Source organism: Emydura macquarii, unplaced genomic scaffold, assembly GCF_026122565.2.
Source record: "Emydura macquarii macquarii isolate MOO-44397 ecotype Brisbane River unplaced genomic scaffold, CSIRO-AGI_Emac_v2 contig_2205, whole genome shotgun sequence".
Classification (NCBI taxonomy): domain Eukaryota; kingdom Metazoa; phylum Chordata; order Testudines; family Chelidae; genus Emydura; species Emydura macquarii.
The window spans coordinates 6,722,895-6,856,438 of NW_027132342.1; the positions used below are offsets into that span (position 1 = coordinate 6,722,895).

The 133,544-nt window shown below is 40.6% G+C and overlaps 2 protein-coding genes across 4 annotated transcripts in view; both read left to right on the forward strand.

Annotated features, from left to right (window-relative positions):
* LDHB (lactate dehydrogenase B) overlaps nt 1-12,435 on the forward strand; it is a 17,040-nt gene extending 4,605 nt beyond the window's left edge. The window contains exons 3-8 of the mRNA XM_067559244.1: nt 4,577-4,694; nt 5,337-5,510; nt 7,717-7,890; nt 10,084-10,201; nt 11,216-11,339; nt 12,074-12,435. Coding sequence (XP_067415345.1) covers nt 4,577-4,694; nt 5,337-5,510; nt 7,717-7,890; nt 10,084-10,201; nt 11,216-11,339; nt 12,074-12,241 — 876 coding nt within the window. The 3' untranslated portion in view covers nt 12,242-12,435. The remainder of the gene's footprint in view (nt 1-4,576; nt 4,695-5,336; nt 5,511-7,716; nt 7,891-10,083; nt 10,202-11,215; nt 11,340-12,073) is intronic.
* A 36,960-nt stretch (nt 12,436-49,395) lies between these two features.
* GYS2 (glycogen synthase 2) lies at nt 49,396-119,826 on the forward strand. 3 transcript variants are annotated; one of them, XM_067559247.1, is made up of 17 exons: nt 49,821-49,896; nt 59,158-59,233; nt 59,312-59,493; nt 62,343-62,534; nt 63,302-63,487; nt 80,893-81,037; nt 89,387-89,504; nt 89,905-90,025; nt 94,244-94,350; nt 102,297-102,356; nt 103,446-103,524; nt 104,842-104,955; nt 105,988-106,114; nt 107,998-108,093; nt 109,514-109,677; nt 111,062-111,142; nt 114,141-119,826. In XM_067559247.1, the coding sequence occupies exons 4-17, from the start codon at nt 62,385-62,387 to the stop codon at nt 114,360-114,362; spliced, it is 1,770 nt and encodes a 589-aa protein (XP_067415348.1). In that variant the 5' UTR covers nt 49,821-49,896; nt 59,158-59,233; nt 59,312-59,493; nt 62,343-62,384; the 3' UTR covers nt 114,363-119,826. The 3 variants fall into 3 exon arrangements, with proteins under 3 accessions (XP_067415347.1, XP_067415346.1, XP_067415348.1); XM_067559245.1 differs by lacking the exon at nt 59,158-59,233 and having other exon boundaries at nt 49,397-49,896; nt 114,141-119,825; XM_067559246.1 differs by lacking the exons at nt 59,158-59,233; nt 63,302-63,487 and having other exon boundaries at nt 49,396-49,896.
* Nucleotides 119,827-133,544: the final 13,718 nt, after the last annotated feature.

Genomic DNA, 133,544 nt, shown 5'->3' on the forward strand with positions numbered 1-133,544 from the left:
AAAGCACCTAGATCTTTAAATTAATTTGGCTCTAAAGTCCCTTGTAGAAAAGAACTTAAATGTGCTTGTGTGCCACTGGAAGTCAATGGGGACGGATTTAAACATACGATTAAGTCATTTCCTGAATCAGGGTCTTAGTTATTTAGGGTCAGATTTTGAAAAGTATATAGTTTTCCCAAAGATGCAGACAGGTGCTTAGGCACTTTTGAAAATCCCCCTAAATATCTTTAAAAATCTGTCCTGAAGAACCTGATCCTGCAAATTGCTCTCTATAGGCAGTTTCTGCATAGAAAGTTTACAGGATCAGGGCCCAAATCCATGCACATACTATTAAACCTTTAGAATGTATTTAAGGGACACAAACTTAACTGGTAAAGTTAATAATTAACAGTGACTTAGCCATAGGCCAATACACCAAAAATACAGTATTACAGTAAAACTTAAAGCAAAATCCAGAATTTTACATATCGCAAATACACATAAATGCAAATTAAAAAGCATATGAACCAATTAAAGCATATAATTGTCTTGCCAATTTCCTTTTCTTTATTTTAGCAAATAGGGCAACTGCTTGGATCACAGATACATTGCAGGTCCTAATAATATTCTGTTTTCTAAGAGATTGTAGAAAAAGGCATCTGAGACAAAAACATGGAAAGACGTTTTGACCTCCAGGGCAATACAAATTACAATATAATAAATAAAGGGGTAAGTCTTCCCCCTGTCCAGAGCCACATGGATAAAGATGGTTACATTTTTCAGTGCCAGTGTATCCACCTTCTAAGTAAACTGTCTGCGTAGATTGAAAATGTAGAGCTGTAAAGCCCTCCTAACTTGCTAAATATATGGCATACCAATGAGACTTTTTAACAAGGGGAAACCAAGGTGACATCTTTGTAATGGAAACAACTGCAGTGTTTATTAATATCCAGTAATCTCAATTTGATTAGGGATTTCACATTTTTAAAAATCATTTCCAATTCTGAGAGGCCTAGAGAATGCAAATAATTTCAAATATACTCTGAGGAAGTTTACGTGTAAAAGCCTGACTGAGCTGTTCCTGTAAGCATAACCTTGGCAAATGCTGTGGGTGCGTATTATAAAAGAGTAATATTAATTTTTGGCTTTGCTATCGGCTCAAAGAAGAGTTAGTTAGTCAGTCTCCCATTACGTCTCTGGCATTTAGGGCAGTGACGAAGGTACTCTAAGAAGAGTAGCTGTAATATTATTTATGAAACCAAGAATCTTCCTAAGAAATTGTTTTGGATCATTTCCAGTCCAGTGGCATCATCCCAACCCCATATGTCTGCACTGTACAAAATTTGGATGTACAGCTGGCCTCAAACACTAAAGGCTGACACAATTAAGTTTCTCCCATAATTCTTGGTGTAATGTAACACAGCTTGCATTGAATTTGTGTTCTTCTCTTTTGTTATCTGAATGTGTTTATCTCACAACCCGTTTTGTGAGAACCAGAAACCCAGGTAGGGGAAAGAACTAATTTGTTGACTATATTGCCCAACAATCTTCCATTTATGCAACCTCCATCTTCGACTAAAATCGATTATTTTAGTTTTGGAGTAATTCAGTGAAAGGCCCCTCCTGTTGCCAGTATAAACCAAATGAATTTAATATATGCTTTAGTCCCACTGATGTTTGTTATAATAGACCCATATCATCTGCATATAAGAAAACAGACAGGGTACTAAGCCATGATTTTAGGGAGGAAATACTGATCCATTTTCTGTTGACTTGACTTTAAAAAAAAAAAAAAATCTAAGAAATTGTATTGTTTCTGATACAGTACTATTTTAAGAGCACTGTATCAGAATGTCATGGGGGTAACTTTAAAAAATTAATTTAACACTGTTCAAGTGTTTTTTCTCCTGCCCTGTAAATGTTTAGTAGATGCCTTCTCAGCAAGGGAGAAACTGAGGGACCATGCAAGGGAAACAGTGAAACTAACTAGACACAGATGTCATAAATGCAATTAAAACGTTTAGTTATTTTGCATGTTACAAATAGATATAAAAAGTAAAAGTTAGATAATGTGGAAGTGTGAAATGTCATACTGAATCATTAGTGCACCATGGATATCCTCAGGATGTTTTAAAAAAAAAAAAAAAACCATTGTGATTGTCGTTCTTGGTCTGAACTCAGCAGCTTTCTTGCTTAAAAGCAATGAAATCTAAAACTGGCAGAGTGGGAACCCAGTGGCAGTGACTGTTAACCTCTTTATTAAAGAAGGATGGATACTGGTGTATAGTCATAAGAACTCTTTGCAGGGTCAAATTCTGCCCTCATAATTACAGTCAATGTAAGCCACTGAAGTCAATGTGAGTTGTATGTTATAACTAATGGTAGAAATTGGCCCATAATTGTAAGCCAGTTTATAGCAGGGTGGATTTAGTCCCTTTCACTGGGCTTCCACTCTGTCAGTGGTACAAATGGCATCATTTTCCTTCAAGATGGCTGCCTCCAGCATCTCTGCTCAGAATTGGCATCTCTTCCTCACAAATTCCAGTTGGAATTAAAAACATGTTTGTAACAAACTGTTTGTGGGCGTTTAGTCATCTTAATTTTGCCTTGCTTTAATGAACTCATAGACTGTTGGACTCAGCAAAATGGATGCTGCCTTCAGTTAAGCCGTAGTCTAAATCTTGCACTTACCCAGTACTTCCAATATTCTCTTAAAATCAGATGTACGGGCAATAAGTTTTAGATTCTTTTTAGTTGTATCAAATTCACCAGTTTGTGTGAAATTATTAAAGTTATAGCTTAGAGTTAAATTTTTCTGGGGTAGCATCTCATTTAAAATACATGTGAGTGGTGTGAGTTTGATCCAGTTAGAAATAAGAAGTCCTTGAGAGCTCTGGGCAAAAGTATTTCAAGTTACGCTGTATCTGGGTCTTATCTTGTAGACTTTATTCATCTGAGTGAGCCATATTCCTCGCTAGAATACACCAGTATAAATCCAGCAAAGCCATTGGAGCTATTCCTGATACATATCCTAGATCTTTAAAAGAACATACATGTAGATTTTATAGGCCTAATTCTTATTTCACTCACTTTTAAGCAAATCTAATACCGCTGACTTCAGTGGAGTTAATTCTTGTTCATTCTTATAAATGAGGTCAGAATCTGGCCCTGTAAGTGATTTTTAAAATAAAACAAAACTTGAATACAAGCCCTGGGAATTTTCCTGCAACAGTTGGTGATGTTGGCTAAGGTAAGAAGTTGCTCTGACTGCAATAAAAGATTGCTTTGTCACTAACATGATTTTAAAATATGTACTTGTAAATTTATCTAAGCACATGCTGTGTTACTGATTTGAGATACCTTTTAAAGATATAGATATCATGTGTTGTGTGCTTAAACTCCTTTTATTTTCAAAGCACTTTGCAAACATTAACCAGTCAAGCCTCATAATGACACAGGGACCTATTATCAATTTTGTAGAGGAGCAAACAAAGCAGAGATGCTTGCTCAAGGGTAGAATTTTCAGAAGCACCTAAGTGACTTAGATGCCCCTTTTTAATTGGGCTTAGGCACATAGGCCATAGTAGAAGTCTTGAACTGAGTTTCGATGTCCTTTATTGGCATGACAAGCTATACAAGTTATGCCAAAGTTTCAAAAACAAAAAAACCCCAAACCACCATTTCCACAATCCAGTGTATTTGTCAGAGGATAGATTAAATACTAAAAGCATCTGATATTTTAGTCACTGGAGTAGAAAGTGTCTTATCTCACCTCTCCATAATCTCAAAGTTTGGGGAGTGGGAGAACTTTGAGACAATCTTTCAATCTTCTTCTGCTGGACAACTACCAAAAGTGGCTGAGTTTCAGTTTAACAAATTGACACTGTTTTAGCAGTCCTGGGGGGGAGTATTAGGAAGGGTTCTGATTTGTATAGCTGGTTAAAATATCATGAATGTTTTTTGTGAAAACTCTGACCATGTACATCTTTAATTCAATCTTTGATTAAATTGGTTGAAGCAGTTTTCTGTCACTGAATGTTAATTTGAGGTAACTGTTGCAATGTGCATTTTCTATCTAAAATCTGGGGAAAATATTTGAAATACTGTCTTGCTTGGATATAGAGCAGAGTGTGACTTTTACAACTAGTACAGAGAGTTCAGCATATTTTTCTAAGTAAATAGCTAAATCATGAAGTGCCTTAATGACAACGGGAAAGCTCCGAATAAGGATTTGTGTCTTTTCAGTCTGAACAGAGAGTGGGAAATATAACTTGACTAGTAAACTCTCACTGTGCTTTAATAAGGGTTTATAAAACTTTTGCTACTGGAGTGTGTTTTGCTGTATTTTAATTCTAATATGTGTCCCTACAGTCGCCATCTGAACTGTATCATGCTCCCATTTTAGCTCTAGTGAATCAGAAGAGATGCTTTACCAGCGTGTGACATTAATATACTCTGTAAAGAGCTCCATATGAAATGTAACGATGTAGTTTAACTCAACAAGGGAAGCTTTGAAAAATAGTAAAATAATATTGCATAGTGGACCCTTTGTATGATGTCAATATTGTATTCCTCTCCCCCCACCACCACTACATAGGGTCTTTGTGATGAGCTTGCTCTGGTTGATGTTTTGGAAGACAAACTAAAAGGAGAAATGATGGATCTGCAACATGGGAGCTTGTTCCTCCAAACTCATAAGATTGTGGCAGACAAAGGTAAACTTCGATCTTTCTTTTAAAATACAAATATACTATAAATTTATACAACTATGGGAACCCACGCAAGGCCTTGCATTATGGCAACAAACGGAGAGCTTGATGCCACCTGTGAAAGTTGAGGCTTAGGTTAAGACTTAGGGGAAAAGAGCAGATAACAGTTTTAAACAACCTTGGGGAGTTCAGCTAAAACTGGAACTAGTTTGATTTTTCACAATCTAAATTTCTCCCCCTTTTACCCATCACTAATTAATATTATGAACTTTGTCTCCAGTGTATTTCAACCAAAATTAATAAAACAAATATTAGTGAAACTTCGAACCTCTGGAAGGTAGAGAAAATACCCTATTTTGTAGGTGAGGAAGCTGAGATACAGAAAGGCTAAATGACTTATCCAAGGCTACAGAGCAAATCAGTTGCAAAGTTAAGAAGAGAACCCTAAATCCCTATGTCCTGATCTGAAGATAACAGCATTCTCCTTGAAGAAATGGTGTGGATCTATTGAGATTGAACATTTTTTCATTTCTGGCCTGAGTATTTTACACACATGGAGTTAGTTAGGGTGGTCTGTATTTACACATTACTCTTGATATTGACTTCATTGAACTCTGTTCTGTATTTTCCCCCCCCTCTCCTCTGTAGATTACGCTGTCACTGCTAATTCGAAAATTGTGGTAGTAACTGCAGGAGTTCGTCAGCAAGAAGGAGAGAGTCGCCTCAACCTGGTCCAGAGGAATGTCAATGTCTTCAAATTTATTATTCCTCAGATTATGAAGTATAGTCCAAATTGCACCATACTTGTAGTTTCCAACCCAGGTAAAACAGTGTTTTAATTTATGACATAGAATTCATGAGTTTTGTATAATTGACCTTTTATTTGATTAACCGTAAAAATAAGTTCTGCCTAGTTACTTACTTACAGTAAAAAGTATGTAGAAATGTGTGCGTTTTCTGTATAGAGAGGTCTGTGGCAATAGCTACTAGTGGTGAAATGCAAACATGATTTACATTTACTGTGGCTGCCTTGTGCACGCAGGACTTTGAACTGTGTTTGAAAACCATGCTTGACATTAAACATGTTTCAAAGCTTTATGTATATTGGCTTAAAAGCTGCTGGTAGTTTAAGCAGCCTGGTTCAGAACCCCAGGAATGTGAAAGAAGGTGCAATTTCAATAATTCATTTTAGTAAACTTGTTTAATTGTAGCTTTTATGAGCACCTAAGCATCCAGATGCAAAAATATGGCTTATCAATCTGAGTGACAAATCCAGCTTGAATGTACATCATTGACTGATCACAAAAACAATATTGAAATGTAAAATTAAAAATTTCTTTGAATATAATTTCAGGAAAATTTGTGCATTGAGGACAAACTTCAGACATCCTGGATTTCTGTTCTGCACATGCCTGAGTTTAGCTTTTACTGAGGTCAACCAGGGAAGAAAAGTTAGAATAGCAACATTTGAATAAATACATACCAGAGAGTGCGTTAGGATACAAAATATTCAGTTAAACTGATTGTACATGCTCATACTATAGCTTTTGCACTGGAGGATCCAAGCTGGTCATTAATACCACTTTATAGACACCAGAAATACCTGAGAGAGAGAAATGGCACACTGTGCTGGCTATTCTGCTCAGGTTCTTTCAGAATGTGCCATCAGTTAAGAAGTGTGGGCATTCTTAAAATAACGTTAGATATTCTCTAGAACCAGAGGTGCACCTTTTCACAAGCACTTTTTTTTTTTTTTTTAAGCTTCTGGTAAAACACAACTACAACAGCTTAATATAGATGGCAGTTTCAAATTCCTGTTTATCAAATGGATTAAATTGGCTCTCGCTTAGGACAAAAACAAGTGCTGGGAAAGGAGAACTGTATGTTGGTTTTTTGTTTTGTTTTGTTTTGTTTTGTTTTTGTTTTTACTGTGCCCTGTGCTTTCTCCAAACTTGTAGAGCTCCTACTTCCCTAGTCTTCTGTGGCTGGGACTTTGGAGGAACATTAGGGTGGGTCTGGGTGCCTGCTCCCCAGGGCTTAGGATGTCTGTCTGTGGCATTCTGCCCCACGTTTTGCATAGATGATCCTTGGTAGGATTGGGAGTGATCTGCACGGTAGCTGTTTGTGTAACCCTGGTGGTTCAGGGTATGGGCCATCGTTTGTGGAGCAATAACTTGCACCCTGTATGCACTACAGGCATTTGGGACCTGAGTTTTGCAAGTTATGTAACTCTTGAAACAAACTATTGGCCTTTTGAAGTCCTGTCACCTGGTTCTAAGGCAGGATTTGTCATTGCTATTGCATTTCTGTGTTGCTGTTATAGTTTCTGTACCTTTTGTCAAACTCCTTTAGATTGTTTGTTTTGTATTTGGATTTTTTGGACCATTCCCAAATAGCTCATTAATTTATGAGCTACCTGAAAATATAGTAGCCCCAAGCAGTCCAGTGCTTATAAGTCCCTGAGTGCCATGATGTGATGATAAATTAGGCAGTCCTAGTCCAAAGACAGTTTTATGCAGAAGTATCTCGTTTTTCATGCACAGAATGCCATGCAAATAATACAAAACAAGAAATGTGCCTTTTGAAAATTCAAGTATGTTTTACTATAAATCCATTTACTTGAGGCACATTTAAGCTTGATTCTCAAGTGGAAGGCAAGATCTCCAAACACAACAAACTCCCTGGAATATTAAACCAGCCTAACTCAGTTCCTGTGCTCAAGGGACCCAATCTCTTTCCAGCCATACCAAGGAGAAACCACCCCTGGTTTTAGCCTCTAGGACATGCGCTCCAGTGAGCTCCTAAAAAGAGGCTTTTATAACTGCAGACAGAGCCTCAAGATTCCGTAAGTGAGATAAGCCCTCCTATCCTTCACTCCGGTTAGGTCCGAAATACTTTATACAAGTGAACCCAGCTGCACTCTCTGTCCCTCTGGCTTGTAAGTGGCTACCCTGTCACAATAATATAGGTAAATCTGTATGTGGCTAAGTTAATCAGTTTTACTCACTGTCTTTATTCTCTTTCCCAGTGGATATATTGACCTATGTCACATGGAAGCTAAGTGGGCTGCCTAAACACCGTGTGATTGGAAGTGGTTGCAATCTAGATTCAGCTAGATTTCGCCATCTGATGGCTGAAAAACTTGGCATTCACCCCACCAGCTGCCATGGCTGGATTTTAGGAGAACATGGTGATTCTAGTGGTAAGGAGCACTTCTACTGTCTTTTGGAATGAGAGAACACAGATAAATAGCCTGGAAAGTCCTGAAAGAGCTGGTACATGCTGATCCTGTTTTCTGTGTATGTGGGAGTACCAGATCTAATTTCTCAAATGATTGAAAAAAATAAAACAACTGTTCAGTGTCTCACACTTCCCCCTCTTACATTCTTTTCTGGTGGCTTATGTTAAAGTATGGATCACTAACAGCTAATGCCAGCTTTAATAAATATATAAATACAAAAACCTCTGTGTCCCACAACAATGACTGCAATTAAGATTTTCAAAGCATCATAGGGGGTTTAGCTACATATCTTCCATTTAAAATAATGGAAGATATGTAGTTTAAATCCTGTTTGAAAATACCAGCACTTCCTTCTGCCTGAAGCTTAAGAGTTATTGTTCAGTTTGACTTTGGTCACTCAGTAGTTGCCTGTGTATCATAGCCTGTGATTTGCAATAACACGCTTTTTTGACTGCAATATTTACTATCTGCAGGTTAATAGCAGAGTTTCTGTTGTTGTAAATCCCCCAAAATGCTGAGAAATTCTGATTTAAGTCAAATACAAACAATATTTTGATGTATATTTCTCAATACTATGTAAAGAGAATAATCATAAAGGATAATAATAAACAGAAGACCAACTTCTGGGTTTATAGACACCAGCGTGCAGTTCCATAACAGAGCAAAATTTGGTTGATTGTATGGAAACACTGTGATAATACTTACTGCTTCTGTGCATGGCTGCTTTTCCTTTGCAGTATTTATCAGAGTTCCCCTGACCTTAATTGATCAGAGGAGTTCTTTCTCCCTTGCCACTGAAATTTGTGTTATATAAGGGAATCACCATTCTGGGGATCACATGAACCCTCTTCCTTGTAGATAGATGTGTTGCATTCTCTACATTCAGGAGGGTGAGTGAGGAGCTTTCTTGGAGGCAGAACCCAGTGCCTCTGTGTCAATCATCAAGCACTTATTTCTCTCTGCTGCCACCTTGTCAATTCATCCCAAAGCAGTATCTATTTTTTGAGGTTGGACAGTTAAGGTGAGGCAAATATCCATTTCCTAGTGTAGCCAGTTAGTTCATTTTATCATTCATTTATTGTGTGGTGATATGATTAACTCATATGATGTGTTATTCAATATACAATGATTATATATAAGTTTAAATTGTAGGAGTATAGAAGTATAAGATTGATCAAGAGTTAGAAGGGATAAATATACATTAGGCATCTAAGTAAGTAGGACTGAAATGCAGGGCCTACGAACTGAGGCCTGTAAGATGTTAGCTTAGCCATACTAGGCCATTAGCTTAAGAAATGCTTGACATAAGTAAGTAAGATGTGCCAATGGGTGGTATTGTGAAAAATTAGCAGTAAGAATAATTTTTTGCTTACAAGATACTCAGTAATCACATTTCTCTAACACATGCCCTAACCGCAGGATGCGTTGTGCATGTAAATGCTAATCAGGTATAGTCAGAATCACATTATAAAAAGAGGGTGCCTAAACTGGGAAAAATAAGCTCCCTCTGGGAAACTCCAGCCAGAACCATCCTTCTATTTATGGTCAATCCATGAGAAAGAGACTCATCAGACCCTGACACCATCTAGGAGGATGTGACTGTAACTCTATTTGTAACTTGTGCGTAGGTCTTTTCTGAGTTTCTACATGTATGGGTAATCAGAACTTTAATTGTAACTTTAATAAAACATGTAAAACAGACTAGACCTTGTACTTGTGAATGTATGTGTGGTCACTACCCTTGGGCTTCATGTGTTCCTAGAAACTAGCCACTGTAGAGCCAAAACCACGGTGGTGTAATACCACATTACTAAATTCACTTTAAATAGAATGAAAGGCTGCATTAGGGTGAGAAACTGTCTTCCTGATTTCAACCCAAAGTAAATGTTAAGAGCAAGTTGTTAATCCTTCAAAAGGCAGAGAACTTTGTAATTAAAATACTGACTGATATGATGCTAATCATTTTATAGCATTCTCCTGTCTCACCTACCAGAGCTCTTTGGACCCAGTACAGTGAAATAATAACAACAGATACAATACCATGTTAGCCGATACTTTGCCTATCAATTAAAAGGCCAAAACCTGAACAAAGTGGAGGTGGGGGAATTGGAATCATAATTGAAACTTACATGCTTTCTCTGACGTGCATTACAGTGGCTGTTTGGAGTGGAGTGAATGTGGCAGGTGTTTCCCTCCAGGAACTTAACCCGGCCCTGGGTACTGACAGAGACCATGAGAATTGGAAGGAAGTCCACAAGCAGGTGGTTGAAAGGTACAGTGAATGGGGAATAAGGTGGAGTGTGGCATTGCAAGTGGTTATAGCACTTTTTTTCCACCTTAATCACTGTCAGTAGATCTTGACTGTACATGCCTTTGGGTGTTTCCATTTGCAAATGTAAGACCTGATCTAAACACTGAGTTAAACTGGTTTAAGTAAATCGGTTTAACATTATACCTTCAGTTAAACCAGGACAACATCTGTCTGTAGATGATCCCCAACTCTTACAGGGCCACATCCAGCAAGTGCTTTCTCATAAGAGTAGTCCTTCACTGGATTAGTCCCATTGGCATTGATGGGACAGCTAATTATATGAGTAAAGACTAATGCAGGATTTGCAGATTCAGAGTGTGTGTGTTTATAGAGAGGCAGCACGGTCATGTGGGAAGAGTAGAAGAAATGGAGTCAGAAAATTTGGATTCTGTGTCTGGCTCTCTTCTTGACTTCCTGTATAAAGTTGGGCAAGTCACTTTACCCCCTCTCTGCTTCATTTGCCCCATTTGTACAATGAGGATAATGCTTTTGTAAAGTGTCCAGAAATGCCAACGTTAAAAGTATTGGTGTGTTCAATATGTACATAGTGTGTAGTGCTGACTTTTTAAAAGTTTATATAAAAATGTGTTACATTTATTAGCTAGAAAGTATCATTCCAATTCTTAGCTGCAATGATTCCATTGATTTAAGTGAAGAATCTGGCCAGTCACATCTTTGTGTTTTATATTTTCTGCTTACCATCACAAAGCAGCATCCTGTTTTTATACACTATATATTCTAATAATGATAATATCCAGCACTAGTATAATTGGATTTATATATTGAAAATATGGATTATGCAAATTCCACTCATCTCCCAATGCTAAAATATTAAGGATATTAAGTTATGTAACTAAATGTATTGCTATACTTCAAACATTTTTAAATGTTACAACAGGATTGATGTAGTATTCAGAGAATGTCTTGAACACCACCTTAATATATATAATTGTGTATTCTGCAACTTTCTTTTAGTGCCTATGAAGTGATAAAACTTAAAGGTTACACAAACTGGGCCATTGGCTTAAGCGTTGCTGATCTCATTGAGTCCATGCTGAAAAATCTGTGCCGGGTTCACCCAGTGTCAACCATGGTAAAGGTAAGAGAGACTATTCAGTCGGCTGCTGAGCTTATTCTCGTATGATGACCACATTATATATGCATGGAGTCTATTGAATTTGCTAAATTCTTAGTGAAGGAAGCCTTGTAAAATGATACTACTCTGAACTTGAAAAGAACTAGCAGTAGTGTTATAATGCAGATTGTTATTGTAGATTTAAAGTCTACCAGCTGAGCTGACTTTTCCCTTCTCTCCCTTCCCCCACATGGGGAATTGTGAAGAGAACGTATTGCCTTTACCCAATGCAAAATGTGATTTGTGGGCCAAATTTGTCTCGGATGGAATGCAGCTGAACCTGAAGGAGGATTTGTCCCAAAGAGAAAATAACCCTAAAATTCCAGCTGGGATGCCATAGGATCTTCATGGCAAAGGTTGGCAAGGCAAGAAGCTAAATCAACATCTCCCAGGACAGCTGTGCATGTTTTTGGGGCTGCACCAGCCAGCTCTAGTTCCTCTGACAGAGCAGAGGTTGTGGGCATTTTGAACTATTGCTTCTTCCATCTCAAAGCCAACCTCAGGAATGCCAGTCATTTAATGTAAGGGTTTCTATCTAGCTATATTTGCAGCTGAAGGGCAAATGGTATTTTCAATCACGTTGGTGCAACTCTAAAATAACTTTTGAGGTCAATGGGTTTAATCTGATTTAATTGTAACTGAAAGCAGATTTTTGGTTGTTAAGATTCTGTTTGATCTACTTCTTGTTTTTGTGGCAGGGCATGTATGGCATTGAGAACGAAGTCTTCTTGAGCCTTCCTTGTGTGTTAAATGCCTCTGGATTGACAAGTGTCATCAACCAAAAGCTGAAGGATGAAGAGGTGGCTCAACTCAAGAAGAGTGCAGATACATTGTGGAGCATCCAGAAAGATCTCAAGGATCTGTAATCTACGAATGTTAACTTCCAGCAGTAGAAAAACTGCATACTGTGTGCATATGTGGGCTTTCTAGTTACTGTCCGTTTCTGGAGCTAATTCATTGATCTTCCAAAAGTGAAATGAGTTTTTCTCCACAGCAATTAAACATATGCTTCTTGTAACATGCAGACCTTATGAACAAATAAAATCAACTTCTAAAAGTGCTTAATTCTCCTAATGATTCTTCATTTCCAGTAGTTAAGATTTTCCAGCCATGCATGGAAACAGACATTTTCCAATGTTGCTTTTCGTTGGGGGCGGTGTGTGTGTGTGTGTGTGTGAGAGAGAGATTTTAAAAGGGTACTAATCATCAAGGGGGTAATCCCTGCCCAAGGCACTCTATTCACATAGGCAGAGTAGTTAACATATGGTATTATCCATTCTCCTAAATCCAAGTACTGAGCAAGGGAAATTCATTTGCACATTTTCTTTTAATTAGGGTACCCTCACTATCCTTCACCAAGAAATGAAGCATTAAAATTGGGTCTGGATTTGTCTGTATTCAATTCAAGAAGTTTCCCCCAAAGCACTAGTAGTATGTGACCGCCCCGGGTACTTCTGACATAAATTTTGATCTGATATTCCACAGACCATCAGCCTGGGAACGGAGGCTTTATGTACTCAACCAGTTGTGCATTCTTTGTTGTGAAATGTTGAACCTTAAAAATCACATCATTCTGATACTATTGATTTGCTTTTTATTCCTGTCTTTAATTATTCCATGCTTTTTAGTGGCCTCTATCTTTGAGAATTACTAAAACTAAAAATCAGTGTTTTACACTGTTTGAAAACCAAAATTCCAACCTTCACAGTGTATAAAGGATTGGGCTCCAATTCTCTCTGAAGATCTAAAACACGCAGAATTGGGCTCTTAATCTTTTTAATTAGATTTGGATGCTAGTATCATGTGGGCAGGGCTGTTTCAGATGTGCTTTATTTGGCAAAGCAGTGTGAATGTTCAGAAAGTAGAAGCGATGAGTGTGATAGATCAAGCAGTTTCCTGCAATGGCCTTGAGAGACTTTGTTGAATTATGTTGAAGTACCCTTGGAGTCTTATTAATGTAAAGGTTAGGTAATATTGTGAACCAGTGGGAGGCGATGCGATGTGATCCCTGGGAAGTGTTTTGAACTTCAGAAGACTATATTGAACAATGTGCAGGACAAGAATGGACTTTTGGGAGAAACAGTGGTAAGTGGGTTTCCTGGGGCCATCCAGGGGCAGGTGGATGCAAATTCCTCACCCCCGGTTATGCAAAAACCCAGCCTTTTGAAGCTACACCCTGAGGAATGAGTCATTGTCTGCTGATTACCTGTTCCCAGAGTCTCAAGATCAAAGGCCCAAGCTGTATAAAGAAAAGACTGAACTATTCAGGCGGGGGGGAGGGTCTGGTTCTGAGCTAAGGCTCTTATGAAGTTGTAACCATGGGAAAAACCCCTTTGTCAGGTTTGAAGGACTGACTCCTACCAGAGCTCTGCTGGAGTTAGGGGTAGGGTAATCTCTGGAGGGAAAGAAGTGCTGACAGGCCTGTTTAGGCAGGGTGGTTTGCTGGGGATATCACAGTGTAGGCCTGGAACTGCAGCCTGGAATAGCTCTAGTAGGAAGTGGAGAGATGCAAGTCTTCGCCCAAGAGAGAAGATAGCTGAGGAGCTAAGAGCCTAGAGTGGGTGCCCTCGAGGAACCACGGAGGGGAAATAAAGGCGCAGTTGCTCTGAACTGTGAAAATTAGGGGGAAATTTAGATCCTGACCATCTCTCTGGCACTTCTTTTTGGTTGGTTTCTAACAATAAAATAACCAGGAGCTGAGGCCGTGTCACAGATTGATTTATGTAGTGTCTGGACCAGAATAGCTTGGCCAGAGGTGCTCAGCTCAAGGGTTGGTGGGGGCAAAGGTGTCTTAAAGCCACTTTCGTGGATTCTATTGACTCTCCAGTTCTGGGGCCTTCCAGTTTGGCTGGCATAAAGTAGAGCATCTGTAGGGCTCTAGCAGTTTTGTAAAATAGTGGTAGTACTAGTGTAAACAATGTGCTGGCAGATGCTGTTTTAACCAATACATGCTCACCTGCTCGGAGCAAGGCTAAGTAACATGGTGTCGAAAGACATCAACAAGTGGTGAGAGCCCAGCCTGCCTTAGTAACCCGATTGTTGCGCTACCGTGGACCTGGGCGGATGGCAGCAATGGTGGGAATTTTGTAGGAGGAAGGAAATGGTCTTTCAGCTTTGTCCATACTTCCCATTCTCACTATGTAGTGTTGTCTTGACCAGGCCTGAGCGCTGAGCTGGCAGTTTCCCTTTTGCGTAATCACTTCAAACTGTGTGTGTGCATGCGTGTGTGCGCCTCAAACACTTTCATGCTTTATTGACTTCATTGAATAGGGCTTGCCTTGCTTTTGTTGTGGATTATTTATTTATTTATTTATTTTTGAGCCAGAACTTTTAATTCCCTTTGCTTTGTTCCTTAATCCTAGTCTCCTTCCTGCAGCAATCAGTATTCAAAAAGAATATTCTCTCTAAATTCTGCCTGTTAAAAGCAAACAATCATCTCAACTTTCTCCTAGTTAGTATCTACATTAAAAAAGTATTTATCTTCTGCTTTTCAAGGCATATACACTGCTCCTATTGACTTCAGTAGAAGCCATATTTTGCTTGAGGCCAACATTTGGCCCTGTGCCGAGTTTATTCACCCCAGGGTGCACTCGTGGTATGTACTGGAGAGAGGACAAGTCTGTGGGAGTGGTGGATGGGTTAAGGTATGTGGGTGACTGCCTGTGTAGAGCTGAAGAGATGATGCGGGCATTGCCCTGCACCTGACAGACACACAACCAGATAAATTGAAACTGATGGGACTACTGGATAATTTTTTAATATCTTTTGAAGGTTATGTTTAACAGTGTGGGTTCTCTTCTCTGCTATTTCGGTAAACCTTTCTGTGGACACTTTTCTCGAGATGCTTCCCTTACAGTACCAGGTGGTTGTTTGTGTGTTGTATGTGGATAACACTGATTCATCTCTGGTTTGTCTGAAATAGAACTTCAGCTTCCCTGTCACATCTGAAGTCCTTGGTCTTAATCCCAAATATAAGGAGATTTAATCTCAGATGAGCATCTCTCCTTTATATAAGTAGATGTTACAATCTTCATGTTACCACTGGGAAAATCTGAGGCAGAGAGGTTTAAAAGACACATTTTTACAAGCAGCCTGTAAACTTGGGTGCCCTAAATTTAGGCAGTCCAAAAAAATCAACATTTCATGCCCAATTTTCATAAGAGACAAATAACCCATCAACTGCTGGTTTTGGGTGCTAAGCACTTGAAAATCTTGCACTTACAACTCTATGTGAAGTCTTCTCGGAGCTACATATTTTCACCCAAAATTAGAAAGCCTCTTGAAAATGTGGGCCTTCAGAGGACATCTGATTCTTACTCAGAAATGTCTAGTGCCTAGGCTTTACTTAGACTATTCTCTCGCTTTACTATAAATTAAGATACTGTTGTGGGAGTGAGGAATGTACAGGATGGAATGAGTCAAGAGGATTTTTTGAGATCCGTCAGAATTCTGTGGATGTATTTTTTGGACATTTCCTGACCATCTTGATTCCTTTCAACTCCATGTTTCAGAAACCAGGCAGTCTGATCTTCATTCTGTATTAGAGAGACTGCTCAGACTTTTTTTCTTAGGAAGACATTCTAATACATTTTCTTTTGTATCTAAGCAAACAACCTCCCTCCTGTAGCTCCACTCTCTATTTAAAAAAAAAAAAAAAGGAGCATCACCCTAAGACAAAATAAAGGTTATTGATCATGAAACTTGCCTTCCTACCACCACCAAGATTTAAAAAGAAAAAATGAGTATAGGATTTGTCAAACTGCAACAGACCATTGGCTTATCTAGATCAGGGTTCTGTCTCTAGCAGTGGTCTCTTTGATAGCTTTACAGGAATAAACTTATCTGAGCTCCTAAGAACAGATGACCGAACACAAAATAATATGGGGAAAGAGGAGGTGGTGTTACAAATTATTCCACAGGTGAGCATCCTGCCCCTGAAGCGTGACATTTGATTACTCTTTCTATGCAGCTTCAACAGTAGACAGAGGCACAAAGTTAGGATCTAGTTCTAAAGTTTGAGTTTGGGCATCATCTTTACTTCAGCACAGCTACAACAACTAATGATCATCTTACATTTTCAGTCCTCCTTAAACTCCTGTTGTTTTGGGAGAATTGACACAGTCCTCCACTGTGCTTTGAAGGCCTGAGTTCTGAATTTCTTTGTAGTGGGGTTGACCTGCTGCACTAAGACAATGGGGTATGCTACACACCCAGGGGAGGCTTCCAATGGAGGTTGTAGAAACCCTATCATTGGAGGGGTTTGTTTTTTAATGCGTTTATTTAGGCCGTTTTAACGAGTTTACAGATCCTTGACATGTAAATATCAAACAAACAATGATTGCAATGGTTAACTTTTGTTCAAAGAGACATTATCCAGGAATATAGACATCAGCTCTTTCTATTTAAAAGGGTGTTTAAGTATTACAGAGTGACCATCATTGCAACATCTATGTCGCGCCTAGTGATTTTATTAAATGGAGTGAAATCTCTATGTACACATTTAATGGACCCAAGTAGGTCTATCAAATGTTGATATTCAAAAAAAAAAAATTGGACAGATGTGCTAGCTTTTTCGCTGGTGAATGTACATTGTCTGATTAGTGAATAAAAGGTAACGAAATAGCTAAGTATCTATCACTCCTCTGTTTGTTTTGCTGGGTACATAATCAGTGTGTGAATTTTTCCATAACCACAACCTCCCACATTTTTAAAATCATTTTAATCAATTTCTCAATGGTTAGGTTATTTTTGTTTTTCCAGTGAAAGGCTACCAAAAGTCCAGCAGCTACTAGCAGAGGAGAGATCAGTTCTTCATTTCTTTTTGAGTGACCACTTCCACTAGGAATCCCTAGAAGGATTACCAAAGGATCATTTGGTAATAAATATCCAATATTGTGATATTTGGTTATGGATTGCATCCCAATACTCTGTAATGACTGGACATGTTCACTATATATGCACATTTTCTCCAACATCACAATTTCTCCAACACAATTCTCCATCACAATTTCTCCAACATTTATCCCCATTCAATCCATGTATATATATATATGTGTAAAAAAAAAAAAAAAAAAAAGCTGGCTGTGTTAGCGACCATTGAAACAGTATCTTAAAGAAATTTTCTTTTATTGTGCTACACACTGAGGTTGCAGATCCTCTTTTCCAGCTCAAAGTCATTCCTCTGGGGTAACTTGTATATTCACATCCTTTTCCCAGGATGTCATTTTTTGTCAGGAGAGTTATCTGCAGAGATTGATATAAATTATATTTGTTTCCTAATTGACCAGGATTACTTCTCTTCAAGTTAGCTTTCTATATAAAACCTATTTTTGAGAAAGTTGAGAAACATAATGCACAAGTTGAAAGCACTGGTACCAGGGGAGAGTGGGCCTGTTAGCTTTGATCTCTAAATAAATAGCTGAATAGCTGGCCAACCGTGTGTATTCCATGGCTCTCCCAACCTTGGAAGCTCTCTGGTTCACGATTTGGGTTAAAATTATTTGTAGTGGTGTCACTGGTGAGGTAAAAGAACTGATCTTATTCTCTAGTTCTTTCCCAAACCCATGAAGCAGCCTTTACTAAAGAATGTGTGTAAATTTCTGGAGGACATGATTTTTTTTATTAATCCATGGTAGCCTAGCAATGTTTACACTGCCACAATTTTCTTGTTCAATAAAGACCCAGTCGTTGGCTGGGTTAGAGCCCTCAATCCAATATTGCTTTGAGCTGGCTAGTTTGATAGTACCATAGAATATTTGGAACAGCTACTCCACCTTGTTCGATGGGTCTGTACAAAATATCTGCTCTCATTCTTGGTCTTCTCTTTTTCCATATAAATTCTAACAGCATCCTTTGTAATCCTGCTAGGGTTTTATCTGGGATGATCACCAGAAAGCTTTTGAAACCAGAAAGATATCCTTGGCAGAATATTCATTTTGATTGTGACTATTCTTCCCTCTTGGGAGATTTTTAAGAACAGGTTGGACAAACATCTGTCAGGGATGGTCTAGGTTTACTTGGTCCTGTCTCAGAGCTGGGAGGGAGCTAGACATGATGTCCTCTCGAGGTTACTTCCAGCATTACATTTCTATGCTTCTATGTCTCTGTCAGTTTCAGGGAGTGAGCATGGCAGAAAAATAGTATAGGTGAGCGCTAGCTACATAATTCAGATCTCAAACTGTATTTCAGATACACTTCAGAGTGCTCAAACCAGGGTTTTGGCTTGGGCCCTTTTGAAAGCTTTGGATTTAGATGCTGGTGGGTTTTTTAAAAAAGAGGTTTCCCAAGCACAAATTTGCATGTATTTAGAACTGCTATTTTTTTAACAGCAAAGTCTCATCACTTGGATAAAAGCCATCTTCATTTACAAATGGGAAAAACATGAAGGAATAAAAATGCAAAAAGAAAAGAATGGTGGAGGCTGCTTTCATAAAACACAATAGGAGAGAGGTAAATGGAGGATTTCACACACCTTCATAGATTAATTTTGCTTCCCATTGTCTCATTCTGTCATCCCCCCACTTCACAGTCAATTCAGACAGAAGAATTTATCTTACATGATGTCTTATCAAATAATGAAGACTTTGGAGTTTCTTTCATCCCAACTTGGGATGTTTTTTCTCTTTGTCTTTTGCTGCCTTCTACTAAAAAAATAAATAAAATAAACAGCTGTCACCTGGTGGGTTGTAAAATTGCATTAACTATCTGTTATTGTTTGCAGAAGACATGCATTAGCAATTTTCTTCTGAGCAAATTTAACTAGATAATTCTGCACAACACTTTCCTAGCTTTGTTTCCATTTATATTGTTCTCGGTCATGCCTGATGATATTATGTTGGTGAACTTTTGTTTCTCATTTTGTGGGCTGTGTAGAACTAGTGGGCATAAGGGAAGATCAGATGTCTTATAGGACTGGTAACAGACTGGAGACTGTTTTTCCTGTCAGAAATTCAAGGGTGCTCATAAGCTGTTAGTATGTATATGGCTTTCATCACAGCAATGCTTGAAGGCATCACAATTGGAATTTTTTCTTCAAAGCACTCCTGTGAGAGAGGGAAATGTTGTCCCCATTTTACAGCTGGGGAAACTGAGGCACAGAGTAGCTTAAGTAAAGCACCCAAAAGAGAACAGGAAGTCTGTGGCTGAGCTGGGCACTGAATGCAGATTGCCTGAGTCCCAATCCATCTACTAGACCATCCTTCCTCACGTGCGTAAATCTTTGCCGAATCAAGGTCTAGCTTAAATCCAGGGCAAGTCAGTATTGAACTGACTCACAACTGTTAATGAGGAATGGATGAATTAACCTAATAGATGGAGATTTTTGCAAAGCCCTTCAAATTTTTTCGGCATTTTCTGGAGTTTGAGAACCGTATATGCATACATTACTTATATTTATCACAAAATCCTATATATTAACTACTGTTACAGTAGCAAGTTATATTCTGTTACAGTGTCTGAAGACTAACTTCACTCTGGTTATATATACATACAGTGTATAAAACATGTACTTATCACACAATTCTGTTACTTGGATGTTACCAGTGTTAGATATTTACTTATGTCAGTTATATGCATTCTTCAGCAGCTACACAGCATTCATAATCAGAATAATAGAAATGTAGGGCTGGAAGGAATCTTGAGAAGTTGAGTTCAGCCCTTGCACTGAGGCAGGATCAAGTAAACCTAGACCTTCCCCAACAGGTGTTTATCCAACCTGTTCTAATGATGTGGAATCCACATCCTCCCTTGGAAGCCTCCCATGGGTGTGTAGTACACCCCATTTTCTTAGCACAGTAGGTTAACTCCCCATCACAGAAATTCAGAACTCAGGCCTTTAAATCACAGTGAAGAACAGTGTCATTTCCCAAAAAGTACTAAAGCAGGAGTTTAAGGTGCACTGAAAAATGTAAGATGATCATTGATCTTTGTAGCTGTGTGTAAGTAGAGATGATGCCCAAACTCAAACTTTAGAACTAGATCCTAACTTTGTGCCTCTGCCTACTGCTGAAGCTGCATAGAAAGAGTAATCAAATGTCATGCTTCAGGGGGAAGATGATCACCTGTGGAATTCTTTATAACCAACACCACTTCCTTCTTTCCCAGATTTAGTATTTTGCAGTGGGTCACTTGCTCTATGAGAAGCTGAGATTAGGTTTTTTCCTGTGACCAATCAGAAAGAGACCACTGCTAAAGTATTTTTGTCTTTTTTTCTGTGTATATTAGTCATTTTTATCATGTGATGTTACACTGATACATGGACTTTGCCCACATTATTCAAGTAGAAGGAAATACCCATTTTAACTACATTCCTGTGGTCCAATCTGTGCCCTTGTTCCTCACTGATGTGCTAGAGAGTGGTGAGGTGCTGCAGAGCCTGAGAGGATGAGCGCTGATATCCTGGACCAACGCGGTTACAACAGTGCAAGGTAAATACAGGCAAAACTCCTGAGGAAATATTGCAGACAACTTGATGCATTTTATTATTTGTATTGACATAGCACCTCGGAGCAGGAACACATTGTCCTAAGAGCTGTACAAACAGAGAACAAAAGAACAATGCCTGCCCCAAAGAGCTTACAATTTAAGTATAAGACAAGACAATGGATGGATACAGAAAAACACATGGAGTACGAGAGACAGAACAGTCCATAAGACATATGGTCCAAAGGGACTATAGTTTGGACCAGAAGCTGGCCCCCTACATTACACTCCACCCCAGATGTAGGCAATGGAAGATTCTGGTTTTAATGAGGCTTTTTAATGACAATGTAAACTGGAAAAATATAGCTTGATTTCTCTGCTCCTGTGCCCAGCACCTTGAGATAAACAAACAAAATCCTTATTTTGCAAAAGCACAATAAGTCTGGACAAAGAGAAACCATCTGCAGGCTTTGTAAAATACCATCCTTCTGTACCTTAGTTGCTCAGCAGCCGGTGTTTGTTCTGAGCCCACATTTAGTATTAAATCAACTGTCCTTTTAATAGTCAAGGGATATGAGTGGGACAGAGATGTAATGAAGTAGTGCCAGTAATATATGTTAAAACAGCAGAGCAAGATAGATTACGCTGTAGAGTTACAGGAAATATTTATACCCATGAAACATGCTAGAGCCTTACATATATGGCATTTGTTTATGTTTCATAAATCATGTGCTGACCTATTTAGAACTGCATTTTATGATAAGTAGATGACTCATAGCATTTCTCTTTTAGGTCATCAGTGTGAATCCAGCCCAACATAGGCCAAAAGTTGCTAATATCAGACAACTGTTCTGTCCATACAAAATAAGTTGATGGTCTCTGTCCATTTCCTGTGTCCACATGACCAAAAACCATCATCATAACTGGCACCAAATGATATCACTGTTCATAGAATCATAGAAGATTAGGGTTGGAAGGGACCTCCCGAGGTCATCTAGTCCAACCCAGTGCTCAAAGCAGGACCAGCCCCAACTAAATCATCCCAGCCAGGGCTTTGTCAAGCTGCACCTTAAAAACCTCTAAGGATGGAGATTTCATCACCTTCCTAGTGAAAAAGTTTTTCCTACTATCCAATCTAGACCTCCCCCCCTGCAACTTGAGACCATTGCCCCTAGTTCTGTCATCTACTACCACTGAGAACAGCCTAGTTCCATCCTCTCTTTCAGGTAGTTAAAGGCTGCTAGCAAATCCCTCCTCATTCTTCTCTTCTGCAGACTAACCCAGGCTAGTTCCCTCAGCCTCTCCTCATAAGTCATGTGCTCCAGCCCCCTACTAATTTTTGTTGCCCTCCGCTGGACTCTTTCCAATTTGTCTGCATCCTTTTTGTAGTGGCGGGCCCAAAACTGGACACAGTACTCCAAATGAGGCCTCACCAGTGCCGAATAGCGGGGAAAAATCACTTCTTTGAATGCTTGCTCATGTCCGTTCTGATTTAGGGGTGTGTGCGTGCTATATGCACCAGTGCTAGAAATTTTTCCCCTAGTGGCATCTGTAGGGCCGGCTCTAGCACCTTCTGCAGCTGCGCGTGTATGCACTTGTATATAGGGCACTGCCAGTCCCCCTCCCTCTCAGTTCCTTCTTACCGCCCATGACGGTCCTGGAACAACTCTCTTGCTCTTGCAAGTCTCAGTTTTCCTAGTGGTTTTTCCTGTTTTTCTAGTGTATATAGTTGTTAAATTAGTACTTAGAAGTTAGATTGTTAGTTTACCTAGGGTCGGGACATGCCCTGGTCCCTGGGATTTAAACCCTGCACTTTGTGCAAGCTTATGCCACTGAGTGACCCACACCAAGGCTGTTTGAAGTGCTTGGGGGAAAATCACATCTCCAAAAAGTTTAAGATCTGTAAGGGCTTTCGCCCTCGAACTAAGAAGGACTGGGATGTTAGGCTTAAGGCCCTTCTGATGGAGTCAGCTCTCTGACCAGCGTCAGAGCAGAGATTGGATACAGGACCAAGCACCGCGGCATCAACTAGGATCACCCCTCTGGTGTCGGAGTCGGCCTGGCACCATTCGACAATCCCAGGGCTGAAGAAGCACTCCAAGAAAGCACACTTTGCGAGAGAATAATCACCAGCCCCAAAGCCAGCTAAGAAAAGTTTGGGGAAACTGGAATCAACCCCGAGTCTGGCACCCATGCCACCGCCAAATCTGGGGAGTGGCAGAGGCTCGTGCTATCTGTTGGTCCCTTCCACGCCTGAGGTGTTCCAGGCGAGGAAGGGCCTATTAGTGCTGCTTAGTGCTGCCTAAGCCACAAAGCAGTAGGCTGTCGTACCAAGGAGTGGACACCCCGGCCGGAGATCCGTCAAAGGGGAAGTCGGTGTTAGAACAGCTGCAGCGCCTCCCCATTAATTGGTCGCCACTCGCCAGTCCCACAGCGGTCGCCGGAATCTTGGCACCAATCCCTGGAACGGCACCGAGAGAGGTCGGGTTTACGCCTCCGGTCACTGAATGTTAGGCACCAATCCCTGGAGCGATGGCACCGATCCGCCAAGAGTCGACGTCAATCCTTGGAGGGACGCAGTTCCCCGAGCCCATGGCACTGCGTGCCAGCAGCAAGCAGCGGGTCACCCAGGCCCCGGCTCCACTCGAGTCCTTATGGAAAAACCAAAGGACAAGACGCGATCAAGGCATAGTCAGTGCTCAGGCTCTTGGCATCACTCCCTGACACTGGAACTCCAGCAAAGTGAAGCGGGGAAACAGGCACCCCTGTGGTCACCGGGGTATACCTCTTCAGACTCGGGAGAGGAGCTCATTGTTCCCCTGAAGGGACAGTCTGCGAAGCACCCAACGGGGCTCCCTATGCCACCGTAGATAGTGGGGTGGCCACAAGGACAATGGGCTGGACCTTGGGGGTACCCTCAGCCCATGGTGCCTTACCCGCTCTCGTCCACGGGGACTTCGGTGCCACGCTCGTCCAAGGATCCGACCACAGCACTGAACTTAGATGTCGACTCGGACCACGTGGAGTCGCTCTCGGGCAGCCCATCGGTGACCACCCCAGCTAGGGAAGAGATCTCAGCTGCCCCCCAACTACCGGCATCCTCATTGTCCTCACCAGATGAGGCAGTAGCAGGCCCCTTTCATGCTGTCCTGCTGGATGACTACAGGTCACACCAGGAGCTGTTGAAGCGGGTGGCAGCCAATCTGGGCCTCAAGACTGAGGAACTCACTGAGCCTGTAGATGAACCTTTTGGCATCCTGGCATCTGTGTAGGCCCCAGCATTGTAAGCACTGTGATGTAGGCCTGAAAAAAAGCAGGCCCAGACCATGGGAGCATATTTGAAACTTAAGGATTAAATCCTCACACTGGAAAAGAGAACAAGACCAGGCATAAGCATTACAAATAAGGATGTTCCAGACACATGATTGTTTGTTCATGACACCCCAGGCTCCACTATGATAATTGACTGCCTATGAACATATGAGGGGGTGCATCCTGCCTAAACATTTTGTGATTTAACATTTATGACACATTGAAGCCCTGCTTGTAAACATCTATGAAAAAATGTTTGGGAACATCCTGAAACCTAATTGGAATAATTTACAAATAAAGAGAAGTGCCCAATGCATATAAAAAAATGTGGTTTGATGTGTAAATCATGGGGCAGTAAGAGGGCAAAGAAGATTTCTTATATATTCCTTTAGTAAAATGGTATTAATAAAATTAATGTAAGTATAAGGTATAAGGATTTTATTATGTTAGCAAGTACGTACAAAATAATGTACTAATGTAATAAAATTAAAATGTAATAATTTTTAGTAAGTATAAATAAGAAATGAATGCAGTTTAAGTGTTAAAATAAAACAGTAAAAAAATAATTACTGCTTCAAGAACAGGAGGGAAAGAAGAAGCTTTTGTTTAAAGAACTTTACAACCCAGAAGGCCAAAGATCAAAATAACCTTGGAAAACAGGGGAGTTTAACACCCCAGAACAAGAACAAAATAAAGTGTGAAACAGAAATAGAAGAATGAGGGGAAAGTTGTCACACTTGTGGCATCAAACGTAATTAATGAGTACATCAAACAAGAAGACTATCTGACAGCAAAATCCATAAACTCGAACAGGGATGGATAAAGTATAAAAGCGGGGAGAAGAAACCTGGACTTTGGGCTCGTTCTGCATACCCCAAGGAGCATCATGTCACGACCGACAAAGCCCGGCTCCACCCTTGTGTCTGAATCACTTGGCCAGTGATTTCAGCTCGAGCAACAAGGGACTGGTAATTATATCCCTCCTGCAAAACTGTGTGTGTGTAAATGAGAGTGTGTTTTAGGCAATTGCTTTTTTTTTAAATGTTTTTCTTTCTGTATTCATAATAAACGCGGCATACTGCCTTATCCCCTAAATAAGATCCTGCTGTTTATTTCATAAGTATAACATCTGGAGCCCCTTCTAGGGTGGCCCTCCTGGTGCATAAAGGAGTAGTGAAGCTGGCCAAAACTTTGCGGCAGACCCTGACCTCTCTGCCCCCCACATCCAAGTGTGCAGAGAAGAAATACTGTCTGCCCACTAAGGGGTTTGAGTCCTTGTACATGCACCCACCCCCGGGCTCACTGGTGGTCGTGGAAGCCAATGAGTGCGACAGACAGGGACAAATGAGCTCAACACCAAAGAACAAAGATGCCAAAAAATTAGATTATTATGGTCATAAAATTTATTCGACTGCGAGCCTGTAACTGAGGGTGTTCAACCAACAGATGTTGTTGGGTCGGTACCATTTTGACATATGGCAGTCGCTGGGGAAGTTTGCTGACTTCCTCCCACAGTCCTCCAAACAGGAATTTGAGATGGAAGACAGTAACCTGAGCCTCCTTACAGGCAGCATCAGATGTGGCCGATTCTGTGGCACGATCAATGGCCTCTGCAGTGTCAATGAGGAGGGTGTCATGGCTTCAGTCATCTGGTCTCTTGGCAGAAGTCCAGCAGTCTATCCAGGACTTTCCATTTGATGGCTTGGCCCTGTTCCTGGACCAGACCAACACCAAGCTGCATGGGTTAAAGGACTCAAGGGCTATGCTACACTCTCTGGGCCTTTACACCCCATCTTCATCAAGGAGACACTTTGGGCCCTCTCAGCAGCATCGTTTCGGAGGCCAGTTCAGGGGAGAGTCCTACAAAAAGAAAAATAAAAGCTACAAGTGTCGCCGAGGCAATTCACCAGCCCCCGCTTCAAAACCAGGCCCGAGCCGTCGTTCCTCATATGGAAAATAATAATAATTGCCAGTGTCTTATCTCTTCAGTGGTGAAGGAGAGGACTGTCACTAGCATTAAATCCAGGTATACTTTTTAAAAAGATGAAAGAAGAACAGTGTTCAACAATTTTTGATGCCTTCATTACTTTCCTTTGTTAACCCTTGAAACCTAGTATGAACAAGCAAGCAGTGGTTCAATAGATCAATGAAACAATGTATAACCAATCAAATTTACACTTCATTGGTCCATCAAGTTGCCTGCTAGAAATCTTTTTGTCTCTTTAATGCAGAAGTCTGGTAAGGTATCATTACACAGCATTAACGCATCAAGCCCTTTGCTGAGACAGGCTGACAGATGGATGTTCTGCCATAGCTTCCTCAACGTGAAATCTGTGAGGCTCATGAATTGAGGTGCTACACCAGCTCAGTAAGTTTGGCAGAATCTGGCCCTAAAGGTTCCACTAATCAATCTGAACAGTTAACACTGCTTACAAATGGTAGGAATATCACGTGGCTAGTGTAAAATTTTACTGATGCCTTGCATGATATAGCAAAAATATAGTTGCCACCATTTTTACTGGCTTTACCAAATATTTCTAAACAGGTGTGATCTTTTTTTTTTTTAATTTTTTTTGTGAACTGTGCTCTCATTTTCTTTCTGGGACCCTATTTTGGCTTTCTATTTAAGATGCAGATATACAGGACTATGAAACCTTTGGAGAATCTTTTACTTGTTTGTTTCTGAAGAGTTTTAATCTGTTGAAAACAATCTGGCTAGGCCACAGTAAATAGTCTTAAAATAGCAGCTCTTCATGTTTTGAGAAAAGATGGTCTGTGCATGGTCTCAATGCCTTTGTCACCATCCAAATTGTACATTTCTGGAAATATTTTGGCATAGAATCATTGTGCCTGTTCCCAAGTGCAGCTGAGAAACAATCAGCATCCAGCAGGGAGGCATATAGTAGCTTGCAGGGAAAACACAAATGGAAAAAAATCCTACTTGACCATCTAGGCCATCACCCAGTGCCAGTACCAGATTGTTCCCTCAAATATGTTACTTTGTCTAATCCATCTTTAAATTACAGATGTAATTAGGCTTCCATCATTTCCTTTGTTAAAGTGTATTTCTTTGTTAAAGTGTATTCAGCTAGCAAAAACTGTCTCCCTTGTGATGGAGGAAAAGGTTACTACACTGGGGCTGAAATCCTGGCCCTATTGAAGTCAATGCGAAATTTCAGTTGACTTCAGTGGGCATAGAATTTCATCCAGGGTCTTTCTAAATCCACACTAAGCAATCATTGAATGGGTTGCCGACCATACCTCACAAGTTCCTCATTTAGATGTCATAACTGTGTGAGCTGTCATTCTGTTCAAGTGGATGAGAATGCAGCTGATAATTCATTTAAATGGTATTCCCATATGTGGCCCATTGTAGAAGTCAATACTCAACAAGCCTTGATGTACCCAATGTCTGATGTGAACAATTTGCATGGAGAGATGTCTTGGGAAAAAAGCACACACAATATCTGTCTTGAGTAAAAAGCACACACAATAAACCTATTGAGTAAATATTTTCTTCCTTATGCTTTCCTCCTAAAATCTCTTCTGATATTTTGCAGGGCTATTTACATTCAGCTTCTTAGGCCATGATGTCAGCTGAATTATTCTGAGAATGAGAGTGGATCATCACCAGCAGTGATTTTAGAAAGGTAATATTCTTTTCTTCAACTTGTTCTGTAACTCAAGATCTGTTTGGGGCTTATGCAATAATGATAAGTACTATATGAAACACTAAGGAAGATAAAGCAGATGGATGGATTTTACGGCTACAGTTTTCAGAGTTGAGTGTCTAAAGTTAAGCTTCGAAATCCATATTTAGGCATTTAAATAAAAGTGGCCTGATTTTCAAAGCTGTTGGTCACTCTGTGACAGATATAACAATATCCTGGACAAACATTATGGAATTAAATTAAGCCCTTATTGAATTAAGTTTAAATAGTCTGGGAGCGCATTGTATTGAAAAATGCAAATGTTTACGTACTGTTGTGGGATTCTATGGAATTTATTTAGGAGGAAGAACATGTTTAATGCACTCTTTGGAAGATACTAACAATTTCAAAGGACTTTTGGGGATAATACATGTGAAGTGGATTTTCTAGGAAATAATTGAGGTGGGGGTGGGGGCTGATGGAAATGCAAATGACTCATCTGTTCTTTAGAAGCTGTACTTTGAGCAGAGACCCTGCTGGTTGAACAGATCTATTCATGGTCTATTCAAAGAACCAAACTGGATAAATGAGTGACTCCCAGAGTCATGGGGCCCACAGCAAAGTGTGTGATGAACTTGAAACCAAAGGGAAACCCCTGGGGTGGGGTTTTGAAGGACTGCTCCTGTCAGAGTCCATGTTGGAAGGAGAGATCTCTGGTAAGCTTATTAGCAAGTGTGTAGGTTCTTTTGCTTTTTCTAATATGTTTTTTCTGGAGCGCTTCAACCTTTAAAATTAAATATGCTTGCTTAGAAGAATTGTGTGGTAGCTTAACTGTAGGCAGTTACACTGTTATTAATCGCTGAAGAGAAAGCTAGCAGATCTGCTTAGGCAGTCTGTCTTTTGCTGGGGCTAACACAGGGAACTGTTCAGCCTGGTGTTACCGCAGTCAGAAGGGAGACAGATGCGTGTCCACCCAAGAAAGGCAACGGCTAGGAGTCAGCAGCCTGAGAATGGGTGCCTTCCCAAATCCCGAAAGGGAAATATGGGTGCAGTTGCACTGAATTGTGACACACTCAGTGTGATGCTGGCTGACCAAGTCATGCAGAGTGTATTCAGGTCAATTCACTTGTATATTAGTATAGATCAAAGCAATTGTTAAATGTATGAGTGTTTTGGGTGTTTAAACTTCATACAACTAATGGGATGTTACATGTATTGTTTTTACTTATCTGTGTCCTGTCATAATGTAATAGCAAATAACTCATCAGACATCAAAGAAGCCTTGTGGGATGCAAATGGAAGACTTTATCAGAAAAAAAACTGCTAATTCCAAAGCAAACGGCCATTCTGTGTGATGACCTGAGGTCAGAGACTCAAAGTGTATTCCTCACTCATTGTTATCCAAGGAAAAGCTGAAAGGGGTAGAGAGACTGTCAGCTTGTCTTCTGTGAGAAGGAGCTATAAGAATGGATTCAAAGAAAGATTCTGCATCTCTGGACTGTTTGGTCTCTTAACAAGGAAGATTTTCAGATGCAAAGTGGAGATCCCCAGAGACAATCTGAGTACCCTGAAAAGACTCTTGGGAAACTGGCAGTTTATTACATCACGGCCACCATTTGGAATTACAAACTGGGATTCACCTGTATGTATATTTTTACCGGCTTCAACCTCTCAGTAACTCTCATTTCCTTTTCTTAGTTAATAAATCTTTAGTTAGTTTACTATAATTGGCTGCCAGCATTGTCTTTGGTGTAAGATCTGGAGTACCAATTGATCTGGGGTAAATGACGGGTCTCTTGGAACTGGGAGAAGCCTGTCGTGGTCTGACTTTTGTTTTGTTACCTTTTATCACAAAGTCCAGTTTGTCTGGGTGGCAAGACAGGTGGAGAGTCTAAGGTAACTGGCTGTGACTCCATGGTAAGACTGGTATAGTGATCCAGGAGTTCACATTTATTACTGGCTTGCTGAAATCTAATTATAGCACACACCACCAGCTTCAGATATCTGCTCTGTTTCTGACAGGCTGCCCTGAGGTAGGCACTCACAGTTGTGAGCCACTCCAGACAGCGTGACACTCAGCATCTCTCATTGGCTTAATTAAGATGTGTGTTTACTCAGCATTTCTGATAATCAGGTTCTCTCTATTTCAAAGCCTCACTATGCATCAAGAGTGCTAAGATTGCCCTGCAAGATTGAAAAGGTAGTGTAGAAGTTATGGTGAATATCTTTTAATGTTATGTTTGTTCCATTGTAAAATTTTCTCCTTAATTAATTTATTTCAAAATAAAAATATATTGAAAATGACTTTCTATTGTAGAAGATGACAGTTATCCTTTAACAATGGCCAAATTCTTGGGGGGGGAGGGGGGGGGAAGAAGATTAAATACTCAAAGGTGTAGAATATGATAAAATTCATAAAGAAAATAAACAAAGACTTCTATTAGAACCTGATCCAAAGGCCTTTGAATGACTTTGTTGACTTCTGTTCTTTAGAGGTAGGGTGACCAGATGTCCCAATTTTATAAGGAGAGTCCTGATATTCAGGGCTTTTTCTTATATGAGCGCCTATTACCCCCCAACCCCCGTCCTGATTTTTCACACTTGCTATCTGGTCACCCTACTTAGAGGCTACATTTCAGCCGTCCTATTTAACAAAGCACTGAAGTGCGCTTAACGTCAAGCACAATCTTATGACCCACTGAATGTGATTTAAAGGCATATTTCAACATGTGCTTAAGTGCTTTGCTGGACTTGGACCTTAATACCAATCTCATAATATTTATTTTACTCTAAAATTAGTACCAAGAAGCAGGCTTAGTGAGTGAAAATCCTTTTCATCACTAGAGATGTGGGTTTGCAGAATATTCCCTCAGGGCATGTAGGCTTGGGCAAACCTCTTCTTGCAGACAGAAAAGTGAAATGATGCACTCCCACACAGAGAGATGAAGATAAGCTTGTGAAGCTCAAAGGGCTGTCAGCCTTAGCAACTGTTCCTGTCTGGGCCTCACCAGATAAAAGAGACACACAAAGCACTTGTAGCAGTCAGAAAGGACAAAAGCCCTCTTTATTCAAGCAGAAGTGAAGAAGGGCCAGTACCTCTGTGAGAGGGGATAATTGAAAAAAGGCAAGCTCACACACTATTAGGGCAATGGCATTTTAGTCCCTTTATTGTGATCACCATTCGTAGATAAGAAATGATGTAACATTTGAAATCACAACACTGAAAAATCTTCAGTGGTATATAAACATAACACAAACATTTTGCTGACCCAAAAAAAAAAGGTATGTTATGTCTTGTTGGGGAGGAGGGAGGTGCATGTGGCATAGTACAATAGAGAAGACAATTTGCATTGGAATTGTGGCTGCCTTTTTCTGACTAAGTTACAACCATATCAGACATCAACTGGAAAATCATGTTTTAAAAGAAAAAAATTATATACATCGATATAGGCCTATGTTTTCCAAAGTGATGAGTGATTTTTCTATGTCTCAATTTCTGGATGTTTAACTTTAGACACATTATAGGGGCCTGAATTTCAGAAAGTACAGGGCACCTGTCCTCTGAATATTGGATCCCTTTTGATATTTCAGGTTTGGCAATGCACAAATCAAGGTACCCAAAATCACTAGTCACTTTTGAAAATGCTGGGCACTGTTCTTAGCACAGCTTTTGTGCATTTAACAATCCTGCCCCCCAGAGTCTCCACACTGGGTTGTCATTTGGTTTAGTTTGAACTTTAATAGGGATGGTAACATTCTGACGCTGCTCAATGTGACTGGATCCCTTTTGCCAGCCAGGCTGCTCTGTTGCCTTTTTCCAAACCGAAGTCCGAAAGGGTTAAAATTAAACTTGCTCCTGGTGAATCTCAGTCTGCAGGAGATCTGACTCTCAATCTCACTCTCCTGGATGAAGTAGCAGAGGCTGGAGTGCTCTGCAGAGTTGGGACCATCTGTGTCTTGATTCACCTGATAGGAGTTCCTCTTGGCTTGTGTGTCACTGACTGGATATTCAGCAACTAGGGCAAAAAACACACTACCATTACCACTGAGGAAATCCAAAACACCTGGAAGGAGTGTGCAAAACTCAAGGTATTAAACATAGATTCACCCTGCAAGCACCTCCCTTAGCAATCTCATGCAGTAGGTTTGTTCTGCTGGAAATTCCAATAGACTATCAGAATTCCTCAGCTGATTCCTTCTGATCTCTTTTGATTTCTTCTGGTCTTAGGGGTTTCTACTGCAGGACTATTAACCACAGTAATCCTATAGAACTGTTCCAAAACCCAGTTGCCACTGGAACCACTAGGAATAATTCATCTGGAATTTCCAGAACTGGGCCCTTGATTAATATATTGGGGGACTCTTGGTTTTATTGAAGTCAGTGGCAAAATTCCCATTGACTTCAGTAGGGCTAGAATTTCACCCATTGTATCTAATTATTAATTCATGTAAAATTTTCCAGGAAGGGTTAAGACCTGGCAACAAGAAAATAGGGATCAGATCCTGACGAAAAGTTAACATTCTGCTAGGAATACAACAGAGAGCAATAATTAATGATCTTATATAAAATAGTTCCAAGGGAATTTTATTATAACAAAACAAAAAATAGCAAATTGTTGAGAATATATGAATGTATAATCACAAAGAATATGAAAGGTACAATTGTTTACTTTTATTGGCTATTATAAAAAAGAGGAGCCAAAGCACTGTGTTTTATCTTTCTGCCTAAATACATTATTAACACAGTGATATCAGCACAGTCATTCATAAACTGAGATTTTAAATTTTCATACACACACCAAAAATATCACACCTACGCACAAAAATACAGGGCCTTAGTCTCCACGTTAATGCTTCTGTATAGTCACCTGTGCAAAGGGTGTGTGTACAACACTAGCATTCATATTTATTGAGTATTTTATAGCAGCTTTACATAGGCATACATGACTGCACAAGGTTCATTGTGGTGGAGAATGAAGACAACCAAGTCTCTCAAAATTCTGCCACAAACACAGTTAAATCCAAAGGTTACAAACAAAACACAAATATCTGTAGCAAATACCAGGAAAAGTAGGTATAGTAGAATCATGCAAATTAATTCTTTGCTTCTTCACTTTCCAGTTATAAATATTATGGTGTTATATCAAGCAAGGTCACGTTCATAAGCTCTCTTTTACACATCAGTTTATTAAAAGGTATCGGGTACTTGGAAATGATCTCGTAAATGTATGGGCCACTGTATGGGACAAGTCTCCATTTCTGTGAACCTTATGGCATAATTGATACTTGTGAAAAGTGGATGTTAAATGCTACACTATCAGAATGGTAAAGTTTTACACCCATTTTACACTTACTGGGCCTAATCCTTGGATTTGGCTGAGTTGTGATTGGTGCAGAACCCAAAAGGGAAGCAAATGTGTTTGTACACCACCTATACACATCTCCCCTGATCTCGGGACCAATGGAAACAAAGTCTGTCCCCCAGGGCATCTTAAACAACCCACTGGGCTTCCCTGTACCGAAATGCAATGGCACCAAAAGGACAATCTAGCAGCCAGGAGTGGCTGAAATGTCCTCTTCTCCATGTTCCCTAACATGGCCCCTACACCGGTTCTTGCCACTGGATGTTCCCCCTGTGTAAGGGGATTCCTCAATTGGTAACTCAGCTACCCTATCTTTTAATCTGCTTTGCACAGCTGGAGTAGCACAAAAAGCATATTTAAGAGGCCATCATATGCTACCCGGCATAGGTAAATGATGACATAAGGTGAAAGTTAGTGGTGAATCGCACTCCATGGCTTGACTAGGACATTAATGAGAAAATCAAGGAATGGGACCCACTGCTAACCAAACTTCATCAACATTCCTCTGAGTTGATCTGATTTCTTTTGATGTGTGGATTCCCTTTAATTTTTATAGACATTGTCCTGTGGTGGGAATTTTTTTCCACACTTTTTTCAGAAATAATCATTATTTTGAAGAGAGCTTCTCTTTGTTATTTATTCATTCCTTTGGCTTCAGCCTAAAATGTAATGATGATTTGAATTTTTAAAAATTAGTATTTGTATTGTATAGTGTGGTATAAGTTAAAGCAGCCTCAGGGCTGCTCTACTTTACATCTACCTGTCAGTATCCTTAGGGGCCTGTTCCAGCAGCCAGAAATGACCAGAATATATAGCCCCTTAGCCAAATTCCCTTCTTCCTGGACACATCTGGGGGTCTCCCTAAAGTCTAATGCCCTCTTGCTGGAGGAATCCTCTACTAACCAGTTTAAGCCAGTAATGTGCCTGCTTTGCACCATAGTTTCTGTGTAAGTAGCTAAAGTGGGGTCAAGGGTCTAACCCACAGTATCTCCAAAATGTATGAGGTTGGTCTTTGTAATATGTGAGGCTTTACCTGCAGAAGTAGTAGGGATGATAGATAAATGAAACAGATACCTGAAAAAGACACACCTGAAAAATCAACCAGCTGAGTGGATGCTAGGTCCCCATAAACAGGTTTTCCAAAAGTCCCATTTTGGTAAATGATCACCATGACTACTGAAAAGAGCAAAAGCCTAGTCATGTCACAGCTGGGGAGAGAGAGAGAGAGAGAAATGGTTACTTTAGTACCAAACTCAGTGTTCCCGATTTCCTCAGAACCAATGCCTAGCTCTCCCTAAACATAAGGGCTCTGTGTGTGTTTCCATAAGTCTTATTAGGGAAAACGCATCTATCACAATCCAAGTGTCTTGCAATCATGTCTCAAAAACACATGACGCTTTGACAAAAAGTCTGTTGGACTTCGGTTCTTAATAAGCAAATAAGTCAGTTTTAGGAAATAAGTTTTAGGCTCCTAAATCACATATGCATGTTTGAAAATGTTATTTATAATGCCAGCCATTGTTGGATTAAACAACAAAACAAAAATATTGGCTCAAAAGTTTGAAAATAGATTTTAAGGTGGAGAAAAAATATGATTTTATCTCCTCTTTGTCTCTAATACAAGCAACTTTGCATCAGCTTCCCACTGACAAGATTAAAGATACCACAACTGACATCTCCTATCATTTACATAACTGAAAAATAAAATGCATGAAACAGACAACTCCACAAGAGGGCTGTTAATTTTAAATCTGGAAAGTTGCTTTTCATTTTTTAGAAAAGTTAATCTTGCCTTTGTTCATTTTCTCTCCACAGTTATTGAATATGTTTCTAGAGCTTTATAGGTAGATGTGCACATAAACATGTACCCGGATAATAGTAAAGCAGCAAAAACTCATTGGGGGAAAAAAACCCGCATGCAGATCAAAGGAACAATTTAAAAAGTTAAAAGTCTCCAAAGAGGGAAACAGAATGAAGTTAGGCAAGGGAAAAAGGAGTGGAAAAAAACAGAAGTTAATACAAAAAAATTAAAATGGATGTCTGCGGTCTGCATAACTTCATGCAATTATATCATTATAATCCAGCCTTTTAATAGTTTAGAAACCATAATAAGCACCAATAATCTTTCGGCAAACTAACTCACATCTGCAAACTCAGTAACCAGTCCTTTTACATTAACGGGGAAAATGTACTACATACATACAAATAAAATTCAAGAATTATTCTCATATCTGAGGTTCCTTCAGTCGCTTCTTAAGGATGGTTCTAGTTGTGGCATTTCACACACTGCAAGTACTAAGAGCTCACCTTAGTTAAAGATCCTGCTTTGCTGCTTCTTTTCTCTCTTCCTCTCTGTGTGTCTCTGCCTGAAGCAGATGCTACTCCCCTATATGAAGAGCCCCTAATTAACTAATTCTGTTGTGATTCTGTTTTCGTGAGCTTCATGAAGTTTTCATGAATCATGATTTAATAAGAAGAATAAAGCATCCTTTTGCTGCAACAAAACAATACAACATCTGGACAATTTATGTTAATGTCAATAGTGCCGCCTACTGCTCTCATTTTCACAGTGCAATGCTTTCTGTGTGTGTGTCTGTGTGTATATCTGTAATTGCTACAAAACATCAGAATTCCCTGATACAAAGTTTGACTCAGAATATGTCTGGGCATTTTAAACAGCCTTGTTTATTTTGTTTTCCAAGGGCTTACATGTGATCGTGAAATTATGTTTATCTTTAAAACAAACTAACAAAACCCATGCATTATTTCTAGTTACACACCCCACACTTCTAAAAAGTTTTACTTCCCTAACGCACATTTACTCACCTTCAATGGTGAGATGAATTTCTTTGGGGTCAATTTTGCCAACGCAAATGGGGTCCAAAACAGCACTATAGTTTCCCCATCTGTGAAATGAGGATAATGACTATGACCCAGGCTTGGAATGGTGAAAGCCTGAATTCATTAACATCTATAAGGAACTTCTGAGGTATTCAGCTGGAGGACAGAGTTTAAGGAAGGTCTAGTGGATAAGACACAGGCACAGGAGGCAAAATTCCCACTGCCTTCAATGAGAGTTTTGCCTGAGCAGAGAGTGCACAATATTGTCCATATTTTCAAAACTCCCCAGACAAACCAAGGGAGTAACCAAAGGGTAGGTCTACACAGCAACTAGACACCCACAGCTAGTCCGTGCCAGTTGGCTCGGGCTTACGGGGTTCAGACTGCGGGGCTGTTTCACAGCTGTGTAAATGGCGGAGCTTGGGCAGGAGTCTGAGGTCTAGGACCCTGCGAGGTGGGAGGGTCCCAGAGCCTGGGCTCCAGCCCAAGCCTGGAAGTCTACACAGCAATGAAACAGCCTCACAGCCTGAGCCTCACAAGACCGAGTCGGTTGGCATGGGCCAGCTGCAGATTTCTCTTTGCTGTGTATAACTACCCTAAGAGAGGTACATTGCATTTAGAGCACACAGACATTTTCAGTGCACCTTGAGCACGATTCCTCTTCAAAGATCTTGTAAACATGAACTAATTATTACCAGGGAGCCTAGTTTTCCATTATAAAAAAAAGAATCTTTGATAAACACACAAAAATCCACATTTTTCTGCTATTAAAATGAAATGCTGAACTTCAGTTTCCCGAGCCACAATATGTATCAATATCAATGTTCTACTGATATATTTACAATTTTTAAAGCTGAGCCCCACCTCCCAAAGCTCAAAGCCTAAACCCCACCCATTCTCCTGATTATCCAAAATTTTGATTATCTGATCTTGCCCGGTCCCAGTTAGATTGGATAATTGGGGTTCCAATGGATATGATTTTATTTTTTCACAAAATGTAAAAACTAAAGACTCCCTGAAAAAACACAAATTGGGCTTTTTTCCATTGCAAACAGATTTCCAGGAGCCCGGATTATTACTCACCATCCACATAAGTAGTAACAACAACAAGAGTTCTGTGGCACTTTAAAGACTAACAAATTTAATTTTTGTAGGCATAAGCTTTCGTGAGACTCAGCTCACTTTGTCAGATGCAGAGGTAGAATGATACAGTAAATAGGAAACATAGATATACAAGTGCATAGAGAACAATGGGGGAGGTGGATGAAAGCCGGGTACTTGAGGGCTAATGACAGTCATTGAGCAGGAGGTGAGAATGGGTGAGCAAAGCAATTTACCTCTTGTAATGAGAGAGCCATTCCAAATCTCTGTTTAAACCCAGTTTGAATGTGTCAAGTTTGCAGATCATTTCTAGCTCAGCAGCTTCTCTTTGAAGTCTGTTTCTGGAGTTTTTTTGGAGAAGTACGACGACTTTCAGGTCAGTGACAGTGTGCCCTGGGAGATTAAAGTGTTCTCCCCACTGGTTTATGGATGTTATTATTTTTATGTCAGATTTGTGTCCATTTATCCTTTTGCGTAGTGATAGTCCAGTTTGGCCAATGTACATGGCAGAGGGGCATTGCTGGCACATGATGGCATATATAACATTAGTGGATGTACAGGTGAATGAGCCCCTTATGGTGTGATTGATGTGGTTAAGGCCAGTGATGTTGTCACTACAGTCAATGTGTGGGCAGAACTGACAATGGGGTTTGTTGCAGGGATAGGTTCCTGGGTTGGACTTTGTGTAGGGTGTATGGTTGCTGGTGAGTATTTGCTTCAGGTTGGGGGGCTGTCTGTAAGCTAGGATGGGTCTGTCGCCAAACTCTCATACCTGGCCAGTGCCCCGAGCAGCCCTGAACCCTGGCCAGCCTGCTGGTGCCTGGAGCAGTCCTGAGGAGCCCCAAGCCCTGGCCACCAGAGGAGATCTGAGCCCCACCATGACCCAGCCCTCCAGCCTTCATTACCCATTGCCCATGGGGGACAGGAAGAGGCAGGGCCACCACGGCCCAGGTGGGTCAGCGGCAGCTCTGGCCTATTTTACCCACTGTGCATGGATAACACCCTTAGTCCTCTGTATCCCAACAATTTGCAGTCCACTCTATTGAAAATGAAAGCCTCCTTTCCTCCCAGACAAAGAGCAGCAGGTCAAGTCAGCATTTGAGCATCAATCTGCCAGCATGCTATCAGAGAAGCCTCCTGGGTTTGTAATAGAGAGTGCACTGATCAAGCCTTTTGCAAAGCAAGCTGCTTCCTGGTAATGTGCAGGGCAGACACATTTCACACACTGCACCCCAGTGCTATGGCGAGAGCAGTCGAATTGTGGGAAATGTTTCTGGAATAGGACTTCTGGAATATGGTTACTTTGACTCAGGGCTACACACTTGTCACAGGCTCCAGTTAGGGGTCTGTGGTAGGCCCTTCGCAGGGCTCACCAAGTCTCTCAGTTTAGCCCCTAGTCAGGGCAGCCTCTGTGGTTAGTGTTTCTCTTCTTGAATCTGAGGTGTGGGGCTGCCTTGCAAAGAAAATCTGGGAGGCTGTCCTGATATCTCAAGTCTTTCTGCCTCATCCACCTTTGTTGTACTCCCTTTTTATATTTGGCTTTGCTTCCTTCATGAGGTTCAGCTGTGGTTGTCTGTGTCCACAATTGGTAGCTCCTGCAGCTGTGTGTAGGGGTGGTGAGTCTACTTGTTTGCAGGTAGGGCCTCCCCACATGGAGGGGAGGGGAAGAAAGAAAAAAGAAAAGGTACAGTACAGTACAGTACAGTACAGTACAGTATGGTACGGTACACTTTACTTTACCTGGGGCCCTGGAGGGTCTGGCCCACAAACCCCATTACCATGAAGAAAACATTTTTCATGGCTTATGAGATTGTATGTATGGGATGAGGGATTGTGGTATGTGTGTGGGAGGGGGCCTGTGTTACAAGTTTGTCTTGGGCCCCCAAAAAATGCTTGGGCCCTGAGGGAAGGTTCCCCTCCCCCCTCCTGCCTAGGTCTTGATGGGGCTTATAGACCTCATTACAGTACAGTGTAGATTCCAGAGCCCTAGTTTTGAGCACAGGTCAGAAAATTATTAACCTAGGGTTGAAGTACAATGTAGATGCTCAAGCCCAGGGTTTCCTAACATTGGTCAACTGACTCAAGTCCCACTAACCCTGGGCTTACGTTGCAGTGTAGACATGTGCTCTGTGGCTTCCAGTTCTGTGCTTATATACCTAGTAAATGTTTCCTTCTAAAGTAGAATTTATATGCTTTGATTCTTCTTGTTGTTATTTTGGGTTGGTTTATTAATTATTATTATTGTTATTTTTATTATTTGTTATTTTTCAAATATGGGGGGTTTTTTTGCTCCCAATTTTTTGTAGCTGTCTTGGGCCCAGTTTAGTGCAGGGCTAGATCTTTGTATCTTGGGCACCACTCCAATAGCACTATGGAGATCAGACACTGTGCTGAACGCTTAATCCTAGCTTTCCACAAATGTACTGAATGGAGCTCACTACCCCTGGTAATGATGATCTTTCCAAGAAGAGAAAGTTTATTTAATAATTGGTTGCTAGACCTGCACTTTCCCAAAAAGTCTTATAATTTGTAATAATAACAATATGCCTAATACTGTTCACAGAGAAAAAATAGTCAGGGATGAAAAATGGGGGGTGGAGAATCAATTTTCAGTGCATTGTGTACTGCAATCTGGAACATGGATACAAATAATGATGTCAGTTTGATTCTAATCAATCAGCTTGATTCTTCTCTGATTTACACCCATTTTACACTTGTCTACCTCTGCTGGGCCAGCTAAAAATCAATGGAGCTATGTCAACTTATACCAATTGAGACTCCATGCCCATTGACCACAGTTGTCACTCCTTATGTATGGATGAATTCTGTGTGAAATTATGAACTCTCTGTAAGTATCTTACCGAGCTGTAAACTCCATATTGAAGGTGCAGCCTTGTATCTTCTTTGTTATCTTTTACCTCTATGTTGGACTGAAATTCCAAGTGGCAGTGATACAGGGCTGATAATGCCTGGTCATTAACCCAGGACCGTCTTCTGTTCAAGTAAGTCCTCCTAGACAATAGACTGGCTCCTACCCAATAGAACTAGTTTGTCAGTGGAAGGGTCATCTGGCAACAAAGTCACTTGGTGGGGGGGTCTTGGTCACCTGAGGAAGCCGATCCCACACAGAGCAACTGGAAGTTTGTAAAAAGAGCAGAAGCTGATCCTTTGGGGTCTTTCTGCTTGAGCTGGTGAAAAAGGCCAGATAAGCTGCTGTACGTGCCTGATGAGGCACTGCCTGAACTCTGACAGTCCCCCAAGGACTCCCAAGGGAAAGGTGAGCTAAAGCAAGGAGGCATTTTGCTCAGAATATTTGTTTTCTCTATATGATATGTACCCTGTATGTATTTCTCACGCTTCAGTAAAAAACAATGGTATTTTAGAATCCTGTGCAAAGTAATCCTGTGTGTGATATGTGCTACACCTACCGTGTGCCCTTTGAAGCGTTACCCTGTGGACCCAGAACACCCATATGTCTGGAGTTCTGGGAGGGATTGTTTTTGAGCTAAAATGGAGCCTGAAGGGGTTAGCACTGGTATCAGGGACTAGGCAGCTGGAATGAAAGGTTTCAGCTCTCAGGAGGAGGTATTAGATAGAGGATAGACTTCTCAAGAATGTGTCTTTAGTCCTCAAGACAAAGGCAGTGGCCGGACTGGTTCAGACTCTGGAGGCTGAAAACACAAGGGATCCAGTGGTTGAATTCCCTCACAGCAATCTGGTGAGTGGCTAAAAGGGGGTGTTTGACTGGATCTGTGACAGGCGTAAGAGATGAATCCGGTCTCGCATTCTTAGGGTTCAATCTTGCAACCCTTACACACACATTAAAAGTACTAAATATTGAAAAACTAATGATGCTGCTGTAATTGAAGACTAGTTTTATGTTTTAATTAGGTTCAATGTAAGTAGAATAAATCCATAGTTTACAGCTGACTTTTGTTACAGAGTTTCAAAGGAACCCAAATCTATAATGAAAAATATATAACTGTTTTAGAAACTGGGTATGTTGTATAATGGAAAACAGATGCTGAAGAGGTCAAAGGTTCAAGAAGCCTGTTTTAAAATATTTATTTTGTTTTAAGTTTGCAGATTTTGATTGACAAATTATTCTAATACAGGCTGTCAACAAAAAAACTTAAAGTCAATACAATTTAATTAGCAGGGCAAGAGTTTCAAAGTGCCAATATCTTCAAAAGTTCCAGCTTCTCTGTTTATAGTGCAAATCAGAGTCCTTGCACCTATGACTACTAGACTTGAGCCTGCAATTGAATCAAAGGTGCAAACTGTACCTACAATTCCTTTTTTGCATGAGCAAATGTTGTGCATGCAAACTGCACCTGCAGACAAGGGCAGAGATCCTGACCCCAATAAACCCCATGGGAGTTTTGCAGCAACTTCAGTGGGACCAGGATTTCACCAAGATGGACCTTTTTTAAACTAGTCCATATAAATGGATGAATTACATATGCTTTATAACTCCAACCAGACCTATTTCAAAATAAATATAGCTAAAGCTTTTTTTGCACAGTCTAGTCCATATTCAACATTATTTCAGAATAAGTTAAGAGTTTAGCCATAGATCCTCTATTATCATCTATGCAATGGTTGTAGCTTCGGTTTTGTTATTGTTTGCTTTTGTCTTTTTTCCCCCTTTGTCATTGTATAAATGTCTGTTACTCAATGATAAAGAGACAGATGTCTGTGCGCTTCAAAGAAGTCTGTTTTAAAAGCAACCCGCTACACAAACCTACAAAGGAGAGAGTTAAAAATAATCTACAGGCTGGCATTAAAAAGCTTTAAAGGCAATACATCCAATTTCCCTGAAGTAATTTCATGCAAAGCAATTTTTATCTGCTTTGTGAAAGTCTCTGCGGGTTGTGAATTTCACCGTGGGTTTATAAAGTGGTCTTGACTCCTGTGTAATTTGACAGAGATGTACATGTATCTCTTTGGCTGATAACAGTATCTCTTGCCTGCCAGAAGCTAATGTTTACATTCAGAGAGATGGTGGTAGAAAGTCAGTTTGCTGTACCCAATTTACAGAACTAGCCTCTTTATTTGTTTTTTGTTTTTTTTTTAAACTTTCCACACCATTGGAGCAGCGGGGTGTCTCATTTTCTTTTTCTCTAGATATCTGAGAACAGAAAGCAGGAATCTAGGAGTATGTTGTGTAAACAAATCCTCAAAAAATGAAGACAGAGATGAAATAAATCCAAATATACATAGTTCATGAGCTAATAATGACAATTAAATTTTGCTTGTATATAACACTTCTCATCTAAGGATCAAAGCTTTTTAAAAGATGGGTAAATGTTATTTCCAGTTTATAAAAGAAGCCGAGGTACAGAGTGGCTGCATTATTTGCACAAGCTCATGTAATGAGCATGTTCCAATGTTTGTGATTTTTATCTAATGATAAAGCCCCAGCCACTGGAATCATGGGATTAAATCATAAACTCAGTTTTAAAAAACAATCAAACAAGGAGGGTTGAGGAGGAAAGCTGGAAAATGTGAAGCCTATAGGATTGAAAACGAAAAGGCAATTAAAAATGTCCCCAAATTATTATTTATTATTAAAGTCTCATGATTTTTAAGCCAGTCTCATGATTTTTGAATGTTTGGGTTTAGCAATGATTCAGTAAGTCAGTAGCATGTATCTGGTATTACTATTGACTGATTCTTTTATGCAGTGTAGTTGTAGACATGTTGGTCCCAGGATATTAGAGAGACAAAGTGGGTGAGGTAATATCTTTTATTGGACCCAGTTTCTGAGAGTGAGAGACAAGCTTTCGAGCCACACAGAGCTCTTCTGAAGCTTTTCTCTCTGACCATCAGAAATGGGTCCAATAAAAGATAGGATCTCACCCACTTTGTCTGATGGTATCATTTTGGGAAATTATTGGTGTAGGGTTGGAGACTTGAACTCCTTCAGGCAAAGGACCCTAAGAAAGGTAGATGCCCAATTCCCAGTTACTTTCCATGCGATTAGGATTCCTCACTGCCTTAATAGCTATTCGCTTTAATAACGAGAGAGAACAAATGTAAGCTCTTAAGGTCAAGGATCATGTTTTTAGTGTGTGTGTGTGTGTGTGTTGTGCCTGACACAAAGAGCTCTGATCCTAGATTAGCGCTTCTAAGAGCTAACACAATACAAATAATAAATGACAATATTTATGCCTATCGGCTTATGACACCAATGCCAGTTCTTTGGTTAGGATCATGCCTCTAACGATGTCAGGCTCTGTGGATGATGTATCAAATGTGCTGGCTTGATCTGAGAGTGCTATCTTAGTTAAAAAGGAAGGTGCTTTCTGAGAAAGCTCTCCAGATTCTTCACTGTACAGTTAGTTATTGATTTACTGGTTTATATATCTTGTAAGTTAAAGAGGTGTGTAGCGGCCTCTAGTGGTATATATGGAGTATAAAAACAAAGGGCCTACTTCTCCACTGCTTTGAACATGGCATAGGCATTTACACCTGTGCACAGCTGGTGTATGGTGTTGCCATTCTGATTCAGTAGTGATCTACTCCCACTACGGAAGAGCGAATGACAACACAAGGTGCCAGGCAGTGGAGAAAGAGGCCCAAAGGCTTTCTTTGTTGTTAAGAAAAGACAAGCAGCCAACCACCACCGATGTCTGTGTTGTGTGAGCTACACAGCATTTCTTGCGAGTTCTCTGGTGGAGACTATTCCTGGAAATATTTGCTGACTGTATGTTGTACAGTATATCACACAGGCTGGGATATTATGGGAAAAAACATGCAATAATCATCTCTTTTATAGTGATATATGATTGGTGTGTTACGTATTCTGAATTCAGTGTTGCTAACTCACAATTTTATGGCAAGTCTCTGGATAGCTGGTGTTTTTTTAAAATTCTCAGCTCCTGGAGGCATGTGATTACATGAGAATCTCGGCTGTCATTTAACAACTAAAGTAAGTTTCTGCTCTGAGTGTTTTGGAGGAAAGGTTATATGTGTGACTTGAGTGCACTCTAAAAGTTCAGCAGGCAACTAAAAAGATTTAAACAATTATTATTTTTTAAATCTCATGATTTTTAAGCCAATGCCAAGATTTTCTGAGGGCTGACTCAAGAAATTTGAACTCTTGGAGTTGGCAATACTGTGATATATTGAGAAACCAGAACTAGATTTAAAGTTACCCCATGGCAGAGGTGCACTGGCGCAAAGGAGCTGCGAGGTCTCTCTCCCCTCAGATGAATAGCATTGGCGCAGGGAACACACGTGCCCCACGTATCTGCCAGCTGTGTGCTGCCTTTACAACAGTTGACAGCACGGGGGCTTTCTTGGGCGGGCCATAGTCATGTCAGAAGTGTGCAAAAGAAGGAAAGGAATGGGAGAGATAAACATGAACCCTAGTAATTCTTTACACCCTGCAAAGGCCCTTAGAAGCCATTGCACCAGAGGCACAAATTAGGGTTTCCCTGTCCTGGAATGGGGATTGAACTGACCTCTGGCAGTACCTGAATAGGGGCGTGCAAGCTGCTTCCTCGCCATCCCTGCTCTGGGAGCACATTCCACACTCATGCACAAACATTTGACACTGTACCTTGAGGTCCTACCTTTATTTCATCTAACTGTTCCCTGAATTTTAAAAATGCAAAACACTGTCCACGTAATTGTGTGTGTGCATTAAGGTATTTGCTATAACAGCCTATAAATTAGAGGTGGAAAATACATATTCTGCTCTCACTTTTACCAGTGCTACATTGAGGATGATAATCCTCTTGTCCTCAAAGGAATTGCTCTGGATTTGCACCAGGTTAAGGGAGATCAGCCAAGCCCCACAAGGTTATCATGCTGTCCATCCCCTTGTCAGTAGGGGATTATTTCCTCCACTACTAATTCTAGAAATGAGCTTGAACTAACCCTCGGATCTGAACAATCCTGAACTTTGGGCTTTGGACAGGTCACAATCTAAAATCAGATGAAGATTCAAATTTTGCCTCTTCCTCCCTCTCTACACCATTGGCCTGATTCACCACTGCCTTACTTTATTTTGCACTGATGTAAGTCTATCGCTGGTACAAACTGGAGAAACGCAGTGCTGAATAACAGATCTGAACTCCTACTAACTTTGGGGAGTTTGATATTGAGATCCGGACCCACACTTTGCAGCCCAGTCCCATGTCTAGTCTTTTCCAGTGCCTTGTCCATTCTAGTTTTAAATGACTCAGGCAAAGTGCTTCTTCCTTTGAGAGACTGACACACTTTAGTAAATACAAGTTTTCAGCCTAAATTTCTTTTTGCTCAGTTTCATCCCATTACTGCTAGTTATATACACATGAACTGCAAGGTCATTTCCTCTGTCTCCTTGCACTGATGAGCTGGCATAATAACTCTTTATTAATTGTGCCCAGTCTTTGAGCCCCCATCATGGTAATGTTAGTTACTTTATTTTTTAAAGTAAGTTTCTAGTCCTTTTCCTTACAGATAGCCTTGAAAATGTGATTTGATATAAACCAATGGGCTAAGGCGGAAAGGAACAAGGAGCTGGGCTTTGTTTCTACAGCAGGAGATGAAGGACCCAAAAGATTTTACACATGCATGCACGCACGCCTGAACACATGCAAACACACACAGTTTTTTGTATAACAGTTACATTTGGGTGTTCATCCCAAGAATTATCTTGCTGATCTTTCCCATAATTATTAGTCTAGCCCAGTGCAGGTGTGTTATAACAGCTGGCAAAAAATTCTTTCGTAGCCCTATCGTAAAATTCTAAGGTTGGTCTTTGCTGTTAAGAGTTTCAGCCCTCATTGAGGCTGGATGGCTGGCGTTCACTCAGGCTGGTGCCATTGCATAGGTATATCCACCCTGGCTGCAATAGCTACTACAAGGGGAACGCCCCGCCTCTTGTCCCCCAACTGTGCCTCTAGGAGCACATGGGGGATGCACTATATAGAACCCTTATATATCCTTATATCTCACCACTACAGCAGTGCAAGGGCAGGAGGGAGCAAGTTTCTGCTGCATTGAGCACAAGTCTGGCAGCTGCTGCAGGCTGTCTCTCCTCCTAACAGTGTCTACCTGCCTGCCTGGGCCATGGTTTGAAGAGCTGGTGTTAGGGTGGAGCCCAGAGGCCTGTTTCCTCACCACCACTACCGCACAGGGTAAAGCCGGTCTCCCCAACCCTCCTTACCAGTTAGGGAGACCTACTCCCTTTCACACACATAGGGTTGCCAGATGTCCAGTTTTTGACCAAAAAGTCCAGTTGAAAAGAGGACCTGGCAGTGTCCAGTCACCTGCAATAGCCAGCCTCCGCCACTGGGGAATGGGAAGCACAGCTTTTGCTGTTAGAGCCTGGAGGAGCACTCAAGAATGACTCCGGCAGAGAGAGAGGTACTGGCAGCTCCCTTGTCCTGCCCCCGTCACCCTCTGACCCCCAGAGCATGACTCCCCTACCCTGCTGCAGTCACCCCCTCTCAAGTGCTTCTCTCTCTCTCCCTTGCCCTGCCCCAGTCACCACCCCCTACCTTTGGAGTCCTGCTCAGCTGTCAGGGGGAGGTAGGTGGAGAGAGCAGCAAGTGACTAGGGGTGGGGAAGAGGAGTGGGGCACAGAGCCTCCGGGGAAGAGACGGAGCAGGAGGCGGGGCCTTGGGGGAAGAGACGGAGCAGGAGGCGGGGCCTTGGGGAAGAGACAGAGCTGGGGGAGGTTCCGGCGCTCAGTGTCCAGTTTTCACAAAGTAGAAAGGTGGCCACCCTACTGCTGAGCCCAGGGAGAGCCACTACCCCACTCTGAGTCCTCAGCCAACCGCTGTGCACCCACCAGCCAGTAGGGTAGCTGCTGCTCCACCCAGTCCCACACTCTGACCAGAGGAGACTCACCCACTTCAAAACCAAGCAGAACCCGTTCCCCAACTGACTACCCAGCTCACCACCAAGGGGATCCCCTTCCACCTGACTAATCGGCCCTCAGTCAGAGGCCACGGGATGGCCCACTTGCCATGCTTCTGCCCGTAGAGGGCATTCATCTGCAACTGCTGCTGCTGCTGTGGGGAACAGTTGCCAGGGAGTTATGTTGACTAGAGGAGCCTTCATAAGGGCCTGCGGGAGGGGGAAGCACAGGGAGGTGCACTGGGAGGTGTTAAATCAGAGGTTAGGGATAAGAGTATGGAACTGATGGATTTTTTGCTAACGAGTCTGCAGTGGTAGATTTTGGTTGGAGGAATGGGTAAGGGAATGAATATTTTACCCAGGAAGTAACATTTGTATTCAGGTAGAATGCTTTTAAGGGACCATTCTTGTTCCCTGATTAGCCTCATGGATTACAATGGGACTGGCTGGCATGAGTTAAGGAGGCAAATGTTCTCCTTTGGTTTTTGTTTTCTGCTGTCACTTTTTATGCAAACTAATGCTACTACAGTTTGCCAACATCATTCTGATACGGAAGGATCCAGAACTGTGTGCAGAGTTGAGGTGTGGTCTTACCCCTGTCGCACACAGAGAGATTGTCATCTCCAGGAGCTGGACTGCGATGTGTATCCAGTCCAGAATCACTCTGGGGTTTTGCCTCCATTACAAACTGGTTTGCTCTCCATTATTCCTCCAGGTGGATTCTCTGTACCTTGAAGTCTTTAACTCTTATTTGAGGACTTCAATAACTTAGTCTTAGGTTAGGGGTCTGTTACAGGAGTGGGTGAAGTTCTGTGGCCTGCATTGTGCAGGAGGTCAGACTAGATGATCATAATGGTCCCTTTTGACCTTATAGTCTGAGTCTCCTTTGGCATTTCTGCTTTCAGAGTGTCTCTGTATCATTGTATAGCTATTGCTCAATTATTTTTCCCCAGGTGCATTAACTGCCTATTCTATAATAACATTTTACACTTATATAACACGTTTCACCTGAGGAGCTCAAAAAGATCAACAGATATTAATGAATTAAGGCTCACTATATCCCTGCATTAGATAGGTAAGTATTATCCCAATTTTACAGCTGAAGAAACTGAAGCACAGAGAGGTTAAGTGACTTACCCAAGATCACAATGATTACAGAGTAGTGAACTGATCCCAGAGATCCTGACTCCCAGTCTGCTGTTCTAACCATGAGAACATGTTCCTTCCTTTCTCAGATTCAGGCTCATTTCATTATGTCACACCTATATCTTTAACCATTCTACATCCCCTAGGGTTTTTTTTCTTTAAACTATGATCACTAGCGGTGGTTGCAAACCAGCAAAAAAGCCTGTGAATTTTCATGGTTACCCCTTCCCTTTTTTTTTAATCAAACTGAAATTTTGATGAAAACTTTCATTAACACTTTGCACTTTTAAAGATGTTGACCAGTTCTATAGCTTGCTGAGAAATTGGGAGTGGAAAGTGGACGTATTTTTTTTGTTGAGAATGTGAAAAAAAATGTATTAGTCTTTGTCTCTACACATGTTTACAGTGAATAAACAAACAGTAAGCATTAATAATAACACCAGGATTATTTAAATAACACAGTGGTTATAACAATATTATTTTAATATAATTTGTACTTCAATACTTGCAAATATTCCAAAAACACTGGACAAACATTCTGATGTTAGTCTCACTATCTCCCTTGAGATGTATTATTTATCACCCCAATATTGCAAATAGGGAAACTGAAGTAGAAAGGAGTTGCATGACTTATTCAAAAACAAAATGAGGCAGTGGCAGATTAGACCCCTGAATCTTCACTCAGAGTCCTGGGTTTTTACCCACTGGACCATACTCTCTTCCAGCTATTTAATAGATTTGTGAATTTAATGCAGGGTTTATTTAGTTCTCCTTCTAGGTCATTACTATAGAAGTTAAATAAACCATGCCAGAGGGAAGCCAGAAAAAGAGAAGCATGAGTGCTAAGAAAACTAGAGTGAAACTCCAGAGGAGGAATTAGGGCCCTGATTCAGGAAATCACCCCATTCAGGAAAACACTCTAGCACATTGTTAAAGTTAAGTGTGTGTTTTGAGTGCTTTACTGAATCAGGGCTCAAGGGCCTGATCCACAGTCAATTCATTAACCCCATTGGACTTTGGGTCAGACCGGAGGACAGCCTGCGTGGGGAGCTAGGGGTAATGAGGGCTAGCAAAGGAAGAGAAGAAGGAGGTGGGAGTTGATAAACTTAATTAAATCTCCAAGACCTTTTCTTAGAGGTAATGACAAACATTTAATATTTAAACTTGAAAGCCATGAAACCGAATCCATGAAAGTGCCTAAATATTATGTTGGTCAGGTGCATGATAGACAGAAAGATCAGTCAGTGTAACATGAGGGGGTGGGTCTTGATGGGAGCTGTAAGGGGCAGGGCTCAAACCAGGTGGCAAACTGATAGGGTCTTCCCTGGGGGAGTTAGCTCAGGGAAGTGCTGGTGAGTTTTACTTATTCCTGAGTCTGGTGGATATTGAAAGCTGCAGCTGAGAAACCTGATGCTGATCTTTGTCTCCTGTTGAGAGAGAGGCCTGGCCCCAGAACACCCGAGATCAGCTTTGAATTCCTACCTCTGCCAGCAGCTGCCTAGCAAGTCCATGGGATTTCACTGAGCCAGTTTAATACTGGTAGTCAGACAGTTTAAACCTATTAGCTCCCAGCTTGTGGAGTAAATTTGCTCGGTCGAGCCCAGCTTTCAGGCAGATTTTGCCAATCAAAACCAAAGAGAGAGAGAAAAAAAACCCCAATAAATTTTATAAAGGTTGCAGCCTGCATTGTAAGAGCTAAACGCTGAAGCAAAATGCCTCTGGTTAGATCACTGTCCGTGACCTCTCTTAATGGGCTTCCTCAGTGGGAAGATGAAGACCTGCCAGTGGAGGATTTATTGCTCTTTGAAGTCGCTTGGGAAGTTACCAATAAAGGTCTGTACAGCACTTCACGTGTTAATATGATTGTTTTGGGGATAGTTTGTGGTGGGGGAATGGATGCAAATGTTAAATGGGAACTGTGGAAATTATTGCTTCATAAATGCAGCCAGATGTCTTATTCAGAAAGAGAGTTCAAGAAATTGTATCAAAAAAATGTGTGTCACTCTATGTACATGCGTGAGCACGGAAGCATGTGTACATGTGCTATATCTGCATGTCCTAATTCAGAATGCATGTGTGTAACGCATGTATGTGTATTTGTCTATGTACAGATTGTTGTGCATCAATATGGGTGAGTGCTGTGCACGTGTAGATATGTGTGACTATATGGCTGTTACTGTGTTTGTATTTCTATGCTGTATATGTATGTGAGACTGATTTTAAACTGACACAAAATCTTTGTGAATGCAAAGCAGGGAAATAAGCATTTGTAAGACAGTAAATACATTCAAGTGAAGTGATTTTCTTCAGCCTTTGTCTGCAGAATGAAAGGCCCGATTCTAAACTGATGTAAATTTGACATAGCTTCACTGAAGTCAGGAGTAAAACCCAGAAGTCAATGGGGCTGCAGCAGTTTACACCGGTTAAAAATCTAGCCATGTATTTACAAGCATGTTTAAAGGCAGACACTGCACGAGAGCCTTCACGGTTTGTGCCAGTGATCATATCTGAACTCTGCACATTGCTCTAGCTACTATGACCTCTCTGCCAGAGTAACTTCAGATTTAAAGTGCTAATAGAGTTGCCCTACTTCAACAAAGCAGCTTGAGTTCAGCGAAGGGGGAAAAGCACTAATGTTGCAGCACAAATGAGTTACTACGAGTCAATGATTGACCTTGGGTATCTTGCTGCCTGTGTGGATAAATAAAGAGAAGATTAGTTGAGGAATAGATTGTAATCTGTAACATCAGAACCCTAAAGGAGAAATGTAAGTGAGAGGAACAGATAGTCTTAAGGTTAACGTTCTGCCCGGAGTATTCTAGAAATATAGCACTTATTTTTACCAATGTGCATGGCAAGCAACTGGCAGGTAGATGGCGGCAGAAATCTGGCTAAATCAAAGGGTTCTATAGAACGTATACATTAAACCCACAGTGTATACTTCACAAGTCCTTCTGGAATCAGGTTATTGACAATAGTACTATAAATAAAAAAGCAAAAATTCTTTCTGTGCATTTACAAAGTGCACAATGGGCCATATTCTCAGTGATGTTGCTCTGCTGACCTCAGTGGAGCTACACAGATTTACTCTATTGATCCAGTCCAATTCAATTATTTGGAACTCAACGAGTTTGAACAGAACGTGCTAACAGTTACACCAAGTAATGAACTGATACTTTGTCAACCTAAACCTTAGAACTAATTGAATTAGCAATAGCAAACAATTTATACCTTACATCAAGGCTTCTTTGCAAATTGTCCAACAACACATCCTGGTTCAAAGTACTTGTTCAAAATATTATTATTATTTTTATATAAACCTATTTGGGCATGTATTTTTCACAAACTCTTTGGAGCTTGTGCTCCTTCCAGAGGTGGATATTTTGCCTGAGTTTTTGGGCCATCTAAGTGAGGTGCTTTGATCCTGTTTCCTGATAGGGTGACCTAACTTTTATCAACAGCAGTAGTTCCTGGAGAAATCTGTGGGGCGGTAGGTCTCCCAGGGCGAGAGTGGTCAGCACTTTAGAGTCACAGGAACGTGAGACATAGGAAAGGATAAACAGACCAAAGAAATATTAGGACATATTATATCTTTTAATGACTTCCTTTGCACAAGAAAGAACAGAATATTAGGTTAAATACATTGACCCCGCCCCCTCCCCACTAGATTTAAATATTGCTGACTTCCCTCCTGACAGAGTGGCAGAGACATGAACCAGGTTAACTTTGGCCCCTTTACAGCACTCTGGCAGTATATTGCTTCTCTTGAGCCTCACTTCCTCCCTGACTGGTGTTGCTTCTTGCTGGCTCCATCATTTCTCCCTAACAAAGATGGGAGGACTGTAGGCCCTCTCCCCTGTCCCAACACTTTGACATTTAACTAGCCTGGAGCCACGTATCCACAGGATAGTATATAAGGCCTTTTACTATCCTCTGTTTCAGCATGGGCCACACTGAAGGCATTTTGTTCCATATTCTGAGTGTGGAACATGTTTTCTCCTTGCTAGAGCTCATGCTGAATGATAGCTCACTTGTATTTATTTGCAATCACTCAGTATCTTTCATCATCTCCTTCTAACACCTTCACTCCCGGGCAAGCAAAGATATTACATGTAGCGTAGCCAAGTGAGCATTTCTAGCACTCTAATGCTCAACTTTGCACCAATCAAAGCTCTTCCCCAAATGCTGATGTGAATAAGAACTAGTCACCGACATCTAAGCACGATATATATGAGAGATGACTTACTGGCGTTCTTTGAAATCATATCATAAATAATTTAAACTGAATGATACCCATCAGCTTAGTGAGCAAAGCGTGACTTGTGAGCCATGAGCTTCCTTGCTTTTTTTATATTATGCTTGTTTGTCTAGGGGCAAATCACTGCCCTTTGCAGAAGGTGCACGGCCTGGATAGCAGTAAAGCTGCACACTTCTGTTGTGGAAGTAAAACAAGGCCATGGAAGTCATGCATCTGTACGTGTTGCAAAGCGGTGCTCCACATTGGCTCTCCCCTCAGCAGCATGGAAAGGACAGGGTCTTATGTTGAGGGGTCACAAACTACATGGATTCATTGTCCAAAGCTTTGATATAATCATTGAAATGTAGGACTGGAATGTACCTTGATAAGTCTTCTAGTTGTCTTGCACTGAGACAGAACTAAGCATTATCTAGACCATCCCTGACAAGTGTTTGTCTAACCTGTTTTTAAAAACTTCTAATAAAGGAGATTCTATAGCCTCCCTATGTAATTTGGGCCAGTGTTTAACTACCTTGACAATTAGGAGGTTTTTCTTAATGTCTAACCTAAATCTCCCTTGCTGCTATTTAAGCCCATTGCTTCTTGTCCTATCCTCAGAGGTTAAGGAGAACAATTTATCACCCTTCTCTTTGGAACAACCCATACATACTTGAAGACTGTTATCATGTCCCCCCTCAGGCTTCTCTTCTCCAGACTAAAAAAACTGGGTTTGTTTAATCGTTCCTCATAGGTCATGTTTTCTAGACCTTTAATCATTTTTGTTGCTCTTCTCTGGACTTTCTCCAATTTATCCACATAGTGTGGTGCCCAGAACTAGACACAATACTTCAGTTGAGGCCTTATCAATGCTGAGTAGAGTGGAAGAATTACATCTTATGTCTTGCTTACAACACTCCTGTTAATACATCCCAGAACAATGTTTGCTTGTTTTGCAACAGTATCACATTGTTGCCTCATATTTAGTTTTGATCAACTATAACCCCCCACCAGATCCTCTTCTGCAGCACTTCTTCTTAGGCAGTCATTTCCCGTTTTGTATTTGTGCAATTTGACATTTCTTTCTAAATGTAGTACTTTGCATTTGTCCTTTGTCAATTCCATCTTATTTATTTCAGACCATTTCTCCAGTTTGCCATGATCATTTTAAATTCTAATCCCATCCTCCAAAGCACTTGCAACGCCTCCCAGTTTGGTATAATTTGCAAACTTTATAAGTGTAATAATCTCCATGCCATTATCCAAATCATTTATGAAAATACTGCATAGAACCAGACCCGAATCCCTGAGGGACCCACTTGATATGGCCTTCCAGATGGATTGTGAACCACTCATAACTACTCCCTCAGTAATCTTTTCCAACCAGTTGTGCAACCCCTATAGTATACATACAGAAATGTGCAATAGGCAGATGTTATAGGCCATTAGTAAAGACTGCAACAGCAGCCATGGAAAGGCTGCACAGTTCTTCGCTGCCCTTGCCCCATCCCTTGAAACTTCCTTGTATATCCCCTGCAAAAGTCCATTTGCTCAAGCTGTGCACGGAGGATGGGAATTTATCTCTTACATACTAATTCTGTTACTTGCCAGACTGGATTAGTGAGGTTTCCACTGCTTTGGTGAGAAGAATTTTTATCACTTCATAAAACTGATAACTATACTTGTTGAGATGTTTGATTTAATATTCATATTAGCATCTTTTTTTTTTTTTTTTTTTGCATATTGTTCGTATTATTCAATCCATCTTATAAACAAAGGAAGATGTAAAGTGGCACAATGCTTAGGCAGATGACCAGTACCTATTATTACCTAAATATAAACCCATTAACTCAATGCTCATTCTTGTCCATTATTTAGGTGTCTAACTCCCACTGATTTCAGTCTGAGTTAACACCTAAATATATTTGCAGACCTGAGCCTAAGAGTCCTTCCTAAAGTCCTTCCTCAGTCCTTAATAAAGCAAAGCCCACATTGGACCAAACACTGACATTCTTACACAGGCAGAACTCTCAAATGGGACAAAATTCTGCTCCCCGTTATACGGGTAAAAATCTGGACTCCTCAATTGAAATCCATTGAAGTGAGTGGGAGTTTTACCATTGACTTCAGTGGAGCCAGGATTTCACCCCTTGTGTATAAAAGAACCTGTAGACTAGATTCTCTTCTTGCTGACACCACTATAAACCAGAAGTAATGCAAGTCAATGGAGTTACACTGGTGTACATGCAGAATCAAAGCCCTATGTGTTTCATATGTGTGGTACCATGTCATGTTATGGTGACACACTAGCAGAATCATAGAGGATGTTTTCAATCAGAAAATGCAGTTTCATCTAAATGTTTTGCAGTAATATGTCGATTTCCATGACATTTTTATGGGAAAAAGTCAAAACAGTTCATTTTGACTTTCTCATTTTGTTTCTGTGATGTCAAAACATTTCATTGTAATAAAGTAAAAATGTTTTGTTTTTTGACTTTATCATTTTGATTATTTTGTTTGGACTCATTACATTGAAAGGTTAATTTTAACATTACATTACATTATATTTAATGCTTTATTATATTACAATGTTTTGACATCATTAAAAAGAAATGATTCAATGGTTCTGTATCAAAATTTTTCAGAATTTCTTTCTGTGGGAAATTTCAAAATTTTGGCTTTGTTCTGATTCAGAACAAAAATAAATTTCAAAAGGGTGGGATTTCCACAGAACAGAAATTCCGTTTTCCAACCAGCTCTAGTCTGTAAATAGAGGCAAGAAATCTCATGCTTTAGCATCAACATGTCCTTCAGGGGTCCCTTGCCACTTCTAGGTTCAATGGTAGCCATAGCACTGAGGAAAGCTTTAATGGCTACAAGTTCAGCAGATGCCACCACTCAGGTAACCAAAGGTTTACAGTGCTCCTGGAGCATTGTTCTTTTAATCTTGCAACGCAAAGCTGCCTGGAGAAGAGCTCATTCCCCATCCACACACCAGGTTCAGTCTCTACTTCCACTTCCCCATGTACCATTTCTTCCCATTCTCTGGCTCCCTCCCTTCCACCAGCTGCTCCTCTGCAGCAACTTTTTCCCTCTCACCTGCAGGGGAAGGGAATTGTATTAGTTTTTGGGGTGAGTGTGTCAAGTGAATGAGTGGTGGGCACACAGTGTAGGTGTAATTGATGCGCCTATTTATTTAGGCATGCATGACTCCCACCAGTATAGTATCTGAATATTTCCTAGGTTTTTAAAAATAGAATGGGAAGAGCACAGCAATGGAAAAAGAAGAGAAGAAAGAGAATTTAGACTGGAGGGAGAAAAACTAAAACTGGTCAAAAATTTTCAGCAGAATTTGTTTGACAAAATGTCTTTTCAATGAAATAAACACTTTCTCACAAAAAATTCTGTTTTATTCTCTTTTAAAAAAAATTCTAAACAAAAAATTTCAAACTTTTTTGTTTTATTGGGAACCCCCCCACCTTCTCTGTCTTTTAACGGAGTAAGTGAGCGACAGGTTTCTGGTTTGTTTGTTTGTTCTTTTCTTTCACTTTTTTATTTCCCCTCTGATTACTCTATTTGGAAAATGTTTTTTTTTACCTGCTCTGAAGCACACACAAAAACAGACAGACGATACACCAGTTGTTTAGAAAGAAGCAAAGAAAACAAATGAAGGAACAGAAAAAGGAAGAAGTGTTCTAAAAAAGGAAGAGAAGTGAGAGTAAAAAAAGGAAGAAAGTAAGTTCTGCCCCCATTATTATTTAGTGAACGTTAATATCAAAAAAAAAACAAACAAACCTGCAGCAGGAACAAAAGTGAGAGAGGGGTTGTTTATTTTTTCCTCACTGAAATGAAATTTCAAAATTTTTGTGAAACTGAATAATTTTGAATGGAACAATTTTATTTTTGTTTCTTGGAGTTTTTTCTTGGCATCTGTTGCTTCCAGATGTATTTATAAGCTTATCCTGGGGTGTTCTGTTACATTTCAGTTGATTAGGAAGGAGTTTTAATTGATACACTAAAATTCCATATTAGGGAAGAATCAACAGGCTTATTGGAATGCTGAAACTAATTAAAGACTGATTTTCCAACCGTTATTCACTTTGAATCTGATTCTGCTGCCAACAGAGTGAGTAATGGGCTGCTTACTTACACAGTCTCAGTGAATTCAAAGTAGCTAACAGCGCCTTTTGAAAGGAACTTCATTTGAGGTCTCTTCAGGGTATGAAATATGCCACAGAAATTTATTTTTGGGACATGGAATTTCCACATGTAATAAATTACTCCAGTCACTGGCCAGTTCTTCCCCTCCTGTCTCTTTCTTTGAGGCATGTCCATCACCTTCCACATGCATACAATTGCATGTACCAACTTCCCATGCCCAGCTCTCTCTCTCTCAAACGTGTGCAGAGACATGCATGCCTCATGAGTCACATGTTCACATGGTAACAAAGGGACAAATGAAATTGCTGGGGCCAGATAATCCACACATTATGTGGTAAGTTCTTTCTGCGGATTTTATGGCATTCTTCCAAATCTAAGCCTTACTTTTTTTTTTTAAATTCTCAATCCTTGTTGTAACAAAGGGAGTAAAACAATGTGTTGTAATTGTGTTTGCCCCGTTATCAGAAGGACTGACATGATACAGCATAGCACACAAAGAGGCATGCACTTGATCAGCCCCCTTCATTTCCCCACGTTCATCTTAATGCAGTGACACCTTCCCACACTTGTTTCAGTCTTTCACGTGCTAACATGATGAAAGCTGGTTTTATCATTTTAGGAATGATGTTCTCTGTCCTGGTAACATACGTTTGTGACGTTGCATCAGGATTACTACAGTGCACTCTGTACTGGGCTTTGTAATGAACTGATCCATCACGTGCAGCTGGTGGAATGCATCAGCACAAATGTGATTGGAACTGGCAGCAAGAGGATGCAGCCTAACTTTGTCTCCGTTCCCTAGCTGGCTGCCTCCTGTTGTATACATTGAATTTAAGGGGAGGTTTTCAAAAGCAGCAGTGGCAGCCCCTTTCCGTGTGCGTTGGGTGCCTTGATGCTATTTCTACCTCTGACAATTTCTCCCTTAGTTTAGACTTTTAAGTGGTTGGTTCCGAAAGTGTTTTGCTGGTCCCAAGACTGAGTTCTTTGCAACAGAGAAGAATCATTCTACAGGGACACAATTTAAAAATGTAGCCTACTGCTAAATTCCACAGTAGTGAAGGGAAATCAGATTTGGCAAAAGGTTTGCTGCAGATGTCAGCTGATCTGTTTTAATTAATCACAGGCTAATCCTCCAAAGTGCTGAGCAACCTCAGCTCCCATTGGCTTCATGGTATACGAATGCATGAAAGGTCAGATTTTTAAAGGTATTTAGGTGCCTAAAGATGAAGATAGGCACCTAGTGAGATTTTTCAAAAGCTCCTTTGTGCCTAACTCCCACTGAAATCAATAGGAGTAAGGCTGACTAGGTACTTTAAAAATTGACACTGTGCATCCATCAGTATCTTTAGGTGCCTAAATACCTTTAAAAAGCTGGCCCTTAATACCTAGAAAGAGTCACTCAGCACCTCACAGCATTGGGACTTTATATAACATCTATAGCCTTAGCGAATAATTCATGACACAGTAATCTTATTCTGGGCATTACAATACAGGTCCAGAGGCCCATTTGGCTTCTGCACTTGGGGCAGTGGGGACCATCTAATGGCTATTAGCCTGTTCTGTTGCAATTATTTAAGCCTTTGTGATCATCAGCTGCCTTGTACATGTTAAATATGGTTCACGTGTATGACCCTGGGGCTTTATTCATTGCTGAATTACTTAATTCAGTGGAGTTACACCTGTGTAAAACTGGACTGATGCAGTAGTGAATCAGGTCCTTTGTGTGTAGTTTATACCTAGACTTTGACTTATCTCTTCTTCTACCTTCCTTTCCATTCACTGCATCTAAACACTGTGCTTCCATTCCTCTTAGCCTGTGATGGTGGAATTCCCTCCCATAAAAGATCTGCACACCTGTCTCATGGTTCTTTCATTCTAGTTATCTTTTAACTAAGTTATTTAATTGTTCATGGCGTATTCGGTTTTACTCGTTTAGTGTATTATTTGTGTTTATAATGTATAACATACAAGTGAAAGGTGTTGTAGACATTGATACTGGTGGAAGACATTATAGAAATTAAAATGTGGAACGCAGTGTCTTTTTTTTTAAAGACATTATTTCAATCCACTTTAGGTCAGTAGCAGCTGAAAGTCATTACTGCCTGATGCTTTCTAGTGGCTTGTGTGTAATAAATTGGGGGTTGTCAGCCCAATTCCCAGTGTTCAGGCATCCACATCACAAGGAATTAGCTTTTTAAAATGTTTAGCTCTGCCCTACGTGCAACCACTAGATCAGTCAATAGAAAATATAGAAATGGCCCTGAGACACAATGTTTGAATCCCCCAGTCTGGACTTTCCAAGGATGTGTAAATCCAAGATTTTTGTTGTGCCCTTAATACCAATAGGGGATAGCCAGACAGAAGGATAGGAACGACACAATGCACTTGATTCCATATTTTTGGGCATGACCTAAAAAACCCATTCTAAAAAAATAGAATGGAAAGTGGTTGTTGTGTAACATAATAACAACAGTGCAGGGTGGAAAGTATACTGTATCCACATAGAAGAACTTTGGGGAGGTCACAATTGATATTTAGCTAGGATATTTAGCTAACTCTCCCACTCTTAGGCAAAGTGCTTTGGGATTACCATTTAATTACCACAGGAGGTCTGGATGTCAGAACATCACATTTTAAATATGGGGATGAAATTCTGGGCCTATTGAAGTTAATGACAAAACCCCCATTTACTTCACTAGGGCCATGATTTCACCCAGAATTGTGAATATGAAAAGTAATTAAACTTGGGGAGATGGACCTGATCCACACTGCCAGGTAGGTTTGAACCTGGATTTGAATTTTGCACCCTATCCCCATCTCAACATGATACTCTTTTATGATTTTCTTTTACAGTTGGTGGTATCTACACTGTGATCCAGACAAAAGCCAAAATTACAATTGATGAATGGGGTGAAAATTATTTTCTGATCGGTCCCTACTTTGAGCACAATGTGAAGACTCAGGTAGAGGTGTGTGAGCCTCCAAACCCAGCAATTAAAAAGGCAGTGGACACGTTGAAAAGCCAGGGGTGTCAGGTAAATGAGATCTGTCACTGCTTCCTAAGGCGACTAAAATGACTCTGAGGAGATTATAATTTTGGTTAATGCTCTTGTCATGCCCCTTGACACAGTAGTTCTGGTCAATGTCACAATAGGAAAGGCTCAGAACCATTTATCCAGAGTTAGAGTGGCAAAGTCAATTCTTTAAAGGTTATTTTTGAGAAAGAACCTCTTGATCCAATTACATGTTTTAAGAGTCATTTATCTGCAAGTCTACTTAATTGGATTAATGACTTACTTTGCCAGTCCCTAAATACAGTGAGATTTCAGTAGACATAATATGACCTTAAGTTGACTGAACTGTTGTGTAATTCTCTTCTGTTGCATTTGACCTTCTCTTGCTTCTCAATAAACTCTGAGAGAGAATAGCATTTCACCCTACTGCGATTTTGCTTGTCTAGAGCAGGGGTTCTCAAACTGGGGGTCGGGATCTCTCTGAGGGTTGTGAGGTTCTTATGGAGGGGTCACAAGATGTCAGCCCCCACACATGCTGGTAAGGATGGCATGGCATAGAGGAGGTCATCACTTTTTTGGGGGGGGAGGGTCATCACAGGCTGAAATATTTTCAAAGAGGTTCCCAGCGAAAAAAGTTTGAGAACTCTTGGTCTAGAGTTATGGTAGGTTTGAAAGCTAGACATAGCTGAAACACAGTAGGATTAAAAAAAAGTTATACACTGTTAAGAAATTGCTTTCTAAGGCCAGTTTAGCGCTGGAAATAGTACATAGTCCCCTCATTTTAGTATAATACTTATCATAGGTGCTGCACTATTTCTTATTCCCAAGAAAGGGAAGGAAAGAGAGTTTTGTGATCAGTGCATAAAATTGGAACCTGGTGGACCTGGGTTCCGTTCCCAGTTCTGACAAACATGTTCTATGTGATCTCAGTCATGTCTCCTAGCAGCTCTGTGTCTCAGTTTCCCCTGCTGTAAAATGGAGACAATAATGCTTAACTTCCTTCAGAGGTCATGTAGATTCTTTTCCTTCCAGTGCATCTGCAGCAGAATTGTTTACTAAATTCCAAACAGTCACACATGTGCAAATCCATTGAAGACAAGGGCACACGTCTAGGAGAGGGTCTATAGAATCTTTATTACTGGTGATGATGCCCAAGAGAGAAAGTTTGCTTCTCAGATTCCAGGTGGAGTATGCAGGGCAGTCAGCAGAGGGAAAACAATCTCTTGATCTGTAAACTGTGCATACCTGATCTGGAAAGCATCAAGAGTCAATAGACTCGGAGACCCTTGATGCCATTTTTGCAAAGCTTATTTTTCAGAGTGGAACCAGGCTATAATACAGAAATATTTGTAAGGGATTTAGTAATCTTCAAACAGCAGTACAGAGTGATGTTCCTAATTTAGCTGCTGCTTCTGGTTTTAGTGCAACTTTTCATAAAATTATTTATTTACCAAGGTTCCTAAATATAAACCTACTACTGATTACAAAGACACATCTCTGCCATCTCTCTAACTCTTGTTTGAATGGACAATAGCTACAGACTTTTAGGCTAGATTCACTTATATGCTCCAGATGCTTTGACCTGTTCTTGTAATGCAAAACAGCCATAAACCCAATTTCACCCCAGTTATGTCAGGTTTACCTCTGCTTTGTGTTGCTGGAGTAACACAAAGCAGACTATACTGATGAATGTGTTCCTGTTATGTTGAATTTAGTTTTTGCCTTCGTTAATGACATTGTGGTTGCTAGTATTGTATGTGTCCCATTAATGTATGCATCTTGGCTCCACTATTGTGTCACAAACTGATCAGGGCACCCATACATTTATGTAATGAAATAACACTGTAAGGGCCTGATCCTCATTTACACTAACGTCTTAAAGTAGTCATAAATTACATTTAAATTCACTTTGAGGCCACTTTGCACTGTCAGAGTGGTGTAATGGGACCTTATAGTTAATGAGGATCAGGCTTTAAGGCCTGCTCTACACAGTTTTTGTATTGATATAACTATTTCGGTTAGAGGGGTGATTTTTTTTTAATTGAAATGATTATAGTAGTACAACCCCTAAGATGGACACAGTTATATCAATATAAAGATGCCTAATGCTGGTATATCTTATTCCCCTTCTTGTACAGAAATAGCTATGCTGTTATAAAGCATTTTTATATCAATATGACTGCAGGCACACATAGTAGGGGTTGTACGGCCTTAACTAACACAGTGTAATTTAAGCAGTACAACTTGATTAAGTAGATGAGGCCTTGGTGTAAATGAGAATCGGGTTCTGAGGCTCCAATGGTCCAGATTTTCAAGGCAGCCACCAAAATTGCCCCCAGACATTTTGCACTCATACATTGCACCTCAAACGCCCACTAGATTATTTGTAAAAAGTGGGCAGTTACAGTTCCCAGGGTCCAATCCTGCAACGTGCCAGATGCCTACACCTGTCATTTAAGTCATTAAATGTGATCATCACTAGCTGGTTGAAAGTTTTGTCATTTTGAAATATCAATGAGAAATATCATTTTGATAGGAAAATTGATTTTCAGATCTCTCCCCATTTTTCAAACCAACTATAGAGCTGCTTAAAATCGTTCAAGTTTCAGTAACAATATAAGAAAATAAACCTTGAAAAATTGGTCCTGGATTTTTCCCCTAGTTTTGGATCAGCTTTGCAAAGACAAATCCCAAATATCCATTTTGTGCACATAGACATACCCATGTCATTCCCAAATGCCTGTGCTTCTGCTCATGACATTAGGTTTATTTGCAAAATTTGCTGGCCCAGTTTAAAAACTCCTTGAGAAATTGGCCTTTACATTAGCTTTACGACCATTTCTGCTAATGCCTCTGCCTCTCATTAACAGGTGTTTTTTGGAAGATGGCTGATAGAAGGCAGCCCATATGTTATGCTCTTTGATATAGGATCAGCAGCCTGGAATCTGGACAGATGGAAAGGAGAATTCTGGGATGCATGTAGCATAGGAATCCCATTCAATGACAGAGAGGCCAACGATGCACTGATTTTTGGATCGTTAACTGCCTGGTTCTTTAAAGAGGTACTGTTTTAAAATCAAAACCAACAGTGGCTTCAAACCTGGATCTGATAGGGATCCAAATCAAATTTGGAACCTCGCTAACTGTTTCCTATTGTATATTGTACCAAAACCTCAGATCTAAAAGCCTCCACTCCAACTGTAAGAAAATTCACTCCTGGTCTGGATCCAAATTCATGACTGTAGCTTATCTCTGATTTCAAAGTGCTCTATTGGTCAGTTCAACCACATTCTTTCCAGGGAAAGCCATGTATGGCATGTGGTGTTACTTTGTCATTTCTACCCTATGCTTCTTCTTGAGTCTCTGAGTTATTACTGACACCACTTGGGTGTAGTGATCTCTCTCTCTCCGTACCAATGACTAGCCACTAGGTGATCTCTCACACTGTCCTTGCCTCTGGCAGAAAGCCAAGGGCAATTTACTTCCAGAAGTTGCCAGACTCTACCTTCCCTCAAACAATTAACACTAAGAGTTGCTCTTGGTTTTCTTCAACTAATGGGGGTTTTAAGAGCAAAAAGAGAAATTATAAAGAACAATAAAAGACTGCATTTCTCAGAGCTCCCTGGGGGAGCATTCCTGTGGGGCACATGGTGCGGCATGCACTTCTCTTCACAAACAGCCAACTCTATCGACTAGTCAGGGTTGTGGTCAAGTAGAATGTGGTAGGATTTTTTTCATTCAGAAGTAAGCAAATGCTTGGGGCAGCTGAGAATGGGATGGCAAGCAGGAAGCAGTGCACTTCCCATGTGTCCTTTCACATTGTTTTCAGCTCTCCAGCCAGTTTGATGACAAGCCCAACTTGATTGCTCACTTTCACGAATGGCAGGCAGGAGCTGGGCTAATCCTCTCTCGATTTAGGAAACTTCCTGTTGCCACAATCTTTACTACCCATGCCACACTGCTCGGGAGGTACCTGTGTGCAGCAAGTATAGATTTCTACAACAAACTTGACCAGGTAAGAGTCTGTCTTCCTGTTTCCTCCCTATGGCATTTCCAGCTCTCTTTTCAGTGACGCTAAAATGTCTAATTAAACCATGCAGCTCCTAGCTTTGATGCCTGTTAACCCTGTCAATGCACAATTATTCCCTTTTGTATATTTTCCAGTGACTGGCCCACATAGAAGTGCTTTGCCAGTTCCAAAGCATAATAAATTGTATTAGTCATGTCATTAGGTATCTAAGGCCTGATCTCAAACCCAGTGAAATCCGAAGTCTTTCCATTGAAGTCAGTTGGATCTGGCCTCTACTGAGGAAAACTGGAAACCCTCCAACTCCTGGGCTAATCAACAGCCCAGTCCACTGACTGATAAATAAATGGCAATAACAATACATTACACTGCTGTAGCACTTGTCTTCTGAAGATTTTAGCCTTATTATTAACAGTTTGGGGATATTTTCAAAGGCACAAAAGGCTGTTAGGTGCCCGTCTCCCACTGAAAGTCAGTGCCTTTGAAAATCTCCCCCTTTATGTACAGATGAGGCAATTAAGACAGAGAGACGTAGAGCAAGCAGGTTGAGAGGCCCTCTGCAGCCAATTGAGTTAGGTAGTGGCTACAGCATCCACAGAGCTAGGGGCTAGTCTTAGAGCCAACACTTAAGCTGCTGTGGTTTACAGCACTTATCGGCGTAAGGATGTAGAAAAAATTGTATGATATTACAGTTGTCTCTGTGTAGTTGACGTTGCAACTAGGTTCCTATTATTAGGCTCATTTTGCCTTCCTCCAGTCAGCCCCTGTTCCTTTGTAAGTCACAAAAATCCATATGCTGTCAAGTTTTTAGGGTTAGGACTTATTGGCAACTAGAATTTTTTCCTCAGTTTTTTGATTAACTTGATTTTGGGATTAAAAGACCTATTCAAAATACCTCTTTCTTGAAGTTTTTTATAGTGTCTAACGGTTTTTATTTTATGTTCCCCTCTGTCCACTTAATAATATCACATTACAGCACAAAATTGAAAACATATGTAGAGTTTTATTATGGTCTGACTCCTCAGATATACTTGCTGTTTTGCAACCACAGGTACAGGGTGGAATCTGCCCTTTACAAATGAGGCTAGAGAGAGAAATTGGTTTTTGAAACTGGTTTATGCATCATGGATTCATCTTGTATGAATCATGCCCAAGCACTATTAAAAATCCCACTCCCAAAAACTAGTTAGCTGTGGTACCTCAGAATTTAGCATACTGCAAAATAGTGGCTGTTCTGTATGAACTCATCTTTACTAATTCTTAGAGTTAAACATAAGCTAAAAAGTGCAGTGATGACTTCATACCAGTCAGTTCACTTGTCATATTGCTATAAAATAAGCCAGCTGATAGATAGTATGCTAAAAATTAGTGAAGTGTTTCTGTCTATGGTCTGACTTTCTTGATACAGAGAATTGAAGAGAACTGTGCATCTTTAACCTTAATATTTCTTGCAAAAAATAAATTTAAGATTGAGCTCTACTGTAGTATGAATCTGTAAAAGGACAACAGTAAAATGCAAAACATTTTTTTTATATTCCCTACCTTTCCTACATTCTTAAATCAAAGTCATGCTCTCTACATCACAGTGAATTTCTGGGTAACAACATAAGTTTATATCAATATAAAGGAATATATTTTCTGAAATCCCATTCATAGCCCTGGCGATTTGAGAAATATGTCCGTTTTAACTTTAAATCTCCAAGACTACATTTTATGTATTAATATTACCTTGCTAAAGTTTTATTATTAATCACTGCAAATACATTTCAATGTAGGAGGCTAATGGAATTCCACAGCTCATTCCTTCAGGCCTTAAACAAGGAAGGTTGACATTTAAAGGGTACCAATACAGGCAATTATGCCAGGCTGTTACACTACTGTTTCACAGACACTTACAGTGCATTAAAGCTCTCTGACAAACCTTAGCTGTCTTAATGAGTGTGTCTTTGGCTGTAAAAAGGTCAGACTGGCCCAAAAGTCAGATGAGAAACATAAGGGGTTGATCTAGAGCACATTAATTAAATGATACAGATAGGCAGGTCTTTAGAGGATATTCTTGCTGTTGTCTTTTAGTAGTAGACTATTAAGGTCAAACAAGTGATTTGTCCAGTGATAAAGACTCTCTGAGGGCTTTCTAGTGTTTAACCTTTGGTTGAGACAAAATATCTTTAAAGGTCATGTCACTTTTTTCCCCTTTCCAAAGTACAATCATAGTTTTCCTGTTTCAGGCCAATTGGATGTTTTTGTTTTTAAAAAAACATGGTATTTAATCTCTCACTTCTGATTAATGTTTCTTGGAAAGAACATATTTTCCTTCACTTTTTAAGTACAGTATCTGAGACAGGTGGGAAAGAAGCAATGGGTTCATGCTGCACTGGAGATAACACATAAATATTATAATGCAGAGGCAGCAATGCTGGGAACAAGCAGGCACGCTGTGCTCCTGCAGAAGGAGAGGGAGTCTCATGTTACCTGTGCTAGCACCCTATTTAGAAATAGTTTTAATAGAAATGGTTTCAATGAGCTCCAAAGAGAACTTTGCTTAGTCCTAATCAAGAGGTACTGTCAAAGAGCCTGTGTGTAGTGAGGATGAAGGGTTAAATGGTGAGCTGGACAGGATCTGTGGGGGGATCAGGTTTCAGAAGCCCTGGGGATAAGGCAAAGCTACACTCAGATTCCCATTTGAATATAACAAGGAACAGGAACAGATTGCAAAGCGCTTCTTTCTTTCTTTCTTTCTTTCTTTCTTTCGGATACAGTGGTTGCTCATCACAGCCACACTACTGCTGAAGCGTGTAACTCATTTCAGAATGCAAAGCCATGAATGGGGCCAAATTCATCTTTGGTGTAGTTGACCTCATTGCCTACCTAGTTTGCAGTTGGGCTAGATGGCTTGGGGGTTGGTAATTAGCTATTAAACCTTTCACTGCTAGGTTACTAGTTCAAATCTGCTCTAAGTTAGTGCAGACTTGCAGCCCATTGACAGCTGTTAACGTACATTGTGTTTCATGCTGGCATTTTTTCACTAGTAGTCGAGATTAAGATATTTGAACAACACTCCTATTGAGGGAAAATAACAAGAAAACAGAATTAATGGGGTTTCATTAGTGCAAGTGTAATGATCCTGTGTGGTTTTAAACAGCATCTCTGATTGGGGGAAATGACGGGATCAGGGCATGGTAATAAGAGAGTGATTTTTTTCATCTGTTCAAATCCAGCCAAGGTCAATGATCACCAGAAGTTATGTTCTGATGGCTATTCAGTGAAATGAGATGGGTATCCTCAGTCTGGTTGCCAAAAGATACCTGTCCATGATGCTAACTGGCATCCTTTTTAACAGTCGCAGCACCCAGGGATTCTCAATGTTAGAAGCTAAAAGGTAGCATTTTTCGAGTCAGGGCGGGTGAAGACCTCCTTCTTGAGACCCTGCTGTATAACTCACATCTCTCTGTACAAGTGGTGGAGGCCTCCTTGGTGTGCTGGACATTGATCTTGGTGTCACCGGTATTGGACACCTCCTGGACTATGGTCAGAGGGATTGGCTGGACCCTGTAGTACTCACCCAGCACATGAAGTTCCCCAACTCTGGTGTCCCCCACTGTGTGCTCCAGGATGTGAAGGCTGCCCTGCCCCCTGCCTCTCTTTAGTACCATGAGTGGCTGCCACAGAAGGGTGTGCACCACTTGCCTGTATTTCCTGGCGTACTGGAGCTTATCATCAGTCCCCTGCCCCACAAGCCCTCACAGAGCCACCTCCAACATACCAGCTGAGTAGGCTGCTCAATCTTCAGCCAGTCCATGTCCAAACAGCACCCAGCAACCGTCTCTACTTATGTGTGCTCCATACAATGGAATTTCTTGCCCTTGTGTCCCAACTTGACACCACATGACAGGGTATTCTACCACCTTGAGAGGTCAAGGATCCCCATTGGGGCAGCCTTTATTTCACCCTTGTCCTGGGGCCAATGGGGACATTAGTTGGTGGCTTCTGCACAGAGCTGTGATTATGGGTATATGGCTGCCGCATTTCACAGACAACCCCTAATGCCTGTCCCTTCTGTGACAAGACAGAGTGCCTGGAGCATGTCTACTTCCAGTGCACCAGGTTGCAGATCCTCTTCTGACTCCTCCTGAATCATCTGTAAAGGGTCTGGCTCTACTTTTCCCCACATCTACTCGTCTATGCACCCTATCCAGGGCCCATAAAGTCAAGAGACTTCTTTGTCAACCTCTTGGCCCTGGCCAAAATGGCCATCTACCCATCCAAGCGGAGGAAGCTTGATGGATAGATTTTCTGCAACTGTGGGGCCTATATACATTCCCTGGTCATTTCCTGTCTCCAGGCAGAGTTCCCCTGGATGACATTCACGGACTTCTTTACAGAACAATGGGCATTGTTTGGGCTACTGTGTTTGGGGTCCACAGCCATTTGCCTTGTTTTACACATTTAACTCCCCACACCTGTTCCTATTTTATCATTTATTGTCCCCTGTGTTTCATTGGTTCCTGTCTCTGTGGCCCGTTTCCCATTTGCGAGGCTGGGATTTTTGTTCTGATGGACTCTGCTCACCCTTCCAGGAATATATTCTGTAATATATTGATGGCTTTAGTGTAATTCCTGGGGAACAGATCTCCACATCAAAACTAGTAGTTTCAGCAAAGAAGCCAACGGACAGAATGGCCAAACTTATTTCTCATACTAGCAATGGTCCTTTCAAAATGGGTTTGTGGAGCACTGGCAATGCACAGTGGGCAAGTCTGTGGGCATCAGTCTCTGGTGCTAGCAACTAAGTCTCTCACAAGTGCTGAAAAATCACCATCAGATTTGTATTTTTAAAATTCTGCGTGGTCTGACTCTCCACGTTCTGGTACCTTGTGTGGCTATTTACTTGGAGGGGGGGAGGGGTACATAGTTGGTGTAAAACACTAGTATTCTGATCTGGTGGCTTTTTTAGCCTGTACAGTTATAAATGATTCTACAAGATGCAAAGCAGGAGAGCTGGGCATAATGACTAAATAATGAACACACTGTAAAGTCTCAGTTGAAATGACCTGCGTATAGCATTTTTGTTGGCACCAAAGCAGGGTCAGTTCTTATTTCTTTTTCCTGCAGTGCTGCTCCCACAGTGATTGAGCTCATCATTATACGAAGTTGATCCGCTTTATTAGAAGAGCAGCTAATGCAAATCTGACTTAAGCCAGGATGTGTAGTTTTTATTCTTATTTAGTGCAGCTTAAGCTGTAGAAGAAGAAAAATTCTACTGTTTGCAATTTACATAAGAAAGCAATCAATGAGGAGCTAAGTTTGACAAAAATTGGGCTTTAAATATCTAACTACTTCCTCTTTATCTTCATTCAATAGCATGCCAGTGCTGCTGTGTTTTCTTTTTTTTTGTTTTTTTCCCTGAGCTGAAATTGAAGAAGGTTCGGCTCCATAGGGAAGATTGTCTAATAATTAGACCGATGGATGGGGGATTAGGACTCCTGGGTCCTGATTCTCCTAATTCTGTCACTGATTATTCCCAGCTCTGCCACAGACTTACTTTCTGACCTTAACAAGTCACTTTCATAGATTCTGAGGCTAGACCTTTATGGTCATTTAGCCTAATCTCCTGCATGTGTCCAGAAAACCTCTCCGAATAATTCGTGCATCAAGCCCATCACTTCAATTTGAGCAACAACGTATCTTTTTATAAAGATACTCAAGCTTGATTTAAAGAATGCAAGTGGTGGAGAATCCTCCACATCCATAGACAAGTTAATTACCCTCACTGTTAAAAATTTTCACCTTATTTCTAGTATGAATTTGTCTCGCTTCAGTGTCCAACTGTGGGATCTCATTCTGACTTTTTCTGCTGTCTAGTGTCAGGAATCTCATCCCCAGGTAGGCACTTGTACATTGTGAAGAGTCACTTCTTAACCGCCTCTTAGATAAACGAATTAGATTGAGCTTCTTTAGTGTCTTTTATGTTTTCCAGACCTCAAATTGTTCTTGTCGCTCTTTTCTAAACCCTTTGCAATTTGTCAACATCCATTTTGATGTGTGGACAGCAGAATTGGACACAGTATTCCAGTAATGGTCTCATTAATGTTGCATACAAAGGTCCTACCTCCTACCTATTTTCTTGTTCATACATCCAGGGGTCACGTTAACTCTTAGTAACAAACAAAAGTCCCACAAAGTATTGGGACAACCCACAGAGACTTGCACTTGAGGCAGCTTAGTGGCAGACATTGCAGATTCAGAGTCCTAGAGTTTACAGCCAAAATGGACCAGTAGACCATTTAGTCTGACCTCCTGTATATGACAGACCACCAACACAACCCAGCAAACACACACCAACTGAAATGATTCATCTGTCTGCTTACATGGTCCTCACCATCACGTTATCTGAGCAGCTTACAAACAATGGTTAATTTTTAAGGATGATTAGTAATCCATTTAGACTCACAATACTCACATGAAGTGGGAAAGTACTGCTATCCCCATTTTACAGATGGAAAACAGAGGCACTAAAGGACTACATGACTTACTACAAGTCACTCAGGATCTCTTTAGCAGGGCTTGATATTGAACATAGATGTCCTGAGTTCTAGCTCAGTGCCTCAGCAACAAGAGTAACCTTCCTTTTCAGCTTCAATGGAATGTGCTTTTATACCCAGGATATTAAAAAAATGATAAATTGGAAGCCATAAAAGTGATGTGGGGGCACAGCCACTCACACAGCTCTTGGCCTGTGCTGGAAAATTCTGATCCACATTTCAGACCCTCACCCTCAGACAAGGGATGTGCAGATTAAGGGTTTTGCTTTACACCTATCTCTACTTCACACACATCACGTTCACAGGTAAAAAGACGCAAAATACCCAAGTTCACTTTTTCGCATCATACACTTGTCAGCTGCAAGGGCAACATACTGGGGCCTGGCCTATACTTACTTTCAAATTCAGCAGCAGTCGACGAGAGTTACGCAAGCTACACAGAGTAGCTTGCATAACTTCCGTCGACTTCATAACTCCTCTTCTACGCGGCGTATTCACCATGCTACGCCACTTGAGGGGGTGGTTTTAACACGTCGACTTCCAGATCGATTGAGCAGGTCTTCACTGACTTTTGAACAGTCAACACATGACAAACACTCTCTGTTGAGCGTGCCATTTTCACTGAATCTCCTCATTGCAAAAGAATGATGTTGCTAAAATACACATTAGGTTAGAGTATCTGGATTCAGAGTTTTGCTTCAGCCCATTGTAGAGTTAGGGTCGAGCAGTGAAGTTTGATTCTGATCTCAGTTCAAACTTCCCTACAGTTTGGATCTGGAATTTTTCTTTGGCCTACTATAGAGATAGGAACTAGTCACAATGTGTAGATTTAGATCCAGACTTCAGGGATGTTCACATCTGGAATCTGAGTTTGGGACTTTCAATAGCCATGAAGTAGCAGATTCAAAAGTGTGAAAAACAGAAGTGCGTTTAGATGAAATGGAAAAAATGATGTCTGAAAAGAGGCTTTGTCATGAATTTGCATTAAGCAGTTGTTATTTTTAAAATATAATCACTTTACCAACAATGACTAGGGCTGGTTGAAAACTTTCTGACAAATATTTCTCATTGAAAATATGTTAATTTTTTTATTTTCTGAAGTGACATTTTCAAAGCAGAACATTTTATTTCTAGATATATTTTCAAATGGAAACGTTTCATTTCAAAGTGTTAATTTGAAACAAAATGTTTCATTTCAAAATGTTGACTCAAACCAAACCATTTCATTTCAAATTGAAATTTTGAGTTTAAATATCCTTTTAATAGCGTTTTATGTGCTAATCTCAATTTGAAACAAAAAATTTAGTTTTGAATTGACAAATTGAAGTGAAACATTTGGGTTTAATAAAATACGTTGACATTTTTCATTTCAACCTTTCCAAATCAAAGTTTTGGGGCAATTTTTGTTTTGCAAAAATGTTCTCTAGTTTAACCTTTTCATCTCAATTTCGGACAAAATCATATATTGAATTATTGGAATTTCCTGTGAGATGAAAAATCTGTTTTTACAACCAGTTCTATTCACAACCTTCATCTGACAGTGTATTTAGCATTTCAAAGTTTGTCTATTTTTTAAACTCTGTGATTGCTGTGACTGGAGATATGTGAAACTTGGAGGTTTTGGTCTGCAGAGTTGAACATTTTTGAGCTTCATGTTAGGTTAGGAGTTCTGGTGAATCTGAAGTTCCAAATGGAACTCAGCCAAAACCACTGACTTTTGATTGTAAACTATGAAGCCATGAATAAAACTATAAAACCATCACAGGACTCCATGGGGAGGGAAGAGGTTAGTTCAAAATGTGGTCCAGATTTGTATGAAATTAAGTCCAGGGTGTTTTTCAGAACATTATGTCTTTATAACTCTTTCCTCTTTTTCTTTTGAAATTGAAATCGATTTTAAGGGGAAAATTTTTCCTCTCTAATTTCCTCATCCTAACTCTAATTCTGTTTGGTTTATTAATATTCAGCTCAATGAGCTCTCTACATGTGCAGAATAAGCTAAATATTGGAATCCAAATTTTTGCCCTTAAAAACCAGAGGAAAAAGAAACCTAAAACAGTCTCTCAAGGTAACTTTTACTTAGCTCAAATAGTAGGTGGCAGGACTGCACCTGTGCTAGTGTTCACATTGGCAGATATGCAGTAGAACAAAAGCATTCCACAGCTTCCAAGTAAACACTTCAATTTGCTCTCTCCATCCTGTTGTGTTGTCTCATCACTTAAGTACTAGTCAACCTGGCCTTCAACTCACCTAAGACTATTATTTTCTGAAGTCATCAGTCCAGCCTGCTAAGGCGCAGACAATGAGATTTCTCTCTTCATCTTATAAGTAAGATCAAAGGCCAGGACTCACCATCTCTGTAAGTGGCAAAAGCTGCAGCAGAAAGAACCACAGAAAGAGGATGACCTGTGGCGAGGAGGAACAATGTGATTAAGCATGATGAGATCTGTTTCCTCCTCATTAATAGAATCACACTGGTGCACCGTCAAGAACGTGATCTAGAAGTCATGCAGGAGCATCCAGAAACAAAACCTTCCCCATTTCCAGAAGCTGAAGAATTTGATAGCAGTGAGGAAGCAGAAATCAATATTCAAGTGTTGCACTAAGAGGTGAAAGTGAGCAAGAAATGAGGCATAGTATGCTGGATAGAGTTTTCAAGGAATTTGAGTATTAGGGATCTGTTTTCATTGGAGTGAAAACGAAGCTTTTAACTAGACCTGGTCAAAATTTCCCAAATTTAGCGTTTTTAATTAATGTTTTTAGCAGTTCAGTTGTTGGTGAGGGAGGGGAGACCAAAACACTTTTGATTAAACATTTGGTGGTTTTCACCAATTCTATAGTGGGTTGACATTTTTGGACAATCAAAAAAATTTCAGTGATTTTTCTTACAGTAAAACATTTTTTAAAACTCCTGCACGTTTTTCTCCTGTTTTTTCCCCCACCAGCTCTGGCTTTACCATTGACTTCAGTGGGGACAGAGTCGAAAATCCCATCTTTAAGCCCTGATTTTTCAGAAGTGCTGGTGACCCAGAGTTCCTTCTGAAGTCACTGGGAGCTATGGGTGCTCAATGCCTCTCAAATCAGGCCTGTAAGAAAAAGTTCGTTGCAGCTTCTTCAGGAAACTGTGTGTGGTAATTGGCACCAGCATATAGGAGGCTGGAACTGTGATAAAGACAAAGGCCCTGTGAAAGTTGAAGGTGGTCTGGTGCTTAAGTTACTAGACTGGGACTGAGGAGATCTGGCATCAGTTACTGGCTCTGTCGTAGACTTCCTATGTGAGTTTGGCCAAGTAACCTTTCTCTGCCTCAGTTTCCCATCTGTAAATTGGGGATAATACTTCCATTTGCTTAGGCTTTTTCAGTCTTGTCTGTTTAAACTGTAAATGTGTTGGGACAGGGACTGTTTCTTACTATGTATATGTGTGAAACTTAGCATGGCACAACTAGATGCCAGTATCAGTTGGGGCCTTTTAGTGCTAGTAATGATAATTACATATAAAAACTCTACTTAAAGAATATTAAAGTTGCAAAGGCCAGTGCTCATAAGTTAGGAAATGCCAGAATTGAGGTTATCCCCTGCACCCTTCACTCAGCCTCCTTGTACGTGTGCATTAGCATAGAGTCTTTATATAGTCATGTACTATTTTTCCTACAGGACCTGTGCCTCATTTAATGTGTTATACTTATAAAATAAACAGCAGGATTTTATTCAGGGAGACAAGACAATATGCCACATTTATTGTGAATACTAAAACTTTTTACAACAAAAACCATTTGAAATATATATTTTTAATACATTTATACACATACACACACACACACAAAGTTTTACAGAGATGGAGTATAGTTACCAGCCTCAGTTGCTCGTGTTAGTCCACTGGCCAGGTGGCTAAGACACGAGGGAGGGAGCAGGGGTCTGCCGGTGTGCACCGGTGCTTTTGGAGGATGATTGTAGAACTAAACCCACATTTTTTAGTTTTTTAGTTTTTTTTTTATAGGGCTAAGTTTTTATGCCACTTTGTGGGTTTTGCTTTGTTATGCTGTGTTTGCATTTTGGCGTGATTAATAATTACTTATATTTTGCAAGTGTGACTATTTTTTTTTATTACAGTTTATTTTGTTTTTTTTAATTTAAAACATTTTCTATTATTATAAAAATAAATTTATTTAACAATGGATCTTTTTGTTTTAGGATATTTGCTGATGTTACTTTAAACAGCAGTCTTAGAACACGTACTTCAGCAATGGCAACAGTTTCACAACCAGGATTTTTGGTAACTTTATAAGCATGATAATTAATGAACAGATGGTGGTTTCAAACAAAATGATCAATAATTAGCAGATTTCTGTCACATAAGCCAGGAGGCCAGGTCAAAATGCAAAGCCAGAAAAAAAACTGCTGTAGTGGTTTGTCACGTACCAAAACGGTATCTCAGTGTCCTTAATAATAGAATCAATACAACAGAATCGAGCTTTAGGCCTACAAGTACACAGGATGGATGGTGCTCACTGAATGAACTCTTCAATATTTTGTTTTCTCCTTATTGTTCAGTGTTGGCCCCAGGCCTTATTTACTGCATAGTATTCAACACCGTATCTGAAAACAGAATTATTGATTTCCTTATGGACTTTTCCATGGGGCTCGTCACTATGGTATCTGAGTGCTTTATACACATTAATTTATCTCACAACACCTTTTTAGGTGAGAGGGTGGCATCATCCCCATTTTACAGATAGGGAACTGAGACTCAGAGAGGCGAGGATAAAAGTCTCCATGAAATTGGGGTGCTTGATTTGAGAGATGAAGGACCTGATTTTTCAGGATCCTTGGCATTATACAGCATGTTCTGTGTTCAAAGCACAGATCCCAGCAACATCACTTGTAAATGTGAGTGCTCAGCACATCTGCCAATCTAGCCTCAGGGCCTTAAGTCAGGCACGCAGCAAACACTCAGTTAGGACCGTGTGTGAGAAGTTCGGTTTAAGTGCCTTGCCCAGCATCACAAAAGAACTCTGTGACAGAGATAGGGATAGAATCCAACTCTGCAGGGTAGCATTGAACTATCTTAACCGTGAGAGCTTTCTCTTCCCACAATCCCCTGCCTCATTCACTAAACACCTTCTAATTTCTGCAACAGAGCAGATGGGAGTCCAATAGACAACAGCCTCATTGACTAAACAGACTGAATTTATCCCCAGAGCAGCTCTATCCTGTGCATTGAATGACACAGAGGTCCCATAGAAAAAGTATGTAATCATGTAATTAAAGACTGTAGCCTAATGCATATGGCACAAGGGGGTTATGCATTATGCAGTAACATACTTTTTTGTGTACAATTTCCTAGGTTTTAAAAGAAAGTAAATGAAAAAATAATCCGTGCTGTCAAATTATTGACACCCACATAGGTCATCAGCAGGTTTGAAACATTTAGATCCATGACAAAAATCCCTGCTATTTGACCTAACAGAATGACTGATCGCAATAGTAGTTTGTCATTCTCTATGTGGTACAGCCACTAGAGGAGGATGAGACACACACTTTTCCAGTGGGTTTCAGTGATATTTGCTGACAGGAATGTTGAAACTAAGCAGTCTTGGATTCCATTCCAAGATCCTTTTGCTTCTGTCCTTTCCAGACTTGGCCTCTCCCAATCTTCCCTTCCCTTCCCCCCACCTTCTCAATTAGTATGATCCCTCCTGTGCATTGGATGTCTTGTTATGGCACGCACAAGGGAAAATGCGCTAAGCGTCAGCTCTAGCAATAACGGAGGCATGAGAATTCTGCATAAGTGAGATTCTTAATGTCATTGTAAGTGCCTTCAGTACTTAATAAACTATATGTAAAAGCAGTGTGCATGGTGCTCTTTCCATTAACCTTGAGAGGGTTACCTTTGTATTCCCAGCAGAGAAAGATAATTTAAGACTAATAGGATTGTAATTTAACTGTACACCATATAATCATTGACACCTAATTAGAGTTAAGCTTTTTTAGACTTCATTGTACAGATTTGGATTTTGTCATGGAAATTAGTGGTGACTGTTTGAACTTGTAAGCACTGGCTCTATAGTGATCTGAGTTTCCCTCCCATGCAGATCGTGCCGCTAACTGAGCCAGTGTCACCTGCTTCTATTTCTCATTGCAGCCCTTATAATTGCACCAGCAATTTTAGGGACAAGAGAAATAACTTAGGTTTATTATATAATGTCTATCATCCCAATGGAGCCTAAATGAACTTTGCAGGTATAACAGGCTGATATGTAAGCTATCCCCAAGAATTGCAACATCCACCACTGAAATGCAGCCACCTCTGGCTGGAAATCATCAGGTATTTAACAGTACACAGCAACACTATGAAATTGTTCAGGACAGAGAGTAAAGAATGCTATATCTGATTGCCACTGCATTTGGGAATGTAGGTACAAAGAATTATTAGACAGGGTGAGAAGCTGAATTATTTGAATCTGGATTTAGTCCTAGACTATAAGGCCAGAAGGGAGCAGCAGATCATCAAGACTGACCTCCTGCATATCACAGCCCACCAACATCACCCAGCACCTGCACACTCAACCCAGCAACAGAAATGAGGTCAGAAGTAAATGAGATCCCCAGAAGACTAGACTACTATGTGCCAAAGGCAAAGAACAGGAGGGAGGGAGTGCACCAGTGCTCAAGGCCCCAGCAATGGCAGGGAAATGATTCGGTGAGATATTTACCCAGATCATCCTGGCAAGTGACATGCACTCACACCCTGCAGAGGAAGACAAACAACCCCCAAGCTCACTGCCAATCTGACCTGGGGGAAATTCCTTCCCAACCTCACATATGGTGATCATTTAAACCCTGAGCATGTGCACAAGAACCAACCAGCCAAGAACCTGTGAGAGAGAAAATGCTCAGGGCTCTGACCCACCCTGCCCAATGTCCCAACTCCAGCTGTGACCATTCCTGATGCTTCAGAGCAAGGAGGTAATAAAACCTCCCAGAATATACTGGGGGGGAAATCCCTTCCTGACCCGTGTTCAAGGCTGGCTGAAACATGAGCTTTAGGAACACAAGCTATAAACCAGAAGTGAGCCCCAGCGCTATTTGATCCCTGTCCTCCAGCATCACAAGTCACCCATCTTACAACTGCACTTCTACCTTTGTCCAGCTCTTTCTTAAAACTAAGTTGTTTGCCCCCACAACTCCTAGTGAGAGGCTGTTTCAGAACCTCTGATGGTTAGTAATCTTTTTCTAATTTCCAACCTGAATTTGTTCATGGCCAGTCTATAGCCATTTGTTCTTGTGCCAACATTGTTCTTTAGCTTAAATAGCTCTTCACCCTCCCTGTTGTTAGCCCCTTAATGTATTTATAGGGAGCAATCATATCCCATTGCAGCCTTCTTTTTGTGAGAATAAACAAGCCAAGCTCTTCCAGTCCCCTCATAAGATAGGCCTTCCATTCCCCTGATCATCCTGGTAGCTCATCTCTGCACCTGTTTCAGTTTAAATGAATCTTTCTTGAATATGGGTGACCAGAACTGTACACAATATTCCAGCTGATAGTTGTTAAACACAACTATGACATAATTGGCATCACAGAGACTTGGTGAGATAATACGCGTGACTGCAATATGGGTATAGAAGAGTACAGCTTGCTCAGGAAGGACAGGCGGGGAAAAAGGGAGGAGGTGTTGCCTTGTACATTACAAATGTATACACTTGCACTGAGCTTGAGGTGGAAATAGGAGACTGATTTGTTGAAAGTCTCGGCGGCTAAGGATGAAAGGGATAAAAAACCAAGGGTGATGTCATGATAGGAAGTCTGCTACAGACCATCTCACCAGGAAGAAGAGGTGGAGGAGGCTTTTTTAAAAACAACTAACAAGATCATCCAACGCATAGGACTTGACGGTGATGGGGGACTTCAACTACCCAGACGTCTGTTGAGGAAATAACACAGCAGGGCACAGATTATTCAACAAGCTCTTGGAATGTATTGGAGACAATTTTTTATTTCAGAAGGTGGAGAAGGTTGCTAGCCAAGAGGTTGTTCTAGACCTGATTTTGACAAATAAGAAGGAATGGGTTGAGAATTTGAAAGTGAAAGGCAGTTTAGGTGAAAATGATGATGAAATGGCAGAGTTCATGATTCTAAGGAATGGTAGGAGGGAAAACAGCACACTAAAGATATAAATTTCAAGAAGGCAGACTTTAGCAAACTCAGGGGGTTGGTAGGTAAGATCCCATGGGAAGCAAGTTTTAAGGGACAAACAGCTCAAGAGAGTTGGCAGTTTTTCAAAGAGACATTAAGGGCACAAGAACAAATTATCCCACCGCATAACAGAGGTAGGAAGTATGGCAAGAGACTACCCTTAACTAGGAGATCCTCAATGATCTGAAGCTCAAAAGAGTCCTACAAAAAGTGAAAATTAGGTCAAATTCCAAAGAATGACTATAAACAAATAACACAAGTATGTAGGGACAAAATTAGAAAGGCCAAGGCACACAATGAGATTAAACTAGCTAGAGACATAAAGGTTAACAAGAAAACATTCTACAAATACATTAGAAGCAAGAGGAAGACCAAGGACAGGGTAGGCCCATTTCTCAGGGAAGGGGGGAAAACAATAAAAGAAAATATGGAAATGGCAGGAGTCTAAACAACTTTTTTGTTTCACTTTTCACTGAAAAGATTAGTAGCGATTGGACATGTAACACAGTGAATGCCAGTGAAAGTGAGGTAGGGTTTGTGACTAAACTAGGGAAAGAACAAGTTAAAAATTACTTAGACAAGTTAGAAGTCTTCAAGTCACCAGGACCTGATGAAATACATCAGAGATTGCTTGTACTGATCTTCATCTTCCCTAATTTAACTAATAATTTCCCATGTGATACTATGTCAGATGCTTTATTGAAGTCTATATAGATTAGATCTACTGCACTTCCCTTATTTTTAAAAAAATCACTTATTTTCACAAAGAAGGAAATTAGGTTAGTCTGGCATGAGCTACCTTTGGTAAACACATGTTGCATTACATTACATCCTTCACCATGTACCTCTAGGAATTTAATTATTCTTTCCTTCATAGTTTGCTTTAAAATCTTGCATACCACTGAGGTCAGACTAACAAATCTGTAATTTCCGGGATCATGTTTTTCCCTTTCTTAAATATAGGTATGATATACGATATTTTCCACTCATGTGGTACAACCTTCAAATAGGTAGATTTATTAAAAATCCTTGCTACTGGATGAGCAGTCTCGTTTGCCAGTTGGTTCAGTATTCTGGACAGAAGTTATCTGGTCCTCCCATTTTGAGCACATTAAGATCTTTGAGTTTTCTTCCAGTTCAGTTGTGATCATTTCCATTTTAGACCCTCATTTCCATCAGCCGTGCAGCCTTCATGCCCATGATCCATATTATCATTGTTATTGAAAACGGAGGCAAAGTATTCATTTAGTTTTGGGGCCATACCTAGATTTTCTGTAATCTCCTTCCCATCTGCACTGCCTAGGAGCCCAACCTCATCCTCTCTTGTTCTTTCTTTCTTTATATAACTAAAAAACCTTTTATTATTTATTTTAATTTCCTTGGCAAGATCTAATTCAGCTTGATCTTTAGCAATTCTGACTTTTATTCCTACTTTTTCTAACCTCCACAAAGTAGCTTTCTTTGTTGATCACCCTCTTCTCCATTACTAAAGGCTTTCTGCTTATGCCTAATAATGTTTCTGAAGTGAATATTCATCCAGCAAAGTCAGGAGCCTTACCCTACAAGTTTTTTCCCCTTTCTTGGGATGCAAATTTCAGATAGCTTTTGTATAGCTGATTTGAAGAAATTCCAAGCCTCCTCCACATTAAATCCTTGAGCTCTTCAGTCCAGCTGACTTCTTTAACCAATTCTCTTAGTTTCCCAAAGTTGAAATTAAAAACCATAGTTGATGAACTGATTTTGATTATCTTTCCATTTAACTTAAAATGAAATCAACTCATGATCACTTGATCTAAAGTTATTTTTTACAGCCTACTCTTCTATAATGTCCTCACTACTAACTAAAGCCAAGACTCATATTACATCACCTCTTGTTGGTTCAGTGATGGTTTGATGAAGAAAACTTTCATCCATCACATCCAAGAATAACTGGGCCTTACCACTATTAGCAGCATTTCTTCTCCAATCTATATCTGGGAAGTTAAAGTCTCCCATTATGACACAGTTTTCAAAAGTATTCATCTCTATTAGTTTAAAAGAAATCACTATTCATCCGAGTCAGACCTGGGGTCTATAGCAGAGCCCTAAAGCTATCCCAACAAAACTTCTTTTACAATCCTTTCCTAAAGTGTTTTTGACCCAAACTGATTCTGTTTTGTCCATACTATCACTTCCTGTTTCTTTACAGTTTACCAATTTGTTGATGTACAATGCTACCCAACTACCTTTACCTTTATTCCTATCTCTCCTAAACAGCACATACCCTTCAATACCAGTCTATGTCTCACGAAGCTTAGGGTTGCTGAGACCTGGAGTTTGAGTTAAGTCCATTTGAGTGCAAGGGTCAACTACAAAGTTTGAAGCTGAACTGGAAATACTTCAGAGCTTGGGGTGTTTGCCTCTGGGATTTTGATCTGAGCCCATCTCTAGGAATTACCAGAGTTACAATTGAATTGAAAGAGAAGAATATATCTTTCAAGTGACAGTAAATAATAATGGTGGGATTGATGTGACAGCATTTTAAAGTATCACAAAACTTCAGTTTCAGATGTCTCAAAGAACAAATGAGAGAAGAGGAATTTTATTTTTTCAACTAATATATGGTGAATTGTTTGAAGTAGCAAATCATACAGTATATTGTTTTTGTTGTTCAACAGTTTGACATAGACAAAGAAGCAGGAGAGAGAGAGATTTACCATCGGTACTGTATGGAACGGGCATCTGTACATTGTGCCCATGTTTTCACCACGGTTTCTCAGATAACAGCCATAGAAGCAGAACACATGCTTAAGAGAAAAACCGGTAAGACTTGAACCAGACTTCCTATACTAACTTCTCACTGCGATTAAATTGCCCTTGATAAGATGAGAGGCAGACATACACAGAAAGACAGAGAGAGAGAGAGGCATACACAAAGGCCTTGCTACACTTAGGAAAACAACCATCGCTGATAATGGGTGTCAGCTGAATTGGAGATGAACGCATTTTACCTGCAAATGTAACCAAAGGCAAGTTAAATTCAGTACCATTTGAGTAACTGTGGTTAGCATCTGTGGGAGTCCAGGTTTGCCACCAGGATTGTTAGATTTTATTTCAGTAGGATTATTTAAACCCCAAGAGCTTTGTCTATATGAGTGCTCCCACACATGTTCCACTGAGCTGGTAAAAGCATCAGTGGGAATTTTTAAATAAATTTACCCACTGTTGACACACAGCCTGTGAACTTCTTTGTTTTGATGAGCTGAACACATAATGTTACATCAGCACTTAGAAACCAGTGATAGACCCTTTAGCAATATAGACAGACAGATGCTTTGATATAAGAAAGGGCTAATAAATGTAATTTTTTCCCTATGGTAATATTATTTTCTTTTATAAAAATAGGGAAGTGAATAGGCAAAACCAAAGTGTGATTCTAAGCAGTTCATTCCATTGCATGTCCTGGTGCTTAGAGGTCGAGCAAGCTGATACTTCTATCTTGATGTGTCTGGAAAGTACTGACAGAATATTTTGTGAGGACCAAGCCATGGAGTGCCAAATATGAGCATGCATTTTTAGGAAAAACACTACAAAAATATTTTGGAGACTATGGAGCAAATGATTTTCCAATATTAATTACTTCACCATTTCAAACATAAATATACTAAAATTGCTTTGTATTACATTACAGAATAGCACTCTCAATACATTCATTCTTCGTTTATTTTTTACAATTTTATTGTAAAAGAATGTGCGTGGAAGGTTTTAGATTGACAGCCCTGAAATCCTGTCAGGCCATAAAATAGGCAATGGTCAGGCCCAGGCAATGGTATTCTTGTTACCACAGCAATACCACCTTGCTTTAATGCCTCAACCCTAACCTGTGTAGCTTATGCGCAGGGATAAGAGCGAAGTGCACGCTCTATTGCCTCTTCACCCTTTGCCTCACTACTGAGACTTGCAATAAGGGCACTGTCAGTGTTAAATTTATGTCCAGGATTTTCAAAATGACTCATTTTTGTGGGTTGTCTAGTTCCTGGAGCACCTTAAGGAGCCTGGTTTGCAGAAAGAGCGGAGCACCTGCCCTCTGAAAATCAGGTTTCCCTAAGATGTCTCCTGTTGAGCATGCAAAAAAATGAGACATCCAAAATCAGTGGTCTCTCTTGAAAACCCAGGCCTATGCTTTTTGAGTTGTAGAAGCTTAAAAAATTGTACTGATCTGATTCCAGTACAATTTTGTGGCTCAAGCCTGTAAACCCTGCACAAATAGGGTTTCCACTGAAGTCAGGGAGAATTTCTGTGTACAGTGACCTTGCAGGATTGTGACTCTTATTTTTACTCCTGAAACTTTGATTTGGTTTCTTCTATGTGTGTTAAGTTTTGGGGTTTTTATTTAAAAAAAAAAAAAAAAAAAAAGCTATTGAGATTTGTTGAGTTTCATGCTGAAATGAAGTTAGATGAAATGAGTTGAAATTAAACAGGAGTTTGTAACAAGGCTTGTAACTAGACATTTGTAACTAAGGGATAACAGAGGCCCTTAGTTATAAGTGGACACAAGTGGGTACTGCTGTAAATGTGATTTGATGTGAACTGGCATACATACTGTAGTAGTCTTTGAATCTTAGGACATAAGCAAGTATATTTGAATCTATTTCAGCCTTCCATTAATGTGACAAACTGCTGGCTTGTGATAAGTAAAGTTGTGAAATCCACATGGACATTGATTGCTCAAAAAGGTCAATAATCCTTCAGTAGATCATTAAGCTTGAAACCTACCCAAGGGCCATTATTGCTACCTAGGGCTATTATCAGCTTGCTCGTCCTCTAAGCACCAGGACAGTGAAGTGAGTCAGCTTTTTTATGTACTCTAGAAAATCACATAAAAAAAATTGGAATAATTGTCATCCACACACTGAGCGTTTGCTGCTGAGTTTATTGAGAAGGCAGCTCCATAACAAACTCTCCAGCTATAAGCAATTATAGAATCATAGAAATGTAGGTCTAGAAGAGACCTTGAGACGTCCTCAGGTGTAGCCCCCTGTAGCGAAGCAGGATCGTATTCTTCATTGCAAGGCCTGGGAGCCAGTGGCAGCTCCCATCGACCCTAAGTGCGGCTCCCCGACTAATTGTTTGTATTCCAATTTATTTTATTTTTAGCATTAGACTATGTACCGAGCCTATCAAAGTCTGCTTTCTTTACACATCACATTGACTACATGGTACGATGTGTGCCAATAAGTACATCTAAGTATATCCGTTGTATAATAACCGTAATATTACCATAGCAACCAATGTGTTAATTTAGTAGTTGATGTGGCTCTCACATTGAAGGTTTTTTGCCAAAGTGGCTCCCGCTTGAAAAATAGTGAAGATCACTGACCTAGACCATAACTGACAGGGGTTTGTTCAACCTGTTCTTAAAAACCTCCGGTGATGGGCATTCTACAGCCTCCCTTGGAGGTTTGTTCCAGAGCCTAGCTACCCCTATTGTTAGAAAGCTTTTCCTAATATCTAACCTAAATCTCCCTTGCAGCAGATTAAGCCCATTATTTCTTGTCCTACCTTCAGAGCATACGGAGAGCAATTGATCACCATCCGTATTATAACTTCCCTTAACATATTTTAGGACTGTTAACAGGTTCCTCCCAGACATCTTTTATCAAGATTAAACATGCCCAGTTATGTTAACCTGTCCTAATAGGTCAGATTTTCTAAATCTTTTATCATTTTTGTAGCTCTACTCTGAACTCTCTCCAATTTATCACCATCTAAATTGTGGCACCCAGAACTGGACACAGTACTCCAGCTGAGGTCACACCAGTGCCGAGTAGAGTGGGACAGTTACCTCCCATGTCTGACATACAACACTCTTGTTAATACACCCCAGAATGATATTAGTCTTGCTCAAAGCTGCGTCACATTGTTGGCTCATATTCGGTTTGTGATCCACTATAACCCTCAGATCCTTTTCAGTAGTGCTATTTCCTAACCATTTATACCACATTTTGTAGTTGAGTCTTTGACTTTTCTTTCCTAAGTGAAGTTCTTTGCACTTGTCTTTATTAAATTTCTCCTTGTTGAATTCAGACTGTAAGGCATTGGGCCGTCCCTCCCTTCTTCCCTCCCTCCCGTCTGGCAGGGCGGCCATGTCCCCTCCGTATGGCACTTCGGTGGGGGAAAAAGCACAAAGAAGGGAAATATTATGGCTCAAGGCTCAGGACCCTCAGACAGGGGGCTGAATAGGCAAGCAGCCTATGGTCCCAGGCCCTCTGGCAGAGGGTGAGCACCAACACAGTCTAGGGGCTCACATGCAGGGGGTGAGCAGCATCAGGCCTCCTGGCCTTTGATGAGATAGCTGCCACCTCAGAGGTGGGGTTGGCAGCAGGGGAGGGGTTAGGGAGACCCGGCCCCACCCTTCTCCACCAGGTCCCAGCCCAGGGCCCTACCAGTAGCGGAAGCTTTTGCCATTGGGTCAGCAGGGTCCAAGCCGAAACGCACTGACATAGTATCAGGCCACAGCACAACTGGACTATTGTCTAGTTCCCCTGGGCTACCTCCTACCTCCCCTTGCTGGAGCAACTGGATCTCGGGTTGTCGTCTGTCTTTCTGGGGTAAACAGCAATTGGTAACCCCAACAGCTCCTTGGCATCCTAAGCAGTTGGCAGTGCTGGCAGCTCCTTGGTGTCCCAGGTGGCAGGTAGCTCTGGCAACTTCTTTGGGTCCTCAGCAGCAAGCAGCTCCAGCAGCTCCTCCACGGCTGCTCCAGCCCAATTGAGCTAGAGGGCTTCCCCTTCCTGTCTCACTCTTCTGCTTCCGGCAGGGCAGGCGTGGGTGTTCTGGCACCGTCCACCAGAGGGCGGGTGGGGGTTTTTCCCTGTCCATCTCTAAGAGAGGCCACACCCCCTCGCTACACAGACCAATTCTTTAATTTATCAAGGTCATTTTGAATTCTAATCCAGGGCACCAAAATACTTGCAACCCTTCCCAGTTTGGTGTCATCTGCAAATTTTATAAGCAAATTCTCCACCCCATTATCCAAATCATTAATGAAAATATTGAATAGTAGCAGGCCCCTGTGATACCCCACTAGATACAGCCTCTCAGTTTGACAGCATACCATTGATAACTACTCTTTCAACCAGCCATGGACCCAATTTACAGTAATTTAAACTAGACTGTATTTCCCTAGTTTACTAATAAGAATATAATGAGGCATTGTGTCAAAAGCCTTACTAACATTAGGATATCTCAACATCTACTACTTTCCCCCATCCACTAAGCCAGTAGCCCTGTCAAAAAGGAAATTAGGTTGGTTTGGCATGATTTGTTCTTGTCAAATCCATGCTGGCTATTCCTTATAACCCTATTATTCTGTAGGTGCTTATAAATTGAGTGTTTAATAATTTGTTCCAGTATCTTTCCAGATATTGAAGTTACGCTGACTGGTCTATAATTGCCTAGGTCCTTTTAGTTTCCATTTTTTAAGGCAAGGTACTATATGTGCCCTTCTCCAATCTTCTGGGACCCTACCCATCCTCCATGAGTTCTCAAAGATATTTGCTAACAGATCCGAGATTGCTTCAGCTAGTTACTTAAGTACCCTAGCATGAATTTCATCAGGCCCTGCTGACCTGAACACATTTAACCTGTTGTTTTTTTTTTGCTTGCATTCCTTCCCCCTCCTTGTCAAAATTAATTGAATATCTGGTCACCATTAACCTTTTTAGTAAAGACTGAAGCAAAATAGGTGTTAAACACCTCAGCCTTCTTGATGTCATCAGTTAATAGCTCTCCTTCCCTGCTAAGTAGAGCACCTACACTTTCCTTCATCTTTCTCTTGCTTCTAATATATTTAAAGAGCCTCTTCTTATTGCCTTTTTTGTTTCTTGCTAGGTAAGTATGGTGATCATGGCAATGTCTACTACCCCCCAGTAACATTAAGGTTGCATCATCATTTTCATTATAAACTTCATTAATTCCTTTGGGGGAGCAGTCGAGGGACGGAAAGTGACCTAAGTGGTGCAGTAGATACAAGGTAAATGTATATAAAACATTGGCGCTGGCCCCAAGAATGGCCTCAAATTGGAAGCAGAGGATGCAAGACTGAGATGAATTGGCTGCCTTCGGTAGGAGTTTACACAATGCTGGAATTATGTGGATTCCAGCTAATGCTATCAGTGTTTCTTTCAAGGGCTCTAAATTCAATCAACGGTTTACAATAAACCAAATTTTCCAGAAATGTGACCTTCAAATGTAAACATTCCCTCAGAAATTTCACTTACAGAGAAGAAGTTGTTCCATCTCTAATGTACAAATCTCCATTCTCATTAGCTGAAAATTACTGTTTTGAGTCTTTTTGCTCTTATCATAGTCTATAATTTTATTAAACGGTCTCTTGATTGATATTCGAGAAGAGTCTGAACCAAAAGTCTGGATCCATACAGCAAGGAAATGTAGATATCAGTCTACATCTAGATCTAGATCTAAACTTCATGTCTTGACAATAGCTCCGAATGTGTTCAACCAAAATCACAGATCCAGAGTCTGGAAAAAATATGGCTCAGATGCTGAACTTTGTGACTCAGATTCATCTCTAAGGAATATCCTATTTTGTGATTCCTATCTAAATTTGTGCCAGTTTCCTTCCTATAAATGTAGCAATCCAATAACTCTTAATTTGATCTATTATTACCAACTTTGAAAATAATTAAATAATGAAAGGAAAAATCCATTCATTCATTCATTCAATGAAAAAATCCAAAACAAAAACCCTAATTCATTGAATGAATCCACCTAAATTCTCCCAACCCAAGGGCACATTTCTTAACACACTTTCAAACTAATTGATTCTGCCATTATTAAATGTTTAGCACAAAAGGAGAAGTTGGATTCTCCAGTCCACTAAGGCAGCACAGAATGGATGGAAGCTGGTCAGAATTAATAAGCTGAGAATTCCCCTTGTTTTGGAAAAAGCACCGCTGGCCTAGAACTGGTGCATATGGCACAGCTACATCCTGCACTATCTACTTCCACCCCTAGCACAAGCGGTGTATCAGAGGAAGGAGAGGGCAGGTTGGTGGTAGGAATAAGGTGAGGTGGAGCAGAACTCTGTTCTGCTGAGGTAAGGTCCTTTAGGGTGGAGTATAGTTAGAGCACTTGCTCAGCAGCTCTAATGGCTACGTGAGCCTGGGCAGCACCAGATCAGATAGCCACAGCCTCCTCCCTGCTGGACCTGTTCAGGTTTTGCTTGGTTGTAGCTGAGAATCCAGACCTAGGAATTTACCAGAGAAAGGTTCTGTGCTAAATGAAGATCTTCAGTCACTTGAAATTTATTGGGTGGTCCATTCATTATAGGATTAAATCATTTGCATTTTACGGCTACTAATAAGGACTGTAAGTTACTATACTGCTATTCAACCTAAAGAATCTCAAAACACATACAGTAGACAGGGATCACTTACCCATCATAGAAATTCAGGCATGTCTGGAGTGGAACATGACAGTCATTTTGAAGAAAATCATTTAAAATGGCAAAGCCATTTATCTTGAAAAATGACAGGCAAGCACCGTAAATTGAACATGGAGAATGTTATTGATGGCACTTTTAAAAATTGCCTAAATATGTATTGGCACAAAAGAACTATAGCTGTTCCAAAGAAGGCACTGGGGTCTCCTGAGTAAATAAGAGACATATGTGTAATTTATTGGTTGCGTCTTTACATGTTATGGAGCTATAAATGATACACTTTGGGAAAAAACTTAAATGTCAAACATTTTTCCTGGAGACCTAATGGCTGTGATGTTCAAGCTCCATATTATGGATAGGGTTCTGTTAAAGAGTCTGTAGTTTCTATCATTAAATTATTGATATGAATGGGAGCTTGTCATGTGTATTGACAGCAGAGACTAGACCCAGTTTTATGTGTGTGAGCCAAAAACCCAGCATGGTGTTACTAGCTGTTGTGCTTCGGGATATGGGGGTCTTTTGGATGAAACATAAAACTGAGGACCAGACTGCTTATGATCACTAGAGATCCCATGACACTTCTTAAGAGAATAAAGGGTATTAACCCCAGTGCCAGAAGGGTTATCTGGTAATTACCTCTTGCATCTCTACAGACTCCCGTAGTTAGACACGGTAGGCCAGCTAGTGAAAAATGGGAGCAGATCTATTAAAGTCAATAGTGCTACACTGAATTATGCTACCTCAGGCACTGGCTCCCTGTTCTCTTCACTTTCCGTTCTAAACTGCTCTGTGTTCCTGGGGCTGACTCCACTTCTCCTGGAAGGAGATGGAATTCTTCCCATTTATTCTAACGGGTTTTAGAGCACACTCCTAAACAGCTGCATGCTCCACCACAGTGGAAATTGCAGTTCAGTGGTGAAAGGAGAGAACCATTATATACCCATAATCCTCTATTTGTTAAACACTTTGAGATCCTCAGATGAGGGAGGCTACAGAAGTGCAAACTACTATTGTGTAGCTTTTTTCAGGAGAAACCTAAAATATTTTGAAGAGCAGTGCATTTTTTAAAATACATATGTTCTATTCTGTGTATTCCAGTAGTGCCCAGAGACTCCTTATTAGGATGTGGGCCTATCGGGCTATGCAATGTACAAACATCTAATAAAAGGCATTCCCAGTCCTGAAGAACTCTCAATTCATAGAGGCAAACCAGAGAAGTGTTGGGAAAAGGGCATGTGACATACAAGCAGAGGGCTAAATACTGGCATTTAGCCACAGCCTTGCTTTTGCAGGTTTCCTCCTGGAGCTCCCCACTTGCAAATGTTGATGTTCCAGCATCAACTCATTCACACTGACAGCATGTTAAATTATAGTTCAGCAGGTGAAAAATGATTCAAAGCAACTTTGATGCTATAGATAGTATGGTGACTCTTTTAGTGGCCCTATGGTCAAAAGACCCCTGGTTAGAGGAGTAAATCTGGAGCTGAATTGAAAATTGAACATTGTGGAGTTACCTTGGAATTACATCAGTGTAACTAAGATCAAATTTGGTCCAAAGTCTTCTGCTGTTTTAATAGACATGCACCAATGAACAAGCTATAGAGCTAGAGAATGCCATTTCCCCATCATGGGCAATAAGTGCATCTTTAAATATTTTGGTTCTTTCCTTAAAGATATATACCTCTGCCTTTTCTTTGCTTTTCCAGATGTTGTTACTCCAAATGGCTTGAACATTAAGAAATTTTCAGCAATGCACGAATTTCAGAATTTGCATGCCATGTACAAGGCTAGGATCCAAGACTTCGTTCGAGGCCATTTCTATGGGTATGCTTTTACTTTTCAAAATTAGCATCTGGTTGTGCAGACTTTTTACAGCAGGACCCAGAGTAGGTAGACTGCAAAGAGTACTTCATATCTGAGGTGGAATGTAACCTAGTGATTCAAGTGACCTGACTGGGAGATATGATACAAATCCTAGATTTCATTCCTGGCTCTGCTTAGTACCTTGTAGGATCAGGCAGAAGGTGAAGTTTTTGCTACTTGCCCAAGATGGAGCTCAATGGTCACTTTAATATGAAGTACAGAAGGCAACCCTTAACTTTCCGATGATCATGGGACAGAAAAGCAGCTGCTATATGTCAGTGACCTTTACTGATTAGAGAATTCCTCTGTGCTTTGTTTGATCACATATTGAACCATTTTGTGTTTGTTTGCTTGGTTTCAGCCATCTTGACTTCAACCTTGAAAGGACCTTGTTTTTCTTCATTGCTGGGAGATATGAATATTCAAACAAAGGAGCTGATATGTTTCTAGAGGCCTTATCCAGATTAAATTTCCTGCTGAGGGTAAGAAAGCACTTGGAAATGCAGATAGGAGATATCTTATACACACACTTAATTCTATCAAGACAATATTCACCCAAGTGTATAGGTCACATAAGAGAATCTCCACACTATGTTTTTGTTAATTGTAATATCTGTGATCCCATAGCAATATGATGACTTTCTTGCTTACCTTCATAGACTTTTCTGTCAGTTGGAGTGCCCATACTTTGCCCAACTAAAGGCTCTCACTGGCTGCCCCAGCTCCTTCCAACAATGTTTAGCCAGGGGACTTGGAGTTTTGCCCATTAAGGACCAATTTCTAAGTACTACCATTCCTGTGCTTGGGCAGGAAGGGGCAAAAGTAGCTTCAAATATCATGGGGCAGTCCGAGTTCTGCTTGGCTCAGTCTAAATTCAAATCAGCCTCAGGGCTGCTGTAAATTGAACTCTACTTCCCATGGCCCCGGGAATCAAGGAAAAGCAGTAGTACAGTGTGGTACGGCCATACCTCCTTGCTATCTTGACCTGCCCCCAATATATCTCCTACACTAGTGAAACGGAGCAAGACCAACATAGATCCCTTATGCCATCTCTGTCTAGCTGAGGAGGCACTGTGCCCAGGGGTAATTCTCAGGAGGCTTGCTCTCTGGTCAATGTCTGATTCAAAACAGGGTCTACTGGGCAAGAGCACATATTAATAAAATGTATTATTTTCCTCTCGGCAGACAATAGTGTGGATGCAGATAGTTTACACACACACAGTAAGTGCTATCAGTGTGACATTCGCCCAAGTGAATGTGTAGGTCACATGCAAGAATTTTCACACCATTAAAGCCCTGTGCTGAAGTACAGGGGACAGGCGGGAAGATTGTACAGGCGAACATCTATATACCCTTTGTTCACTGTGGCCGTCTTCCCTTGCTCCCAATAGACTGGAGTGGAAAGGCTGTTGGAACAGGCCACAAGAGATCTTATCTGGACCCAGTGACCACCAAGTCCTGCACAGAGAGTTCAAAGGGGCAGAGATTGCTCTTCCAGCCCTTCTGTCTGCCTGCAAACTGGGGAATGAATTTTATCTAGTTTCCAGTTTAGCCCCCCTCTCTCATTAGGCTTTTTTGTGTGGGAAAGTTTAATTTAATTCTCAGAGACTTTCCCTTGTATTGAAACTGTGTTATTGTCCAAAGACTTGTGGAGGCTTTGCATAGTCACCCAGCTACCGCAGGAAAATGTGGTCCCCACCCCAGCTCAAGCAGAACTTTCCTCACCTCTGGGACTCTAAAATCTAGAGGCTAAAGAAATTTCCATTAAACTCTAGGTACAGCAGATTGGTAAAAATAGAAGACACAATTGACTTTTAAACTGATTCCTTTTGTGAGACAGAAGGACGGACTCATGACTAATAGGCTTCTCCGCCACCCAACAGGGACTTTGTGGGGAAGTAGAACTACTGTTTGTGCCTATTGTGGAATGTTCCTGCCTGCTTCACTTCATCCACTGCAGCTTCTGTGCACCTACAGTGCTGCCCTGTGTTCTGTATACAGTGTATTTAGTAGCAGTTCAGTGATGAATCCTTAATATCCAAAGGGACAAAAATGAAAAACCTAGTGAACCATAGAGAAATATTAGAAGACCTGCTTGCCATCTTAACTCCTTTTCAGTGTGGCTCTCATAACTTTATCATGAGTCTTGTGATATTTCATGTTTTTCTTAAACCCTGGGGTCACGGGATCACAGGAGAATCGTGTTTTTCATTTTTTTAAAGTAATTTTCTGGCCCTCATGGTTCCAGAGAGAGCCTGAGAATATAAATCAAGCATGCACCTTAGGGGTTCAAACACCAGAAGGCATATAAATAAACCTCAAAATGTATTATTTTTAAAAATGTCATATTTTTAAGGCAATCACATGATTTTGGAGATCTGACCATCATTTCTGAACACTTGGGGTTGGCAATACTGCCTTTGTCATGTATCTCAAATCATCCCATATTAAATAAAATAAATTAGATCATGGTGAGGTATATGAAAACCAGGATCCCAAGTCCTCTCTCATTTGCACTGGTTTAAATAGTTACACTACTGAAGCTAATGGAGTTAGGCTGGTGTAAAACTATATGGGTATGTAAGAGGAAAATTGGGGGCCAAGATTTTCAAAACTGTCTTGTGAGTTTGTGTCTCAGTTGTCGGTTGCCCAACTAAGACACCGTAAAGGGGATCAAACTGTGTGATTAGGCAGGATGGCCTAGTGGATGGTGCACTGGCTTAGGACTCAGGAGACCTGCGTTCTATTCCTGGTTTTGCCACTGGCTTGCTGTTGTGTCCTTACATAAGTCAAGTCATTGCTTTGTGCCAGTTTTCCCATCTGTAAAATAGGGATAATGATACTGAGCTCCTTTGTAAAGCACTCGAGATCTACTGATAGAAAATGCTAAGAATTCACTCACTGAAAAATCAGGTCCCTTTAAGATGTCTCAAGTTGGGCACCAAAAACTGAAGTCCTCATAATCATTAGTCACTTTTTCAAAATATTGGCCAGGATCTGCACCTCCCCCACACCTGCTTTTAATATATACAAATATAGATATAAAGATAGCTATATAAACTGCATAGAAAAATTGGATGAAAGAGATTATCATTTATTTGCAAATGTTGGTAATACAGAGCTTCATTGTCCTATTGTTCTTAACACAGTCTGTGCTGATTCTCCACTACAATTGCCCTACTGCCATCATCCACTGACATAGGACAGGGTTTCCTGCAATAGCAGGGACTGGACTCAGTGACCCAGGAGTCCCTTCCAGTCCTGTGTTCCTATGCCATTGAAATCAGTGAGCTGATAGGACGTACTCGAACTGTTCATCAACACAACAGGTCACCTTATACTGGTGATTAAATGTGTTCTAACATTAGCCATGTTTTAGCGGCATTCACCCAGCTAAGGTTTACTAATACAGTTTTACAGCTAATGTCTTGCCTAATGAAGAGGAGAAAGAATTGCTTAAGTGATGCATCGCACAGGTCTATTATTGTATCTAATTAATGACGACATTAACAAAAAGTGTTGCTGACAAGCATCATAGAGAACATCCAGTCTGCAATTATTGCTGAGGGTAATCCAATTGGGAACAGAAACTAGCTGTGCTATTTGTGACTCTAGGAATGCTTCCCTTCCCATACTTCTCAAATGGATGTCCAGGAGTGTGTGTGATCTCTAAAAATATATGGCATCTGATGAAAATATTTGTAGATATTTTAGAGCCCTTTTTGTTATGGTTTGAAAGCTGTGTTGAAATGTTGAAGGTAATAACATATACACTGGGACAGATCCTTGCTAACAGCTGAGGGTGTGGCAAAAGGGACCTTGTATCTGCCCTAAAGAGGGCTGATGAGGCATTCCCCCAGCATGGGAGAATCCACAGCTGGCATAAAGCTGGTTTGTTTTATACCACCTGCTTGCCCGAACCCCTCAGGTACACAGGTAGATAGGAAGGATGCTGGCAGTCGGGGGGAAAAGCCAGTAGCGTACTGTGCTGCAGCAATATTCAGCCATTGGAGCAGCCCTGTTGGGACCAATCCAGTTGCAGTAACCTAGCTCATCTCTTAAGTGGCCAATGGATTGGGACAATGGAAGAGACCCTCCTCAGCTGCACTAAGAGAAAGCACTCTGGGCCATTGTAGTGATAATAAGGGACATACATCTGTGGAATAGATCTTAAGGATACAGAAGCAAACTTTTCTGAAGTTCAAGATGTTTGGATCCCAGGTTTTGGTTCATGTCCTTTTCTAATATATATCTTTCTCAACGTCTTTCAAAATTTTCTAAAGGGTGCCAGTAACTCTATAACAGGAACTGTCAAATATTTTAGGCTCATAATGTAGATGTGCTACTATTAAATGAAACACGTTTATACTGCCTAATGTTAATAGAGATGCTTATAAATTTAAAAAAAAACAATTGTGTTTTTATTCTATGTAAATATTTCCCTGAAGCTTTGGAAATATAGACTCCTTCACCTGACCTGCACAGAGCCCCAGGCAGGGTCCAACCCCACAGACCTCATTGCAGGATCAGAGTCTTCTTGAACAACTAGTTAAAATGTGATGGGTTCTGCTGACCATCTGTTTGAAAGCTTGTCTGGACCAGCGTGGATGAGGTTTCCATATCGTCTGGGATCTGTTAGTTTCTGCATAATGATTTCTTGTTAACATTAGATGTTTTCCCTCTGTCTTTTCTCTGTTTAGGTTCACAGAAGTGATATTACAGTTGTAGTGTTCTTCATCATGCCAGCAAAGACAAACAATTTCAATGTGGAAACACTGAAGGGCCAAGCAGTACGAAAGCAACTATGGTAATCATTATTCTTATCGATGCTCTTGAATGGTGAATTGAAGGGATAAGTGAATGGCTTTGGTGGTGAATAACGCTCATTACTTTTCTACTTTCAAGATTGTAAGTAACTTGAGTCCATTTGTGGGGAGCAGGAAGATAAGGCTAATAAATCAGGGCAAGTTTTCTAGCTCTTCCGTTTTTTAGCTTATTAACAAGGAACCTGATTCTCAACAGCTTTGCCTTCGTCACCATTTGTACCCCATGGAAAGTGGATGTTCAACACTAACATTCAGATCAGAAGGTTAGCATTTTACATGCACTTCACACAGGTGTAAATGACAACACAGGATACAAGGCAGTGGGGAATCAAGCCCTGAGTCTTCTGTCTGATTCTGATACTCACTTTGGACCATAGCCTGCCTTTGATCTCCAGCAATACTCTTAATGCTAACTGCATGAATGAAATGAGCACAATACATAGATCTTTGGTAGCTTACCCTTCAGAGTAGAAGGCAGATTTCCTTTCTCAGGACTTTGCTAGAATACCTGAAACTGACCTGAGGGAGGCTCTTTGTCACTGGGGAAAAAGGAATTAATTACTCACATTCTTTTATTACAAAATATGGAGCATGGATTGGCCACTCATGCAGGACAATGCTACAGTAGATGTTATTATCTAGAGCCTACACTGAGCTATGGCACTACCCAAAATTTCAAACACACAATTGGAAGTCTAATATCTTTAATACAAATTTAGTACCTCAGTTCCCAATTATTCCCAATTAATAAACTCTCCCACAAAAACTAAAGCCACTCTACCATGGATTTGGTGGGGCACTCCACTAAAATCAGCCTTCAACCTCCCGCTCCTCCGTCTAGTAATCCCTTAATTTCTCCTTCATTCCATGTGAGAAAAGATGTGCTTTGCAGTGTAATTTCATGCAGACAAATCCTCTAAACTCAAAGGGCCAAATTTATCAGTGGAATCATATCAAGATTGAATTGGGCTCAAAGAATGTAAAACCTGTTTCACTGAACACATTCATAGACTGGTTGTTATTTTATCAGGGAAATAAACAGTTAAAAGTGGATTCCTCACAAATGGCTAAACCAACTAACCTCACCTGCACAGATGAGAAGGCTAGTTTTAGGGTTAAGGAACAAAGAGCCATAAGATCTCGGTTTTGCTCTTGTTTGAGTCATTGGGCATTCAACCTCTCTGACTCCCTTTCCCCATTTGTAAAATGGTGATGATACTACTCACCTTTCTAAAGCATTCTGAGATCTACAGGTAAAAGGCACTATATAAGAAACAGGTACTAGTATTGTTGTTATTAAATGCCACAAAGGGGTATTTTGTGGCTCAGTTCATTATTAGTAGTACATTGCTTTGAGCCCCTTGAATGGTTTGTACTCTAGAAATGCACAATAGTAACTGAAGTGGTATCCTGAGCATCACTGAACTGAGCTAGTTGTTGCCATACCTGAAAGAGAGAAATCAGACTATCAGATTTGTTCATTTGCCATAATTTTCACATAGGAGTACCTTTACCAAGGGCATCCAAGAAACATTCTCTCCAGTCATCTCTATAAAAACAGTTGCCTCAAAGATGCCAGGCTGTATTATGTGGATAGATATTGCCATCCTAAAGGAATAGATGTAACTGACTGGGAGCTGTGCCCATAGTTTTTCACAAGAATTGGTTGCCCAAAGCATCAGTCTTGTAACCAGAAATACTACAGGAGTGAAATCCTGACCCCATTGAAATCAATGGGAGTTCAGCCATTGACTTCAGCGAGGCCAGGATTTCTCACAAGGTCAGATGTAGGACACTTTGTGCACTGTGAGAAGCAGCCACATTTACAATAAGCATTTTGATCTCAACTGTGTTTCTCATTTAAAAAAAGGAAAGTTTAAATAAAGAGAAATGTACAAAGAGAAAACAGTCGGTTTTGACTAGGATGAATGCAGTGGTGTACCGAGGGGGGGCCAGGCCCATGGGCACTGGACTGCAGGGGGGCACTGGGCGGGTCCTTCACGATGCACAGGGGATGGGGGGCGCTGGCCCCTCCTGTGTCCCCCCAAGCATCGTGAAGGGCTGGCCCAGCACCCCCCTCTCCCAGGCTGGAGGGTGAGGCTGCCCCGTTGAAGCTGGCGCCGGGCTGTGGCGCTGGAACAGCGGGTAAGTGGAGGGGGTTGGGTGGGCATCGGGCCAGCCCTTCATGATGTGCAGGGGAAGGTGCCTGTGCCCCCCCGGGCACCATGAAGGGCTGCCCCCCCTAGGCCAGGGGGTGAGGCTGCCCCCGTCTGAGCTGGTGCTGGGCTTTGGAGCTGCAGCAGAAGAGGTAGGCGCCATGTGGTGGGTAAGTGCGGGGGGGAGGTGTGTCGGAGTCAAGCCTGTATTTGCACCCCCCCAGACCTTACACCCTCTCCTGCAGGTACAAACCCCTCCCCATTCCCGGGGCAGCTGGGGGGTGGTACCGGAGACCCACGGTAAACCACTGGATGAATGGAAGAGCTTGTTGTAGCTACAGTATGTGGTCACTGATTTTCCAGTGCAACCCAAGATAAAATGATCCCATCTACATCAGTTCAGCAAGTTAAAACCATACAGAGTGCATTTTTACTCAAGATGTGCTAAATCAAAGTATATGGGGAACTGCTCAGAGCTGATGTTGAGCTGTGAACTGCCTTAGAGCAATCATATGCGGTATGGTAGTAATCATCATCTTAAGCCGCTGGATAAAAGGACCTGCCATCAGTATTATATTGTAACACCAGTTGATAATATCATGGATGTCATGGAGATTAAATGCCAAAAGAGGTTGGGAGTAATCAAGGGATGGAAGGTGGATGATCTGGGATACAAAGCCTCATCTTCCTGTACAGTGAAATAAGCAGCCTATCCTATTTGAATGAGTTTCAGAGGCAGCTTGTGGCGTGAATCCAGTTGGCGCCTTATTTAGTTTTCCTCACACAGCTCCATTTGTTTTCTCCCAATTCACCTCAAATATTCATGCTAAATGGCCCCACGCTGCGAAGTTCAGATCACAATCCAGCATTCTGCATTGTTTAGGGGGTTTCAGACCCAGGGTTTGGCTCAGCTCATTATGCAGATGGAGTAAATAACAAATTTCACATCTAGCTGAAGACTTTTCCAAACATAAGGAGTGGCAATTAGATCTAGAGATTTGCCTCTGCCTAGTGATAGGGTGGAGCCAAAAGAAACTCCATAGTTAAGGCTGCAGTGAAATTCATACTTAAATCAGAATTAAAATCCCTCTCTTTCTCACTTTCAAGATTTAATTTGGTTTCCGTATTTAGCACAGTAACTCTGCAGGAAGTCATTCAATTTTCCATGTCGTTATTATTTTTTTTAAATGCACTAACTTTTGTAAAAGCAAAACTGCTAAGAGCTCCCCTTTCAAAATGCTTCCTGACAGACTTACGCGTTTGCCTTTCTCTAGCCAAGGGATCACCTTCACAGATGACTCCCAAACGTCACCCTCTCACACGCACTCTCAGAACAGCTCAGGGCTAGAACATTTCTGAAAGTGGAGCAGGGACTTGGGTGGGGTCTCACACACACACAGATTGAATCAGCTCAGGAGCAAACCTACCACTTCTGGTAAGTAAACCACTTATGCGGCTTGCCGGAAGGTCATCCCAGTTTGATGGACCAGAGGAGGTCAGACTAACAGGGATTCTCACTGCGGAGGATCAAGACCTCCCAGGGAAGAGAGGGGCCTGGATGAGGGATGGAATGGACAGGGTGGGAGAAAATATGTGGGGGAGGCATAGATGTTGACATTGGACTGGAGAACAGTGCCAGTCAGTGGAGCTTTCTGCTGAACCTCTGACCTCTACTGTTTAGATGGGCACATCTTCCCTTCCTACACCCTTGGCCCCAATGCCCCAGAAGCCTCTGGCTTTATGCCCTTCCCACTCTTCCACGTACACCCTCATGGCCCCATTCCACTTTTACATTTGTAGTAGGGTTCATTCTTAAGAAGATTTAATTTATATACATGAAAAATAGACATCAGTAACAATGAGTGATAGTAAAAATGAATGAGGTAGAGAAAAATGTCATTTCAACGCCTGCCATAAACATAACCATGACCATGGACATCGGGTTGTAACTTCATAGAGGCATAGAGTTTAAGGCCAGAAGGGCTTACCGGATCCTCTAGCCTGACCTCCTATATATCACAGGCCTCCAACACTACCCAGTACACTAAACCCAACAACCAAACTTCAACTCTATGCTAGCTATGTTCTAAAGAGGGTGTAATTTTGAATGGTTACCAACAATATACATTACATATTTTCCTAAGCACTGCAGATAAACATACCTTGCAGGAATCATGGGCAGCCTGACACCAAGCCAATCTATACTGAGGATATTTGTACTGATGTAGCTACACTGATTCAAATCCCAACTGGAGACACACTGCATTGGTGTAATACAAGGCTTGCACCAATTCAGCTTCCTCTGGTTTAAAGCTGGTACAGCACATCTATGTTGATTAAGAGAAGGTTAAGGGTTGACTTGATTACAGTCTATAAGTATCTGCATGAGGAATAAATAATTAATAATGGACTCTTCAGTCTAGCAGAGAAAGATATAACATGATCCAATGGCTGGCAGTTGAAGCTAGACAAATTCAGACTGGAAATAAGGTGTACATTTTTAACGGTGAGAGTAATTAACCATTGGAACAACTTACCAAGAATCAGGATGGATTCTCCTTCACTGACGATTTTTAAATCAAGACTGGGTGTTTTTCTAAAAAATCTGCTCTAGGAATTATGTTGGGGAAATTCTATGGCCTGTTCTATACAGCAGGTCAGACTAGATGATCTCAATGATCTCTTATGGCCATGGAATCTAGGAATCTATATGCTGGATATGACCCGTCCGTGCTAGGGTAGCCTGCCTGAAAATGCCAAGGTGAGGGCTGGCTGCAAAAGGAGAGTAGATTCTCCCAGGACTGGTGGGTAACACTGAAGTTAGATTTCCCAACCAGTCACAAACAGTGCTTATGATTTCTCACATTGGTTATCAAGAAGCTACAACAAGAAATACACAGCCTCCTTTATTGCATTTCAGTCTCTGGCTCCCAATCAGCAACTGGGTCCAGTTAAGAGATAAGTTATTTAAAACTCTATTCCCTTTACCAAAACTTTATCCTGATCCCCAAAGGGTCAGCCACATTGACAGATCAATATTAGTTTGGATCTTATCCAAAATACCACCCAGCCAACCAATCCTTTAGTAACTAAAAGTAAAGATATATTATAAAAGGAAAGAAACAAACAAGAAAAGAGATGTTAAATGGTCAAAGAAATAAGCTACATAGAAATTACTTCCAAGTCCACATATATCAGATTCTTAGCAGAATTGTGCAATTTGCAGTTTCTTTGGTATACATCTAGTACCTGGATGGGTCTCAGTCCTTCATCTCACAGCTTCAGGTACAGAATAGTTGATCCAGAGATAGGTAGGAAGCAGGAATGAAGACAAGATGGAGATGGTGCAGCTGCATTTTATAGTTTCCATCATGAGGCTTGTACTTCCTTTGTCCCAAACACAGCCAAACAGCACATGGCATGGAAAAGCCTCAGAGTTCCCTGTCCATAGGATTGTTCTTACATGTTCTGATGACTCATAAGGTGTAGCCCCTGGGTTCTTTCACTGAGTTCACTGTACCTTTGAGTTCCCTTGATAAGCAGGCTTAGTGCTACTGCCATCCTGTCAGGGGGTATCACCCAGAAACACAGCACCAGTTTGAAATACAAGTATACCATAAGTATTTAGACTCATAAAACAAAACTGGTACAAACATGCCTCTCAGTCTTAGCGAATTGTGACTTTTCCATTAGCACCTTTCAGGGCATATTCTATATGATATTTATTGCAATTATGTAATATTGGTATCAGTAATATTCTAAATCGTCACCCCCTAGTCCAGATAGCGTCACACTGGAGATTCGCACTGGTGTAGCTAATCCACTGTAAATATCACCAGCAGAGACAAGCACTAACTTAAACAGACCAATACAAAGCATACCTGGAACTATGCACAATGTAATTTGTCAAAACCACCCCAACTATATTAATAGCACACAAAAACTATGTTTATTGCCAGTTAAAGCTGTGACAGAGTATACCCCCATCCGTCCATAATTTTAAAAGCAGGGAAATAAGTTAAGAAGAAAGACATGTATTGCTTTCCACCTTCAGACTGCCTATAGCACTGTCAGTAACACACTCCAGTGCCCCTTAAGGTTTTCATACCTCAACCTCAGCAAACTTGCATCTAACACATAGCTTTAAGTGACCTTATATGCTTTTATCTCATTTATATCAACAGATAAGCACTAGAGCTGAGCAAATCATCCATTTTTCAGGTCAGTGATTGAACCAAACAAAACCTGTAAAAAGAAAGATCAGTTTGGGTCTAACGTAATTTGCTAAACAAAGTGTCATTTCGAAACAAAAAGTCAAAACATTTCATTCTAAAATGGCCAACCAAACAGCTTTGACTTTAAAAAAAAAAATCCAATTTTGTTTTAAGCTGAAACTATTTGCTGAATTTGATCCAAATTCATGAATAGTTTCAGTGACCCAAAAATGCATTTTTCAGCTAATTTCCAATTTAAAAAAAAAAAAAATAAAAATTTGCCCATCTGTTATCAGCGATCTGTCTATCACACATTCTATGTTTGGGAAGATATTTTTGCCTTAAAGCTTCTGAGGATGCTGTTGAAGTTTTGCAGTTAGCTACCACTGCACCATGATCATCAGAGCACGCAAACATCTAGGGGGACATTTTCAAAGGCAGAAAAGGGCAACTATGCACGCAACTCCCATGAACACCTTTAAAAAGCTCACTCATAACCATTAAAGATAGAAGAGGTTTTTGAGGTAACCACTGGTTGTTCAGAGTGAAGGTGGAGATGTATATGTGGTGGAAGGGAGCTGGTTGGGGCTGACAAGGGAAACTGCTTAGTAGGGAGCAAAAGGAGTGTTGAATGATGTATCTGCTCATTGCCTTGCTTTTTACGATGTGTGTTGGTGGGTATATTAGCCACTGTAACTCAGAAGGCAACCAACAGTTGGGAGCTGGAATCCAATTTTTCCAAGATTTGGGGTGTTCCGATAAGAATTTTTGGCACAGGCTCATTGCTAAAGCTCAAAAAGCAAAAAGGCAGGAAAAGTCTCAGCCAAATGTTTTATAACTTTACACTGCATTTGCTGGTTTTTGAGTGCAATGCATTTACTGTATTTTATATTCTGTGTGATGCCATCTAGTGGCTGAATATGCTAACTGTAATGTGTACTTGTGCTTTTAACTGGTTTGCAAAAAGGCTACAACAAAATGTAAAACGAGGTACAAGTTGTTTGGTGCAGGTTTTACTATGAATTTGAAACTTGGACTGGATTTGCCAAGAGTTTATCTAGTTTTCAAACCAATTTATCAGGAGGAACATCTTGCGGCTTATCTACATTTTGTCCTGTCCCTTTTTTTTGAGGGCTTTTGCAGATGGGAATTTTAAAACAAACTTATTTATTCTCTCTTTCTTTCCCCCCCTAGGTTAGGTTAAATTTGGAACCTCTAAACCTGGAAAAGTGCCCCATTTCACTGCTTTTTCCACCCAAGATATTGCAGTTCTGGTTTTCTGTATCAGAGACATTAGTGTGGTCTATTTGTCAGACAAGGGATTGGGACACAAGCACTACCAATTTTTAGTCCTGGTTTTACCACTGACTTCATCTTTGATCTTGAGCAAAAATCTGTGGGTCAGATCCTCAGCTGTGCTGTGGGGAAGGTGCCTTAGGTTCCTTTCTGCCTCCCCTAATCCTGGGTCCCCTACATAAGTGGGAGCACCAGCAAGAACTCTGTGTGTTCTGGTTCCGCCCCGACATGCCCCATTTTTCATATTTATTTCTTTACTAGGGATACCGCACAATCTGTGAAGGAAAAGTTTGGAAAGAAACTCTACGATGCACTACTGAAGTGAGTATTTAGGGCACTTTGTGTTTATGGTGCAGAGCCGCGATGCCATCTGTATCATCTGTGTTGTTTATATATGTGTATTATGGATGTCAGAAAAGAACTAGGGAAGAGATAGGAGAGAAAGGGGTAATTAGGGATTTAGGAGATCCGTGTTCAAGTCCCTGCTCCACTATAGACTTCCTGTGTGAGCTTGGGTAAGTAACTTAGGGGAACATTTGCAAAAGTGGCTTGGAAGCCTAAGTCCCATGTTCAAAGGTTATTTAAGAGCCTAAGTTTCATTGAGAATCAATGGGATGTAGACTCCTAAGTCACTTAGGTGCTTTGAAAATGTGATCCTTTGTCTGTCTTCCCAGTTTCCCATCTATGAAATGGGGATAGTCATATTTCCCTACCTCTCAGGGGTGTTGTGAGGATAAATACATTAAGGATTGTGGGATACTATGGTAAATGGAGTCATAAAAGTACCGTAGGTAGATAAAATAGAGTGGAACTCAGATATACTGAAACATTGGTTATCGTAAAGAGGAAGAAAGTCTCTGCACTCCTGTATCAGGTCATGCTCTCATTCATTTCAAAGGGAAATTAGCCTGAGTTGGAAGATCTGTATGATCCCAAATGCAAAAGAGTTGGTTGGAAAAATCAACAAAAATGAAATGAAACAATTTTTTTACACTTTTTAGTCCTGTTTGGATTCAGCTATAGAGCTGATTGGATTTTTTTTTTTTTAATGAAATTTTGACCAAAAAATAGAAATAAAAGTTCATGTCAGGTTTTGTGGCTTGTTTTGTTTTCAAATATTCCAAATACATCTTAGGTGGAATTGCAGCAAAGCAGTGGGAAAGGAGAACAGGATAGTCATGTGGATGCAATATAGAGAAAACAGGGGGAAAAAACTCTGTAAGGGCCTGATTTAAAACCAATAGAAGAGGCTGGAGAGACACCTGTTGACTTCAGTGGATTTTGGATCAGTCCTATTTGCAGTTTCTTCATCTTCTCTTCATAACTTAAATGCAAACTCTTAATCATAATATCCAAAAAGACTGATAACAAGCCATTTGGTGAAATAGCCTGTCTGTATTGCCTTTACAGAGGAGAAATTCCAGACTTGAACAAGATCCTGGACCGGGATGACTTAACCATTATGAAAAGAGCCATCTTTTCAACTCAGGTCAGAGAGAATAGTCATTGCTTACACAGTTATTGGATGGAAAAGAGAAACATGTCATATACAAGGATCATGTATAGTGAGCAGGCTTATGTATGAATTGAAGAATCTTTTTCTATCATGTACATTTCTCATACTGTCTCAACTAACGTTTTTTACTCAGTCTGTGTGTTTTTCCATTCTCCCTCAGGGTTGGTCTATGCTGGCAGCGGCAGTTGATGGGAGATACGCAAACGACATAATGTAGCATGCATATCTCCCGTCTCCGTACTTACATTGATGTACCACAGTGTCTTCACGGCACTGTGTTGACAGGAGACATTCTCCCATTGATGCTGCCTTCCACCTTTCGGAGAGGTGTACTAATCGAGTTGACTGGAGAGTGCTTTCCCATCGACTGAGCGGGTCTACACAGACATGCTCAATCGATGCTGCTGCACTGATGCTTGCCACAGTGGCAGTGTAGACATGCCCTCAGTGTTTCTTTTAAGACTTAGTGTCAAACCGTCCTAACTGCTTTTTGTAGCGCAAGAGCACTCCCGTCACCTGATTCAGATACCTGATCTCCTTGGTTTCCTCCTTTAATAATAAATTCAAATTCTTCACAATTCCTAATCCTACTACATCTCAGTTCTTGTTTTAGTTCTCATCCCTTATTGATTCCTGGACTCTTCCATTTTTAACAGTGGGGTAATTAACCATTAAAACACCTTACCTAGGGATGTGGGTGATTCTCAATCACTTAAAATCTTTAATTAAAACAGGATGTCTCTGTAAAAGATACCATCTATTAGAAACAGAAATTATTGGGCTAGATACAAGAACTACGAGGTAAAGTTCTATGGCACTTTGTGATGCAGGAGGTTAGACTAGATCATCTCAGTGATCCTTTCTGGCCTTAAAACCAAAGAGTGAAACCCTAGTCCTAATGTAGTCAGTGGCAAAACTCCCACTGACTTCAATGAGGCTGGTATTTCACCCTAAGGCCCGGTCTACACTGTCGGCGGTGTCGATGGGAGATACACAAGCAACGTACTGTTACTTACGGATCTCTGGTTGACTTACTAAAGTTCTCTTACTGAAACATCCTTCAGTCGACGCAGCGTTACTATTTTTTGGGGGGTGGGTTTACTGCATTGGCTGGAGAGCACTTCCAGGATTGATTGAGCAGGTCTCCACTGCCTGCTCAATCAATCCCACTGCATTGATCTGTGGAGCCCAACGCAACCCTGGCAGTGTAGACATACCCTTAGACTCCATGTCAATGGATTCTTTGCAAGCAGTTTTTCATGCCTTGATCAAAGTTTGCCTTTACTTTAGCGACAGTCTCTGCCTCCGGTGACCACCCACAACATGATGGATGATGCCAATGACCCAATCCTCAATACCATCCGGCGCATTGGACTCTTCAATAACCGCACAGACAGAGTTAAGGTACAATCTCTCATACTGAATTTTTTTCTCTTTTCCTAATGGAATTTCATTAAACTACCTCAGCCTGTTAGTTAGTATTGGAGGAAGGGTGGTTACTCTTACTAGAGATGTGTGGAATAAAATACCCAATACCTCTTTGAATAGGAACAGCCAGTCACTTTTCACAGATACCATCACCTGCTCATTGCCCACAGAAATTCAACCTAGGCATTTAATGTTAGGGGTGGCATAGCTGTTGTTACGACATTCTAGACACAATCTTTGAAATCCTGGCCCCATCGAAGTCAATAGCAAAACTTCCATTGACTTCTCTGAGGCTGGGATTTCACCTGATGGGCCTGCAGCCGATATAACTAAGTAAATCTTTACATGTTGTTTACCCAAATCTAATAACAGTACTATATTATAAAGAGAGGAAAAGAGCACCTTTCTAACTCTTAAAATGAGCCTGAAACACATATATTTTTGGTAGGCAAACCCAGTGAAGGTTGAGTCCGTACTCCAGTGCCTCTCTCTTCCTGCACTTCTGGAAAGGATTCCCAAAGTGGATGATGGTCACCTTTAATGTTACATGGCTCAGAAAGGAATTGTGTCTCCTCCTGAGATCACCTTTGGGGCAGTGTACCTAGGTACCACGTCCTGCCGTGGGCTGCGGCTAAATGCCATACCCTAACCCAAAATGCTCAATTCTGTTGTTTTCCTCATTAAAAAGGGGATGATGCCACTAGTGAGCCATCTAAAGAACAGTTTTTGATGTGAACAATATTTCCACAATAAGTTTATATGAAGATATTATAAAAGAAAAAGGTACCTTGTGTAGAGGAGTGGTGGGAAACAAATTAAGGTACCAAGAATGATTAATGTTATTGAACCAGGCTATGTCCAAATAAAATTAAGGAGGGACACAGAGGCAATAACGAGATCTCTAGGTTTAGGCTAGCGATGAAGATACTAACTGCTTGATCTCTTGTATAATTAAAAAATATTGATTTTATTTTTCTTTCGGCTCTAATGTAAGTTTTAAATATCCAGGTGATATTACACCCAGAATTCCTGTCTTCCACAAGTCCATTATTACCCATGGACTATGAAGATTTTGTCAGAGGTTGCCATTTGGGGGTGTTTCCATCATATTATGAGCCCTGGGGTTACACTCCTGGTAAGCAATCTTTAGGCTGACTGTTGTCAGAAGTTTAAAATGCTTTTTATCACTGAGTGCATTTCAAAAGATGGCATAGCTTCACATTCAGCTTCCACTGTATTGATGTAAGAATGCTTTTGACTCTGTCTCTTCTCTGTTGCAAAGCTTCTGCTGATGGCAGAGTTATTAGACCAGATCTTCAGCTCGTGTAAATTGGCAGTGCTCCATTGACTGAAAACCACCCAGTGTTGTCCCTGCTTTGGACCCTTACTTTCCCACAATCACATGTAACCTTTCTGTCTGCTGTAACATCGGAAGACAAATCCATGTTGTGTTTGGTAACATCAAGCATCTGCCCTTAAAAAAAGGAGATCTGGAGGAATGCATATATTGCAATAATGAGGCAAGAAAATAGATGCAACCCAAAATGTCCTCAGCTGGTGTAATTTGGAAGAACTGCATTGATTTCAATGGTGTTATACACATTTACTCTCTCTGGTCCTAAATTTTCCCATCTGCTGGATATTTCTGTTGGCATTTACCAGAAACACGTTAGTGATGGAGACCAAGAACTCAGTACATGGTCTGAATATCAGTCGACCTCACAGAGACCTCTTTGAGGATCTAAGTCCAAGCGCCTAACTTCTATTTGTTCTTTGAAAATATCTCCCTTAGTTTTGATACGCATCTGAAAGTTTAGATGCTTATCTCATAGACTCACAGACTTTAAAGTCAGATGGGACCATTAGGATCACCTCTCTAAAGCATATCTGCAGCTAGCCAATGAATTGGAGTAGAAATCTCAGAAGATAAAGCTCTTGCAGACCATGTTTAGTACTTCCTGTCTCCTGTTCCAATTGGGTCACACTTATCTGGTTGTATTTCAGCACTTCCTCTTCTTGTCCCAGCCCAAGCCAGGATATGGAGAAAAATTGTGCGAGCTGGAGAAAATTTTAATGTTAAACTTTAGATTAGCTTAACTCAGAAAAGTTTGGCTGGTACTCTGTTTGAGTGGTTTCTCTCTTCCTGACTAACTGGTTACCCATATGAATCTCCCAAGAATAAAAATAGCCCTTTCCTGATGGATTTATAGTTTCACCCTTATCTTAAATTCTATAACTGGTATCAGTGCTATTGTCATATAAGTGTTTCTCAATGACATTTTAAGAGTTAAAGAGCTAACACGTCTGATTTAAACTGTATGCTGCTTTGTACAGGGAATGTGTCTTCCTTTATGCAAGAACCTCTTGGTGCTCAATACATAACAATAGTTATAATTACTACTAATAATAAAAGGAGAACACAGTTCGACATCATATTTATGATTTATAGCACCACTTGCCCTGCATCTAATGTGTAATTGAAAAAATAATTAGAATGGCTTTGAAATCAATCATATTTTATGATGACTTTTCTCCCTGTGGCCTAAGCTACAGAAGTCAGTTTATGAATGTGGGAGCTTATTTATGAGGCCCAAGTCCTGCATTTGGGCAGTTAGATTTGCAAATATGTACATGAAATGAGCATGTGCACACAGCAGGTGCTAATTTCAAAGCCAAAGGACAGGTCTGGACATTGCTTTTAGGCTCCCACACATGAACACTGGGCTCACAGAAAGCAGTAATCAGAGCTACCTGGAAAACAGAAATAAGTGCTTGCAAAAAATTTGGGGGAAAAAATTCCATTTCTCATCAAAACGTCACATTCTTTGAACTTTTCTGACCAAATGGTGGTGGTGAGGGAAAGAAACCCACCGCAAAATTCATGATGGTGTTTCATTGAAACATTGGGACCAGCTCTGGCATTAACTGGGCTTTACATCATTCTGTTTTCTGTCAACTCAAGGTGAAACCAAGCAAAGCACATTGACACAACATCTCTTTTTATGTCTCTTTCGGTAGCTGAGTGCACCGTGATGGGCATTCCCAGTGTGACCACAAACCTCTCGGGATTTGGCTGTTTCATGCAGGAGCATGTAGCTGACCCAGCTGCTTATGGTGAGCTTGTAAAAAGTGTTTCAAAACTCATCTGATTTAGGAACCCAGCTAACCAGCTGTTTTTGGCTGTGCATATGCGCTTGCTCTACTTGCAGAATAAAGATCATTGATGGATAAACCCCAAAGTTCAGCTATTTGGTTTGGATTGAATAAGTCATCAAAGTTTAGGTGTTTATCCCAATTCTTTCCAGTTCTTCTCTCTCCTGTCTCTTTTTGGTCTTCCCCAAACCTCCAACACAGCTAGCTCCTTAGCCCTTTTCCAACTCAACTAACTCTTTCCTTCAATCCCTTCCAATTAGATTATAGAATAGTCTTTCTAAGGAAGTGGTGGAAATCTCCCTGTGCTTTTAGAATCCATGATGGATTTTCTGGGATAATAGCAACAGTTTGTGTTGTCCATGAAAGAGAGAGGATAACTTGGCTAAACCAAACTGAGATTCTTATTAACAGTAAGGACTCTTTACAACACTTCTGTGATGTAACAGGGTTTTATTATAACAGAGAATCAAGGCCAAGATCCTCTGAAGTATTTAGGCACCTAACTCCTATTGAAAACCAATGGGAGTTATGCACCTAAATACCTTATGATCTGGGCTCTGGCCCTGAATCTTCAAAAAAAGTTGGTGTTTAGGTTGTTGGCACAAAATGTTGGCACATTCATAAAGACATTGCATTACGGAATTTGATGTGTATGAGCAAAGGCGTATTTACAAACCCTTATCACTCTCACAGATCACAACCAGTTTTCACCAACCTTCCAAAAAACACATGAATGCTATGTCTTTACTGCAAAAATAGGTACTTACGAGGAGATAGCTGTCTTGCTGTAAAATCCTAGTGGCAACAAAGCAGTATAGTTTTTACCTCATTGTTGCGAGTCATGGTCAACTGCAGGTGGGGGATAAAGTGTTCACCTTGACTAGCAACACCTGTGCCTTGCCTCCACTAGGATGTTACATTGAAATAGCTAACTCACAGCTCCTTTTGCAGAGAAGACATAACTTGTGTCCTAGAGACTATCTCTTGTCTGTCGAATTTCAAGTTTTTACCTCACACCACTTAGCCACCACAGGTATTCAAGGAAAGGTAGCACATTTTTTTTATAATGGAAAAGTGAATTTTTTACTACACAAAAGCACTTGAACCATTTTTTTCACAAACTTTAAAACAATAAAAACCTTCTTGAGCTGAGAACAGATCTGCCTAATTTCAGCCAGAAAGGTAAAAAATCAAAAACATTTCTCAACAGCTGCTGAAATGACCTGTTAGAATGGAAACACTTTGTGCAACCTATTAAAAAACCAAGTCCACTACCTGGTATATTTAAAAGGTTATGTGTAAAGAAAGAGAGAATTGAAAGGTAAAAGGTCAAAAGCTCACTTCCATACCTGCTCATCTGCAACTTGGTTTGTGTCCTCAGGCATTTATATAGTGGACCGGAGGTTCCGCTCTCCCGATGAGTCATGTAACCAGCTGACTCAGTTCTTGTATGGCTTCTGCCAGCAGTCACGGCGCCAGAGGATCATCCAGAGAAATCGAACTGAGAGGCTCTCAGACCTCCTGGATTGGAGATATTTAGGCAGGGTATGTGGATGTGTTTAATGTGTTTATATAACAAACCGTTGGCCCAAACACACATCCACCATGGTGGTTATTATTGGGAATAGAGCCAGTCATCGTTAGCACCAAGGCCCCAATTCAGGCAAGTCTCCCTATTAACTTACAGTTATGCATGTGCTCAAGTACCCACTTACTCAAGCTGAGGAGAAATCCTCATGATCTGCTTGTTTCATGCAGGAGTCAAATACAATGTGGTCCCAATGCTTCCAAATGCAAAGACTGCACCAGGCTAGTGCCACTGGCAACACTAGCCTCTCCAAACTGGACAAGGGACAGTGGGCATCACACCAACCTCAGGGATGGCGCAGCAGCAGCCCTAGACCTCTGGGAGTCATTGGGTGGGAGTCTCAAAAGTGCCCAAGTGATTTAAGAGCACAAGTTCGATCGACTTTCAGTGGGATTGGTGCTCCAAAGTCATCTAGGCATTTTTGAAAATCCCACCTATTCTGTCTAAAATACCACCGAGGTTCTACCCCATCCCCAAACTAGGACTGTGCCAAGAAGGCCAAATAACACCCTTCACCTATTACAGAGATTGATGCAATACCACCCATTAGCCAGAGCGGGGCAGATCAGCATTCAAAAGTCTACAGATGAAGAGATGAGTAAAATGGACCACTCCTCTAATTACTATGTGCCTCAACCTGCATTGGGATCCATGTGGGAGGATCTTATGTCCATGTGGATCCCATTAGAGGATCACATCCTGTCACAGTAAACTGTCATTTCAATGTGGGCCCTTGGAATGAGCAAACCTCCCAGAGTTTGAAGTTTTGCAAAACTATCAGACTGTTTTTTTGAATTTGCAAAACCATGTCACGTTCACAAATTGATTCGCCCTATAATTTCTAGCTAGGTTCATTGTGAAAGATGAGTCAATTTTAATGTGTGTGTCTGTGTGTCTGCGCACTCTGTGTTACAGTGTTATGTTCATGAGCAGACATATATATATATATATATGTCTGCTCAGGGAAGAGAAGCCTGTGCTATATTTTAGGGATAAAAGAATCACTCCCACCTCCACCCAGAAAGCTAGACTGGCTGAAGTGGGTGCTCTGTTCCATTCTCTTACTCCTTAATCTCACAAAAATGTATCTTCACTGAAGCCAATGAAACAGATTCTTCTCAGTTACTCCAGTATAAAGCTGTCAGGATGTGTTCATTACTTCAGTGCAATGTGTCCACAGTTTCACAAGGGCAATCTGCATTAACCTCAGTTAAAGATACATTCAGCCTTTCTTCACCATCTTCTCTGAGAAGACTATGGTGTTACTTTCCCGTTCACTGCCTAAATGTGCCACTTCTTCATTAGTTTGTTGTACATGCAGACTTCTGTTTTATATTGCAGTACTACATGCATGCCAGACACCTGGCTCTGAGCAGAGCTTTCCCAGATAAATTTGTGATGGAACCAAGTGCTCCACCAAAGGTATGGCTATCCCTATAGGTGATTTTTATCTACATTTTAACTACCGTCTTGAGACAGAAAAAGAGATGACAGATGAACAATGTTTGGTTTAACTTAAGAGCATAAAGAACTCAATATACTTTACCAAATTCTGACAGGAGAGTGTATGGATACCCAGAAGAAAACCCATCAACTGGAGTTCAGAGCCAGGTCCCCAGCTGGTATACACTGACTTTAATGGAACTATGCCAAATTAGGCCAGCTGAGGAACTGGTCTTTGGGGTAGAAACTGGCCATTTCTATTCTTGTGCCCTGTAAATCCTATAGGAAGGCTGCTTTACAGTCCCGATGCAAGAAGAGCTGTGAAGGGGAATTCTGCAAAATGGCCAAGGGGCAGGCGCACTGACAGCAATTCTGGGCCCCAGGACAGAACAATCAGTGGCCCCCTTAGAAAGGGATGGCTGAGGTTCGAGTGGGCTTCGATTGGAAGTTTTTATTTATTATGCACCATGCAGGTTCATGGGCAGCTGAGGAGGCGATATCTGCTGCTCAGCTTCCTGGTTCCCTTGGGCTCCCCAGGGAGATCACTGATGAACCCGGGAAGCTACATAGCAGATACCACCTCAGCCACTCGGGAACCTGCCTGGCACATAATAAATAAGCTCGGCTCAGGGACGCAGCGGAGAGCGCGAGTGGCAGGGGCCTCAAGGGAAAGGGGTGTATAGAGGAGAGGAGGATACGTAGCTATCCTCCCATCCACCCTGGGCCCTTTTAAATCACTGGCCCCCTGGGCAATTGCCCCCTTTCCCTCCCTCCATCCCCCATTGGCGGGCCTGTCTAGGGGCCAGGAGGCAGGGTCAGAAAGTTGATGCTCACACACTCCCTAACCCAGCAATGGTCTTTCTGCACATTCCCATGCAAATTCCTTGTGCCTCTGACTGGAATAATCTGAATCGTGTACATGAGGGGCAGGCTGAGGATGGAGTAAAGCCACACATTCAATCTACTTTTGTAGCACACTGCATATATAGGAGCCCCATTTGGGAAGGCATCATGCTCAGTTCCAAATTTAGGACCCATGTTACTTAAAACCTAACCAAAGCACACCAGATGGTGATTCATTTTTTTAAAAACAACAACTAGTGACGGGGGCCGAAACCAAAACCCTTGATCTGGATTTGGATCTAGGTTTGCAATTATGGGCACTCGCAAATTTAGGGAAGTCCAGACTGAGATTCGATTTCAGCTCATATACACCCACGTTCAGGAGTATCCAGCTTCGGGGTTTCTATCCCGCATAGCGATATTCAAAGGGATTTTTTTCAGGCTGTTGCATTGATATAAATCCGGTAACTCCACTAACCAATGAACTCGGTGTAATTGGAAAATTTATCATGGGGAGGTTTTGAGCATCTTGACGTTGATGAGAGTTGGTTAAGGTTAGTGTTGGCATCTCACGGTAGGTGGGCATGAACCACGTATTTTGGATTTGGACCCAAAATTTAGATTTCAGTTAATCTCTATTAATAATTATTAAAAGTGTCCCCAAACAGAGGGAAATTTTTAAAGGGAATGGTAGAAATAGATACTTCTGAGATCAATTACATCCTCAAAACTTAGATTATTGATCTACTTTATTATTTTGTAATTTTCTACATTTTATAGCTGCAGAAGGGAGCGTTAAATTCAGTGTTTTGAAATTAATGTGCATTTAGGGAGTTGGATTAATGTTATTTTAGAACTCCTTCCAAACTATTAAGAGTTCAAGATCATGAGGCTTTAGAAACCTAGATTTGTAATAAGATCTTAGAGCTGATTTATGATATGGCCTTGGTGTTATAATAATTTAGCCATTCCACATGTGTGCAAAACCAACCTCGAACTCCTCCAAAAACATGGGGAGTTGAAGGTTATACCATATCTCATTCAGAAGGTAGTTTTCTTTAGATTGGCAATAAAGTCTCAGATGTCACATTATAATGGTACAGTAGATGTTAAAGCTTTACATTATATTTAAAGTTGAGAAGGGTGTTATGCATACAATCCTTATTTTTAACTACTAAAAATATTCCTTTTAGACTGAAATTTTTCACACGAAGGGTTAACTTTTCAAAAGCTGGACTCTGCTTTGTAGGGTGCAAATAATGCTATGTGATCAGCTAAGTACCTAAGAGTGCCTGAAAAAAGCTGCAGGACACGAACTGCACTTGCAAATACATACAGGCATAACTGCAAGTGTGAAAACAGAGGCCTGACAAGGGCTGCGCTTCTTGAATGGCCTTTGACCTGTTTGAAACTGAATTCTGGTTTTCATAGAATTTGATGAACTAACTGTATGTAGATTTGGGTAAGCTTTTCTGAGTTACCAGATGGAAAACAAGCAGAACAGTTAATTGGTAGATGCTGCTTTTGTTTTCCCACATCACTCCATTTTAAAACTTGCAGCTCTGTGTTGCCATGAAGAATATAGACTTTTCCTTTTAAAAATGTATTTAAATTTCACAGATGATTGTGCTAGATCATTCCTGCAATGCACAGCCCTGGGGATAAAACAAGTTGCACGGATGCCTCCAGGAGCGAGGGGAGCATAACCACGGCTATACTCCTTAGGAGCTGCAGCTTACAAGCCCTGCTGTATCAATATGGTTCTAGACCGGGGCCCAGAGTGATTGGCAAAGCATGGGTCCCAGAGGAAAAGAAAAAGGACAGCCCCTGCACTCTTCAGAGTTCTGCCTGTGGGCTGCACAGCAGATGTGGGACACCTCCATCCTGCTTTGCTTAATTTTCATATGTTTCATATGTTTCCTCCATGTAAGTTACATCCACTTTGACTCCCTATCACAGAGGTAGCAAATAGATCAAAGAGAGTCTAAGTTTGATGTATGGGGCAGGGGCAGTCTTCACTACTTTATACATCATCTCTGCCTTGGCCCTGTAGAAGTATTGACCTATTGTCGCTCTGTGTGACCAAACAAGCTGCACTAGCGTAAAGTTTATTTCTTGCTCATTTCTCTGGCAGACGGAAGGTTTCAGGTACCCCAGGCCTTCATCAGTACCACCATCACCTTCTGTCTCTCAGCATTCCAGCCCTCATCATAGTGAAGACGAGGACGAAGATGAGGATGAAAGGTACGACGAGGATGCAGAGGCCGAAAGAGACAGGCAAAACATAAAGTCACCTTTTCCCCTCGGAGCAGTGCCACAAGGAAAGAAAAAGCAGCATGGAGAATACAGGAACTGAATTCCTTTGCTGTCACCCCAACATGGTCTTCAGCCACTAAAGAGAATCCAAGTGTAGGCTAGTCAGTCTGTGTTAAGGGCAGTGTAGTGTGGTTAGGGAATCTTAAACAAACATTATTTGAATTAAACTGTTTGAAAACCTAATTATATTTTACCCTACAAGCATATGGTAATTCCCCTCCCTGCCTTGGAGGTAGAAGAAAAGATTTTTCAAAGCTTATTTAACTTAGAGACTGTGACAAACCCCCGTGTGATAGCTTCAGCTAGATCGCACAGACTGTAGATCATATTTTTGTCTGTATAATTATTTGAATTTAGTTGTAATCCATGAAGACAGGTTCATTATAGTAATTCCAAATTACTATATACTATAATTATATATATTATAATTACTATAAACTCCTTCCTCTCCCCTTGCAAACAGAAACCACCTTTGAGCCCTGAATTAGAACATTTTGAATAAATTATCTGGGGAAACCTTGGCAGGGTTTAAAAAAAAAAAAAGTTGAAAAGAAAATGTTGTTTTTTCTGATGCTGTTTCTCCTATTCTAAATTGACATCATTTTAAGAATTTTTTTACAGTGCACAGAAATGTCTTGATCCTGTTTGTGGGAATGTATCCCTGAGCATTTTCATTTCAGTCTCAGATGAAGTCATCTTCTGGAGTTGTCTAGATCCATAAAAAATAGCACACCACTTTTTTTCTGGTTTCTTTTGAATGGTCCATTTTATTGCATTTTTACTCTCTCCTCTGAGGCTTGTTGGTAAAGTTCGGGGAGAAAAATTCATGTGAGTTGTTGCAAGCAAGATATAAAATTCCAGGAAATAGTTCCTCGCCTCTGTGGATAAATCCACATACCCCATTGTGATGGGATAACATTGTCTCAAAAATCTCAATGTAAAAGGTGATAACCTTAGCTCTGTCCATTGTCAGTGGGAAATTTCCAGTATAAGATCTCTTATGGAACTACATGAGTTAACAGTGCTTATTAATAAGTGTGATGTGATGTGAGTACCAGAGACAACTGAGGTGATGGCGCTATTGTGCTAGACATTGTACAGTCACATAATGGGAGACAGTCCTTGCCCTGAAGCACTCACAATCTAAATAGACTAAGGGCTGGTCTACACTACACAGTTAGGTCGACATAAGGCAGTTTACATCGACTTAATTATGTCAGTGTCTACTCTACAGCTTTCCTCTTGCCAGTGTAAGTGCCCTACTACACCAACATCATAACTCCTCCACAAGAGGCTTATGTTGGTGTAGATAGGGCGATGCAGTGTCTGTGTAGACACTCAAGCAGTGTCTGTGTAGACACTGCATCCCTTACATCGGCTGTTGGCTGTCTTATCAATTTCAGGGCAGGAGCCATGAAATTGACAAGAAAGGCAGGCAGAAAGGGCCCAGCTGCCCCTCGCTACCCAGAGACCTGGGCAGCTGGACTCTGCTCCCTGCTGGGAGCCAGGCAGTCTTGTCAATTGAGCTGTGAAATAGACAACAAGGTTGTAGGGAGTGGGGGAGGAGGAGCCAAGAATCCTGGGAAGCGTGACCCTGCTTCCCAGGGCGATAAGCCCTGGGTGGCTTACCCACTCCCAGCAGGGAGCAGGGGGCAGCCCACCAGGAGCCTGTGGAGCAGCTGGGCTCCCAGCAGGGAGCTGCCAGCAGAGCTGAAACCAGGATCTCAGCTCCCCACACTGCCCCTCTTAGGTCGGTGGAAGCACTCCTGGTGAGGACACTCACCACCAACCCAAGGAGGGCAGTGTGGACATGCACCACTGCAGTTATTACTGTGGTGGCTGTAAGCCTACCTAATATAGATTGACTTACCTTTCTAGTGTAGACACACCCAAAGTGTAGGAGGGGAAACAGAGGCACAGAGAGTGGTGCAATGACTCACTCAAGATCATCACATAGCAGATCATCAGCAGAGTGGGGAACAGAACCCAGGTCTCCTCAGTCCTAGTCCAGAGCTCTATTCAGTAGACGAGATTGCCCCTTCTCACTATAATGCAGAGAAAATAAATGGGCCCAGCTCTTCATCCCCTAGTACCAAATGTGGGAGGTTTCCCTTTAAAATAGCTGACCAAACCCCTCAAACGAAAGGTACAACACCAAAAAATAACAGAGTGAACTTGCAATAATGAGTAGTGCTTTTTTGTAAGCCTTCTGTAAGCTCTGTTGACGTCTGCCCTGACTTACCCTGTTCCCATACAACCCTGTTTAGTTCACCATGCAAGCCAGGGCAGAATTGTCTGTAGCGTTCTCTTCAGTTTCTGTGAGCCAGTATTTCTAAAGTAAATTAATTACAGGAATAAGCAGCGAGACTAAAATTTTCAAAGTGCCCAAGTCCTATTTTCAAAAGGGACTTCGGCCCAGATCCTCCAAGGTATTTAGGCATGTTAGGTATTGAAATCAGTGGGAACCAAATGCTTAAATACCTTTCAGTCTCAAGCATTTAGGAGTGAATTATAATGAAACTTAGGCTCAGTACCTAAGGACCAGATTCTTAAAGGTATTTATGTGACTAAAGGTGGAGATAGGCACTCAGTGGGATTTTTAAAAGCACCTGGGTCCCACTGGGTGTTACTTCTGAAGTCACTTGTTAAAATGGGACTTATGATTCCTAAATCACTTAGGTGCGTTTTAAAATTTTACACCAAAAGGAAAACACCAGGTTTGTATGGCACAAAGATAAATGTATACATAAAATCAGTCACTGCCATGTGAAATGATGGCTAAGAAAAGAAAAATAACTAATAACTAAAACAACCAATAAGATGACATTTTTCATGAGCATCTATGTTGCAAAATGATCAAAGCCAAGCATATTATAAATACTCGTTTTGTTCAGAAAACTTTCTAAATTGAGGGGGAGGAGAACAGCTGGATTTCATTCAGAAAGCTGTTCCTAATGAATATTCTTCCCTGCTCTAGTAAATCTTCTTTTACTCCCTTAAACTACCCAGGCAACTTCAACAGGATATAATAGGGCCACGCGCTCAACTGGTACACATGGGCAACATTCTGTTCATGGAATGGAATTACATTCCAGAGCTGGGCAGGAAACATTATTCCCATCCTGTGAGAAATTTCACGATTTTGACAGCTATTTTCATCCTGATTTAGGATGAAAAGTCAAAATCTGGACGAAAATGTCTAACCGGAAAATTGTCAGATTGGGTCAACTGAAATGTTTTTATCATGTCAAAACTTTTCATTTTTTTTTACTTACTATAAATTAACTTAAACATATAAACAAAAAGCACATTAGTGGGCTTGGACCTACAGTAAAACATAAAAACATCCATTAATCTTGATTATAGCTAATGTTTTTCTGTAGCTCTGAAATGTTCAGGCACATGAAGTTTAGAATAATCTAACAGATCAGTAGATCCATAACCCCTCTACTTTCCCCAGGATACAGTACAACCCCAGCTCATGCCAGAAAATAACAAAAACACCTGAAGCATTCAGATTAGACCTCATCCAACATCCACTGAAGTAAATGAAAAGATTCCTGTTTTTTTTATTGAGCTATAGTTGAATCCTGTAAATGGGATTTTGAATGAATGGCTGAATGGAGTGATGTAGCACACACTGCCATTGGGTGATACTGCTGTGTTTCAAAAGCAGGGTTTGTTTCTATTCTAATAATAGCTAATTATCTAATTTATCTAATAATTTTTCCCCAAACTGATTTAAAAATGTAAATAGTTACCAGAAGTACACATCAAAGAAATTAATTCCTCCATTATTTCAGCTGTGTTGCTTTTGGGCAAGAGGGAAGCAACAGTACATTTATTTAAAATTAGTAGCATTAATCAGTGCCGACATCATGAGACACATTACAGGCAAACAATATTGAAAAATGAGGAGCAAAAGTTGGGATAATGTTTAAAAACAAGAAACATAGTTGCTGGGAGGCAAATATCCTGTGGCTACTCTCTAATTATATAAGAAATCCAGAAGGCTTTCTGGTAAGTACCACATAGTAATGTCAAGCATGTCCATATCAGTGTAGAATAGCGATTAGCCAATTCAAGTGTAATTCCATATTGCAGTTTAGAAAGCAAATAAGTAAATAAATCAATTGTATAGTAATTGTGTAATTATGTATTTGTTGTGCAATTTCCTTGTTGCTATGTCTGGCTAGATTCACTGCAGGCACACCACCATGAACTTCAACTGATAACAGTGGTGAATTTATCCCATGGTCATTAGGAAGGCTCCCTGGTAAGAATTACACATATTTTACACACTGTGAGTAGTTTGATGGGATTACTCACAGTAGATAAAAGATAAGCATACATTTAAATGTTGCAGGATTAAGGCTAGGTAGGTGGCCTGTTGATTGTTCACTACAATATAAAATCTAGCAGAAATCACCTGCTTTGCTGTCCCATATACTAGATGCAGGCTGATCATTGATTTAACTGGAATATCAGTAGAATGCAAGAGCAATGTAGATGGATTTCAGGATCAATAATGAGGTGGTTAAAGAGTCAACGGTTGACATAGGTAAAAAGTGCTTACATGTAGAGTTGGCTGGAAAATGTTGAAAGTTTTTCCATGAGACGGTTTTGGAAAAATGCTTTAAAACAATTCAATACGTGTATGATGTTTAGGTCCTGTAAGCTAATATGTTCCAGTCGTTTTTAAATTTTGGGTGGCACACATTGTGGTCTAAGCAAGATTGGAAATCAATTTAAAAATATTTTCCTTAGCTGAACAAAAACCTTTAATCAGTTTGCATTCAAAATGCAGGAATGAGTCCAAGCTTTATTCCTTTGGAACACAGGTAGGGTCAGATGAATTGGAATGTTTTGCTTACACAGGCCATAGGTTCAACGTTAATGAATAGGGAATGTTGATGTAACTTGAAATCTTTCACCAGTTTAATAGATTGTCTGTTAAGTATCCAGGGTGATCATTGGTTTCTTCTTCAGCTGCAAGAAAGCAAAGACAAAATATGAGGGGGAAAATGAACATGAAAAGAAAAGTCTTAAACCACATAAAGTTCAGCTGCTGCAGAGATAGAGGAACCTGAGACAAAGCCCTATTATGTGTAACTATTTATCTAGGAAAAGAAAGGGGTTTTGTGATTTATGTAGTGATGATTATGTTTTCTGCCTTACTGGACTTTTAAATATAAGAATTTTGCTTGCCTGCTAGGGGGAAGGATTTTGGATCTTAAAGACAGGATTTTAAAGACAGTATGAAAGCTCTTAAAGACAACAAAAGACAACATCGCTAGGAAGGACACAGCTGCGCATTTGTTCTTCCTTCTGGCATTTTCCTTAATCTTTAATCAAAACTAAAAGTCATCGTGGTTGAAAATGCATGCCTTATTCCAGGGACTGTGACTCTGTCAACCCCTAGCACACTAAAAGACCATTTTTTCTGTATGCAGTGTTCTTAGACGTTGTAACCATACTCTTCACACACAAGTCAATGTAATTATAGCGTTAAATAATAAATAAGATCAAATGGAAGGGTAAGTTGAAAGTATAGAGAAGGGGAAAAATACATGTTTTCTGTTGAGATTTGAGTAACTTAGAAGCAGAGTGGAAGGCTCTCACACCAATTGTAGGTGGTAGAGCTGATTGAAAAAGGAGGGGGGAAAATGCTGCACAAAATTTTGAAATTTCCAAGTGTTTCCATTTCAGAGATTTCAGAAATGACCTGTTTTTCATTTTCTTGAAACTCTTTCCTCAAAGTTGTTTTCTCAACTTTTTTTTTTTTTTTTTTTGCTTACCCAAACAAAAGAAGTCTATATTGTTTTTGATACAAATGGTTATGAAAGAAGTCACAGCAAAAGGTCAAGTGGGTGTTTCTGTGGGAAGATAGTTTTAAAAAAAAATTGTCATCTCTAATAGTAAAATTATGAAGGAGAGGAAGGAAAATTGAGCTAGATGAGAAGGGCAAGTATGGAGAGGAATAGAAAGAGGCAAGGGGCCAGATCCACAATGTCACTGCTCCAGTCACTTCAGCTGAGCCACTAAAGTTTACATCAACGAAAGAGCTGGCCCAGAGTCTGTTTGATGGAGTAGTGTAAGTTCATAGAGGATTTAAAATCAAGGAAGCAATTTTGAACTGGATCTTGAAACTAATGGGAAGCTCGGGGGCAGGGGCGGCACCAGCCTCTTCCTGGTGGGGAGGTCTGAGGTGGGCTAGACAGAAAATTGGGCAGTTGTGCCCCTCCAGCCACGAGACCCTGCCCCACTCCATGGCCCTGATTGCTGCTGCTTCTCAGGTAAGTGCCAGCCCTGCCTCTTCCTCTCCCCCCTCTCGGAGACCCCAGCCCCTAAGCTAGACTGGGCAGCGCGGGGCAGCTGCTACGCTGGTTGGTGCCGTGGTGCGGGCAGCCACCGTACTCCTCCATCTCCTCCTCCTGCTGCAACTGGTGCCCAGGGCCCCAGACCCTGAGGCTGCTCACAGCTGGTAAGAGCCACCCAGGCGAGGGAACCCAGCTCTGGGGTTGGCAGAGCCCTCAGGAAGCAGCAACTGCAGGGGGCAGGGCCCAGGATCCCAGGCCAGAGTGGGTCAGTCCACGCTGTTGTGGGAAGCCCCGGACCTTCCACCTGTCCTGGGCAGCACACCCCTGCAGGCAGGGACATGGGCTGGGGGCTCCTGCTGGAGCTGGATGCCAAGCCATCAGCCACCGCCCTCCACTCTGCCTTCAGAACTGGACGGCCGGAGAGCAGCAGCTGCTAGGGGGTGGCTACGCGGGGGCTAAGGCAAATTTTGGGATGGCTATAACCCATGGACCACAGAGCTACTTGGCATCTCCTGCCACAGATCCCCCTTGCCCCAGCCTCACCCTCAACATACCCCCATGACAGGGCAATCATAGGATCCTCAGGAGGTGGCCTTAGAGCTGTCATCGACAGTGCCTGTGGAGTGACCTTTATGGCTCTTTTACACCAGTCCAAATATTTTACCCAGTGTAAAGGAGCCAGAGCGGGGGCACGGATCTCACCCATGAACTGTATTCTGCGGAAACTGGAACCCAAAAGCTATTACAAAGTCAAGTCAATATGAACAGTCCCTAGAGCCCAAACAAGCAAATGTTAAGACAACAAGTGAGTCCAGAATTATGATGGTTAAATTAACCAATGGAAATGAGAAAAGCAAAAAGAAAAGCAGGATAAGCCAACATTTATCCTTCTGTCAGTTCTCAGATATGCATTCCAATCCCTCTCACTGTAACTTCCAGTACAATATACTTGATAGCATATTTTGTGCTTACAATCATCCATATGAGATCGTCTCAAATTTATTTTAAAGTATTAATAAATGGAGTATTCATAAACCCCTTAGAAGCTCAGAGTAAAATTAATTATGCATTTACCTTCCTGTGCTTTCCGTAAGGAGTTAAGCAATGGTGCTGCGGCTTCCGACAGAGCTATAGCATTTGTATTTTGGCTGCGTGTTTCTGGAGAGACAAAGCCAAAACACTTTCTCAAATCTAAACCTATCCCAATGAAGCACAGTTAGCCACTGTGTGTCTGCAAAATTTCTGCATTTCACATTCTGCCCTTGCTTTTTTTTTAATCTTACAACTTGAGAACAAAAAGGAAACTTTAAAAAAAAAATTGTTGGTTGTTTCAGTTACTTTCTATATAATTCTCTGCCCAAAAATAGCCCATTAAATCAGTAAGAGAAAACAACTTCATAATCTGCTTAAACAGAGGAAAACAAATGTAATTCTTTCTAAAGTCCCTGTACAAAGCGAAAGGAACATTCTCTTGTGGCATACATTCTTTATCTAGTTATAAGGTTCAATTTGCACCATAAATATAGTCCAAATGAATATTTTCTCTACTGTCATGGTTTGACACTTTAAAGTAATCAATAACATACCTTTTATTTTATTTTATTTTTTGCCAATAGAGAGAAAAAGTTAAGGGGACGACTGATTGTTCTCTCACTTTCACAAGGGTAAATCAGGAATAATTTCACTTAAGATTAAATTAGTGTTAGTCAGAAGAGACTCAGGCTGTTAGTCTTTCCAATAAGATTTTTGAAATGATTGAACATGAGCTATTCAAATCTTAATATTAGCTGCTCCTTTGAATTTGATTCTAGTAAAACGAAACAGAACCAAACAAAAGGTTAAAAAAGGTACTTTTGCCCTGAGTTTAATTTTTTCCACTGAATTACCGCCTCATCCCATGAGAGAATGTTTTGTTTACTGTTAAATTGAAGCTCTCTGCACTTCTTATGCAGCTGCTGTTCGCATCCACCTGATCAATTATGATGAACATCATTTTCTAGGGGGGGAGAAGGGCTTATGAAGAAGGAACAACATAGTAGTTTCTCCCTTTTAACAAACATTTCCAGATGAGTTTACCTAGCTGCAATCTGTCATAGAGATCCTTCCTCTGGCTCTCATCTGAAATGAATCGACGTCCCTCTAATAAATCAATGGGAAGGAGGTGAAAACAAAAACACCACACCAATGTGAACCATAACTACAGTTGCCTAGAATAGTAATTTCAAACTGTTTAATAATGACATTTACACACCCATACAAACATTCTAGCAATATGTATCTCCATCTGCCTGAGATCAGTTGATTTCGGTGCAATATAAATCATAGAAGATAATCTTTTATTTGAGCTACATTCTTTTCCAAGATGCTGATGATTTTCAGTCTTTTCCATTGTTTTAGTAACTTTCTGTAGGAGTTGCGGGTGAAATTTACCAGCTTTTTCCTTCAGATGCCTTTCCTGGGCTACATCCCTGACACACCATAAATCTACAGTTTTAAAGGACCATTGTCATTTTTTTAAAAGAAGAAACCTGATACTGCAAACAAATTACTTTAAATGTGTCTAATGGTAATACACAGATTAGTAAAATTACAACACATTATTAAAAATAAAAGTTTGTTTGTTTTCAAACCAGGGGCCAAATTTTCTGCTTGCGTAAATGGCAGCAGCTCTCTTGACTTTGGTGGATTTTCTCCCATTTGCATCAGCAAATATTTTGGTCCTTAATTTATTTTTTAAAATTATTTATGCTACTTGCTTTTTGCATTTCTCTCAGCGTAGATTGTTAAATCAATTTCATTTTTTTTTCTGTAGGAAATTTTATGGTTAGGTTCTCAGTACTCTACTGTTTGGGTGGCAAACACAATCCAAAATATTTATTTTGTTTTTAAAAAGTAGCTGTTTCCATTGGATTGTTTTTTAAAAAGAATGGAAATATTTCCATTGGATCTTAGCTTTTTTTTCTTTAAACCACAAAAATCTCAGTTTGAATCCAAATTTGATTATTAAACACTATCACTTTAACTAACTGAACTAACAAAAATAGATTCATTTACACAATGCACTATCAAGAAATATATTATACTGCCATGCAATCCTCCATAACAGAGGTCTCTTGTGGCATAAATTCCCAGCACAAGGCAAAAGATTTGCATTAATTCTGCTACCCTGTTGTTTGTGGAGATGCTTTAATAAAGCACAGGAGAGAACAAGGAATAATTAAATATATCAAATGTATTTTAGGTCTTTTAAAAATCAATTTCAGAAGGAAAAGTTATTTTTCCAGCAGATTTAACAACCAACCCTTAAATTCCCTTCGGAAATTTTTAAGCATTTATTTCTTCCAAAACTACAATAGTTTTTCATCATAAAAAATAATAGCAATGTTTTTAAAGTAAGAAGGGATCACCATCAATTCATCCCTATGATCCTCTGAACTTCCATCTCCACTCTTCCCCTGATATTTAACACCTCTGAGTTCTCTGCTTGTGTTGAACAATAAAGACTAACACATGGGTAGAGAAGTTACTTTCCTTAAAACTGAAACAGCTTGGACTTACGTGCACCCTTTAAATAGAGCATAGCCTGAGGAGTCCAGTTTCTTCTTTGGAAGTGACCCTTCACACCAAAGGAAAGAAAAGTGACCTGTTATCACAGCCCTGTCACTAACAACAAGCACCCCCACATTACAAACAACCACCTGTGAGAGTTATTCATGCATGTACATTCATTCTATTAAAGCAGTTTACCTGAGGAGCACTCCAGGTATAAGAGATGAAAGAAGCTGCAAGGAACACGGCCAGGGCAGAAGCTGTCAGTCTACGCAATCCCTGCACAGGACAAGGACATAGGAAATTGCCTTCTGGATCCCCAGGAATCCTCTCTGCACAGCTTCCTCTCCTGATGTTAAGACATATTCCAGACCCCTTTGCTTCTAAAGCCCTCTAAAGCCTTCCACTAATTACATCATCTCAGCCAATCCTCATCAAATTTAAGGAGAGGTTGGATATTAATATCAGATCATGTGAAATTTACATATGGATGTAAATTACCGTTGACATGAGAACTTTGTGTGCTATCTTTTACAAATATGCAAGGTACTTAGACACTGGGATGATAGACATGGTCTATAAACCCGGAGAGAGAGTCTAGAGAATATAAATCACCATTTTACATCCAACCCTGGACGATAATGAGATGATAGGCAAATATTTCTATATTCCAATGTAGGGGATTTGGCATTTTAAAAACAGGAAGGCAGATCATTGCTTTCTCAGTAAGTAAATGTTGTTTAACTTAGTGTCAGATTTACATCAACCAGGATATTGACTGATCAGAACAATATTATTGTAAACACATATTAAAATCTTGGGTTTTGCACTGACCCAGCACTTGCAAATGACTATACTGAACACAAATCCTATGTAAAGCACGCTAAATCTCCAGTTTGTACACACGATGCATACCTTGTTTTTCATGCATTGATTCATGTGACAAATAAGTGATAGTATACAGCTATTATGACTCACAGACGTTTACTTCATCTTGTTTGTTTTAGAAGTCATTGTGCTATTAATGGTTTAATCTGTTTGGTTTACAGTAAATTGAAAATCGCTAGAACATTTATACTTGTTTTCTAACTTTTTAAAAAAACCTTACAAACCACCCCCTGTTGTTCCTAAAATAATACACACAACTAAAAATGAAGAAATTATTATTTACCAAAATGTTTCCAAGCTTCTGACTTACCTTCATATTTAGTTCCCCTGTAAATCAGTAGTCTAGGATAGGGTGAGCTAGGATTGTGTGTTACAAGATATTTGATCTGGTTGCAATTTGGGGTTCCCTTTTTAAGTCTTCTGAATGAAAAATCCCCACCCCCTTTACAGCAGAGTGGAGGAATCTAAAGGGACCTCCTGTCAGCCCTGGCAATGGAGAAGTAGAAGATCTGATGCCTCCTCAGGGGGATTTGTAGACTTGCAGGGAGTCAGGCAAATGATTGAAGGACGGACACTATGGACATGGAGATTCACCCCATTAGTCAGGCGACTTTCTGAACGCATCAATATCACCGTCAAGATTTCGCCCACCAGCTTCCCAGTAAAACATCACGGTCATGCAGGATGATCAATAACCACAGCCAGTAGCAAATATTAATAAGGATAATGAGCTCTTTCTTTAAGTAAACTATCTATTGTGTATCAGCTTGTCATCGACTGTGGAGACTAAAATGAGACCCTGCAGAAAAGTTAGCAAATTATTCTCAAGAGTCACAATCTGCCAAAGCGTGAGAAAAGAGCAATTGAAAAAAGGCAGCATATTCAGTTTGAAGTTAATGCTGGCTAACATAATAGGACTAAATTGGTTGTCCTTTATTCTGTCTCACTCTTGCCTATCATATTGTTACAGCCCAGCAAAACTGAAAGGACAGGCAGAATTCTTAAAACATTAAGCCATACTCCCTTTGCAGTCTTGACAGTCACAACTACCTGGAGTGGTTTGAGTAAAAGTCCAGTTCATGGAATAGACCCTCCTTGAGAAACTAAAGCAACAGAACAATCCAGACAACAATGAAAGAACAGGAATTTGATTAGGAGTCAGACGCTTATATTAAGGTTCCTTTTATAAATGACTATTAGATGTTAGAAGCACATTAAATACATGACAAGTGTGTGTTACAAATTATCATAAGGACACTAGTAAGTGTAATAGAATGATTACATCCTGGTTATAAGCATCTTATTGGCCTATTGCATTCTATAGCAATCTATAACATTTGAATAAGCATTTGTTAAAACATCTATTCATCATTTATTAACCCTGTATAAACGATGTATAAATATACCCTTAATATAAAGTGTGACCACATTGGATACTGGTCACTGTCAGTGACAAGATACTGAATTAGATGGACCACTGGTTTGATCTAGTCTGGCAATTCCTATCTCCCTAGGGAAGAGAATAAATATTCTTATATTCTAATCCCAACTTCAACACTGACTGCCTGTGTGGCAAATGTCTTCACTTCTGTGCCTACATTTCCTCAGCTTCAAAATGAGAGAAATACTTCCCCAACAGGGATTTTGTGAAGGGAATGGCCAGAGATCCAAGAAGTGAGTAGGTGAGCAATAGAAAAAGAAAGAATAATAGTAAAAATAATGCTGTTCTCATGCTTAGGTTTGTTACGGTGCATCATTATTAGGTGAATGTGCCTATGGCCAAAGGAAAAATAGTCTTCCAGTTTGTGATAAATGTGTGCTCATATGAAGACGTGGGTTGGCAATGTGCTGATAGGTTTTATTCAGGTCCATAATAAGGCTGTCAATTAATCGCAGTTAACGCAAGCAATTAATGCAAAACAAGTTAATTAGATTTTTAAAAAATAGTCGCAATTAATCGCAGTTTTAATCGCACTGTTACACAATAACAGAATACCAATTTAAATGTATTATAAATATTTTTGGATTTTTTTCTACGTTTTCAAATATATTGATTTCAATTGCAACACAGAATACAAAGTGTACAGTGGTCATTTTATATTGTTATTTTTATTACAAATATTTGCACTGTTAAAAAGATAAACAAAAGAAATGTTATTTTTCAATTCACCTCATACAAGTGTAGGTTTTTTTTATGTTACATAACTGCACTCAAAAACAAAACAATGTAAAACGTTAGAGCCTACAAGTCCACTCAGTCCTACTTCATGTTCAGCCAATTACTAAGACAAGTAAGTTTGTTTACATTTGCAGGAGATAATGCTGCCCACTTCTTATTTACAGTTTCACCTGAAAGTAAGAACAGGTGTTTACGTGGCACTGTTGTAGCCGACATTGTGAAGTATTTAAGTGCCAGATTTGCTAAACATTCGTATGCCCCTTCGTGCTTCGACCACCATTCCAGAGGACATGCTTCCATACCGAATTTAAATTGGTATTCGATTATTGTTTAACAGTGCAGATAAAACTGTGATTAATCGTGACCAATTTTTTTACTCTTGGAATTAACTGCAATTATTATTTTTTTAATTGTTTGACAGTCCTAGGCCATACCTCACTGGCTTTTGGGCTTCTTTGGCCGTGGTTGCCCTCTTTAAGGGATACCTATGCCAGTACTATGTCTAAGCACATGCCACTAGTAGGTGGAGAGCAGCCACCCCATTTGATGAAGTGGGGCAAAGTTATGTCCTATGGGGATGAGGATGTGGCTGTAGATGAGTCAGATTTCATGAGAGATGCTGGGCAAGGCTGGGTAACAGTGGTACAGAGTTGGGGTCCTATGCAGCTAGCTGTGTTGTAGGTCCAAGAAATAAGTGGGCAGCTTTAGCTTATGACCTCACACAACCATGGTGGTGGTGGTAAACGAATTGCTTCAGCAGTCTATGTATCTGTATCCTTTAAAAAGGATAAGTCATAATGCACCCTTGACAAGCAGAAGGGATTCTACTTGCATCTTCTTCAATTTGAAGTTTCCAGTCTTTGCAACATCTTCTTGTCCATGACAGAACAGGGATATTCTTCTGGATGGTCATGCTTTGGCCTTAAAGGGAGGCTTTCTGGATTGCATATAATTTGACAATTACACACACGGAAAAGTTAAAGCTATGCAGCAGCCGTTCACTTATGTGGCTTACAGGTGGCTCTTTGCTTCTGTTTAGACTGAGGGACAAAATTAAAATTCCACAAGAGTCAGTAGAAAATTAAACCCATGCCTACAGTATTTCAGCTGTGGATACAGAATGCCAAACGATGAAGATTTTATAAAACAGACATAGGAGCAATGAAGACTGTTAATATGTGAAATTGAGCCTGATTCTCTCCTCACTCAAACGGGTATAAATCTGGAGCAACTCACACAGTGTAAAACTGGTGTAAAAAGCTGAATGTTTATTGTTGTTGCTATATCATCATCAAAATAAATTACTACTTAGCATTTTTATTCTCAAAGTTCTTAACTGACACTGAATCTTTAAACTTCACAGGACCCCCTGTGACGTAAGGAGTATTATAATCCTCACTTTATATATGGGGCACAGACAGACTTAGGGTAAAATTTTCACAAGTGACTAACTGATGTAGGTGCCTAGGTACCAATCACTTTCAATGGGTCTTAGAATCCTAAGTTATTACGGCTTTGGACAATTTTATCTGAAATGACTTGCCTAAGGTCACACAAAAAGTCTGTGGGCAGAACTTGGAATTGACCACCAGCACTCCTGAATCCTAGTTTAGTGCCTTAACCTAAAGACCATCCTTCTCCCTTTATAGCATCTTTCACGCCACAATGCTTTACATAGTATATATTTATACTCTCCACAGAAATGCAGCCACCTCTGCATATGTGTAACAGCACACAGCAACACTCAATATTTTAGGATGGGAAACAGACAGCAATATGCATGCAGACAGGGTGCTTAGATACATAAATTAGGCACGTACCGTTATGCACATATTCATGCACATATCTTTGAAAAATAAAATATCCTATAATTGGGTTATGGATCATAACACTTTCAAATAATATGTGTCTTTTCTTTTTGTTTTGACAGCTCAGGGTGATGAGTTCCACATCAAATGCTGTACATCAATCCTGTCATTTCTTGGCAGATTCACATCAGTGAGGAAGTGGCTTTGGCAAGTAATCAATGCTCTAAGTCAGCGTGGTGGAGAGAAGCTCATGTAGCAGCAGGACCCCCTCGTTAAAAGAAGCATAATATATGCTTATTCTGAAAGATGTTCTAAAGGTCATTGACCTGCCTACCAAGACATTGTAAATGATGAAACCCAAGACTCTGTGTCTGAGCTCGAGTTCTGAAGTACTTGGAAGAACTCATCTGTTAGGATTGTTAACCACAGCGTTCTGACCCACACGGCCAAATTCAGGGCATATATACCTATTGCTGTGACCACTGTCTGCTGTGCTGACCAGTATTGGCCCATTGTTTCCTTGTGCTCCACTGTCTGTTTGTAAACTCTCAGGGGACATCTTTTTATTCTGTGTTTATACAGTGACTAGCACAATGGGGGTCCTGGTCCATGACTGGGGCTCCTAGGTAATATAATCATACAAAGAAATAATAATAATCTTCACTATGTACTGTATTTTCTTTATACTTGCAGTGTGGTCAACTCTTAGGATTTTATCACTAAGTCTAATGAAATGTTAGTGTTTTTTGTAAAGCCCCCTCAGCTCCTGTGTCATGTTATTACGTGAGTATCTCGGTTTTCTTGCTTTTAAAAAAAGTTAATTTCTAGCCCCCGTGGCTGAAAAGAAAAGCTCTCAAATTTGAAGAGCGCCCTGTCTCAGAAACTCAAAGGCTAAGAAAAGCTCTCAAAATGTGTCATTTTAAAAAAAAATCTCTCGTTTTTTAAGTAAATCTTATTTCTGTGGGCCCTGATTTGTGATTTTTGACTGCTTGAGATATCAGTGCCTGGTTCCAAGGCCTGTGCTTTAGCTATAAGACAATCCTTCCCTTTGTACACAGGGCTTAGGAAAGGTGCTATACTGACAATCCTGGAGGTACAAGTACAGTGTAAGCAGCAATGCAAGCTTCATAAAAGCCAGTATGCAACTTGTTATTGCTTATCTAAAGGCCTCACATAAGAGAGCACACAGGTAATAGTCCCTTTGTTTAGAGCTCCAGTGTGATCCTCATGTGAAATATTGTGATATTCCAAGGGTGTAATAATTCATTTTAATAAAGGGAAAGTTTAGGCCAAATATCAGGAAATGTCTCTGCAAGAAAGAGAATACTAGGAAAAGTTAGTTTCAAGAAGTTGCAAATTGAAAAAGGTCAGCTGACCACCAAATCCTAAGAAATATGTAAGTTCTTTTATGATATTCATTTTCGTAGGATAAACTCTTTAAAGCAGGTATGATAAAGAATTGCACATAATGCTACAGAACACGCAGTAGAGAAAATCTGCTTCTGCAATGACAGAAGCACCTAAGGCCAGGGAGTCATTTGACCTTTTCTTCCACCCCCATGAACCTGGCAGAAAAGATTTTTGTCTTTGTCAACAAACTACCTAGAGGGATACTGACCATGTTAAATGTAACTCAGGCTGCCAGCCCCGCTTGGCTGACTAGTCCATTAGTCACACAGTCTCATCCATGGAGCCAGGCAGGAAATGTTCTCAAGTGGCTTGGTCCTGACATTTGATTGCAAACAGTGGATTAAACTGGGACTGAGGTGAATGGCACAGACCTCTCAATTTCATTGAAGGGCTGAGGGATAATGGGATAGTTGGGCATTTTTATTGTACCATGAAAAGGCTAATTAAGGTTCTTGTGGAAGAAAAAATTTAACCTGACCATGTCCATGTCAAACAATATCAATTCAGAGAGGTCCACAAAACACACAGCCATGTGGTACAATTTAGCTTTTCTGCATTAGACTAATTTTTTTAAGGCAAGAATAAAGACCATGGGTAAAATTTTCAAAAGTATCTCAGTGACTTAAGAGCCTAAGCACATTTTCAAAAGTGACTTAGGCATTTATGCCCAGATATGGTAGTTAGGCACCTAAATAAAGACCTTTGAGGATCTGGGCCTTAATAGGCCAAACTTCCATTGACTTTCAATGAGACTTGTGCTCTTAAATCCTTATTACTTTTGAAAATGGAACTTAGGCTAAGTTATTTAAGCACTTTTGAAAATTATCGACACTTACCCTTGTCTACTGTAAATGACGAGCACAGTCTATTTTAAAACACGTATTTGATTCCCATCATGCAGGCTACAAGATTTCTAACAAAACAGAAGGTTTTTTTAAAAGCTTTTTTATACCTTCCAAGCAGTGACTGTAGTATTAAAAATTTGCTATTTGAAACAGAAGTGGAGTGCTGTTAAGGTTGGTTCTGTTCTTCTGGTAGAAGCCATAAGTCTTGTTTAGTCTGATATCAACCCCTACACAATGACTGGGTGACCAGATGTATAGATAAATAAAACTCATCCTGATCCTTTTGTTTCCAAAATGTTTTCCTTTCTCCCTTCAGAAGGAAACAAACAAAATAGTTCAACTAGTCCTGAAACTGTTCCACTAGTGCTCCCACAGTGCCTAGTAAAATCTTCCAGAATGCCCTAATTCTGGGATCTGAGCTGGTAATTGTGAGATAGGTAGCCAGCAACTGAAACGGTTAGCTGAGTGACAGTGTGGCTGCAGGGAAAACGCAAAGCAAATCAGCACAGTCCTGTACAAAGAAACAGTCAGTGACCGCACCGAGCAGATGGATCACTGGATAGAACACCATTTTGAGCTTTACTCTCGTGCAAATATTGTTATGGACGCAGCCATCAATGCCATCAAAAGCCTGCCTGTTGTGAACCAACTCGATGATGAACCAGCTGTCAAGGACCTTAGCCTTGCTGTAGATGGCCTCTCCAGTGAAAAGGCCCCCAGAAAAGATTGCATACCATCAGAGGTCATAAAATGCTGAAAACCTATCCTACTGCAACACCTTTACGAAAAGGCAAAGTACCACAAGAAATGAGAGACGCCATCATCAACCTCTATAAAAACAAGGGCAACAGGAGCAACTGTAACAACTATCATGGCATTTCCCATCTTAGCATCATGGGAAAAGCCTGTGCCAGAGTCGTCCTGAATATACTTCAGATCCTGGCAGACAGAAATTATCCTGAATCACGGTGCAGTTTCAAAGCTGAAAGGTCAACTATTGACATGATCTTCTCTCTGAAATAAATACAAGAGAAATACAGAGAACAAAAAAAGCCCCTTTACATAGCCTTTATCAATCCCACAAAGGCTTTGGCTTTGTCAGTAGAAGCAGCCTATCTGCATTTCTAGAAATGATTGGATGTGCCCCCCAAAATCTTGAGTATGATTCAGTCCTTCCATGAAAACATGTATGGCACAGTCCAATACAATGGCTCAGTCACCAGGCTTTCCAAATGCATAGCGGGATCAAGCAAGGCTGTGTACTTGCCCCCGCTCTGTTTGGGAGCTTCTTCTCCTTGCTACTGAAGCAAGCTTTTGGTTCCTTCTCTGAGGAAATCTACCTGCACACAAGATCTGATGGAAAGTTATTCCATCTTGCCAGACTTAGATCTAAAACCAGGACTTGCCAGGTCCTTATCCAACACCTCCTCCTCATTGATAACACAGCACTGACAACCCACACAGAAGCCCATCTTCGAAATCGCATGGACAGTTTTTCCAAAGTCTTGGCAGACTATAAGCTTTAAAAAGATGAACATAATGGGCCAAGGAGTTGAAGAAGCACCCTCCACCAACATCAATTATTATGAACTTGAAATGGTGAATGAATTCACATACCTGGCATCCACTATTGCAGATAACCTTTCACTTGAAACGGAACTCAATATCCTCATCAGAAAAGCTGCCACAACAAAATCTAGACTGAGAAAGAGGGTATGGAAAAACAATAAACCGACAGAATATACAAAGATCTGTGTGTATTGTGCATGTGTTATCAGTAAACTTTGTACGGGAGTGAGACATGGACTTTACGCTCTCATCAGGAAAAAAGGCTCAACACCTTTCATGAGCATTGTCTTTGTCGAACTTTTGGAATCTCCTAGAGGGACAGAGTCACCAGCACTGAAGTGCTCAAGTGGGCCAGAATAACCAGCATGCAAACACTCCTTAAACAGAGACGCCGCTGCACACGCTGCTGTATAGAAGCGGTAGTTCACTCTTTCCTATGGGCTGGGCTCTCTGCAGGAGTACATGTCTCATAATGTAATGTGGATTTCCCTCTGACTGAGCTGCATGATCCATCATAGGAGTCATATGACTTTAGGTGGATCATTGGTGATGTACTCTGGCCAGGGAGCCTGACCCATAGGGGAGAATGGGGGATCAGGCTTCCAAAGTCCAATTTCATGAGGCAGAGTCCCACTATGGGAAAATGTGGCTGAA

Excerpts from the sequence above, each read along its gene's own strand:
- GYS2 (XM_067559245.1), top strand. The coding sequence starts at position 49,776 with ATGCCTCTGGTTAGATCACTGTCCGTGACCTCTCTTAATGGGCTTCCT. Across the intron at positions 49,897-59,311 it reads TTGGGAAGTTACCAATAAAG|TTGGTGGTATCTACACTGTG; the intron begins GTCTGTACAGCA and ends TTTCTTTTACAG. Across the intron at positions 106,115-107,997 it reads GCCCTGGGGTTACACTCCTG|CTGAGTGCACCGTGATGGGC; the intron begins GTAAGCAATCTT and ends CTCTTTCGGTAG.